This window comes from Suncus etruscus, chromosome 17 (genome assembly GCF_024139225.1).
Source record: "Suncus etruscus isolate mSunEtr1 chromosome 17, mSunEtr1.pri.cur, whole genome shotgun sequence".
In the NCBI taxonomy this organism is placed as follows: Eukaryota; Metazoa; Chordata; class Mammalia; order Eulipotyphla; family Soricidae; genus Suncus; species Suncus etruscus.
Window position 1 is genome coordinate 65725507 of NC_064864.1, and position 144179 is coordinate 65869685.

At 44.6% G+C, this 144179-nt stretch overlaps 3 protein-coding genes across 6 annotated transcripts in view; 2 read left to right on the forward strand and 1 right to left on the reverse strand.

Moving 5' to 3' along the window:
- Window positions 1-11914: 11914 nt before the first annotated feature.
- On the forward strand, window positions 11915-87875 carry INPP5F (inositol polyphosphate-5-phosphatase F). Of its 4 annotated transcripts, XM_049764410.1 has the most exons (20): window positions 11915-12013; window positions 41770-41850; window positions 54507-54643; window positions 58414-58542; window positions 58930-59097; window positions 59218-59274; window positions 61851-62049; window positions 63328-63507; window positions 65134-65201; window positions 69508-69632; window positions 71179-71256; window positions 72181-72301; window positions 75224-75352; window positions 76348-76465; window positions 79301-79499; window positions 82344-82415; window positions 83216-83289; window positions 84194-84322; window positions 84787-84878; window positions 86123-87875. In XM_049764410.1, the coding sequence occupies exons 1-20, from the start codon at window positions 11917-11919 to the stop codon at window positions 87239-87241; spliced, it is 3372 nt and encodes a 1123-aa protein (XP_049620367.1). In that variant the 5' UTR covers window positions 11915-11916; the 3' UTR covers window positions 87242-87875. The 4 variants fall into 4 exon arrangements, with proteins under 4 accessions (XP_049620367.1, XP_049620369.1, XP_049620370.1 ...); XM_049764412.1 differs by lacking the exons at window positions 82344-82415; window positions 83216-83289; window positions 84194-84322; window positions 84787-84878; window positions 86123-87875 and having other exon boundaries at window positions 79354-79470; XM_049764411.1 differs by lacking the exons at window positions 11915-12013; window positions 41770-41850; window positions 54507-54643; ... (2 more) ...; window positions 59218-59274; window positions 65134-65201 and having other exon boundaries at window positions 61910-62049.
- A 4921-nt stretch (window positions 87876-92796) lies between these two features.
- MCMBP (minichromosome maintenance complex binding protein) lies at window positions 92797-132671 on the reverse strand. The gene is made up of 16 exons (XM_049764456.1): window positions 132573-132671; window positions 118791-118876; window positions 116439-116579; window positions 116295-116336; window positions 114776-114877; window positions 112965-113109; window positions 111679-111830; window positions 110312-110412; window positions 106925-107097; window positions 106412-106535; window positions 105522-105639; window positions 103312-103477; window positions 100475-100608; window positions 99128-99292; window positions 93658-93746; window positions 92797-93197 (listed from the first exon to the last, which is right to left on the reverse strand). The coding sequence occupies exons 1-16, from the start codon at window positions 132628-132630 to the stop codon at window positions 93071-93073; spliced, it is 1923 nt and encodes a 640-aa protein (XP_049620413.1). The 5' UTR covers window positions 132631-132671; the 3' UTR covers window positions 92797-93070.
- Window positions 132672-140507: 7836 nt separating this feature from the next.
- The window catches only part of SEC23IP (SEC23 interacting protein), a 49530-nt gene continuing 45858 nt past the window's right edge, over window positions 140508-144179 (forward strand). Inside the window, exon 1 of the mRNA XM_049764423.1 lies at window positions 140508-140716. Within this exon, the coding sequence (XP_049620380.1) occupies window positions 140557-140716 (160 nt within the window). The 5' untranslated portion in view covers window positions 140508-140556. The remainder of the gene's footprint in view (window positions 140717-144179) is intronic.

Consider the following 144179-nt stretch of genomic DNA (forward strand, 5'->3'; position numbering starts at 1 on the left):
CTTTTTTTTTTTTTCTTGGTTTTTGGGCCACACCGGGCAGTGCTCAGGGATTACTCCTGGCTGTCTGCTCAGAAATAGCTCCTGGCAGGCACGGGGGACCATATGGGACACCAGGATTCAAACCAACCACCTTTGGTCCTGGATCGGCTGCTTGCAAGGCAAACACCGCTGTGCTATCTCTCCGGGCCCGAGGGATTACTTCGGATAATACTCAGAGTTACCAGGATTTGAACCCTGGTCAGCTGCAAGTGCCTTATCTGCTGCCCTATCCAGGTCCCTCTGCAGTGATTTCCAGTGGCAGTGATTTCAGTGCTGCCCATGATGGACTGCCATCATGGCTACATAAGCATCACTCCTACAGACTTAGAATGCTACCTGATGAAATGGGAGAACAGCAGAGAAAAATCTAGCAGAACTTCATACTGCAAGTGACATGTTAGAACCTCACCAAAATTAAACAACAGCAACACACACTAATAATTTTGAAATCCGAGTGCAGACTAGTCTTTTAAAATGTACTTGCCACAGTTTAAGCTGATGTCTGGTTGGTTGTGTTCTTAATAACTGAGAGACTCAGTAGAACTCATCTTGTTCCCTGCACTCCCCTCTTGGTCTTCTAGATAGGGGCAGGCCAAATGCCACCCCCTATACCTCCCCCAACCCAACCTTCACTGGGTTGCTTCAGGCCCCATAAATTGCTGTCAAATGTCAAATGGAGACCAGAGGAAACATCTTAGGCAAAACCAAACCCTCTACTTCCTGGTTCCCAAATGTGCCTCCTCCTTAGATGCTTCTACATCAAGAGGTGGTTTGTCTTTAACCAGGAAAAACAACTTAAGGGTTCAAAATTCAATGGGCAGTTTTTCCAAGGATACTATGAACCAGAGTCTACTGAGAAAACCCCCATTTCTTGTTTTCTTCAAACAACCTTTAACTTGATTAGCTAACATGGGGGTGGGTAGGCATTTTTCTGCAAGGGCCCTTTGGCTATTTCTTCTTCTTTTTTTCTCTTTTGGTTATTTATTTATTTATTTATCATCTTTTTTTTGGGGGGCCACACCCTGTAACGCTCAGGGGTTACTCCTGGCTATGTGCTCAGAAGTTGCTCCTGGCTTGGGGGACCATATGGGACACCGGGGGATCGAACCGCGGTCCGTCCAAGGCTAGTGCAGGCAAGGCAGGCACCTTACCTTTAGCGCCACCGCCCGGCCCCTATTTATTTATTTATTTATTTATTTATTTTTGGGTCACACCCGGCAGCACTCAGGGGTTACTCCTGGCTCTAAGCTCAGAAGTCGCTCTTGGCAGGCTTGGGGGGGGACCATATGGGATGCCGGGATTCAAACCATTGACCTTTTGCATGCAAGGCAAGTTCCTTACCTCCATGCTATCTCTCCAGCCCCATTTTTGGTTATTTTTAATATCTTCTGTACATCTTACAATCAGGCAGACTGGCCATGGGCAACCTAGCAGAAGCACAGTCCCTACCTCTGATCTAGCCAAAAGTATTTTTGATCAGAAATGGTAATGATTTATAATAGTACAGGCCCCGATAGGCATCAGCTTGAGACTTCAAATCAACATCAAGAATAAGTTAGTATCCTTGGAATTCAGCGAAGATGCTAAAGAGAAAACATGGTTCCTTCTATCTCACTGGAAACAGTTCTCACTTCTGAAAAGTGGCTTATGTACATAACTAGGCATCGCTTTGAACTTCAGGTGTAAGGAAAGCGCAAATATATTAGCAGTATATAGAGAATGGTTAAAAGTTCTGCCTTAAACTCTTGTCAAAAAAAAAAAACTTCCTTTTTTCTGCTGAGCCAGCCTACAGACACCAAGGACCATAATCCCTCCAGGACCCACATCCGGTAAGATGTCCCCACCCAACGAATGTGGGGCCGATTCCTGCCATGTGGCCACACTTATCTTTTAACCCCTGAATTCCATTTCTCCACATTGTAAGAAGCAATCTACAGCCCTACCAATGGAGAAATTTTGCAGAACACCCCCATGTTTAAAGAAATCAAGATGGGGGGCCGGGCGGTGGTGCTGGAGCTAAGGTGCCTGCCTTGCCTGCGCACGGACCGTGGTTCGATCCCCCGGCGTCCCATATGGTCCCCCAAGAAGCCAGGAGCAACTTCTGAGCGCATAGCCAGGAGTAACCCCTGAGCGTCACAGGGTGTGGCCCAAAAACCAAAAAAAAAAAAAAAAAAAAAAAAAAAAGAAATCAAGATGGCTGCTCTGATAATCTAAAAAATAAGAAATAGCTAGGTATTCTCTCAAATAAGAAGTTTAGATTAGGGGCCGGAGAGATAGCATGGAGGTAAGGCGTTTGCCTTTCATGCAGGAGGTCATCGGTTCAAATCCCGGCGCCCCATATGGTCCCCCGTGCCTGCCAGGAGCAATTTCTGAGCCTGGAGCCAGGAATAACCCCTGAGCACTGCCGGGTGTGACCCAAAAACCAAAAAAAAAAAAAAAAAAGAAGTTTAGATTAAGGGGCCGGGCGGTGGCGCTAAAGGTAAGGTGCCTGCCTTGCCTGCGCTAGCCTTGGACGGACCGCGGTTCGATCCCCCGGTGTCCCATATGGTCCCCCAAGCCAGGAGCAACTTCTGAGCACATAGCCAGGAGTAACCCCTGAGCATTACCGGGTGTGGCCCAAAAACCAAAAAAAAAAAAAAGAAGTTTAGATTAAAATTATGGAAGATGTTCAGGGAGCTCTAAAAAAGCATTGATAGACTTGACTGGAGCATAGTTAAGCATCAAGAGGATTTGAGGACTGAAATTAGAAATTTTCACACTGAAATAAAAGGTCTGAAAAACTGAGCTTATGCAACTCTTGCCAGCATGGGGTTTGGGAAGACCTCATGCTGAAGGCTTTCTCCCTAGCCTGTGCAGTTCTGGGAGGCTTGGCAGGCCCCACAGCTGTCCCCCTCTTTATCCCCTGACTTCAGGCCTTCCCTGGGTGCTGGCTCAGATGGCCAGAAGTGGGTTCAGGTGGACTCTTAGGGGTCCTCAGGCTTCCCCCCTCCCTTTGTACTCCAGGGGTGGTGCATGGGGAGGAGGTTGGGCAGATATCTGGCTTCCAGTTTCCTCTTTGATTCTGGAGGCCAGCTCTTGCCAGGTATGGGGTTTGGGGAGGCCCCATGCCAGAGGCCCTCTCCCTAGTCTGCAGAGTGCTGGGAGGCTTGGCAGGCCCCCAGCTGTCCTTGTCTTTTTCCTCTGACTCCAGGCCTTCCCTGGGTGCCAGCTCAGATGGCCAGAAGTGGGTTCAGGTGGACTCTTCGGGGTCCTCAGGCTTCCCCCTCCCTCCATACTCCAGGGGGGAGGTGCATGGGGAGGAGGTTGGGCAGATATCTGGCTTCCGGTTTCCCGTTTGATTCTGGAGGCCAGCTCTTCCCAGGTATGGGGTTTGGGGAGGCCCCATGCCGGAGGCCTTCTCCCTAGCCTGGGGAGTGCTGGGAGGCTTGGCAGGCCCCGAGCCGTCCCTCTCTTTTCCCCCTGGACTCCAAACCTTCCCTGGGCACCAGTCCAGGTGGGCTCTATAGGGGTCATCAGGCTTTCCCCCTACCTCTCCCTACAGTAATGGGAATACGCTTTGGGAGGAGGGCTGGTCATTCTAGCACTGGTTTATGTTGGGGCAGTCACTGGAAATTTTTTCTCCTTGGTCTCCTATTGACAGTATTGTATGCATATAGTTTATATATGCATAATATCCAACTTGTATTGTGACTTTGATACTGCCCTACAAAGCTCATATCTAATCTTTTACTGCCTCAGTCCCAACCCTTATTTTCCCCCATCTTCCCATGTAGGTGCAGCTCATGACATGAAGCTTAACACATAGAGTGATGAGTGCAGTTAGAGAAATAACTACACTAAAAACTATCATAACAATGCGAATGAATGAGACAAATAGAAAGCCTGTCTCGAGTACAGGTGTGGGTGGGGTGGGGAGGAGGGAGATCTGGGAAATTGGTGGTGGGAATCTTGCACTGGTGAAGGGGGGTGTTCTTTATATGACTGTTATCATCCAACTATAATCATATTTGTAATCACGGTGTTTAAATAAAGATAATTAAAAAAAATCTTGTCAAAGCAAAAGTTGATAAATTATCTAAACATGTTTGTGTGTGGTGGGGAAATTAGTTTTATATACATAACCATCTTGAATTAGTGTTTTATTTTAAATTTAAAGCATAGCATTAAAAGCACATTTTGGTTTGAAAAAAAATTTGAGTAAAAAGAAAAAATATTTTAAAAAACTACAAAAAGGAAAATTTTCTTCTTTCTTTCTTGACTGCTTACCCCAGAAGTAAACACATTTTCAAAGTCCAGAATGCTAACCATTATACCATGGGGCCGGTACAGACAAGTAAACACACTTTCTTTGCATTTTGTTTCTCAGCTGTTTTAAGCTCATTAAAAATATTTCTCTCTGGGGCCAGAGTGGTGGCGCAAGGGATAAGGTGTCTGCCGTGCCGCGCTTGACTAGGACGGACCGAGGTTTGATTCCCAGGCATCCCATATGGTCCCCCAAGCCAGAAGTGATTTCTGAGCGCTTAGCCAGGAGTAACCCCTGGGTGTCACCGGTTGTGGCCCAAAAACAAACAAACAAACAAACAAAAGCCAAAAATATTTCCATCATTTTCTCCTTTAAAAACATAGGGGTGGGAGGCCTGAGAGATAGCATGGAGATAGGGCGTTTGCCTTGCTTGCAGAAGGACGGTCGTTCGAATCTCAACATCACATATGGTCCTCTGAGCCTGCCAGGAGCGATTTCTGAGCGTAGAGCTAGGAGTAACCTCTGAGTGCTGCTGGGTGTAAAGCCTACCCTCCCTCCAAAAAAAAAAAAAAAAACTAGGGGTGGGGGGATGTTCTGGGAATCAAATCCAGGACCTCACACATGCAAGATATTCCCTGTACTGTTGAGTTCCATTTCTGGTTTTTGGGCCACACCCGTTTGACGCTCAGGGGTTACTCCTGGCTATGTGCTCAGAAATCGCCCCTGGCTTGGGGGGACCATATGGGACGCCGGGGGATCGAACCGCGGTCCTTCCTTGGCTAGCGCTTGCAAGGCAGACACCTTACCTCCAGCGCCACCTACCCGGCCCCTGAGTTCCATTTCTGACCACTTTAAAAGTCCAAGGGGGGAGAGATAGAACAGCAGGTAAGGTGCTTGCTTGGCATCTAGCTGACCACTCCCACATCTCATATGGTCAGGTGTGGTCCGAAAATCAATAAAATAAAATAAAACAAAACTCAATGAGGTACTATTCTGTCCCTTGAACATTTTTTATTTACTGGCAAACCTGGGACATATTTTTCATAATAGCTTATTCAGAATGATCTAAATTATTAATAAGTACCCTTTTTAGGGGGTAGGGTTTTCTGGGGGATCTTATGGTGCTGGGGATCCAATCTAAACACCCACTTGCAAAACATGAGATCTAGCCCATTGAACTATCTTCTGGACTCCATAACTAGATATTTTTTTAAGTAAAAAGTAAATGTGTAACAGAAAGGAAGTGAGAAACAGCTGGTTTTAAACAAATAGGAAATGATCACTGTAAAAGGCTAATTATTTCACTCTGGAAGGAGAACAATTACAAGCAGAAAACATTTGATTCTGTGACACACATGCACAAAATACCTATTGTAGTAGCAGTTGTAAACAATAACTTGGGCGCCTGACAGTTTTATGGGACCATACAATTATAAAGCAAGCACTTATAAATTCTCTGCCACCCCAAAGTACAGAAATGAAGGACACGCGGTTTTCTGGGGGTGAACAAAGTACTCGTTCTCTTTTAGACCAAAGTGATAGCCTCAAGGTGGGGTTCCCCTTTTTGTACTATGTTGCTTCTCAAATCAACGATTTTCTATCTGTGCTCCAAACAGTTGTACAATTTCCCGCTATCTTTGGTGACAGACTGGGGGGGGGGGCAGGGGGGAACACAGATAAACACAGGCTGGGGGGGGGGGCCCAGATAAACGCAGGAGAAAGTCATCGATGACTAGTTCAGTCGAACACACTGACAAGTGACTCAGACTTTAACCTTGAGTTTGACCACTTGACCATTTGACTGCTGATCTGAGAAATTAATGAGTAACTTTTTGGCAGGTGGAATATATATATTTAAAAAATCTCTCCTTCAGGGGCTGGAGAGATAGCATGGAGGTAAGGCATTTGCCTTGCATGCAGAAGGATGATGGTTAGAATCCCAGCATCCCATACGGTCCCGGTCTCCCTTATGGGTGTGACCCAAAAACCAGAAACCAAACCAAACCAAACCAAACCAAAACAAAAAAACAATAAAACAAAACTCTCCTTTGGGAGATTTCTTACATGCAAACAAGAATAAGTAAGTTTTTCTTTAAATTTTCTGTAAATTTTTTTTTGTTTTGGGTCACACCTGGCAGCACTCAGGGGTTACTCCTGGCTCTAGGCTCAGAAATCGCTCCTGGCAGGCTCGGGGGACCATATGGGATGCTGGGATTTGAACCGCCGTCCTTCTGCATGCAAGGCAAACGGTTCACCTCCATGCTATCTCTCCGGCCCCAATTTTCTGTAATTTTTGTTGTTGTTTTTAGGCCACATACAGCAGTGCTCAGAGGTTCCTCTTGGCTCAGCATTTGGAAATCCCTCCTAGAGGACTTGTGGGACCATGTGGGATGCTAGGAATAGAACCCTGTTGGCAGTATGCAAGACAAATGCCCTCCTCACTGTACTATTGCTCCAGCCCTAAATAAATCAATCCAGTCTCTAACTAAATTCTTTTATTCACCATGAAATGCACAGTTACAAAGTTGTTTATCATACAATGTATAACACCTTTCATCAGTGCACATTTCCAGCCACCAGTATCCCCAGTATTTTCCCCCACCATCTATCTCCCTGCCCTCTTCCCTGCCTGACTCTGTGGTAGACATTTTTTTTTTTTTGATGTTGTATTTTTTTTTGTAAGAAAGTTCTTATAGACAAATAAGACTGTGGACAAGTCAAGAGGAAGCCGCATAAACATTCACTTTCAGGTGGAGGAAAGTCTACACTGATGTTGGGAATTGCCTTAATTCACTGTCTCTAACTGTGAAAGACTAGTAATTCGGGGCCGGAGAGGTGGTGCTAGAGGTAAGGTGTCTGCCTTGCAAGGGCTAGCCAAGGAAGGACCTCAGTTAGATCCCCCGGTGTCCCATATGGTACCCCAAGCCAGGGGTGATTTCTGAGTGCTTAGCCAGGAGTAATCCCTGAACATCAAATGGGTGTGGCCCAAAACAAACAAACAAACAAACAAAAAAGAAAGACTAGTAATTCACATTGGTCTCAATAAAAATGATAATAATAAATAAAAATAGGAGTCGTAGGGGCTGGTGAGATAGCATGGAGGTAGGGTGTTTGCCTTGCATGCAGAAGGACGGTGGTTTGAATCCCAGCGCCCATTATGGTCCCCCGAGCTTGCCAGGAGTGATTTCTGAGCATAGAGCTAGGAGTAACCCCTGAGCGCTGCCGGGTGTGACCCAAAAACAAAACAAACAAACAAAAAAAGTAGGGGCCAGAGCAGTGGTGCAAGTGGTAGGGCTTTTGCCTTGCATGTGCTAACCTAGGATGGATTGCAGTTTGATCCCATGTGGTCCTCCCAGCCAGGAGCAATTTCTGAGTGCATATCCAGGAGTAACCCCTGAGTGTCACCAGATGTGGCCCAAAAAACAAAAAATAATAAAAAATAAATAAAAATAAACATTAATTTTCATCAGAGAACTGTAATTAGGATCTAATCAGAAATCCTAAGTATTAATTTGATATTGAAGGTCCAGTCAATTAATTTCAAATATGCCGGACTTATTGTTTATGCAGGTTTCTCTATATGAACATTGTTCTTCACAATCTTTAGTGACATGACTTTAATAAGGAAACAGGAGAGATTGAGTTGACTGATATCAGACTGAACTGGCTAGAACTGCACTTCCTCATGGTTATTCTTAAATGAATAGACAAATACTAGTAAAAGAAGATGTGTAACTGGGGTCAGAGCGGTGGCACAATGGTGGCGCATGCAGCTGGCTGACCTAGGATGAACAACGGTTTGATCCCCAGGCATCCCATATGGTCCCCCAAGCCAGGAGTGATATCTGAGTGCAGAGCCAGGAGTAATCCCTGAGCATCACTGGGTGTGGCCCAAAACAAAACAAAACAAAACAAAACAGATTTGTAACTACATTAGTGTCCTCTTAGGTATTATTTTGCCTTATATACAATTGACCCCCTTGCACCGCATATGGGCCTCTGAGCCCACCAGCAGTGATCACAGAGTCAGAAGTAAATCTTGGGCACTGCTGGGTATACCCAAAACAAAAGAATAGGAGAGCTTCAAATGAACTTTTCATGTAACGGGGTGACACTATTCCAGGGCAAGAGGAAGCTGGCAGAAAGTGATGAGGTTGGCACCTACCTCCCCCCTGGCTAAAGATGTGGGGAACCGGGCGGGGAGCAGAGAAGATGCCAGCTCAGGAGTACTGGCAAGCAGGGTGGAAGATTCAGGAAATCCACAGCAGGAGCCCCTGCTGCTGGACTGGATGGGTTCCAGGGATGGGATATTGATTCTTCCCTCATTTGATTCATTTCAGGGGTGCTCCTGACCCCAAAGCCAGACAAGCACTGAGAGAGGGAGAGAGAGAAAGAGAGAGAGAGAGAGAGAGAGAGAGAGAGAGAGAGAGAGAGAGAGAGAGAGAGAGAGAGAGAGAGAGAGAGAGAGAGAGAGAGAGAGAGAGAGAGAGAGAGAGAGAGAGAGAGAGAGAGAGAGAGAGAGAGAGAGAGAGAGAGAGAGAGAGAGAGAGAGAAGATATAGGTCAGGAAAAAGTCAGAGACATCTTTCCTGTGGGTTTTCTCTTTTCTAGAGACTGTCCATTTGCTCATTAACTCAGGATTCAGATGTAACCAGCCTGGTATAACAGTATTACTTAATGACTGGTTTTTCTGCTAAATGGCTGCCAGACAGTTTTTTCTAATTTCATTTAAAAGAGTAAAACTCCACCCTGGCGGCACATTGGAATCCTCCGGAAAGCTTAGAAAACAAACACAGAGGCCAGAGCCTATCCCAATTACATCCTGGTTTCATGGGTCTAAAGTCCATGGGTGGGTATTTGGTGAAAAAGTTTCCCTGAAGATGCTACTAGGTAGCCAGAGTTGGAAGCACTGATAGAAAATACCCAGGAAAGCTTCAAGTGGCTAAGTAATTGCTTGCAAAGTTACAGTTCTAGATTTTTTTTTTTTACACATCTGGCAGAATGAGTCACTATAAAAGTAATGAAATCATTTGGACAACATACTGTCTTTGTCAAACTTTCTCATTACCTATTCATTTTTGCTAAGGAAAGGAAACATATGGCTAAATTCAACAATAAATCTGAAACTGATGTCTCTTCGTTTTCGTGGTTTTTTTGTTTGTTTGTTTTTTGGGTCACACCCGGCTTTGCTCAGGGGTTACTCCTAGCTCTCTGCTCAGAAATCGCTCCTGGCAGGTTCGGGGGACCATATGAGAAGCCGGGAATCAAACCATCATTGGTCCTGGCACTTGCAAGGCAAACGCCCTACTGCTACACTATCTCTCCGGCCCCTGTCTCTTTGTTTTCAAATTTCCATTACTTTCTTTATCCAAATCACACCAAACAATTATTATTGGAAGGCTAAGGAGATGGATCAAGTGGTAGGGCAGTAACTGGAAGTAGACCCTATAAAACATCATTATCATTATAATTATTTCTCTTGATCATTTTTGTTTGGGGACCACATCTGGTGGTGTCAGTGCTTGTGAACTCAGTTCTGCTGGGTGCAAGTTGAGTGTCTTCCCCGCTGTACTATTTCTCTAGCCTCTCTTAACCTTTATGCTGAGGTGTCTGGGTGGACCAGAAGGCATTTCTTTTACCTGGCACTTACTCTAGGATATTTTGTGATATATTGTGTGGGCTGGAATCATTAGTATAATGAAACTCCTCTTCTTCTTCTTCTTTTTTTTTTTTTTTGTTTTTTTTTTTTTTTTGGGCCACACCCGGCAGTGCTCAGGAGTTACCTCTGGCTGTCTGCTCAGGAACACCTCCTGGCAGGCACGGGGGACCATATGGGACACCGGGATTCGAACCAACCACCTTAGGTCCTGGATTGGCTGCTTGTGAGGCAAACGCCGCTGTGCTATCTCTCCGGGCCCAAAACTCCTCTTCTTTAAGCTCTTCAACTTTGATCTCAACAGGAAGTGAAGAGTATTGCTTTGCTTTTCTTATGATCCTTTTCTTTGTCTTTTGCATTCATCCCTTTGAAGGCTTTATATAAGAGAAGACAGACTCATTGATTTACAAAATGATTGAGTTTTAAACCAAATTAAAGTTCCTTTAGTTCAATTATCATTTGAGACAGAGATCACACCTGACAGTAGCAGAACTCCAAACTCTGTTCTGTTCAAGGTTCCACCAGACCATGTCCAAACAGATCCCTTCCACTTCATTAAAAGCAGCTTCTTTCACCATGTCTTCTCAGGCCCATCCTTATGGGAACACAAAAACTTCTGAACTTGGCTCTCTTCTTCCATGGTGCTAATTGTTTTGTGCGCTCAGGAAAATTATTTTAATTTTTGGGCCACACCCGGAGGCACTCAGGGGTTACTCCTGACAAGCTCTGGGATGCCAGGAATCAAACCTGGATCCGTTCCTGGGCCAGCTGCGTGCAAGGCAAACACCCTACCGCCGTGCTATCGCTCTCACCCCGCTATTTGTGTTTTCAATGGTTTTAACAAAGTCACTTGTGCACAAACACACAGGACTATATATTTTCTTCTTTTTTATTTTGGGGTTACACCCAGGATTGCTCAGGAGTTATTCCTGGTTTTGCATCCAGGAATGATTCTTGGTAGTGTTCAAGGGACCATATGGGATGCTGAATATGAAACCGGAGTTGGCCACATGCAAGGCAAGTGCCTTACCTGGCCCAGAGATGTGTATTTTCAATTGTTGCATGTACCTGGTTGAAGTACACATACCCCTGTTGTGTATTTCCAGTTACAGGCATCTTGTTGAAGTACACACAGACACACACACACATAGTTGATATACACTCACAGACACTTAGTTGATTCTTTCCAGTTGTTACCTGCACCTTGCACACACACACACACACCAGTCGCCTGGGTTTCTTTCGTCCTCTTTTCTCATGACTGATGAAAAATGCAAGGAATGCTAATTCCTGATATGGAGGATGAGATCCCTGGAGTGCTTCAAAGGCCCAGCCCAGGAAAGGCAGCCAGGCTGATTCAGCAGCCTTGAGGGGGTCTGTCTATCTGGTCGAGGCGGTCACCCCGGTGGCCGGCCAGGAAAGACAGGCCTAGGCAGGCGGGGCGGGCGGGGGTGAGTGGGTGGAGCTAGAGTGGGGAAGAGCGAGAGCAGGAAGAGAAGGAGGAGGAAGAGGAGGAGGAGTGGAGAAGGAGGCGGGACAAAGCCTGCGAACTGGCGGCGCCCACTAGGTCCTTCCAGCAAGGAGGAGCCGGCGGTAGAGGAGCCAGGCCGAGAGAGGGGGCGTGGCCTGGCAGAACGAGGCGGGGCGGGGCACGCAGGGGCGTGACCGGAGGGCGGGGCGGGGCGGAGTCTTCTCGGGACGGGGCGGACGACTCAGGTGGAGCCGAGCCGGGGGCGTGGCCTGTTCGGGGGCGTGCCCGCCCAGAGGGCGTGGCCAGGGCGGAGTCAAGCCAGGGGCGGCGCCGCGCGGGAGCCAGAGGCCTCTGAAGTGCCGCCGCGTCCGCTTCGGCCCCAGCCCGGGCGCCGTCTCCCGCCTCGGTTCCTCGCGCCGCTGCCGGGGCTGCCCGCGGCTCCGGGCTCCGAGCGACTCGCGCGGGCGCCGGCCGGGGCGGCGGCGAGCGACGCGGGCGCAGGGCCGGCATGGAGCTGTTCCAAGCCAAGGACCACTACATCCTGCAGCGGGGCGAGCGCGCGCTGTGGTGCAGCCGCCGCGACGGCGCCCTGCAGCTGCGACCCGGTGAGGGGCCGGCGGGGCTGGAGGCCGAGGCGGGCGGCGGGGCGCGGCGGGCGCTGCAGGGAGTCCGCCCCGGGGCCGCGCGCTCGCCCGCGCTGTCAGGCTGGGCGCGGGAGGAGGAGGCCGGGCGGGCGGGCGGGCGGGCGCGGACAAAGGCGCCGGCCGCGACCCTGCGCCGAAGGGCTGCCCAAGGGAAGTTGGGGCGCCCAGGCCTCCTCCGGCCCGGCCCGCTCGGGCCTAGCCGGCCCCGGGCCTCTGGGGGGTCGAGCCCGGGGCTGCTGAGCGCGCGGGGGGCTCGGGGGCACCTCCGCATCCCGCCCAGCACGAACTCTCTTTTAGGCTTCAACTCTTTTTTTTTTTCTGGCTTTTGGGTCCCACCCGGCCGCGCTCAGGGGTTCCTCCTGGCTCTGCGCTCAGAAATCGCTCCTGGCAGGCTCCTTTGGGGGGGACCCTATGGGATCCCGGGATTCGAACCACCGTCCTCCTGCATCAAGGCAAACGCCTTACCTGCACGCTATCCCTCCGGCCCCGAGGTTCTACTTCTTGCTGCTGCTCGGATGGGGTGTTTGTCTCTCCGGGACCAGCATTTCCAGCTTGCTCGCCGTCGTGCCTGGAACGTGTGACAGGTGCGCACGACCTGGAGCTGTTCCTCATCACTGTGAGCCTAGGAAGGTCCCAGAACCCTTTCTTCCCTTCCTAAGTCGAGGGGGGCCGTCGCCCCCTTTTCTGGTGAAGACGGGTGAAAGGTTGCTTGAAGACCCAAGAGTAGAAGAACACGCACTTTCTGGCAGGTCCAGGCTTCTGGATACCTCAGAGCTGTGAAGGGAAACAGATATTGGGGTGTGTGTGTGTGTGTGTGTGTGTGTGTGTGTGTGTATTCAAAGAAATGTACTTAGAGAAACTAATGGGAGAATGAGAGAGTGGCACTGACTTGTCCAGAGGAGTAGAGCAGAGAGTACTTAGTACATACATTCTGGGATTGAGATGCAATTTCCAGGCTGGGAAAGGAGCTTCCCTGCTGCTCCAGGTTATTGCCTTTTATTCACCATCGGACTCAGACTCCTGAATCCATTAAAGTTTTATTTTTGGATGGGTTACTCCTGGTTTTGCGCGCAGAAGTATTTCTGGTAGTGCTCTGGGTACCATAGGGCTGCCAAGGATCGAACACAGGTCAGCTGCATGCAAAGCAAGACAAGCACCGCATTCTCTCTCTAGCCCCTCCACTGTGTTCTTGATGATCTTGGGACAGATGTTGTGATTTAGGTCATCTCCAGTCTGTCTTTTCTCCTGGCTTATTCTGATTTGACCCACCTGTGTCCCAATCGCCTCAAAGTTCGGGCAAGGCCTCAATGCAAGGAAGAAGTCCACTCTTGAGAACCTACACTAGTTCTTAGAGCAGGATGGGACTTCAGATCATCTCCAGCTCGCCAGACAGAAAACATTTTTTTCCTGCCTTTTATAGCCTCTGTAAGAAGGACTGGGCTTTTTAGTTCTTGTGAATAATGACAGTATTTTTAAAACATGCTCATTTGTCTCAGAAGACAAGAATTGACTGATGTGTGTCAAAAACAGACCATGTCCGGTTGGGCAGTAACTGGGGAGCAGATGTAAATAGTGTGGACTCAGTGCTTTTCCTTTCCTGGCTTTCTCTTGCCTTTCTCTTTGTGTCCGAGATGGTTAGGATTGAGATATGCTGGCCAAAATTTGGATTGAGGCTTGGTCACAGAGCTCTGAGTATGACAGGAGTTTTAGGTGCATAATCTGTCTTTTTTGGGGGGTTTGCTGTTTCTTGTACACAGGATGTTCTTCATTTCTTGCAGCTGGTTGGGGATAAGTTTTCCCTTTAAGTCAAGGCAGGCTAAGAAACTTCGTGAATATCAGCCCTTGGTTCAAACCAGTATCTTTATTGGTTATTGTACAATATTCAGTGGAAGAATCTTGAATTTCTGTGCTCAAGCTGCTCTGATGAGTTCTAGAAATGTTCACACAATAACCGTGCCTAGATTTGGGATTAATTATGTGGTTTAAACTTTTTATACCTAAATATCAAAATTAAAGTCTCCCCCCCTCGAATAAATGTTCATGGTCTTTACAATGAGATTTATCTCATTTCTTAAAAGATAGCCGATCTCAGGCCAAAGGAGACCAAAAACTGTAGAGAAAGGAAGAGACTTTATGTGTTAGAAGTAACAACCTGTTTTAATCTTCAGGTGTTTAAGTAAATAAATAAATGAGGTACTTAACTTTTCCAAATAGTTGATCCTGTTCAGGCTGAAGAGTGGTTATTCAGTGACAGCATTTTTAATGAGTAAGTGCTTTTAAGAACCTTCTATATATGGAATCATTTAACATTCTCTTCATTTTATTGGATGTTTCCCTTCTGGTTTTATGGTCAGTTTTGTTATTGTTTGTAGTCACACATTTAAAATATCTTTTGGAGGGGTGGAGGGACTGAAACAAAAGTATAGAGGTGAATGCTTGACTTGCACATAGCTGACCTAGGTTTGATCCCTGACACTTCATATGATTGATTCCTTGAATCTGCCAGGAGTAAGCCCGGAGTACTGTTGGGTGTGACCCAAAAAACAAACAAAAAATTATGACCGATATTTTATTGGGACAGAATATAGTTCAGTGATAGATGCCTCTCTTTTTTTTTTTTTTTTTTTTTTTGTGGTTTTTGGGTCACACCCGGCAGTGCTCAGGGGTTACTCCTGGCTCCATGCTCAGAAATTGCTCCTGGCAGGCACAGGGGACCATATGGGACGCCGGGATTCGAACCGATGACCTTCTGCATGAAAGGCAAACAGCTTACCTCCATGCTATCTCTCCAGCCCCAGATGCCTCTCTTTTGAGTCTCAGCCTTGTGTTCAATCTTAGCATCTTATTAGTTATTGTACAATAATTATGTATAATTATTTTTGTACATAATATGTACATAGTAACTTATGTACAATAATTCCTTATTGGTTATTCAGTTGAGTAGATGACTGACCAGCTTTTTTTTTTTTTTTTTGGGTCATACCTGGCAGCGCTCGGGGTTACTCCTGGCTCTTCTATGCTTAGAAATTGCTCCTGGCAGGCTTGGGGAACCATATGGGATGTTGGGATTTGAACCACTGTCCTCTGCATGCAAGGCAAATGCCCTACCTCCATGCTATCTCTCTGGCCCTATGACCAGCTTCTATTCTAAAGGACAATATTACAATTTTGTGAGCATTGCTGTTTTTTCTGTTTTTTCACATTAGAAGAAACAGTATTGGAGTGATACCACAGTGGTAGGGCATTTGCCTTGCACGTGGCTGACCAGGATGAACCTGGGTTCGATTCCCAGTGTCCCATTCCTTTTGTCCCATATGGTTCCCGGAGTCAAGAGCACGATTTCTGAACGCATAGTCAGGAGTAACCCCTGAGAATCACGGGGTGTGGCCCAAAAACAAACAAACAAATAAAAAAAGAAGAAACAGTATTGATAGTGTTAGAAATGATCAACCCTGAGGCCAGAGTGCTGGTGCAAGTGGGAGGGCATTTACCTTGCAAATGCTAAACTAGTATGGGTCGCGGTGGTTTGATTCCTCAGCATCCCATATGGTTCCCCAAGCAAGGAGCGATTTCTGAGCACATAGCCAGGACAGTCACTGGGTGTGGCCCAAAAACCAAAAACCAAACAAACAAAAAAGATGATCAACCCCTTAGCTGGAATGTTTGATACTATTTGTCTCTTTTCCTGCCTACTTTATTCTGTTAAGACCCAGCTCAAAAGCCTTTTCTATTTACCTTTCCTTACTCTACCCACTGGCAGAATTATTGATCACATCTCTTGTTTCCAGGTTTTCCAGGTTTTGTTCTGTCATTGTACTCTGATTATAGCTTGCACCACATCATGGAGTCAGTATGCTTTCTTCACTTTGGTCAGTGAGTGCATTTCCTAGGACAAGGACCATATTTCACTCAAGTTGGTATCTCTGGGTATTCCAGTGCTTAGGATGCAGGATGTGTTTTTGGTGGAACCTCCCATGTTTTCTCTCAGTAATAGTGCCATCCAAAATAGAATATTGTGTTATGCTTATTACTCAGCTTGAGTCTTGTTTTGAATATCTTTCTAATTGGGGCAGAAAATTTCTTTTGAGCTGGATGAGGAAATATATATGGGGAAAGGTGCAATTCCACTTGTGTTTTTGTTACTGATTTAGCACTCTACATTTCTCCAACCATTAGAAAAACATTTCTTATTTTCTTCCTTAACACTTCATTTTTTTCCCCCAAAATTTATTTTTAGCTTAGCAGTTAAATATTGTTTTTTTGTTGTTAGTTCCCTTTTTACTGAAGGAAATTGAATTCATACATAGCACTGTTCTTTGATGGGTTAGTAAGTCTTTTTCAGGATAATGACCAGAGTTTCATTTTAAGGTTTACCAAGGAGTGATAAAGCTTTTTGTAAACATGTGATGGTCTCCTGTGTAACGCAGTCTACTAGTTAAAAATAAGAATCATAGGCCGGAGATATAGCATAGCGGTAGGGCATTTGCCTTGCACTCAGCTGATCCAGGACATGGTCCCCCGTGCCTGCGAGCAGTAATTTCTGAGTGCAGAGCCAGGAGTAACCCCGAGTGCTGCAGGTGACTCAAAACCAAAATCAAACCAAAACAAAAAGGATTAAGAACCATAATTTAAAAGATTTAACATGGAATATAATCGACTTCACTGTTTTGAAGGGTGATATTATCTTTATCTCCTCAGTCTTAAAATTCTTTCCTCCATGGAGCAGGGGAGATAGGGCAAAGGGTTGAAGTTTCTTGTCTTACAGGCTCAGTGCTCATGTTCCATCCTCAATACTCCCAAATTTTGCCTTGAGCACTGCTGAGGTGCCTCTGGAACACTAAGCTCTGCTTGGCCAGTGTGAGTGAGCTTACAGGAGGGCCCCCGCCCCCCAAATGAAAATAAATTCTTTGTGGCGTTTTTGATATAATAATGTTATATAATTTATTGCTGTCTGGTGCTTTATTCTATTTGAGTGACCACAAAAAGATGGCAAAGAATCTGCCCTACATATATAACACTCATAGGCCTATAAAAGTGACTATAGAAGTGGTGCTCTGCATGATGGATAACAGTGACCATTTCTTTGAGGACGAGTTAGAATATACAGAAGCATAAAATGTTCTTGTTTTTTGGGGCCCGGAGAGATAGCACAGCGGCGTTTGCTTTGCAAGCAGCCAATCCAGGACCAGAGGTGGTTGGTTCAAATCCCGGTGTTCCATATGGTCCCCCGTGCCTGCCAGCAGCTATTTCTGAGCAGACAGCCAGGAGTAACCCCTGAGCACCGCTGGGTGTGGCCCAAAAACCAAAAAAAAAAAAAAGTGTTTTTTGAATAATAAAAATAATAAAATGATTTTAATGTGTCAGATAAAGTTAAATTTTTTTTTTTTTTTTGGTTTTTGGGCCACACCCAGTGACGCTCCTGGCTATGCACTCAGAAGTCACTCCTGGCTTGGGAGACCATATGGATGCCAGCAGATCGAACCTCAGTCCGTCCTAGGCTAGCGCTGGCAAGGCAGACACCTTACCTCTAGTGCCACCGCCCCGGCCCCAGATAAAGTTAAATTTTTTGAATGATAAATTATAGTTATGGAATTAAAGTATATAGAACTTATCTCTTTTAAGGAATAATATTTGTATTTAATTTATTTAGTGTGGTGTTGTTTGCTGTGTACTTTGAAAAATGACTTTGAATTTTATCTTTAAAAAAATTATGTCTGGGGCCAGAGAGATAGTACAACAGGTGGAACTTTTTTTGTTTGTTTTTGTTTTTTTTGGGTCATACCCGGCAGCGCTCAGGGGTTACTCCTGGCTCTATGCTCAGAAATCGCTCCTGGCAGACTTGGGGGACCATATGGGATGCTGTATTCTGACCATCATCCTTCTGCATTCAAGGCAAATGCCTTACCTCCATGCTATCTCTTCAGCCCCAGCAGGTGGAACTTTTGTTTTTCATCTGGCCTGTCCACCTTCATCGCAGATACCACATATGGTTCCCCTTGCCACCATCACCAGGAGTGATTCCTGAGTACAGAACCAGGAATAATTCTTGAATACCACTGAGTGTAGCTAAAACCAAAACCAAACCAAAACAAAAAAACAAAAAAATGTTTCTTTGCACATTTAGAAGCATGAAGTTGTACTCAAGAAATGTATAGAGGGCCCGAAGAGATAGCACAGCGGTATTTGCCTTGCAAGCAGCCAATCCAGGACCAAAGGTGGTTGGTTCGAATCCTGGTGTCCCATATGGTCCCCCGTGCCTTTCAGGAGCTATTTCTGAGCAGACAGCCAGGAGTAACCCCTGAGCACTGCGGGTGTGGCCCAAAAACCAAAAAAAAAAAAAAAAAAAAGAGAAAAGAAAAAAAAGAAATGTATAGATTATTTGCTAAATTAGTAACAAAAAAAATTTTTTTTTTGTGATTTTTGGGTCACACCCGGCAGTGCTCAGGGGTTACTCCTGGCTCCATGCTCAGAAATTGCTCCTGGCAGGCACGGGGGACAATATGGGACGCTGGGATTTGAACCGATGACCTTCTGCATGAAAGGCAAATGCCTTACCTCCATGCTATCTCTCCGGCCCCAAGTAACAAATTTTAATTAAAAACTATGCTTGCAGGGCCGGGCGGTGGCGCTGACGGTAAGGTGCCTGCCTTGCCTGCGCTAGCCTTGGACTGACCGAGGTTCGATCCCCCGGTGTCCCATATGGTCCCCCAAGCCAGGAGCAACTTCTGAGCACATAGCCAGGAGTAACCCCTGAGCGTCAAACGGGTGTGGCCCAAACCCCCCCCCAAAAAAAAAAAAAACTATGCTTGCAAAAAAAAAAAAATGCTTGCTTAAAATACATTTAAATTTAAATTAATTATTAAATATTTTGTTAAAATTACTTCTACCCATTTTTGTTGTTGAATTTAGCCTTTTGTAGTATCTTTTTTTTTTGTTTGTTTTTGTTTTTGTTTTTGGGTCACAGCCAGCAGCGCTCAGGGGTTACTTCTGGCTCTACGCTCAGAAATTGCTCCTGGCAGGCTCGGGGAATCATATGGGATGCCAGGATTCAAACCTTTTGCATGCAAGGCAAACGCCCTACTTTTATGCTATCTCTCCGGTCCAGCCTTTTGTAGTATCTTTCAAATCACTTATTAGTTTCACATCTCAAAATCCTTATATATTTTATGTATCTTAACAGGCTAGGCATTAAACTGTGCACTTTTAGGCATGCAAGATAGAGAAGAGTCATCTTTTTTGTGTGTGTGTGTGTGTGTCTATGAGTGACACTCCTGGCAGTGCTCAGGGGTTACTCCTGGCTCTGTGCTCAGAAATCATGCCTGGCAGGCTCAGGGGACCATATATTTTTTATTTTTTGGGGGGACCATATATTATGCCAGGGATTGGACTCAGTTTGGCCGCAGGCAAAGCTAACATCCTACCTATTGTGCTATGCTCTGACCCAAATTCACATATTTTGTTTTAATTTTTGGGCCACACCCGGTGATACTCAGGGGATACTCCTGACTCCTGATTGTGCTGGGGACCGTATAGAATGCCAGGGATCAAACCAAGGCAAGCTCCCTACCTGTTGTATTATCTCTCCAGTCTCAGAAAAGACTCCTCTTTCCTTTTTTTTTTTTTTTTTGGTTTTTCGGGCCACGTCCATTTGATGCTCGGGTTACTCCTGGCTAAGCATTCACAAATTGCCCCTGGCTTGGGGGGACCATATGGGACGCCGGGGATCGAACCATGATCCTGATCCTTGGCTAGCACTTGTAAGGCAGACACCTTACCTCTAGCGCCACCTTGCCGGCCCCAAGACTCCTCTTTCCAAAGAAATATCCCTCTTCCTTGGTTTCTTGATGAAAAAGACAAGTTCTTTAGAGATGACTGTCAAGAGAAGTTTTTGTGCATATTTTGTTATCTGTATTGTCAACTAAGATTAATAGCAACATTAACTGCAGATTTTATTTGAGCATTTTTCTGAATCACCTACTGTTATAAATCTGTATTTGTATTGACTCAGTTCCTTCTCACAATAAAGCCTAGGAAGAATATTTTATTTTATTTTATTTATTTATTTATTTTTCATTCCCTTGTTTTTGCTGTAGTTTGTTGCAATGACCAGGGATCATCTGAGAAGCTTGCTGGTGGGGCAGGGTAGAGGTTTTGTCACACATTTTTTTTTTTTTTTTGTTCATTTGTTTTGTTTTGGGCCTGATGCTTGATGAGCATTCATCCCTGACCACTGAGTCATCTCCCTGGAATGGATTTATATTCTTATGGGAAATAGCTAAAATGTATTTTTAGTTCTAAATTTTATAGTGTAATCTGTGATGGTTGGAGAGATAGTACAGTGGGGTCAGGCAGTGCTTGCCTCACAGCCAACCTGGGTTTGATCCCTGGTGTCCCATATGGTCACTGAACACTGCCAGTGTGATTCCTGAGTGCAGAGCCAGAAATAAATAAATAAATAAAACCCGGAGCATCACCAAATGTGACCCCAAAACAGCAATCAAATATATATATACATATATATACACATGTATGTATGTATATATGTATGTATGTATGTATGTATATATTATGTAGCCTTTATAGACAATAAAATGACCTTTTATATGTTAAGGCATACACACTGAGGGAAAATCAAAATGCTGGGGCAGAGAGAGAGCTCAGTGGACTGAGCACATACTTTACTCAGTCTTTTACACGGATGGTCCCCTGATCATCATTGAGAACAATCCCCAGAGCCTGGTATGATTCCCTCCCCCCTACAAAATAAACCCACCAGAAATACAAAAACAACAACAAAATGAATCAACATGCTAATAATGGGATTTTTTTTTTCTTCTATACTAGTCCTGTTATTATTCATTTGGAGGAATGTTTTAGATCATTGACTTTTTATACCATTGGTTTTTCCAGTTAGTTTATCAGGTTTCTCTTCTTAAGTTTTTATACCATCTTCAGTTTAAAGGGAATAGATATAGGGGAGATCTTTAAACAGGAACATTGATATGTACTGGATGAGAACGATTTCAGTCACTGATGAGCAACCTGAATCCTTTCCCAGTCTAGTTTTGCCAGAGTTCTAGATCTGATTTCACAGATACCTTTTCAGAGCACATAGAGCGGGGTGGGGGTGGGGATGGGATTGTGGAAGAGAAAGAGTTTTTAGTTTGGTTTTGGGGCTATACCCGACAAGTACTCAGGGTTTACTCCTGGCTTTGTGCTCAAGGGTCAGGATGGGCTCAGGTCACCATTTGGGATGCTGGGGATTGAACCTGGATTGACTGAACCAGTTACATACAGGCAAATGTCCTAGCTGCTGTACTACTTTTCTAGCCCTGAGAAGAACCTTTTGGGCAACCATCCATCTTCAAAAAGGGATGAAGCTGAAGACATAGTGGGGATGGGACTTAGCTTGCAGCTGACCCCAGTTCAATCCCCACATCACATATGGTTCCCTGAACACCACCAGGATTAGCCCCTGAGCACTACTTGATGTGACCTACAAACACAAACAAAACAGAAAGGGTTTATAGAATCATTGGTTACTAGATATTGTTATTCTTAACACCTATGGTGAACAGAAGCCAGCACTGGCCAAAACTAATTTCAGAGGAAAGGCAGAATCAAGGTTGGTAGGCTAGAAATGACAGTGCTTTTACAGCTTGGGTTTTAGGGAGCCTGACTGAATTGGTACTGCAATCCCTCTCCTACCTGCCCAACTTGATTCAGCCTGAGCAGGAGAATGGAGATTCAGTGCAGTAGACCACAGCATCTAGTCCACAACTAGACCAGTTATACTGATAATCAGAAGTAATTGTAGCCTCAGGAGGTAGCAGAGGGCTGGAGTTACACTTTTTATGAAGGACCCCTGGGCTCTGTCCTGTCAGCTTATGGTTAATCCTCTGAGTACTACACCAAGAATAGTACCATCAAGAGAAGGTCCAAAAGCCAGAATAATAATAACAATAGTAATTTTAACCCCAGGTCAACCCTGCCTTGAACAACCAAGGTTGTTGGTTGGATGTTGATGTTGGTTGTTGGTTGATGGTTGGAGTAAAGGAGACTTAAAGATTAAGTTGTCTCCTTTCCATCTTAAATATTTATGCTACATACTCACCATCATTTTTTTTTTCAATAAAGGTGAAAAAATTTCAGGGCCGGAGAGATAGCATGGAGGGTAAGGCATTTGCCTTTCATGCAGAAGGACGGTGGTTCAAATCCCCGCATCCATATGGTCTCCTGAGCCTGCCAGGAGTGATTTCTGAGCATAGAGCCAGGAGTAACCCCTGAGCGATGCCAAAAACAAAACAAAACAAAACAAAGGTGAAAAAATTTCAAGTTTGTGGGATCAATAGATTTGTTCTCTTTTTTGAATGAAAATAAATGGAACCCACAGATATTCCCCCACTCTCACCCCAATTGGCTCCTCTGTAAATAATGAAAAATTGCTTGCTGCCAAATTTATTCCATTTGATTTATAACAAAATCAATGGATGCGTTTGAACATAGATATTAGAAGAATGAAACTAGATTGGTTGTCCTATTGATTAAATCTATTCTTAAAACTATAGTTAAATTTTTTGTATGTATGTTTATATTTAAACATTAGATTTTTACAAGCTGTTTTTTGATACTTTTATAAGACTTCTTGCATTTTTGGGTATTTTTTGTAAATTATTATTTTGTTTCTGTTAACATTTATTTTAAATGCAACCTTTTAAAATACAGTCTTGCAAATACCAGTCTAAGAACAAAGTCACAGAGCCTCTAACAAATAAGTACTTGTTAATTGGTCTAAATTATAATCATGTATATTAACAATGGTAAGTCAGTCATGTGGAAACTAAAGTGATCAATTGAATCAGAATATGTTTAGAAAAGTAAGGAGGTGACACACTTTTTAATAGGCTTTTGATGGTTGGAGGCTTAGGCCCAGTAGAGCACCCACTGGTTGGGTTTCTCTGGAGACCATGCAATGCCAGGGATCAAATTCTGGCCTCATATGTTCTATTGCTTTCTCCTAGCCTTCAGTTTTCTTTTATTGTATGTATAAGAGAATTTTTATTGTATGTATAAGAGAATTTTGTAAGATGAGACTAAATTTTACAGCACAGTATTTTTTTTTTTGTTGTTGTTGTTTTTTTGGGCCACACCCAGTGATGCCCAGGGATTACTCCTGGCTATGTGCTCAGAAATCACTCCTGGCTTGGGGGACCATATGGGACGCTGGGGGATGCTCAGGGGTTATTCCTGGCTCTACACTCAGAAATCACTCCTGGCAGGCTTGGGAGAACCATATGGGATGCTGGGATTCAAACCACCGTTCTTCTGCCTGCAAGGCAAACACCCTAACTCCATGCTATCTCTCCGGCCCCACTGTACAGTATTTTTAAAGTGACTGTAAACACTGAACAATATGCATTGGTAGTACCTTAAAGAAGCACTTGAACTATTAGGATGACCTTATTTGGGTTGCTGTGAGCCCCTAAGCAATCAGGGTTCATTCACAAAACAGCATTTTCTCATGCTTACAAAACAAAACAGTATCCTCCCATGCTTACTTTTCTTTCTTAAGGCTGGTTGAAATGCAGGTTGAGTCTAGGTTACATTCCTTCATTTTTTTTTCTTTTTTCTTTTTCTTTTTTTGGGTCACACCCGTCAGCACTCAGGGGTTACTCCTGGTTCTATGCTCAGAAATCGCTTCTGGCAGGCTTGGGGGACTATATGGGATGCCAGGATTCGAACCACCATCCTTCTGCATGCAAGACAAATGCCTTACCTCCATGCTATCTCTCCGGCCCATTCCTTCATTTTTCATAAAGTATTACTGTGCGTGCGTGCGTGTGTGTGTGCAGGGGGTAAGAGGTTGGTTTGATTGGTTTGTTTTTGTGGGCTAGGAGTAGCTTGGTGCTTGGGGAGCTACTTCTGGCAGTGCTACAGGGTACCATATGGTACTGGCATCATGGTGCTGGCTATCACCCTTGGCCCTAAGTGTTACTTTATTTTTAACTTCAGGTTTTTTCATATTTAACCTTGCTTATATGGAAAAAAATTGATAGTGGAGGTTTTCATAAATATATTCACTTTCTCTTTAAATATTTGTAATGGCTTTTCACTTATATCTGTACTAGAAATTTCATAATTCAGCTACGGTAATATCTAAAATTTAAGGAATTTCAAGTATGCCATAAGGCCTCTAATTTTAGTAACCTACAGTCTGCATATGCAATATTAGTGTTGTTTCACAATATCATATGTTGCTTTTACTCCAGAGACAAACATTACCCCTTCCAGCATTCTATTTCCCCCTTCTGTAGGGGGATGGCTGTGTTGGCACAGCAGAGTTCCAGAGTAATATTAGTTGACAAGTTTCCCTCTGAGCACTTCTGCGCCAGCCTTTCTAGCTCCTCTCTAATAGCTTTGGTTTCTAGCCCCCTTATATTTTTTTCTGAAGCAGTCCACCATCAACCTTCCAACCTAAATGTTGTGTCTTTCTCCCTCAAAGTTATATATATTTGGTTTTTGGGTCACACCCGGCAGCGTTCAGGGATTATTCCTGGCTCTATGCTCAGAAATCGCTCCTGGCAGGCTCGGGGGGACCATATGGAATGCCGGAATTCGAACCCCTTCTGCATGCAAGGCAAATGCACTACCTTCATGCTATCTCTCCTTCCCCTCAAAGTTATATTAAGTCTAATGTGTACTTGAGTCTTGAACCTATGGGGCTGTTTGTTTCTGCTATTGCTGAATGAAAGTGAGGACACCCATCATTATCGGATATGTGGGTACTACTTTTGAAGATCCTGGATAAAAAGGCATGAGTTGCAAAGCCATACACAATGCAAGGAACAAGACGTTGGCAAGTCCTGGCAGGCAAGGCAGGACTTTTTTTTTTACTCCAGAGACAAACATTACCCCTTCCAGCATTCTATTTCCCCCTTCTGTAGGGGGATGGCTGTGTTGGCACAGCAGAGTTCCAGAGTAATATTAGTTGACAAGTTTACCTTCTGAGCACTTCTGCACCAGCCTTTTTAGCTCCTCTCTAATAGCTTTGGTTTCTAGCCCCCTTATATTTTTTTCTGAAGCAGTCCACCATCTCCTGTTAACTTGGGAAAATATCAAGGTCATATTTTAGAGCAATCCTGTGGACCATTTGAAAGAGTTCTGGAAGAGCCTCAACTCAAGATAGAAAAACAACTTTGTTTTAAAAGATTAATTTGACTTTTAATAAATTTGTTAAGCCATAAAAAAATAAAATAAAAATTCAGTAAACATTTATTGAAAATCTATTTACTGGACATTTAAAGGAAGAAAAGAGTAGATGCCTGTCCTCTAGCTGCAGGTGAGTTTAATAGAAGAGAAACATTTTTTTTTGGGGGGGGGTCACACTCAGCAGCACTCAGGGGTTACTCCTGGCTCTACGCTCAGAAATCGCCCCTGGCAGGCACGGGGGACCATACAGGATGCCAGGTTTTGAACCACCATCCTTCTGCATGCAAGGCAAATGCCTTACCTTCATGCTATCTCTCCAGCCCCCAAGAGAAACATTTTAGCTCTAGCATAGATTCACAGATTTAAGAGTCAGATCCTTGAGAGCTCTTTGAGACAGTTTTGAATAGGTAAAGTGATGTGTGAGGCCTGAGTCTGATACCTGGCATTACAAAATTCAACAAGACTGAGTTTTGTGTTTTTTTTTTGTTTTGTTTTTGGGTCACACCCAGCAGTGCTCAGGGGTTATTCCTGGCTCCATGCTCAGAAATTGCTCCTGGCAAGCACGGGAGACCATATGGGATGCCGGGATTCTAACCGATGACCTTCTGCGTGAAAGGCAAACACCTTACCTCCATGCTATCTCTCCGGCCCCAAGATTGAGTTTTTGTGAGAGATTGAACTGGGTCGTGAAATTTGAAGACTGTGTAAAAATTCATTTTTCTTTCTAATGAAGAAAATGGGAGGAAGGGTGTTCTTTTATTTGAATCTTATGAAATGTTTTCTATGTTTTTTTGTTTTGTTTTGTTTTTTGGGCCACACCCATTTGATGCTCAGGGGTTACTCCTGGCTAAGTGCTCAGAAATTGCCCCTGCCTTGGGGGGACCATATGGGACGCGGGGGGAGGAGGGATTGAATCGTGGTTCTTCCATGGATAGCACTTGCAAGGCAGACACCTTACCTCTAGTACCACCTAGCTGGCCCCAAATCTATGAAATGTTTTCAATTGTAGATGTTTCTGTAATTGTGAGAAGCCGGAATGTAACAGTTTCTAAGTACTGTAGGCTTCTATGCACTTTTGAGGGGATTTTGTTTGGGTAGTGTCATTCCTAGTGGAGCCCAACTGCTACAGTAGATACATCTGTTGGTGCTCTGAGATCAACTCAAGGTCTCAAGTATGCTGTACATGTGCTTTACCACCTATGCTTATGTCCTAGCCCCTGAATTTTTTTTTTTTGTTTGTTTTTGGGTCACACCCAACAGCGCTCAGAGGTTATTCCTGGCTCTATGCTCAGAAATCGCTCTTGGCAGGCTCAGGGGCCCATATGGGATGCTGGGATTCGAACCAACTTCCACCTGCATGCTCTGCCTCTATGCTATCTCTCCCGCCCCAGCCCCTGGATCTTATTTTGTCTTCTCAGAAAGAACTTTTTGGGAAAAAGTAAATAACTCTTTGGATGCATGAATTTGTTATAATTGGGTGCTCAGTACTTGCTTCAGCAGCACATATACTAAGATTGGAACGATATAATTGGGTGCTCAAAAACAAAACCCTAGATTTATGAGAATAAATCGTGCCTATGACCAGACTGAAGTAGTATGATTTTCCTTGTAATCAACACTCAAAAAAAGGACAAAAGATTGCCGTGGCCTTTGCTGTTTGGTCTGGAAGCTGATTTTCATTGGAGTCCAATTAAAAAGGCAAATTACCTGGATATGAGGGTAGGTTGGAAGACATAACTTTCTTTGGGTATGATCTGTGGCCTGACTATGCAAACAATCCTAGAGAGAGGAGAGTGCAGTAGTTTTGAACAGAGTTTTTAGGAAAAGCTAGGGAATTATTTAAATACAAGCTGGAAGAAAGGTTGTATACTTTAATAGTGCTAATTTTATGAATCTCCATTAAGAGCATTATCCTAAAAGGATAAATATTACCTCATCTGTGCTTTGATTTAGTATTATATTCCTGAAAGTTATATCAAAAGGTAGTTTAGATGAGGACAGAAGGCGAAGGATATCTTAGTACATTAGCATGTTAAGAACTTATTAGCTATAGGTTTATCTATCCAGACCTTATTTGAACTGTTTTAAACAGTTCAAACAGGGGTCTCAAACTCAATTTACCTGGGGGCCGCAGGAGGCAAAGTCGGGGTGATCCTTGAGTGCATAGTCAGTAGTAAGCCTTGAACTTTGGGGTGTGTGACCCAAACAACTAAAACGAAACATAACAAAAAAAAGATTCCTCTAGGGCAGGGCCACAAAATGTTGTATGGAGGGCCATTTGCGGCCTGGGGGCTGCGAGTTCAAGACCCCTGGATTACGTATTTTCCGCCGTATAAGACGACTTTTGAAACAAAAAAAGTCAACCGAAAATCGGGGGTCGTCTTATACGCTGAGTATATCCCAAAAAATGTTTCAATATGCCGCTAAACGAAAATTGTCTGAATATTGCCACAAAACGAATTTTCCAACTCGATCCTGCACCAATCACTGCAAGGCTGCTCCGACGGCCTCTCTAACTCAGCCAATCCAAGCAGGCTTTTTATGCGTGCAAATTAGATGATGTTCTGGACCCAAATCTACACTGTAAAAAGCCTGCTCAGATTGGCCAGAGTCAGAGAGGAAGTCTATGACAGTAGAACCTTTGAACCTTTGCTTGTTGTGATTGGCTCACTGTGGTACATACAGTTGCAGCACAGGAACGTTCTGTCTGATACAACGAATATAGGCCTAAACCTATGTTTTAACTGCAAAATTAGGGGGTCGTCTTATATGCCCAGTCCTTTTATACGCCGGCAAATACGGCAGGTTATATATTTTTTTCCCTTATATCCATTTGGATAATAGTAATTTAAACTGGTCTACATTCATTTAATCCTAAACCATGTCTTTCCAATGCATCTCTCTTTTTTTTTTTTGGTTTTTGGGCCACACCCGGCGGTGCTCAGGGGTTACCCCTGGCTGTCTGCTCAGAAATAGCTCCTGGCAGGCACAGGGGACCATATGGGACACCGGGATTCGAACCAACTACTTTAGATCCTGAATTGGCTGCTTGCAAGGCAAACACCACTGTGCTATCTCTCCGGGCTCCCAATGCATCTCTCTTACTGGCATTGTGAATTTACTGTAAAGTCTACAGCTCTTAGTTTTATATATTACCATAAGTTAGCAAAGTCTCTCTTTAACTGTCCTCTTTTTGGAGTTGCACTATTTCTCCAGATATGACAGGACTTGATGGTTCAGATAGGGAATTGTTGTGATTTTAATTTGGATATCGTGGAGGTTTTTTTAAAGTCACGAGCATGAAATGTATTAGAAATTGCTTGCCAGCATCAGGTCATGTCCGGCAGTACTTGGGATCACATTGGCTTTGTGGCACTGGAGATCCACCTCTCAGCCTCATTGTAAGCAAGACAGCTCTGCCTCTGAGATGCAATCTTCAAGGCTGATTTTTAAAAAGTTTCTTTAATTAGCTTAGACCAGTTTTTTTTTTTTTTTTTTTTTTTGCCAACTCAGATCTTTTAGGTCCTTTACTACATGAATTTAAAGCTGCACATGGCTCAAGACGTCCTCTTTAAATCAGACCGAGAAGTTAAAATGAAGTTGCTTATGCAAATTCCATCCTAACCTATAATCATGGAGTCCCATAATTCTCAGCTTGGCTGAACATCAGAATCATCTGGAAACCTTTTCAGAATACCTGTCCCACGGCTCCACCCTACCTGAGTCAGATCCTGAGGTGTGGGGCCTAGGAGTAATATTTAAAAAGCTCCCATATACTGAAAATTACAAGCACTGATTGAGTTGGTTTTTCAATCAAGAAATCACCAATTGCTAGGACTTCTACATTCTTTTAGCTCTTTTTTCCTTTTTTGTTTTTTGTCCACAGCTTGGGGACTACTTCCAGCAGAACTTAGGTGTTAGGCGGGGGGTGGGGGATTGTGTCAGGTATTGAACAGGAGGCACTAGCTTGCAAATCCAAAGTCCAGCCTTTTGAACTACCTTCCTGTTCTTTCAATATTAACTCTATAATTTGCTGATACTGGAAAATAATTACTATTAAAGAGTTTTTAAAGTGATATATATATATATATATATATATATATTAAAGTATATCTTTGCAGTTCCAAGATCATGACACATGAATCAAATTATTTCTTTTTCTGGTCTAATTAAAGTTTGAGAATTGGAGCTAGATAAACTAAGGACGGAAACTTCTCATTTTATAAGCCTTTCCTCATCTGTTTGACTTCTATGTTGGTCTTTCAGAGCAATTGTTTCCTTTGTTTTTAGCAGGAAATGAAACTCGGGGTCAGATCATGTGTACAGACTGTGGCACTGCTTTTTGTATTTTTTTTTTTTTCAAGACAAGTGGAACTGCCTTTAAACTTCAGCAGGTGTGCAAACCCAGGCTGCTTCTTGGGTTGAGGGAGTGCCATCACTCCCTCCCGTTGGAATGAATGACTCATGCTTTATGCACACACGGTATTTAATCACTTGTTTTCTGTATACCAGGAAGGGAGGATATATGAAAATAGAAACTATGCACTGCCAAATGGGTATGAAATCAGAGTACATATCTAGTGGGTTAAATAATTGAGCTTCTGACAAAGTGATTATGCTTTTGTATGTTGTTAATTCAATTATTTCACCAATTGTGGCGTTTAGAAAATGCTTTATATACTTTTGTAACACATTATCAAATCTTTTTATGAGGGACCGGAGAGACAGCACAGCAGTAGTGCATTTGCCTTGCACGCGGCTGACCCAGGACAGACCTGGGTTTGATCCCCTGTATCCCATATGGTCTCCCAAGCCAGGAGCGATTTCTGAGCACATAGCCAGGAGTAACCCCTGAGCATCGTCGGGTGTGGCCCCAAAACAAACAAACAAAACAAAATTTTTTATGAAATGACTTTGATCGTCTTACAGTTCAAAATGTGGCAAGTTTCAAAAACCTATTTTTTGAATATGTTTGCCATATCAGCATATACATTTCGAGTAAAGAATTAGAAAGCAGGGTGTTGCAGATAAATTACTTGGCTGTTCTTTCTGGAAGGATGCTAAAAGCCCACTGACCATTTTTTCTGTCATTGTCCTGCCTTCCTGCCTCCTGGGAAACCATTAATACAGGTGTCAGGGTGTCCTCTAGTTCATTTTCTCAGTGTCATATGTGCATGTCCTTTATTAAGTGACTTTCAAAGGTAACTGTTGTCTGGAATCACTTGAACAAATTTAGAAACATAAAGCCTGGGTCTTATCCTCAGGTTTTCTTTTCTTTTTCTTTCTGGCTATTCCTGACTAAGTGCTTGGGAGTCAGTCTTAGTGGTGTAAGGGGGACCAGACATCCAGCATCCATCCCTTCAAGCAATCTCTATAGCCCCAGATATGACTGTTGAATTTGTCACAGTCATGGTCTAACCTTCAGCTATGTAAGAGGAATTGTCAAAGCTCTCCAAGTGATTCAGAATAGAAGAAAAGTATGACTACTCTACACCCATATTAATTTCTTTTTTGGGGGGGTTACACTCGGCAGCACTCAGGGGTTACTCCTGGCTCTATGCTCAGAAATCGCTCCTGGCAGGCTTAGGGACCACATGGGATGCTGGGATTTGAACCACCGACCTTCTGCATGCAAGGCAAACGCCTTACCTACATGCTATCTCTCCGGCCCCATATTAATTTTAGTGGGTGTTAGTTCCTTTGTAAAGTAGATTTAAACACACACACACACACTATTTAAAGGTGTTTACAGTTTGCCAGCCACGTATTTAAAGGTGTTTATAGTGTGCCTGACACTGCACAGCAGAATGACAGCACTTTGTAAAGCCACAGAGCCTCCTGATTGTGCCAGTGGCATCACCTGCTTCAGTGATGATGCCTACTGCTGGCTCTACTTTCTGCCTTTCTCTTATGTCCTGCTTTGACATCTTGGTCTGAGGAGCCATGGCTATTTGATACAGATTTTAAGACAGTGGAATTTTCCAAAATTGTAGTTGTCTTTCATTGTGATACGTCACCTGTTCATCCTTTGTTTTGTTTATTGGAAGATGAAATGCTTTTATTAGTCTAAGTGCCACTGTAGGAACTGGAGAGAGAATCCAGGAGGTAGGCACCTGTCTGACGTGAGACTCACCTGGGTTCATTGTTATAGTATATTGTCTCCCTTATACTGCTGCAGGGTGTGGCCCAAACCACTCTTCTACCCTCCTCCATCCCATAAAAAAAATAAAGTGCCACATAGCAAAGACTGGTGTTTGGGGATTTCTTTTAAAAACACCAAGAATTTTTTTTTTTTTTTTTTGGTTTTTGGGTCACACCCGGCAGTGCTCAGGGGTCACTCCTGGCTCCACACTCAGAAATCACTCCTGGCAGGCACGGGGGACCATATGGGATGCCAGGATTCGAACCAGTGTCCTTCTGCATGAAAGGCAAATGCCTTACCTCTATGCTATCTCTCCGGCCCCCAAAACACCAAGAATTTAAATGTTAGATTTATTCAAAGTCAATGAAAAAAAATAAAACAAACAATAGACAAAAATACTCTCATGAAATACAAAAATCTCTCTCATGCTCATTTTTACTTTGTTTTAGTCCCCATGAAACTGTAGAATAGAGATTTAGGACTGGAGAGATAATCTGTTGGGTAGGGTGCCTGCCTTGCATGAACTGACCTGTATTTTGAGTCCCTGCATCCCATGTGGTTCCCTGAACCTGCCAGAAGTATAAGTATAGTCAGGTGTGGCCCAAAAACAAAAAAGAAACAGGAGAGGTTGAGACTTTACTAGACTTTTAATTGGTTAGTTGAAACTGTGTTATATTAATTAGGAGTTATTATATCTACCTTCCACTTTTTTTTCTATTTTTTGTGATCCTTCATCTTTCATTGAGTAGTTTTAAATTTTTCATTTGTTTTGGTTAGGTGTCTTTTTAATTAAAAATTAACACATTTGGGATCAGAGTGAGATAGCATGGCAGGTAGGGTGTTTGCCTTGTAAGTGACCCACCAGGGTTCAATCGCCAACATCCCATAAGGTCCTCAGAGCCTGTCAAAAGTAATTTATGAACACAGAACCAGGAATAATCCTGAATGTTGCTGGGTATGATCCAAAACCAAAAATAAACCAAAAAATTAGCACATTTGGGCAATGGTACAGTGGGTATGACATTTTGCCTTGTGTGCGGCTGACTTGGAATCTATCTTGGGTACACATATGATCCCTGAACTCTGCCAAGAGTGATCCTTAAGCACAGACAGAGCATGAAGTAGTTAGCCCTGAGCACCTCTGGGGTGTGATCTAAACATCTTCTTAGAAAAGTTAACACATTTATATTCATTGGATTTCCAAAATGTAGGATACAGTATTTTCTCAGATGAAGCTATAATCTGCTGATATCTGTGTTTTCCCCTTTTTTGAATGACTGAGTAGTGTTCGTATATATATATATATATATATATTACCACCTTTCTCCATCATCTGTCAGTGGGCACTTAGGTGATTCTATACTTAGACTATTCTGCATATGTTCAAATTTTTCAGGTAAGTAAAAGTGATATTGCTGGATCACATGGATTAAAGCTATGGAGAAATTTACTGAGTGATAGGAACCTGGAATTTTAAATATATTGCATATACATTCCCTAACTTGAGCTAAAGTTATTGAGTATTTTCATTCTAGATATTGTGCTAGGCACTTTCACTTAGTTTTGTCATTTAATTCTCCTAAAAACTGTAATTCATCTAAATAGATGGAATTCTATTAAAAGAAGATGAAAATGGGGGTCAGGAGATAGTACAGCAGGTAGTGTACTTACCTTGTGTGCTGTCAACCTGGGTTTGATTCCTGACATCTCATGTGGTTCTCTGAGCTTGCTAGAAGTGATCACTGAGTGCAGAGCCAGGAGTAACCCTTGAATACTGTTGGGTATGCCCCCCTCCCCAATGATGAAGTTGAAGAGGGGTTCAGAGATCAGCATGTGAGGGAGGTGTGTGTATTCACATGGTTTGCAAGCTAGGCTTCTACGTACTTATTTCTCAAATCCACCCAACCTTCCAGCCACAGAATTAACCTTGGACTTTCTGAGCACACACTCTCTCTTGAATCCTGACTTTGGATGGCCTCTCATGGCTATCTTCTATACACCCATCTCAAGTTCAAGCTCAAATGCTGTTGTGTATGTTCTGAAGGAAATGGCTTTGAGATTTGTTGTCTCATGAGTTAGTTCCTAAGATTTTTCTCTACATCTCTTACAACTCCCTGCCTGTTGCTTTAGTGACCTGCAGTTTCAAACTGTCTGGTTTTCTCATTTCATTCAATAAATGTTTGCTTGTTATGTGTTAAGTATGGGATTTTGACAAATGTTTTCACCAGTAATTCAGAGGACTAGGAAGGAGCACTTCCTTTGCATATGTGAGGTCTTAGTCTTAATTTTAATTCTCAGAATACAAAAAAAAGTTCAGCTGGGTCCTGCACTGAGGTAGAAATGGGAATGAAGAGAAGTGAAACAGTCATCAGACACTGAGGAGATGGAATCAGTAGGTCTTGGGAGGAATGTCTGCATTTTGGCTGGCTCCCAAGTTCTGGCTTGGATAGCTGGAATGTAGGCCATGAGCTGATTGCCCCATGCAAATATCCACTGAATCTTATAGCGGAGAATATTTGTGAGAGAAGCTACAGTGTTTGAAACATGTTCGAAAGAGAGCCCTAGGCTGAGTGGCAAAGTGATTTGGATTGTAAGAGGCTGTGTAAGAATGGACCGTCACATTATCTTAACTGGCTCTCATATCTGAGAAGGACCAGATGGTCGTACCTTTGCTTCTGTATTTGTTGAGTCCTTACAAGGTGATGAGTACAGTGATCTGGCTTCAGCTTCCATTCTGTGACATGGGTTCCTCATTCACTCAACCTTTACAGCTTTGTTTTTTGTGCCACACCTACTGGTACTGGAGTGGGGTGGGACAACACTACTGGCTCTATGTTCCAAATTCATTCTGGGGGGACAATACGATGCTGATGATGGAGCCCTGTATGCAAAGCCTGTGCTCTGTTTGTTGAACACTTTTCCTCCGACCCTTTGGAGTGATCCATGCTCCAAATCACATTGGGGATTCTTTTTTTTTGGTGGTGATGGGGGTCCTCACCTGGGGGTGCTTAGGGCTTATTCTTGGCTCTGTTCTTAAAAATCACTCCTGGTTGGCTCAGGGATCACATGGGGTACCAGGGATCTAACCTGCTGTATTAGGCAAGAGCCCTGTCTGCTGTCTTCTTCCCAACTCATGACTCCCATATTTAGAGTTAGGGCTGTGTTTTTATCTCTTCGCATCATACTTTAGCTATTTATCTTTGCTTCCAGATTTAGAAAAAAGTAGTAGTGTTCTTACTTTTAAGCCTATATCTGAAAACGGTATCCTTTATATGCCTACATTTTTATTGCATCTATTTTATTTTTTTTTAAGTGGAACATAATAGCTTTTGGGGGGGGGGCATACCTGCCAGCACTCAGGGCTTACTCTTGGCTCAGACTTGGGGGACTATATGGGATGTTTTGTTTTTGGGCCATACCCGGTGACGTTCAGGGATTACTCCTGGCTATGCACTTGGGGGACCATATGGGATGTCAGAGGATTGAACTACTAAGTACCCTACCACTTGCGTCACTGCTCCGGCCACCCAGAACTTGGTGAACTTGATAGCTCTTTGTTTTATTTTCCTGAATGGCTGATGTAATTACATTGTTCTAAATATCAAAAATAAAAGAAAATGGTTAGGAAATTCTACGCATTCTTTCCGTAATGTCTGTTGTGCCATGTTCTCTATGCTTTGCTCTGTATTTCTGTCAGGTCACTTCCATCTCGGCCTGAATAATATAATCTCCTACTGTTCCTCCCTGGAGGTGTTTTCTGCTCAATGTCCTGTGCATGCTTCACCAAGCTTCCTCTATGTCCATTGACTCAAGTTCAAGCTCAAATGCTGACCGTGGAGGGCAAGAACTCTTGCCCTTGAGCTCTTTCCTTGCCTAACTAATCATGTCAGTTAATCTGGGGCCTGCAATCTTGTTTTTTGTGTGTCATTACCTGCCTGCCTTGACCCCCAGAAAGTTCAGGCTCATTAGCTTTTTATTCAAGTCTCTCCTCCTTAGCATCAGTTTACTTTTTCCATCCTTATCAGTTCTAATCACCAACGGACCACTGATCTGTTGGAGACAATTTGCCTCCTTTATTTTCATATCTCTTTTAGCTGCATATGTTGCCTGGTTCCTGTAGGTATTTAATGAACTTTTATTCAGTCCAAGGGCCATGTTTTAGGTCAAACTTTGTGCTTGTTTGTGCCTTGGTGCAAAGCAAAAAATTATGCCTGGTATTATTTTCTCTGCACCTCCCTGTATTATTGAAGTTCTGCTTCTGTGGAACTATCTCTGACTGCTGTAGCTCTAGCACTTCCTTCTTCCTCTATATTCCTGTAATTCTTTTGGTTCTCAAGTCTTTTTATTTTATTTTATTTTGCAGGGGGGTAAGGTAGGGCAAGAGAACAGGAGCCATACCTGGCAGTGTTCAGAGATTACTCCTGGCAGTACCCAGGGAGATTGAATCAGGGTCAGCCCCATGCAAGGCAAACAGCTTAATTAACCCCTGTACTATCTCTGGCCCTTTAATTTTTGTTTATATTTTAGGTTTTGAGGCCATACTTAGAAGCTCAGGGGTTATTGCTGGCTTTAAACTCAGTAATCACTCCTGGTTAGCGTAGGGAGGACCATAAGGAGTGCTGGGGATTAAACCCAGTTAGCTGTGTGCAAGGCAATCTCATTACCTTCTGTACTATCACTCCAAAACCCCTTTAATTTTTTTTGTTTTGTTTTGGGGCCATACACAGCAGCGCTCAGGGGTTACTCCTGGTTCTACACTCAGAAATCGCTCCTGACATGCTTGGGGGACCTTAAGGGATGCCAGGGATCGAACACGACCCGGGTCTGTCCCAGGATCGGTCACATGCAAGGCAAACACCCTACCATTGTGCTATCTCTCTGGCCCCTAATATTTTTTTTTAAATGAAGGAGCCTTATAAAACTCTGGGTTTTGTTCAGTGAGGTGAAGATGGGAGAGTTAAGGAATTCTCTTCTTTCTGAAGGCCTTTTATAGGCCAGTGTTAAAGTAGGTATGAAAATTATTAATGGATCCCCCAAAATTAAGAAACTGAATATTTGAAAATAATGTTAATTAATGTCCGTACTATAAGAACTCAGTCAACAAGTAATATAAATATTGGTAGAAGATATGATGAAAATAACAGAAAAATAAAAAATAAGTAACCAATTTGTTTTGTTTTGTTTTGTTTTTTGTTTATGGGTCACACCCGGCAGCACTCAGGGGTTACTCCTGGCTCTACACTCAGAAATCGCCCTCAGCAGGCTCGGGGGACCATATGGGATGCTGGGATTTGAACCATGGGGTTCTGCATGCAAGGCAAATGCCTTATCGCTTTGCTATCTCTCTGGCCCCAAGTAACCAATTTTTTTATCAACCTTTTTTTTTTTTTATCAGAATGAGAAGAAAATAGGTGTGTGTCAGGTAAGAAAGGCCATCAGGTTAAAAAGTTAAATTCCAGGCTAGTGTGATAGCACAGAAGTAGGGTGTTTGCGTTGTACATGGTCATTGTACACGGGTTTGGTCCCCGGCACCCCATATGATTGATCCCTACCGGGAGTAACTAAGTGCAGAATAACCCCAGAATGCTGCTGGGTATGCTCCAAACCCAAAAATAAATAATAAATAAACAAGTGAATAAATAGTTAAATTCCAGGACTCCGATGATGCACCTTCTGTTTGGGTACAACCCTAAGTGTGACTCTGTTTGGGTATTCTTGGCATCAAAACCTAGTGTGCCACTTGGTACGTGCAGTGCAATGTGTGCAGTACTGCCATGTAGTGTCTGGTCCCTAGCCAGCATGCCACTGAGTGTCAACTCCCCTTTCAGACAAGGACTTTCATAGGCCTCTGGTACATCTACTTGGTTTCTAGCCTTCATAGAAAGCCGTTTGGGGCTGGAAAGATAGGAGAGTGGGCCAGGCACTTGCCTTGTATGTAGATAACCCAGGTTTGTTCCCTGCCAGGAGTGATCCTTGAGCACCACTGGATGTGGCCCCAAAACAAACTGAAAGAAAGTAGTTGAAGAGAGGTGGTGGCTGTGGGATGGGCTCTCAGGCAGTGTCCACTTTGCTGATTTGAGGTCGGGGACTTGATCCTGAGGTCACACATATGCAGCAGGCATAATCCTGGTGGCTCTACTGTCTAAGGTCCTCAATACTGCCAATAGTGTGTGATGTCTGGTATACAGCCAGGTGTGTGCATAGATCTTAGCTCAGGTGTGCAATCCCCTGCTAGGAAAAACAGGCCTGCACAGTGGCTAAGGATGTGGCTAAGTGTGCAAGCATATACCACAGCGACCTCTGGCTGGCAGTAAATACAATGCAAGTAGGTACCACAGCTGAATACGACCCACCAACAGACACTGATTTAAGTGTGTGAAGCACTACAACTGAATGTGTGTGCCATAACCTCATTCTCACCACATCAGCAAAGGACAGTGAAAGGGTGCTACTCAGTGGTTACTTTTCTTTCTGTTGCTGGGCTCCCAGACCACAGGACTGTTGGAGTTTGCTCTGTATAAGCACTCGGAGATTATCATGGCTTTATACTGGCCCTGAACCCTTTTTAGGCCACTGAGAAATCTCTTGGACACTTTTTTTTTTTAACCATGGATCTAAACAGCCTAGCTACCCAGATCACCTCAGTTGTGTGGGTGGACAGCATTGGGCTTTTCTTGGCAAACTCTTTTCAGCCACTAAATCATCTTCCAGGCCTCCAATTTGGTAATAATTGCAATCTTGAACTCTCTCACTATTATTAATAAGGCAAATAAAAAATCTAAAATGTCTGCAAAGTGCTCATCATTTGTCTCAGTATTTTTTACTTTTTTAAATTTATTTATTTATATTTGAGTTTTTATAACTCAAATTCACAAATAGTTAAGCTTGAGGAAAGGCTTTCTTGGACAGAAAACTGTAAAGTTGATTTTGAAGAATATATTTTTGAAACTATTTTACTTGTAAGATGGAATAAAACACAGTAATTGAGGGTACATTGTATTATACCCAGCATTGTTGGGTACTTAGCCTCTGTTCCTAATTTTGAAGACATGGACCAAATCTTTTTTTTTTTTTTGGTTTTTGGGCCACACCCGGCAGTGCTCAGGGGTTACTCCTGGTTGTCTGCTCAGAAATAGCTCCTGGCAGGCACGGGGGACCATATGGGACACCAGGATTTGAACCAACCACCTTTGGTCCTAGATTGGCTGCTTGCAAGGCAAACGCCACTGTACTATCTCTCCGGGCCCACATGGGTCAAATCTTAAAGACATGAGAAAATGCTCAGGTTCTGTCAGATGACAGAATTAGCATTTATGTTCACTGCATTGTCACTCGGTGTGCACATAGGACCTAAAATGTAACTGAATAATGAGTTAACTTGATGGTAGGCTGAAAGTGATAATTTTTCCAATGTTATGCACTGTTATTTTATAATACATGTTTAAAATATAAATACTGAGAATCCAGAGAGATAGTACAGAAGTTTGCCTTGCATGCACCCAATCCGGGTTAGATCTCCAGAACCATATATGGTCCCCCAAGTGCTGCCAAGAATGACAAATGAGCACCACAATACCTCCCCACACACAAACATAAAGTAATTATTGTCTAGCTGATTAATCACAGAAGGAGGCTCTAAAGTTGCTGGTTCAGAGCACAGACCCCCCAAGTCATGGCCTTACATACACTTCTCTGAGGCTTTCTCTGAATAGCCATCATGCCTAGCATTCTTTTCCTTATCTTTAATTTTATTTTATTTTAGTTTTTGAGCCACACCCAGTGACACTCAGGGATTACTCCTGTCTATGCTCTCCGAAATCATTCCTGGTTTGGGGGACCATATGGGACGCTGGGGGATCCAACTGCGGTTCGTCGTAGGTCAGCATGTGCAAGGCAAATGCCCTATTGCTTGCACCACCAACTCCAGCCCCTTTTTTCTTGTCTTTTAATAGGATCCTCATCATGTGACTCAGTTGTCATGATTGGAAACAATCATGTGTAGTAAATCAGACTTTTAAAAATTAATTCCTGGGTCAGAGTGATAGTACAACCAAAAGAGAACTTGCCTTGCACCTGGCCAGACTGGATTCAATCTGGCACCCCATATGGTCCTGAAGCCTTATCAGGAGTAACTCCTGAGTGTAGTCAGAAGTAATTCCGAAACATTGTCAGGTGTGGCTCCAAAACCAAAATAAATAAATTCAATTCCTTATTTTACCTAATTCTTGCAAAAAAAAAAAAAAAGCGAACTTTTTTTTTAAAATCTTTCATTGACTATTAACACAGATATTCAAGATAAAATGGTCAAAACTCAAAAGACTTGCAGACTTAGACTATTAAGCCCTTAATTACCCCGTGCATTACAGCTTGATCATAAATTTCAATAAAATAAAATTCAAATAGAACTAATTAAAATGTTATTTTCATTTCTTCCCAGAAGAAATGTTTTTATGGGGCCAAAGAGATAATATTGAGGTAAGGTGTTTGCCTTTCATGCAGAAGGTTGGTGGTTTGAATCCCGGCATCCCATATGGTCCCCAATTTTCTGAGCAATTTTTGAGTGTAGAGCCAGGAGTAACCTCTGAGTGCTGCTGGGCGTGACCCCAAAACGAAACAAAACAAAAAAAAATGTTTTTGCTCTAGCTAATCTTTTCTAGCTATTGAACTACCCTGAGTTCACTTATCTCCACTGTTGTAAAAGACAAAATAAAGCAAAATGAAACTTTTGCAGCCTGTGTTTCACAAGATGATTTTAGCCTTAAAATATCTCTAGGTGTCTCTTGAACATAATGACTAGTTTTCCTCCTCAGTGTCTAGAAGAACAGCACCAAGTATGTGCTGTCCTGAATTAAGGAAACAGTTACCCAGGTTATTGTGTGATTCAGATGATGAACCCTAATGTTACCTGGCACCAAGTAAACAGGCTGTTTTGTGTGTGTGTGGCTTATTTTGGGGGAGAGGGGTGGGGAAATTACTAGAATGAATATAACTTTCTGAACTTGCTTTATGTAAGTTTCCTTTAGAAAGTGTATTTGTGGGGCCGGGCGGTGGCACTAAAGGTAAGGTGCCTGCCTTGCCTACGCTAGCCTCGGACGGACCGCGGTTCGATCCCCCGGCGTCCCATATGGTCCCCCCAAGCCAGGAGCGACTTCTGAGCACATAGCCAGGAGTAACCCCTGAGCGTTACTGGGTGTGGCCCAAAAACCAAAAAGAAAAAAAAAAAAGTGTATTTGTGGTCCCGGAGAGATAGCACAGCGGCGTTTGCCTTGCAAGCAGCCGATCCAGGACCAAAGGTGGTTGGTTCGAATCCTGGTGTCCCATATGGTCCCCTGTGCCTGCCAGGAGCTATTTCTGAGCAGACAGCCAGGAGTAACCCCTGAGCACCACCGGGTGTGACCCAAAAACAAACAAAACAAACAAACAAAAAATAAAGTGTATTTTCCTGTCAGGAGAGATGAAGTCATGAAATTTTCCTATACATGGATGTACATGGAATCTATTATGCTGAGTGAAATAAGTCAGAGAGAGAGAGAAAGAAAGAGAGAGAGAGAGAGAGAGAGAGAGAGAGAGAGAGAGAGAGAGAGAGAAACGCAGAATGGTCTCACTCATCTATGGGTTTTAAGAAAAATGAAAGACATCTTGCAATAATAATTTTCAGACACAAAAGAGAGAAGGGCTGGAAGTTACACCTCACCTCATGAAGCTCACCACAAACAGGGATAAGTTTAATTAGAGAAATAACTACATTTTGAACTATCCTAATAATGAGAATGTATGAGGGAAATAGAAAGCCTGTCTAGAGTACAGGCGGAGGTCGGGTGGGGAGGAGGGAGATTTGGGACATTGGTGATGGGAACGTTGCACTGGTAATGGGTGGTGTTCTTTACATGACTGAAACCCAAACACGATCATGTATGTAATCAAGGTGTTTAAATAATATATATATATATATATATATATATATATATATATATATATATATATATATATATATAAATAAAAGAAAGGGTATTTTCCAGAGTATCATTGCCCCACGTGCCCATCTCTGGTAGAACAGGGGATACCTCATTTACTCCCTGTAGTAGATGCAGTAGCCTCTTTTCTCCACTGCAGGGCACCCGAATACTGCCTTCCCTCTGAACAGCTTCAAATGTCATTTGTCACCTAATTGCTGTTCTGGATCAGATGATTTATTTAGACTTTAGTGTTTGTGCTTTTCACAAATTACTTCTTAGTCATATAATTAGCTCTGGGCACTTATAACTGCTTTTGGGGGAGTAAAAATCATTTAAAAATATGTAATTAAAGATGTTTTACTGTTTTCTAATGAATATTTTCTCATGCAGTGCTTCTTATTTTATTTTAGCTACGGATTTACTTCTTGCATGGAATCCCATTTGTTTGGGGTTGGTAGAAGGTGTTATTGGGAAAATTCAACTTCACTCAGGTATGTTTTTATTCTTAAAAATTGTCATTTTTTGGTGGCATTCTATGACTTTTAATTCTTTTTGTCTGCCCATTGTGGGTATATTTTCATATAAATCTCACAAGTAAAAATAAAACTTCAGGGTTGGGAGATAGCTTTTATGGCAGAACACTGATATGTACTGACTTTGATCCCTGGTACTATATGACCCCCTGAGTGCCATTAGGTTGTATCCCTAAATAAAACTTTAGGAGCCAGATTGATAGCACAGAGGGTAGGGCATCTGCACACAGCCAACCTGGGTTCGACCCCTGGCATCTCATATGGTCCCCCGAGCCTGCCAAAAGGCTCTGAAAGCTACTAGGCATGGCTCAAAAAACAAACCAAAAGAAGAAGAAACTTCCTGTATCCTGTGAACACATGTTGTGTGTATGAGGAATAGCATACATAGCAGTGAGCGTGAACTATCCCGTTTGCACCTGTGGTACTTACAGTGAGTGATCATGACACAAGTGTGTGATATGCTTGCTCACTGGAGGAGGTGCCTGATGGAAGATGCCCCACGCACTGATTTCAAGGGAGAGGAGGGGATCAAGACAGGTGGCGGCCAGGATCACCACTCTAGGCCAACTGTCTATTCCTGGTACATGTAACACTGGCCTGGGGAGGGTCCTTCCAGGAGCCCTGCCCAGGACAGTAATATGGGAAGTGGAGGTTGTTCACCTTGCTTGGAAGGGCAGGCACCTGTATACTGTTTCTTTGTGTGCAGGGCAAAAGTTCTGACCTTAAATGAACCTTCAAACTAGCCAATCTCTGTCAGTTGTTCAATTCACTGAGAAGAGCTGCCCTTCAAAGACAGAGCAGGGAGTCTGGTCAAATGCTGAGGAAAGATTTTTAGTGTTGGGTGCAGCCTGGGTCTGGGCCTAAGGGCCTTCCAATTCCCAGAGTTTAGACAGTTCCTAGGGACTCCCCAAGACCTGAGAGGTTCTTTGAGCAGGAGGCTTTGGGCCTGAAAGATGACCCGGTGGCAAAGGTGTGGCCACCTCTATGGCAGTCCCCCATTTACATACATAACTCCCCTCTTTCTTTGTACTTCGAACCCTAGTGGTTGGTTGGAAAAGATAGGTATCATTAGAGAGGATATTTTGGAAATGGAAGTGGGGAATAGCATGAACTGGAGGAAGAAAATAGAAAAACAGAGCAGAAGGATCCATTTCCCTCTCCTCAACTTGTCACTTCTATCCTGTCACATCACTTCTAAGGTTTGGCTCTTTAGAAAGGCGTGGAGAGAGGGCTGACAAAGAAACATCTTGGCTGCTCCCCACTGTTCTTCTTTCTGCCTCATGGGAGAGCAGCCCCACCCTCTGCCTATCAGTCCCCCCACATCCTCCTGGCCTCTGAGTGAGTACTTGTTCCTCCTCCTCTCTCCTCTCCTCCATCTGAGCCTGCCTGGCCTGCCCTCCCTTGCCTAGCAGCGGGAGCTGTGCTCCTGGCAGTACACAGAGACTCGCCTGGCACGTGCTTTGCCATGGGAACACCTTACCTCTGGGGGGAGGAGGGATTGAGGGGAATCAGATGTCTGCACTTCACTGCTTTCTCACTCTGATTTCCCTCCTACTTCTCTACATACTAATGCGTGAAGATTGCTCTTGCATCGTGAGAAGGGAACAAAAAAATTGCTGGAACATATGTCACTGACAGTGAATGCGGCGTGGGCACAGCATGCTGCCACTCTTGACTGGCACTGTCCCCCATGGGTCCCCTTTGTGGTGGCTGACGGATGGGCTCCTTGTGTGGGGGAATGCCAGAATAATGCACCCCACCCTGAAAATGGCTTCCACAACAGGAAAGTTTTTTTTTTTTTTTTTAACAGTTTTGGATGCTCCTGACACCTAGCAGAGCTGTGTGTGTAGGCCTGTCTTTCCGAGACTGCTCCCCTTGGTCACTTTTCCTTGTGCCTGTGTACCTGGTTCCTTTATTCTGCCACCAATGCCCACCTCAGGGTCTCATTAAATCTTAGCTACAGCTTTGCAGACTTGGCTTTCACAGATATACCACACTAGAGATGTGAAACAGTTACAGAAACTCTTCACAGTTTGTTTTGAAGATTGAAAAGAAAACTCAGGAAAAAAATACCTGAAGAGAAAGGCAAGAATAGATAGTACACAATATATACAGAAACAGTTTAAAGAGGAAATTGTCAGGGATCTTGTTAAAGTCCCTAGAGGCTCTTGGTTTCATAATTGAGGAAATTTCTGCTCATACTGTTGAGCAACTCACTTGAGGCACTTTTGCTCATTAACTAGTATCACCATCTGTTGTTTTTTCACTCCCATGCTGAAGATGTTTCTGGTCATTGAAATAGTAAAACATATTTTGTGTCTGACTTTATTTTTGTCGGTTTTGGAGCAACTCTTGCCTCAATGCTTGGGAGCTATTCCTGGTTTATTGGTTGGGGGTCATTCCTAAGTAATAATGATCAGGGGACCATATCGTTCTTGGGATTAAACTGGGCTCCTGCATACAAAGCATGTGCTCTAGCCCATTGAGCTGATCTCTAACCCTATATATGATCTTAAATGGGTTGGTTTTTTTGGGGGGAGGGGTGTTGTTTTGTTTTTCTCTTTGGGCTGCACCTAGCAATGCTCAGGAGTTATTTCTCTCTATATGCCTAGGGATTAAATTTGAGCATGCTGCTTATAAGTTAAGTACTCTACCCACAGTACTCTCTCTGGTATTATTTTCCTGTACTTTTTTTTTTTGGTTTTTGGGTCACACCCGACACCCAGCAGTGGTCAGGGGTACTCCTGGCTCTGTGCTCAGAAATGGCCCCTGGCAGGAATGGGGGACCATATGGGATACTGGGATTTGAACCACCGTCCTTCTGGATGTAAGGCAAATGCCTTAGCTCCATGCTCTCTCCGGCCCCTTTCCTGTACATTTTTTAAAAGTATTATTTCATCTCTAAATAGATGTTTTAATAATTTGTGGTTTTTTTTTTTTTTTTGTGGGGAACACCCAGTGACACTCAGGGTTTACTCCTTACTATGCACTCAGAAATCGCCCCTGGCTTTTGGGGACTATATGGGACACCAGGGATTGAACCGAAGTCTGTCCTAGATCAGCTGTGTGCAAGGTGAACACCCTACTGCTGTGCTATCACTCTGGCCCATATGAATAGACTTTTAATTAGGCAGAAAGGAGCAGGACTGGGCTATACCCTGTGGTGCTCAGGGATAACTCTGGAACTTGGGACCAAATATGGTGTTGGTGTTAGAACCAGAGTCAGCCAAATGCACATTAAGTGAATTACCTCTATACTATTTTTGGGCCCTATAGAGATTTTCTTTTTGTTTGTTTGTTTTTATCACACCTGGTGATACTCAGGGGTTATTCCTGGCTCTGCACTCAGGTCGCCCCTGGTAGGCTCGAAGACCATATGGGATGCTGGAATTGGAATCACCTTCTGTCCTGGATCGGCTATTTGCAAGGCAAATGCCCTGCTACTGTGCTATCATTCAAGCCCCCACCCCTTTTTTTGGTTTTTGGGCCACACTTGGTGATGCTCAGGGGTTACTCCTGGCTATGCGTTCAGAAATTGTTCCTGGCTTGGGGGACCATATGGGACACAGGGGATCGAACTGTGGTCTGTCCTAGGTTAGTGCATGCAAGGCAAATGCCCTACCGCTTGCACCACTGCTCCAGCCTGCTCCAGACCCCTTATAGTGATTTTCTTACTATGACATCAATAATACGAACAATCCCATGTAATTTAATGATGATTGAATGATCATTGGCATTACTTTAGTAGTTGCCTCTAAAACCCTCAGAGATTCCCTACTGATACTTCAAGGAGAGAGGACCCAGAGTGAACCCTGCATATGTAAGTCTAAGTTGTTCAAGACCCTCTGATAGATTGGGGCCCCTCAGGAGTCAGCTGTGGTGATTTCTCCCCATTTTGAAGTCATATAGTTGCCATTTTCAAGTACTTGATATATTCATTTCTTTCTCCTCCTCCTTCTCCTCCTTCTCCTCCTTCTCCTCCTTCTCCTCCTTCTCCTCCTCCTCCTCCTCCTCCTCCTCCTCCTCCTCCTCCTCCTCCTCCTCCTCCTCCTTCTTGTCACACCTGGCATTGCTCAGGGGTTACTCCTGGCTCTGAGCTCAGAAATCACTCCTGGCAGGCTCGGAGGACCATATGGGATGCCAGGATTTGAACCATTGTCCTTCTGCATGCAAGGCAAATGCCTTACCTCCATGCTATCTCTCCGACTCCATATCTTCATTTCTTTATATTTCTGAAATTTTTTTTTTGGGCCACACCTGGCGGTGCTCAGGGGTTACTCCTGGCTGTCTGCTCAGAAATAGCTCCTGGCAGGTACGGGGGACCATATGGGACACTGGGATTTGAACCAGTCACCTTTGGTCCTGGATTGACTGCTTGCAAGGCAAACGCCGCTGTGCTATCTCTCTGGGCCCATATATCTGAAATTTTTGTCTTCTTGAGCATTTTAAGTGATTAAAATCAAATTATCACTGTTTATAAAAGTTCTTTTTAGTTCTCACTTCTCAGATGTAGCTAGTATCAGCCATCTGGAGCAGAAAATGGTTATTTGTGGTATCCCTTTGCATCTGTTAGGAATGTCACACACAGCTTTTGGCACTGGCTTCCTTCAACACCAACTTTGAGATCTGGAGTAATAGTATAGTGACTAGGATCCTTGTGGATTAAATCGTAGAATCCCATATGGTCCTTTGAGCCCTTCAAGTAATAATTTCTGAGTGCCTCTGAGCATCGCTGGGTGTGGCCCCCCCAAACTAAAACAGAAAGAAAATGTGGGCAGAGCACATAGGGCACTTGCCTTGCTCATTATTGACCCAGTTCAGTCCCCAACCCAGGTGGGTCCCCCAGCACCACCAGGAGTGATTCCTGAGCATAGAGCACACACACACCACACCTCTGAGTATTTCCAGGTATAGCCTAAAATGAGACAAACCAAAACACTACCAACTTTGAAGCATACCTAATTTCATCTCAAAGCAGCAGTTTATTTTCTGGATAATAAAACAGCATGATGAATAAAAACCCCAAGTATTAGTATTAGTATTTAGTTTTTAGATTTTAATAAGAAAACATAATAAAGTTTCTTTTTTTTTTCTTTTTTTTTTTTTTTGTTGTGGTTTTTGGGTCACACCCGGCAGTGCTCAGGGGTTATTCCTGGCTCCATGCTCAGAAATTGCTCCTGGCAGGCACGGGGGACCATATGGGACGCCGGGATTCGAACCGATGACCTTCTGCATGAAAGGCAAACGCCTTACCTCCATGCTATCTCTCCGGCCCCTAAAGTTTCTAATAAGCATATAAGAAAGTATCTTTTTTCTTTTTTTTGGTTTTTGGGTCACACTCGGCAGCACTCAGGGATTCCTCCTGGCTCTCTGCTTAGAAATCGCTGCTGGCAGGCTTGGAAGACCATATGGGATGCCAGGATTCGAACCACCATCCTTTTGCATGCAAGGCAAATGCCCTACCTCCATGCTATCTCTCTGACCCCCTAAGAAAATATCTTAACCCTTTGAAGAGAAGCTAGATATATTTTGAAAGCAGGTTTCTGTATACATAGAAATTTATTTGGCCAAATAAAGTTTTAGATATCAGTTTGTTAGACTTTTCTTATTTTTCAGTGCTCAGGGGCTATTCCCAGTTAAATCCCAGTGGTGCTTAAGGACTGTGTGGTCTTGGGATTGAACCTGGGACCCTGATAAGCAAAGCCTGTTCTTAGTCCATGAGCTCTCTCCCTGCCTCTGGCTCCTAAGATAGTTTCTAAGACTCTATAATAAGATATACAAAGTACCTTATTTTTTATGGAGTACTTTATTTTATTATTTATTTCATTTCATTTTAAGGCTTTTTTTCCTAGTGATGGGAATTGAACTCAGTTCTAATACATACACAGTGGGGTACTTTACTGTTGACCCACATCTCCAGCCCATTAAATTTTAAATTCATTCTAAGATTCATAGAACAAACTGAATATGACTCTAACTGTGCTATCTGCTTCTTTTGAAATGGAGTATATTAAAAGTACCTCTTGGGATTGGAGAGATAGCATGGAGGTAAGGCGTTTGCCTTGCATGCAGAAGGACGGTGGTTTGAATCCTGGTATCCTATATGGTCCACTGTGCCTGACGGGCAATTTCTGAGCATGGAGCCAGGAGTAACCCCTGAGTGCTGCTGGGTGTGACCCGAAAAAAAACAAAAAACAAAAAAAATCTCCATATAAAAGTACCTCTTGCCCTATATGTTTTATAAGTTATTATCAATTTCTAGGAACCCTAATGACCAAACTTTAGGAGACAACTGAGCAACCAGTCAGGAAACATTAATATTTATCATTGAAGGATGAATAGATTAATCATTGGTTATTTTTGGTCACTGAGAACCTGAAAATGTTATAGTTTTAGATACCATATTCTTGGGGCCGACGAGGTGGTGCTAGAGGTAAGGTGTCTACCTTGCAAACGCTAGCCAAGGAAGGACCGCAGTTCCATCCCCCCAAGCCAGGGGCCATTTCTGAGCGCTTAGCCAGGAGTAACCCCTGAGCATCAAACGGGTGTGGCCTGAAAAACCAAAAAAAAAAAAAATTAGATACCATATTCTTGACATTGAAAATCATACTGTTGTGCTTTCACTACCACTGATGTGCTGATATTATCCTTTATCATTTTGCTTACTTGATATATGAGGTTCCTGAAATATATTCAGGAATATATCATGCTTTATTTATATTTGGGGGAGCATTCCTCTTCATGTGTCCCACATAGAGTGAGCATAATGAATGCAGCTCTGTAGTTGTTATCCCAAACTCTGAAAGCATTTTCTGGCTGCCCCTGCCAGATTATAATCCCTGGCAAGCACTGTATCTATGTCTGTGTCTTCCAAAGTGCTTGTTTTATAGCTAAAAGAATGTAGACCACAGCATCACAACCTATAATGTGACCTCAGGCGAGCATCACAGCTAAAAATGAAAAAAGCCTGGTAATTTCAGAGTAAAATTCCATCCTGCTTTTTTTTTTTTTTTGTTGTTTTTGTTTTTTGGGCCACACCCGGTAATGCTCAGGGGTTACTCCTGGCTATGCGCTCAGAAGTTGCTCCTGGCTTGGGGGACCATATGGGACACCGGGGGATCGAACCGCGGTCCGTCCAAGGCTAGCGCAGGCAAGGCAGGCACCTTACCTTTAGCGCCACCGCCCGGCCCCTCCATCCTGCTTTTTACAAAGAATTTGAAACACATCAAAACCTTAGCATTTATGAAATGCTTATAGAACATCTTCAAACCAGTATTTCTTGAGGGAGAATTGTCTCATTTTTGCAGGAAAATTGAAATACTATATCTTTCTTTTCTTTTTGGCTTTTGGGCCCACCTGACGGTACTAAGGTTACTCCTGGCTTTGTGCTTAGAAATCTCTCCTGGCAGGCTTCGGGGACCATGTGATATGCCAGGGATTGAACCCAGGTTGGCTGCATGCAAGGCAAACACCCTACCCACTTTGCTATTGCTCTGGTCCTACATATCTATTTAAAAATATTTTTTCTAGGGGCCGGGAAGGTGGCGCTAGAGGTAAGTTGTCTGCCTTGCGAGCGCTAGCGTAGGACGGACCTCGGTTTGATCCCCCAGCGTCCCATATGGTCCCCCCAAGCCAGGGGCGATTTCTGAGCGCAGAGCCAGGAGTAACCCCTGAGTGTCAAACGGGTGTGGCCCAAAATCCAAAAAAAAAAAAATTTTTTTTAGGGGGCCGGAGAGATAGCATGGAGGTAGGGCATTTGCCTTGCAAGCAGAAGGACGGTGGTTCGAATCCCGGCATCCCATATGATTCCGTAAGCTTGCCAGGAGTGATTTCTGAAAGTAACCAGGAGTAACACCTGAGTGCAGCTGGGTGTGACACCCCCCCCCCCCCAATTTTTTACCTAGGGTTGGAGCAATAGCACAGTGGTAGGGTGTTTGCCTTGCATGTGGCCTACCCTGGATGAACTCAGGTTCGGTTCCCAGTATCCCATATGGTCCCTTGATTCTGCCAGGAGTGACTTGCCTTGCACCTGGCCAGACTGGATTCAATCTGGCACCCCATATGGTCCTGAAGCCTTATCAGGAGTAACTCCTGAGTGTAGTCAGAAGTAATTCCGAAACATTGTCAGGTGTGGCTCCAAAACCAAAATAAATAAATTCAATTCCTTATTTTACCTAATTCTTGCAAAAAAAAAAAAAAGCGAACTTTTTTTTTAAAATCTTTCATTGACTATTAACACAGATATTCAAGATAAAATGGTCAAAACTCAAAAGACTTGCAGACTTAGACTATTAAGCCCTTAATTACCCCGTGCATTACAGCTTGATCATAAATTTCAATAAAATAAAATTCAAATAGAACTAATTAAAATGTTATTTTCATTTCTTCCCAGAAGAAATGTTTTTATGGGGCCAAAGAGATAATATTGAGGTAAGGTGTTTGCCTTTCATGCAGAAGGTTGGTGGTTTGAATCCCGGCATCCCATATGGTCCCCAATTTTCTGAGCAATTTTTGAGTGTAGAGCCAGGAGTAACCTCTGAGTGCTGCTGGGCGTGACCCCAAAACGAAACAAAACAAAAAAAAATGTTTTTGCTCTAGCTAATCTTTTCTAGCTATTGAACTACCCTGAGTTCACTTATCTCCACTGTTGTAAAAGACAAAATAAAGCAAAATGAAACTTTTGCAGCCTGTGTTTCACAAGATGATTTTAGCCTTAAAATATCTCTAGGTGTCTCTTGAACATAATGACTAGTTTTCCTCCTCAGTGTCTAGAAGAACAGCACCAAGTATGTGCTGTCCTGAATTAAGGAAACAGTTACCCAGGTTATTGTGTGATTCAGATGATGAACCCTAATGTTACCTGGCACCAAGTAAACAGGCTGTTTTGTGTGTGTGTGGCTTATTTTGGGGGAGAGGGGTGGGGAAATTACTAGAATGAATATAACTTTCTGAACTTGCTTTATGTAAGTTTCCTTTAGAAAGTGTATTTGTGGGGCCGGGCGGTGGCACTAAAGGTAAGGTGCCTGCCTTGCCTACGCTAGCCTCGGACGGACCGCGGTTCGATCCCCCGGCGTCCCATATGGTCCCCCCAAGCCAGGAGCGACTTCTGAGCACATAGCTAGGAATAACCCCTGAGCACTGCGTGGTGTGGGCCAAAACTCCCCCCCAAAAATAATATTTTTCCCTAGGGGCCAGAGAGATAGCTTAATAGACAATTAATTGATTGTTTTTAATGTAGGATGTCTAAGTTTGATCCTTGCCACTGTTTGGTCTCCTGGACACCACCAGTAATGGTCCCCAAGCTCCACTAGGTATAAACCCAAATACAGTGTACATCTATATACATTTAAAGTTTTTCAAGACCAAGGAGAAAGCTCAGCAGCCTGAAATACAGGCTTTACATGTAGGTATCCTGACTTCGATCCCTACTACCACGTGGTCCCCCTAAGGAGCAATCCTTGAACAATGCCAGTTAATGGCCTCAAAATACAAAAACTTTTTCAGGCATGAGGAGATGTTCAGAGAGCTGGAGCTAATGCTTTGCATATGGGAGGTCCAGGATGAGTCTCTGGCATTGCTTGATGCTGATGTTTAATGGCATGAGCATAAAAGGAAAAATTGCTTTGCATGCTGTCTTTTATGGATAGTCTTCTCACTTTGGGGTGAGGGAGAACATCCTATAGTGCTCAGGACATACTCCTAACTTTGAGCTTAGAGATTACTCCTAGTAGAACTCAGGGGACCGATCTGTCATGTGCAGAGTAAGTACCCTATTGCTATACTGTTGCTCTAGTTCCTCATTTTGAATCTTTTATAAGAAATAAAAATGTTTTGTAAGAAATAGAAATTGAGATCAGAAAGCTAATAGGAGTCTCTGGTGTTTCTTTGCTTCTTTCTCTCTCATATTAAAGACTTCTTTGATTGGCCTTACTATCCTCTCTTAACGAAGTCCTCATATGTTTACTTATTTGCTTAGTTCCCATGTACACAAAAATTAGGATTGCAAACCTAATTTGTTTCTGAAGAACAAATATGTTAGCAAAGTACAATATTGCTAGTAGTTCTTTTACCCATACAAAATGTTTTTAAAGTTATTTGAGTACGGGCCCGGAGAGATAGCACAGCGGCGTTTGCCTTGCAAGCAGCCGATCCAGGACCAAAGGTGGTTGGTTCGAATCCCGGTGTCCCATATGGTCCCCCGTGCCCGCCAGGAGCTATTTCTGAGCAGACAGCCAGGAGTAACCCCTGAGCACCGCTGGGTGTGGCCCAAAAAACCAAAAAAAAAAAAAAAAGTTATTTGAGCACGGCCTTTTTCCTACAGTGTGGTAATCCAACAGACTAGTTATGGTTTGGATTTATTTTAGTATTTCATTTTGGATTAACCCCGTATTCTGGTTGATATATATTTTTTAATTTTGTTTTTGTTTTTGTTTTTGTTTTTGGGTCACACCTGGCAGCAATCAGGGGTTACTCCTGGCTCCACACTCAGAAATCACTCCTGGCAGGCTCGGGGGACCATATGGGATGCCGGGATTCGAACGAATGACCTTTTGCATGAAAGGCAAACACCTTATCTCTATGCTATCTCTCCGGCCCCTTTTAATTTTGAGCAAGTATTTTATTACATAAAAGCAATCATATAATGGGATATTTCTCTACTTTGTTCACAAATATTTGTAGTCTCTAAAAGAAAGACTTCTTAGCTGCTGCTGGCAAGCACTAAAATCCTTGTTTGCACAAAATATAAACTTGTTTCATCAAGTTGAGTGTAGAGAAATATATGGTTCATTGCTTTCACACAGTTAACAGGATTGTCCAGATGGCTTTTTATTTGCAAATAACAAAAAAAAGTCATGTGGACAGTGCCAGCATTAAAATTATGTATGATATGCTGATAAGTAGATTTTCTTTTCCTTTTCTCTCTTTTATATTTTGGTTTTTGGGCCACACCGGTGATGCTTAGCAGTTATTCCTGGCTATGTGCTCAGAAATCGCTCCTGGCTTGGGCGACCATATGGGACGCCGGGTTTTCGAACTGCGGTCTGTCCTAGGCTAGTGCGCGCAAGACAAAGCCTTACTGCTTGCGCCATAGCTCCGGCCCCAATGATGATTTTCTTAAACATCAGCCAGGTTTCCTTTCTGTCATTTCCTTCAAATTCTTTGATATTATTTGAGTTGGGAGTTTTGAGATTTAAACCATTACTATGGCTTACAAAGGTTAAACTTAGAACTGACATGCCCTTCTGATCCTTTTATCTTATTCCTTTCCCCCTCTTCCTTCCATTTCCATCTGCACTTGTAGAGAACTAGTCTCATTAATTTTACATTGATATTTTTTTCCGTACAAGTAAGCAGATAGTTATGCATTGTTTAGTGACACATCCATCAACTGTAGGCCATGTGTGACTTAGGTAATACCATCTTGGTTTGTATAGTTACATTGGGACAGTCAGACAAAGCAGAATCACCTAACAGTACATTATTCCCATCATTAGGAAAACATGGTTGCATGCATTTTTTGGTCTCTATCTCACATAAAGGTGATATACTCTTTTTTGTTGTTTTGATTTTGTTTGGGGCCATACCTACTGTTGCTCAGGAGTTACTCCTGGCTTTGCACTCAGGGGACCATATGGATGCCAGGAATCAAACCCAGATCTGCTAGCCAGGGATCAAATCTGCTATGTGAAAGGCAAGCAACATATATGCTGTACTCTACTCTGGCCCCAAAGGTGAAACTCTTGTACTTTGACTTCAAATGTATTATATCATTTTATTATTTATTAATAGTAAAAATCAGTTTGTCTACTTAATATATCAAAAAATAACTAACCATTATAAATTTTTTTAAATATTATAACTTATCCAGAAGTTCTTTATCAAGTTGTTTCAGCATTTTGCAGTTCATAGGTATCTGACGACAATAATAGTTTGGGGGTTGTTTTTTGGTTTTGTTTTGCTTAGATTTGGGGCCCACATCCAGTAGAATTGGAGAATCTTCATGACAGATTGCTTGGGAAATCTTGTGCCAAGGATTGCACCTGAGCCTTCCACATGTAGAATATGAGCCTTCCACATGTAGAATATGTGCACTGACCTTTGATTTATCTCCCTGCCTACTGAAGGCCATTTTTATATCTTTGCTGTATACTTTACCTTTACAGCACACATTATTGGGGTTTTAGGATGATTATTTGCAGTGCTTAGAGGCTATTCCTGGCTCTCTCATGAGGGAGTCTCCACAGTGGTCAGGGTACTATTATCTGGTTTCAGAAATCAAACTAAGATCAGCCATGTGTAAAGCAAGTGGAAGGCTCATATTTAGTGTGTAGCACGGTGAGGGTGTGAGATTGCTCATGTTCAGCTTGGTAGGATAGTTTTGTTGTTGTTGTTGTTGTTTTTTGGTTTTTGGGTCACACCCGGCAGTGCTCAGGGGTTACTCCTGGCTGTCTGCTCAGAAATAGCTCCTGGCAGGCACGGGGGACCATATGGGACACTGGGATTCGAACCAACCACCTTTGGTCCTGGATCGGCTGCTTGCAAGGCAAACGCCACTGTGCTATCTCTCCGGCCCCAGCTTGGTAGGATAGTACCCCACTTTGTTTCTTTTCCAGATCTTCCATGGTGGCTTATTTTAATTCGGCAGAAAGCGTCAGTGGGAAAACTTCCAGGAGACCATGAAGTCTGTAAAGTTACCAAGATTGCTGTGTTGTCCCTTTCTGAAATGGAACCTCAGGATCTTGAGCTAGAGGTAAATGAAAGTTTCAGAAATATTATGGGAAGTTGATATAAATGTTGCAAATAGGAAAATTAGGTTTAGTAGGCCAGAGCCATACATACTTAGTGCTAAATAATATCTTTAAAATAAATTTCTTTTGTGGTTTTCAGGCTTCTTTGTAGCAGTAGAATCCTTGTTTCAATGCCTGTGAAGGCCCATATATGACACACAAAAGTAGAACTGCTTTGATTGAGGTGATGATAGGTGAAAGGATCTTTAGGCCCTACCCACTTGGCTTTTACTAGAAACCACCTCAATTTTCTCAGGATACTGGGATTCTGCACACAACACTTTGAAAATTCCCGTTGGGCCATTTCTCCATAAAGTGATGTTGTATGTTTTAATCTAGAGCTCATTAAAAATAGAAATGAGGGGCCAGAGCGGTGGCACAAACAGTAAGGTGTCTGCCTTGTGCACGCTAGCCTAGGACCGACCAAGAATCAATCCCCCGGCATCCCATATGGTCCTCCAAGCCAGGAGTGGTTTCTGCTTGCATAGCCAGGAATAACCCCTGAGCATCACCGAGTGTGGCTGAAAAACAACAACAACAACAACAACAACAACAACAACAAAACCCCCCCAAAAAAAACCAGAAATGAGGGCCGGAGCAATATCACAGTGGTAAGGCATTTGCCTTGTATGTAGACAACACAGGATGGATGATGATTCAAATCCTGGCATCCCATTTGGTCCCCCATGCCTGCCAGGAGTGATTTCTGAGCATAGAGCCAGGAGTAACCCTGAGAACTGCTGGTGTGACCCAAAAATAAAAACAAACAAACAAACAAAAAAAAGAGAGGATAAAATTTTCTTAATAAGCATGAAGAAAGAGAAGAAACCTAAGGACAGAACTTTTAGGAATCGCCATTCTCCTTTCTATGCTTCCCTCCATTGAAGGTTCCTAATTTTTGGAACCATGGCTGTGCTTTTAAATATTACATGTGTACCTATGGGGATGCTAGAACAAGTCCAACAATCCAATTGACTTGGTTCTTATATAAACGTTAAATGGAGGGACACTTCTACAAACTTTCTTATTTAACAAATAAAGGGAAGGAAAGATAGAGAGGGACTCTTTCACCAAAATACCTTACTGAACAGTTCACAAAGAGGAGAAAAGATAAAAATTGGGGAAAATAAACAATCTGACTTAAGACAGTGGACTCAATTGTCACCGTTTATGCAAACTAATGAGAAACCTAGTATGGTAGCAACCACAGTTACACAATGAAAGAAGGAAGAGGCCAAGAAGCCTCTGAGAGTAAACAAGTAGGTAAAGAGTACTGGTCTCTTCCCAGCCTGAGAGTCCATCCTCTCATTTTTATTTTGAAAATATACCCCCACCCGAACTGGTCTCTTCCCAACCTGAGAGTACAGCCTCCCATTTTTATTTTAAATATATATGTGCCCCCGCGCGGTTTTTGAAATGGAGACCATTGAGAAAAAAAAATATCAGTGAATGTCATGATATAATGTCCCAACATACACCAGTGCTGCATCGGCCCACCATCTACCCCATGTGTCCCCCCCTTAGTATCGGGAGAGAAAGGGGGAAAGCCTGAGGACCACGATAGAGTCCACTTGGGCTGGCAACCAGGGAAGGCCTGGAGTAGGGGAGAAATAGGGAATGGCTGGGAGCCTGCCAAGCCTCTCAGCACTCCCCAAGCTAGGGAGAAAGCCTCCAGAATGGGCTGTCCCCTAACCCCATACCTGGGAAGAGCTGGCTTTCAGGATCAAGGCACCGGAAGCCAGCTATCTGCCCGGCCCCTCCCTTTGCTCCTACTATGTGATACTGTTCTTCCTTTGCATAGGCACATTAAAATGGCAAATTATATACAAACATGTTCTTATCTTATAGAGATGGGAATAAACGGTGACAATTGTGTCCACTGTCTTAAGTTAGATTGCTTATTTTCCCCACTTTTTTCTTTTTTTTCTCTTTGTGAACTGTTCAATAAGGAATTTTGGTGAAAGAGTCCCTCAGTTTAATGCTTATGTTTGAATCAGGTCACGGAAATTGTTGGACTTGTTCTTGTGGCCCCTTATGCGCTGATAATGCCAGGTGGCATTATTCCTTGTTTTCGTGGCACATTAAAATGGAAATTACTATTCATACAAATAAGTTCTTATCTAATAGAGATAGGAACACACAAATCTTGTGGTGCAATGGAACCTTACACCCTGAACATTGACATGATGACCTGGCACAGGCCTCAGAGGTTTGGGCATTCTCCATTCACCCCTGAAATAGGGAAGCCATCTATGAAACATCCAAAGTTGTCTATGACATCACCTGGAAGCAATCCTCTACCAGGGAAGACCCTACTTTTGCTCTGACATCGATTTACTCAAAAGAGTCTTCCCTTAACACTGAGAAGATTTAAACAACAACCACCTGCATACTAGACAGGGCTTTCTGCATTGCCCTTTAATTGTGAGTTGAAATTAGATGCCACTCCGAACCATCCTGACTTCAATGTAGGATATACAGATTCCAGGATCTTCAATACAGAAACATGATACCAACAACAGAGATTGTGTGAAAAATAAAACTGTATGGGCACTACACACAATGACCTGGATTGGACAAACTAGTTTGCCTGGAGCCTAGAATTGGTCTTATGTCAGGAAACTTCAGGGGTAGGGTCTCCTTGTATTTAGGCCAAAGTTTTTCCTTTCCATGTCCCCCATACTTTGGTGGGCCCATGCAAATGATAATTGCCACTCTAACATTGTTTTTACAGTGCTCCTTTGACTCTAAACCTTTAAGAAACCACTAGTAAAAATATCTGGAACTGCAAAAACGTGGTTTACGGGGCCGGGCGGTGGCGCTAGAGGTAAGGTGCCTGCCTTGCCTGCGCTAGCCTTGGACGGACCGCGGTTCGATCCCCCGGCATCCCATATGGTCCCCCAAGCCAGGAGCAACTTCTAAGCACATAGCCAGGAGTAACCCCTGAGCGTCACCGGGTGTGGCCCAAAAAACAAACAACAACAACAACAACAAAAAAAAAGTGGTTTACATTAGTGTTAACATATATGCTTTTAGTTACACTAGCATTCTGGGGGATGAAGGAGGGAGATAATGGATATATGCTTGGGAACAGGGATGAAGGGAGGACAACACTGGTGGTGGAAAGGCCCTCATTTATTGTCACTGTATACCTTAAATATCACTGTGTAAGATTTGTAATTCACTTTGGCCACATAAAAATTAAAAAAAAAAGGAAAAAATATCACATGTGTACTTGGTTTTGTTTGTTTGTTTGTTTTTTGTTTTGTTTTGTTTTTGGGCCACACCTGGCTGCGCTCAGGGGTTTCTCCTGGCTGTCTGCTCAGAAATAGCTTCTGGCAGGCACGGGGGATGATATGGGACACCGGGATTTGAACCAACCACTTTAGGTCCTGGGTCGGTTGCTTGCAAGGCAAATGCCACTGTGCTATCTCTCCAGCCCCACATGTGTACTTGTTAATATTTACTGTGATCTACACCTGAGTAGCATTCCGTCCTGCTCTCATACTTGAACATTCAACAAGTTGATATTGGGGTTGGAGTGATAGTATAGTGGGTAGGGAATTTGCCTTGCACACGCCTGACCTGGGTTTGATTTCTGGCACTCCACATTGTCCTTGATCCTGCCAGGAGTAACCCCTGAACACTGCTTGTTTTGGCTCCAAACCAAAAACAAACCAAAGAATCATCAAGCAGATATTAATAATGAATTTTCTCTCTCTTAATTATTTAGCTTTGTAAGAAGCATCATTTTGGAATTAACAAACCAGAAAAAATTATACCATCTCCTGATGACTCGAAGTTTCTGCTGAAGACCTTTACACATATTAAATCCAATGTGTCTGCTCCAAATAAAAAGAAAGTAAGAGTTTAATTGATATGGGCTTGAAGTTCATCTTTACTTCGTTTTCAATTAAGGGATCATTTTTCTTTCTGTCATTTTAAAGTGCTGTCATTGTTTGCTTCAGGAAATTATTATTTCTCTTCTCCCAGGAACTTGTGCTTTAATTTAATTTCTGCAGTAATAGATTTGTTTCTTTTCTTTTTTTCTTTTTTTTTGGGGGGGGCCACACCCGGCGGTGCTCAGGGGTTACTCCTGGCTGTCTGCTCAGAAATAGCTCCTAGCAGGCTCGGGGGACCATATGGAACACCGGGATTCAAATCAACCACCTTTGGTTCTGAATCGGCTGTTTGCAAGGCAAACGCAGCTGTGCTATCTCTCCGGGCCCAATAGATTTGTTTCTTGCAGGTTAAAGAAAGTAAAGAAAAGGAGAAGTTGGAGAGGAGATTACTTGAGGAGCTGCTAAAGATGTTCATGGACTCAGAATCCTTTTTTTATAGCTTGACTTATGACCTGACCAATTCAGTGCAAAGGCAGAGCACTGGGCAGCAGGATCCTCGTCCGCTCTGGCAGAAGGTATTTCTCTCTTGCAATTTAGAACAGGCTTTGCCCTCACAAAAGTTATGGACAAATTTGACTTCTCTAGGGAAAGTGACACAACATGTTTCTGAACTATTGATTCTCTCCTTTGTCCAGGTTGATGATCGATTCTTTTGGAATAAATACATGATACAAGATCTGACTGAGATTGGTGTGAGTAATTGTTTCTAAAATACTTTTTTTGGGGGTGCAGGGTTTGGGCCACACCTGGCATTGTTCAAGGATTACTCCTGGCTCTAAGCTCAGAAATTGTCCCTGGCAGGCTTGGGGAACCATATGGGATGCCAGGAATCGAACCCGGGTCTACCCAGGTTGGTTGCTTACAGGCAAATGCCCTACTGCTGTGCTATCTCTCCAGCCCTGTTTCTAAAATATTCTAAGGTTGGGCCAGAGCTATAGCATAGTAGGTAGGGCATTTGCCTTGCATGCAGCCAACCCAGATTCAATCCCCGGCATATGGTCCCCTAAGCCTGTCAGGAGTAATTTTTGAGCGCGGAGCCAAGACTAGCCCCTGAGCAGTGCTGGGTATGGCCCCAAAACCAAAATAAAATATCATCATTGAGTTATTTTTATCAATATTTATAATACATTTTAAATTTCACTGTAATGTCATGTATCTGTTACCCTCATTCCTTATTTTCACCATCCCCACCCTCACCACCACAATAGTGTGTAAATCATTCAGTTCAGGACGACCCAGACTTTATTCGAAGGCAGTTAGTTCCTAATTGATCTCCAATGTCATGGGCCTATTTATTTTGCAGGTTCAAAGGATGAAAGTATTACAAGACTGTGGAACAAATGTCCCCTTTACTCCTGTAAAGTAGTTTTGCTTAGTTAATTACCCTTTCATGATGCTGATTCACTTAACCTTCTCATTTTCTCATAAGGAAATTGGTAGTAATTGGTAGTAAATTGGTAGAGGATTCTAGGCTGCTGGTGTCTGAGTCAGGACAAGGCTATTGCATAAAGCACCTTCCTGATAGATGATTTATTTCTTCCTTTCTTGTGCCTGAGAAGTGTGACTGTCCAATTTTTTTGTTCACTTTGTCCACAAATATGTATGAAAGCCTGCAGTTACTATTTAGGACACAGTGTGCTAATAGTTACATTTTGGGTCATATACATCCTTCTTCTGAAGTTTCAGAAAGCTTAAGCCTTTTTCTTCTATTTTTTCTCTCTGCATAGTGGTTAAAATAAATGGTTTTGATTTCATGGAAATTAATTTCCTCCAGTGCCCGCATCTGCTGAGGATAAGGCATAATACTATTCTCACCTTTGTTCAGAATTCTGATAAAATGGTCACCCCCAAAACTCAGTGAATATTTTTTCTGTTAAATGATATACTGAGTTCAGATGTATTTTAAAGTGTTTTTTTCCTCAGATATTTTGTATTACCGTTTAAAAGTGATGACTGGTGCATTTAGTATAGCGGTGAGGGCATTAGCCTTGCATGCAGCTGACAGGTTTTATCCCCAGCATCCTAATAGAGTTTCTTGAGCCCACCTGAAGTACTTCCTGAATGCGGAGCCAGGAGTATCCCCTGAGCATCAGTGTGTGTGGCCCCAAAACAAAAACAAACAACAAAAAAGTGATGGCTCACACCAGTTACATGTGATGTTTGCCAAGGTGGCACTTGCCATATCTATTTCTCCTTTTAAGCATTTTGCATTTAATATATATAGGTATATGCTTCACTTTTTCCAACTCTGACTACTCCTGAAGATTCAATCTTTACATTTTGAGGACTAAAAAACTGGGGTTTGAAGGCATCTCAGCACTCAGGGGCAGTTGTCTTGTTCAGGTATTTAAGTATGGTTCCCTGATCTGATGCATCCTTTGCGCTAGCACTGCTGAATATTACCTTAGAGACAGAGAACCTCTCTCTCTCTCTCTCTCTCTCTCTCTCTCTCTCTCTCTCTCTCTCTCTCTCTCTCTCTCTCTCTCTCTCACACACACACACACACACACACACACACACACACACACACACACACACACACACATATATACACAGAAACACAGACCCCTTTTCCAGGTAAGCCTGTGCATTGAATCTTTAGGCCCAGTTACTTACAAATTGCCAGAAATGTCCCCTGTACTTCCTGCAAACTGTTTGTGGAACCCCCATTCTCCCATACTCAAAAATAAAACACTTGGCCAGAGCAATAGTAAAGCATGAACATTCCTCCTTCCTGTGTTCCCACCCTTCATTCCTTGATATTTTCTAAGAATATGGCTGAACAATAAGTGATGTTAAGAAACAAACTCTGGGGCCGGAGAGATAGCATGGAGGTAAGGCGTTTGCTTTTCATGCAGAAGGTCATCGGTTCGAGTCCTGGCATCCTATATGGTCCCCCATGCCTGCCAGGAGCAATTTCTGAGCATGGAGCCAGGAGTAACCCCTGAGCATTGCCGGGTGTGACCCCAAAAAAGAAGAAACTTTGTTAGGTCAGGGCAGGAGAGATAGTGCAGTGGTAGGGCACTAGCTTTGCACGCAGCTGATCCAGGACAAACGGTGCTTTGAATCCCAACATCCCATATGGTCCCCCATGCCTGCCAGTAGCAGAGCCAGGAGTAAACCCAGAGCGCTGCTGGGTGTGACCCCCCCAATCCAAAACAAACAAAAAAAGAAGCACTGTTAGGGCTGGAGAGAGAGTTCACTGGGGGTTGAGGAAGAAGCATTGTTGTATGGAATAGGATCAACATGATGTTCCATATTGTTTCAGACACCAGATGTGGACTTTTGGATTATCCCAATTATTCAAGGTTTTGTGCAGATTGAAGAACTTGTGGTTAATTATACAGAATCATCTGATGATGAGAAAAGCAGCCCTGAAACTCCCCCTCAGGATTCCACTTGTGTAGATGACATTCATCCACGATTTCTAGTTGCTCTCATTTCACGCCGAAGTAGGCACAGAGCAGGTAAGTAGAAGTAACAGCGTATAAATCAGATTGAGGCAAGAATAGAAAATTTACAGATGAGATGACATGCTAATGATAATAATGGATTTGGAAACTCAGTTTCAGAGTGCTGTGACTAAAGATTGATGTCATTAGGGATTGATTTTTGGGGATAGGTAAATGGCAAAGAGCTGGCAAAAGGAGAGTGAGAAATGTATTTCTATAGAAGGAAAAGAAAAGCTAGCATTTTGTCTAACAGCTTGTGTCACAATAATAAATCTTTCCTGAACGTTTGCATCTGTGGGAAAGCCAGTCCTTCTTACACAGAAACTACCTTAGTTTTAAATTTGATATATGAAATTTTGATGATTTATCCTGTTAAAGTTTGGGGCAAGTAGAAACTGATCTGCTTGACCATTGTACACTATATCCCCAATTCTCTCCTGAAATACATAGATTTATTCAGAAATCATAAGCTAGAAGGCCAGAGAGAGAGCACAGTGGTAGGGTGTTTGCCTTGCACATAGCCAATCCAGGACCGACAATGGTTCGAATCCTGGCATCCCATATGGTCCCCCTCACCTGCCAGGAGCGACTTCTGAGCACAGAGCCAGGAGTAGACTCTGAGCACCGCCAGGTGTGGACCCCCCTCCCCCCAAAAAAAAGAACCAAAAAACAATAAATCATAATCTAGAGCCAAAGAAGATAGTATAGCAGGCAAGGCACTTGCTTGCATGTGGACAACCCAGGTTTAAGCCCTGGCATCACCAGGTGTGATCCCTGAACAAAGAGCTAGTAATAAGTCCTAAGTACAATCAGGTGTGGCCCAACAATTTGGAGGATGGGGAAGGAATCATAATTTAGTCAGGGTAAAGAATTATTTTATAAAAACATTGATGTTTTTTGGGGGCCGGAGAGATAACACATTGATAGGGCCTTTGCCTTGCACACAGCTGATTTGAATCCTGGCATCCCTTATGGTCCCTTGTGCCTGCCAGGAGCGACTTCTGAGTACTGAGCCTAGTGCTGCTGGGTGTGACCCAAAAACAAACAAAAAAAAAAACAACAAAAAATAGTGACTTTCTTTTCTTTGGTTTTGGGGTCACACACAGCTGCGCTCAGGGGTTACTCCTGGCTCTATGCTCAGAAATTGCTCCTGGCGGGCTCAGGGAACCATATGGGATGCTGGGATTCGAACCACCATCCTTCTGCATGCAAGGCAAACACCCTACCTCTATGCTATCTTTCTGGCTCCTGATGTTTTCTTTTTTAAATATTGATGTTTTAATTTTATTTTAGGAATGCGCTATAAACGAAGAGGAGTAGATAAAAATGGAAATGTTGCAAATTATGTGGAGACTGAACAGTTAATTCATGTCCACAACCATACCTTGTCATTTATTCAGACAAGAGGCTCAGTACCTGTCTTTTGGAGCCAAGTTGGGTATCGATATAATCCAAGACCTCGGCTTGACAAAAGTGAGCATCTATCTCTTATTTATTTGCAGATAACTTAGACTTGCTTTATAAATCACTAGATACTTAGATTTGCTTTACCAGGTACTTTGATTCAAAACAATTTGTGTAATGAAATGTAATGGAAAGTGATAGAATGGTAATAATAATGGTTACTGACCATTTAAAGTAAGTTAACAGTAGAAAAACTCCACAACAGTAAAGCAACATAAACCTTATTTCATAGATTTTTTTGGGGGGGAGGTCACATCCAGTGGCACTTAGGGGTTACTGCTGGCTCTGTGCTCAGAAATCGCACCTGGTAGGCATGGGGGAACCATATGGGATGCTGGGATTTGAACCACCTTTTGTCCTGGATCGGCTGCATGCAAGTCAAATGCCCTACTGCTGTGCTATCTCTCTGGCCTTATTTCACAGATTTTTTAAAAATATAGTTGTTTCTTTAAAGAATGCTTTATTGGATGCACATTTTAGGAAAAAAGTAATTGTGTCCACTATTTGTAGAAGTGGAAAAAAACATGGCATCTGCAGCAGATAGATTCCTTTACTACAGTGTCTTGCTGTGAAAGCTCTATTACTATTTTAAATACTGAGTTTCTTTCAGGTAATTTTTTTTTGGGGGCCACACCCAGCATTGCTCAGGGGTTACTCCTGGCTGTCTGCTCAGAACTAGCTCCTGGCAGGCACGGGGGGACCATATGGGACACCGGGATTCGAACCAACCACCTTTGGTCCTGGATCAGCTGCTTGCAAGGCAAACGCCGCTGTGCTATCTCTCCAGGCCCTTCTTTCAGGTATTTTAACTTTTACATTGGAATAGCCAAGTCATATCATTCCTAATTAGATTACTATATGAGATTTAAAAAAAATTATAAATAAAAATTAAAAAAAATTGTAAGACTACTGGAGCCGGAGAGATAGCACAGCACAGTGGTAGGGCGTTTGCTTTGCACACAGCTGACCCAGAATGAATGGTGGTTCAAATCCTGGCATCCCATATGGTCCCCGTGCCTGCCAGGAGCGATTTCTGAGCACAGAGCCAGGAGCAACCCCTGAGTGTCACTAGATGTGACCCAAAATACCAAGAACAAACAAAAATAATAATAAATTCTCAGGGCCGGGGTTATAGTACAGTGGGCAGGGCATTTGCCTTGCATGAAGCCCACCAGGGTTTGATCGTTGGTATCCCATATGATTCCCCCAAGCCTGTCAGGAGTAATCCCTGAGTGCCACTAGGTGTGCCCCCCCCCCAAAAAAAAAAAGGAAAAGAAAAATTCCTCTCAAAATTCACTGTTGTGTGAATTTAGTAAAACATCTGTTTTTGACGTCTTTGTTTTTAGATGGGTTTTTATTATTTTATTATAAATCACTCAAGACTCTTTCTGAGATGTAGTCCGGATGTATATATAATAAATGTCATAATTTTACTATTTGCACTTTTAGTTGTCGAATTGTAAAAGAATTAGACCCTTGGCATAGCATTTCATTTTTAAATACTTGTTTTAGACAATCTTTGTTACATTTAGGTTGTCATTAAGTTATTTGAAAGTAAGAATAAAGATGGACTAGACACTAATTTCTGTCTTAAACATGGGAAGGAAAAATAGATTTTGTATCACTTCTTTGTAGGTGAAAAGGAAACTGTTGCCTATTTCTGTGCCCATTTCGAAGAACAACTGAAAATTTACAAAAAACAGGTGGGCTTTGATCTGTAATAATAAAATATTTCTACTTTTTTTTTCAGAAATAAATGTTTATGTTTCTTTAAATTTCTTGAAAAAATAACTGCATAATTAAGCAAAGTGGCTGTAGTCATGATGTGAAAGAATACATATAAGTTTAGAGTATTTTTTTTTCCCCTGGGGAGAGGGGGTTAGACCACACCAGGTGGTGCTAGACTGTGCTCAGAGATCACTCCAGATAGTGCTCAGTACTGGTCCATGCAGGCCTCTCATATGCAAAGCATGAGTGAGCACAGTCCATTGGAAAATCATTTTAGTCCCTCTCAATGTTCTTCAAGAATTATACTTTCGGGGGCCGGAGAGATAGCATGGAAGTAGGGCATTTGCCTTGCATGCAGAAGGATGGTGGTTCGAATCCCAGCATCCCATATGGTCCCCCGAGCCTGCCAGGAGTGATTTCTGAGTGTAGAGCCAGGAGTAACCCCTGAGTGAGTATGGCAGGTGTGGTCCAAAATAACCAAAAATAAATAAATAAATAAATAAATTATACCTTCGGAGCAGGTAATACATTGACCAGAGCTTGATTTCCCAAATCCTGTATGTTCCTCTGAGCACATCAGTGTAATTCTGGAGTGCAGAGGCAGTAGTAGCCTGAGTATTGCTGGGTGTGGCACAAAATGACAGTTTAAAAAAGCAAACAAAAGAATTCTACCTTAGACTGTTTTTGAAAAAGAGTTTTAGTCTTTTGTCACTTATGACAACCTATGTATCTAGAAAAAGAAATGAAAGACATATCTCAGTACCACCTACGTGCCAACCTCCTGGAAATAACAATTTCATGTGTTTCTTCTGTTTTTTTTTTTTTTTCTTTGTTCACTTTTCATATGCCTTTATGCACTCAGGGAATATGAATGTAATCTTATAAACCAAAATAGTGTGGAAGCTGTCAAGTGACATACAAATTCAATAAATTGACCAAATATAAGCTTTTGGGTCATAACTGGAAGTGTTCAGGGCTTACTCTTGACTTTACACTTGGGGAAAAATTATGAGGTACTGGAGATAGAACCTAGGATGGCTGCATACAGTACAATTGTCCTATGCACTGTACTACTTCTTTGGCCCCAAAATGAGTAACTTAATTATTGATAATGAACATTCTGATAATAATGCCTTATAACCCATTTTTTAAGAGGAACCAAATTAGGAAAAATAGGAAAAAGCAACCTAAAATTGAATAACCATATAAAAAAGATACTATGTGTGTGGAGGGGCAAAAATTTCTAATGTACTTCTCACCATTGAACAAATGGTGAGAAAAAGCTATGTTTCTGGAAGGGAAGATTCATTGTTGAATATGTTTTATTTCTTTCAAAATAAACTTTATATGCTCTTGGGCTGGAGTGATAGTACAGCAGGTAACATTTGCTTTGCATATGGGTGACATGGGTTCGATCCCTGGCATGCCATATGGTCCCCTAAACTGCCAGGAGTACCTAGGTACAGCTATGTGTGGCCCAAAAACCAACAAACCAACCAACCAATCAACCAACTAACCAACCAACCAACCAACCAACCAGCCAACCAACCAAAACAACTTATGCAGTCTCAAAGTTCTTTATTATGTAGAATATTTTATAGATCCATTTAAAAAGGAAAAAAAGAGGAGACAAAGAGTATACAGAGGTATAAACATTTGCCTTGCCTGTCGCAGGTATTCTGCCACTTCATTTAGAATTCCTGTTTCCACATATGGTTCCCTGAGCACTGCTAGGTGTGCCCCCCCCCCAAAACAAACAAACAAAAAATGTTAAAGAGGGGCTGAAATGATAGTATAGCAGGTAGGATGTTTGCTTTGCATGCTGCCGACCTGGGTTTGATCCCCAGCATACCTTCTGATCTCTGAGCCGACCAGGAGTGATTTTTGAGTGCAGAGCCAGGAGTAACACCTGAGTGCTGCTGGGTATGGCCCAAAAAAATAAACAAAAATGCTACAGAAAACCAGACAAGACTTTTGTAACTTTGCCAAGAAAGAAATCCAACAAGTCTATAGTGTTCTACTATAATGGTGTTCTACTTCATCAATCATCAGGAAAATTCACACTGAAACCCTAATACCAAAAACCAAAACCAGGGGCTAGAGGGGTGGCACAAGAGGTAAGGCGTCTGCCTTGCCTGTGCTAGCCTAGGATGGACCGCGGTTCGATCCCCGGCTTCCCTAAGCCTGGACCAATTTCTGAGTACATAGCCAGGAGTAGTAACCCCTGAGCATCATTGGATGTGACTCAAAAACAAACAAACAAACAAACAAACCCCCCCCCCCCCCACAAAACCAACCCTATTTAGTCTGTCTTCTAAGAGAAACATTCACTCTAGGTAGTCTGTTCTGTAACACTCATTGTAGCATAAAAACAATGTAATTGTTCATTAGGAGGTCAATAGTCAATAAAGTATAGCTTAGCTGTTTATAATACCTAAATATACTTTAAACACTTAAATATTATATAATACTTAAGAACTTAAAAATGATGACCTTTATCTGACATAGAAAGATCTTAAAATCACGAAGCTTAGGGCCCAGAGAGATAGCACAGGGGCGTTTGCTTGCAAGCAGCTGATCCAGGACCAAAGGTGGTTGGTTCGAAACCCGGTGTCCCATATGGTCCCCCGTGCCTGCCAGGAGCTATTTCTGAGCAGACAGCCAGGACTAACCCCTGAGCATCACCGGGTGTGCCCCCCCCCAAATCATGCAGCTAGAAAGATAGGGGCCGGGAAGGCGGCGCTAGTGTAGGACGGACAGTGGTTCGGTTCGATCCCCCGGCGTCCCATATAGTCCCCCCAAGCCAGGAGCGATTTCTGAGCGCATAGCCAGGAGTAACCCCTGAGTGCCAAATGGGTGTGGCCCAAAAACCAAGAAAAAAAGATAGAAAGATAGCTTAAAAGACTGGAGTACGTGCTTTGCATACAGAAATCCCAGATGTGCTCCCTATGCCTCCTGGACTCCCAAGTGCTAGGCTGGGAGACCTGAGTATTTCTGGATGTGGCCTGGAAAAAAAATCAATAGGGGAGTGAGAAAAGAAAACCAGAATGAAGTATATAGTATGTCACTATTAGAAAACTCCACAATGGGCCAGGAATAGCACAAAGGATTGGAGAATATGCATTGTGTATGCTAGGTACCTAGTTCTCTGCCTGCATGGCAAGAGCCCTGAGAACTGTCAGGTTGACCCCCTCAGCACGGCAGGGCTCAAGCTGTACCACATCACTCTGCCTAGGGATCACTCTACTTAGAGAAAACAAACAAACAAACAAAAGACACCCACAGAACAAAACCATATAATTGGTATATGTGTAATTCTCTTCCATCCTTACTCATTCTCATACATAAGCACATGTACATTTATAGGATACATTTGGTGGGCTGCAAGAGTACATAGAAAATGCTATATAGGAGTCACCCTGGGGAAGTCTGTGTGGTCAGGATTTGGCCTTTATCCTACACTTGAATTTCTTATATGAATAAATTCACACATTAGCAGTATGTGTTGTTGTAAGTAGTGTTACAGAGAAGAAATCACAATTTAAATGTATATATAATCATCCTACAAATTGAAATAACACTGCAGTGTTAAAGGAATAGGTGCAAATAAACCTTAAGTCCTCAGAGATGGTCCCTGTTGATGTTAAGGCCTGTTTGTACAATACATTTATAACCGTATGCCTTGACCAGGTGTTGGCCAGGTCTTCATTTCTCACAACAGCTTAGCAGTATTCTGTTCGCCCACTCTCCTCTCTTATGATTGCTTTCAGAGCTATAGCCCAAGAGTGACGACACCACTATTTTTCTTACTAGTGATTGGTTTCAGCCAGGGACTGTGGATTTTTGTTGGCAACTTGGCCAGTGATGGGGGCAATTATCTAGTACCATTTTGTATGATTTGTCACATTTACTTTTATGTGCAACAGCAAAATTTTGTGTTGTCTATTGGATAGGTATTATATCTACAAATTGAACTTGAAATTTATCCTAAGTAGTTGGAATACTTGCTGTTATATAGGACCTTGTTTTAATCATGAGTTATTTTTGGTTATTGCAATGGTATCATGCCCAAATAAACCATTGTTATAAGCAGTTCTCATCAGCCAAAATGTATTAATTGGAGCAATTGAAAATTTCATTTTGTAGGGGATAGTGGATGCTTGGGTAGATTAATTTCTTAGTGAAGCTCTAAAATATTTTAAAAATATAATCCAGATAAGTCATTTGAATCCCACTCTAATTTTACTATCTGATCTAAGTGAATTTTCTTCTTTTTGACAGGTCATTGTTAACTTAGTGGACCAGACAGGAAGAGAGAAGATTATCGGTGATGCTTACCTAAAGCAGGTGCTGCTCTTTAACAACTCACAGCTCACTTACGTGTCTTTTGACTTCCATGAACACTGGTAAGAGGATTTCCTGAGATGGGATTTGGTCAGTCTTAGTGTTCATAGTAGATGCTGCCAAGTTTCTCTGCTCTTCAATAAGAAGTGAGACTGGAATGGCAGTACAATAAGGTGCAAACAGCTGACCATGATTTGATCTCCAGTACTGCATATGGTTGTCCAGCACTGCCAGGAATGATCACTGAGTAGAGATAGGAGTAAACCCTGAGCACCACTAAGTATGGCCCCAAAACAAACAGACAAGTACAAAAAAAAAGGAGTATCCTTTCTTTACTTTTAATTTTGTGGTGCTGGGAATCCAACAAAGAACCTCACATATTCAGGCATGCAGTCTACCACCAAGCCACATCCCTAGCTTATTTACTTAGTTTTAATAGGTAGTATATTGCCTAACAATGTGAGTTAGTTTTTTTCTGAAGTATCTTTCTGGTCCAGAGTGGGAGACAGAGGCATTTTTTTTCCTTAAACAATTATGTAAAAGCTTCTGGAATTTTCCTTTTTGCTTAAATAAGAGTGTGGCAGAAGTAATAAATTTCTTCCTTAAAACTCATCCTGTTGGGTCATCTTTATATTTGTATTATATTCCTGTGAATAAATTTCACTAAAGTTTAATTCAGGAAAAACAACAAAAATTTTGTTAATAACCTTACCTTGTGTTTTCATTGAGAGAATTTTTTATTGTTTCTTTTGTTTTTAGCCACACTAAGTGATGATTGGGGGGCCATGTGCCAAGATCAAACTTGAGGCAAATCATATGCCTCAGCCTTTTAGCTAAAATAAAGCTCCCGCTCCCCCAATAACTTCTATGTAAGGGGCTGGAGTAGTGGTGCAAATGGTAGGACGTTTGCCTTGCACATGGCTAACCTAGGATGACTGTGGTTCAATCCCCTCTGGCATCCCATATGATCCCCAAGCCAGGGGCGACTTCTGAGTGCATAGCCAGGAGTAACCCCTGAGTGTCACCGGGTGTGGCCCAAAAACAAAAAAGGGAACAGTGGCAGAGCGATGGTGCAGGTTGTAGGGCATTTGCCTTGCACGCAGCTGACCCAGGACGGATCGTGGTTTGATCCCCTGGAGTCTCATATGGTCCCCCAAGCCAGGGGTGATTTCTGAGCATATAGCCAGGAGTACCCCTGAGCATCACTGGGTGTAGCCCAAAAACCAAAAACCAAAAACCAAAAAAAAAAAACCAACAAAAAAAACTAAAAATGACTTCTAGGGGGCCGGGAAGGTGGCGCTAAAGGTAAGGTGTCTGCCTTGCAAGTGCTAGCGTAGGACGGACCGTGGTTCGATCCCCTGGCGTCCCATATGGTCCCCCCAAGCCAGGGGCGATTTCTGAGTGCATAGCCAGGAGTAATCCCTGAGCGTCAAACGGGTGTGGCCCAAAAACCAAAAAAAAAAAAAAAGACTTCTATGTAATTACCTAAAATTTTAATAGTGCTAACCTCATACTCATAGAAATTTAATCTTTCAAGTTATCTTAAATATCTTACATTAAATACAACTATTGACAAGTTTTTTTTTTCTTTCTTGGCTTGTATTTTAGCCGTGGAATGAAGTTTGAGAATGTTCAAACACTAACAGATGCAATTCATGACATTATTCTTGACATGAAGTGGTGTTGGTAAGTATTTTATAAGAAATCAGTTTGACAAATCCCTGGTCTATGAACCATCTGAATTTATCTGGTGTCTCTAAATGCTTAAAACAATGCAGTAAAGTGAAAAATACATTTTTCCTTGTTTTGCTCCACCTCCATGTTATCCCTCCGGCCCTGGTGTTAGGTTTTTAAACATTTCCTAAGTATTAGAGAAGGAGGATAGTTTTCAGCTTATAGAAATATATAGGAAGGGGCTGGAGAGATGGCACTAGAGGTAAGGTGTCTGCCTTGCAAGTGCTAGCCAAGGAAGGACCACGGTTCGATCCCCTGGCGTCCCATATGATGCCCCCAAGCCAGGAGCAATTTCTGAGCGCTTAGCCAGGGGTAACCCCTGAGCATCAAATGGGTGTGGCCCAAAAAAGCAAAAAAAAAAAAAAAAATGTAGGAAGAAGAAATTTCTGTAAAAGACTGAGGGAACAATAGTTGATTCAACCTTAAGGCTATAGATGGCCAGACAAAGTAGATGAGCAAGGCATGTAAATTGGTTTATTTAAACTTGTTTAGTTGCATTTCTGGAATCTTAAATGAGGGACACCATGGTGTCCAGAAGTGCCTCTGGTTTAAAAAAAAAAGTATCAGGGGCCTGAGCCTCAACAGGTGTGGCCCAAAAACAAAACAAAACAAAACAAAAAAAAGTATCATTTAGGATTATGTCAGTTCTACCTAGTACTTGTGCAGCTTAGGACAAATCAGTTTTTGTACTTTTGGTTTTGTTGGTTTTGTTTGTTCTAAATGGGCATCCCATAACTTGGTTGTCAGGATTGCTCTTATGCTCAGTTATAGAGTTCTTATTATTCTTATATTACTGTCATATAACAATGTCTGATACAGATTATGAATGCTGTTATTGTTGTTGTTGTAAGATGATCCCATATTGTCTTTGAAAAGGGTTGATCAAGCTGGGGTAATATGTAAGCAAGAAGGGATTTTTCGAGTAAATTGCATGGACTGTCTGGATCGTACCAACGTAGTCCAAGCTGCCATCGCACGAGTAGTCATGGAGCAGCAGGTAATTTGTCATCTTTTTTTTTTAAACTTTACTTAACACTAATATATAAAGTTGTTCTTAGTACAGTTGTTTCAGGTATTCAACATTCCAACACTAATCCTACCACCATATGACCTTCCCTACACCAGTGTCCCTAGTTTCTTACCCACCTCTCAAGCCTCTCTGTCCCCTTAGCAGATACAAAATAATTTACTTTATATTGCTTATTACAACATATATCTCATAAAGTCCTTGTCTGAAAATCTATGGAGCTGTTAGGTGCGAGTTGAGCCTTCTCAGTTTTTGCTTATTGAACTTAGTGGGCATCTTTGCAGCTTTCCTGTCTAATTTCCTGTGCTCCTACTGGGCTCTCAGTTCTATGGTATTTGGAGATGTTGCACTGCCACATATGCAGCCGCATGCTCCAGAAGCTGTGGAACTAGGATCATTCAGCAACTTGGCATCTCTCTGAGATTAATCATCATTTCCAAACCGGATCAGATTTCAAAGAAAGTTGGTTGTGGGCAGAATGCTGGTCTTCTGGCAGGGCAGGGGCATAGAGCTTAGGAGGCTTCAGAGATCAGGTCTACCTGTAATGACTCAGCCATGGCGTCTCTCCCTGAACGCATTTATTAAATGTTACATTAAAAGAGCATGTGTTTTGAATGTGTATGTTGAAAGTCAGCATGTGCAACTTTCAGATGTGTCTACTCTAGAAGATTAACATGTCTGGCTTCAGCTGGACAACTTTGGACATTTACCCAGATTTATTTGTCCATACACGAGGTCCTCTTGCATCATGGTTTTTTTCAATTTGGAATCTTTGGATTGCAAATTATTTTGTTTTCACATGTAAATAACTAACTAAAATCTTGGTTCTATACATTTATTGTATCTAAGCACCTGGTGGCATTACAATGTGGAAACCACAAACTTTGCCAGAAAGAAGTTAAATATCTTGAAAAAAAAATGTTTATTTCCTTCTTTCTCCTCCCTTTGTTGTGTGCTAACTGTGGGTTGCATCCTGGGGTCAGGGGTATTACCCCTGGTAGTGCTCAGGGGCTTAGAGTTACTTCCAACAGTGTCACTCTCCACCCAGTGGAGCTCAGGAATCTCAAGGCTGTACCCACTGGTTTTTTTGTTTTTTTTTGTTTTGGTTTTTGGTTTTTGGGTCATACCCGGCAGCGCTGAGGGGTTACTCCTAGCTCTGTGCTCCTGGCTCTGTCACTCCTGTGTGTACTCCTGGCTCTGTCACTCCTGGCAGGCTTGGTGGTCCATATGGGATTCAAACCAGGACCCGTCCTGTATAGGTTGTGTGCAAGGAAAACACCTTACCACTTTGCTATCGCTCCGGCCTCTAGTACCAGTATTTTTTTTTTTTTTTGTGGTTTTTGGGTCACACCTGGCAGTGCTCAGGGGTTATTCCTGGCTCCAGGCTCAGAAATTGCTCCTGGCATCCACGGGGGACCATACGGGGCGCCGGGATTCGAACCGATGACCTCCTGCATGATGGGCAAACGCCGTACCTCCATGCTATCTCTCCGGCCCCATAGTACCAGTATTTTTAACTACTGTGAGATCATATGTACTTTTTTAATGTTGACTCTAAACCATTCCTTCTGTATATGGAGCTGTCCGGTGCTAGTTGAGCCTTCTCCACCATGTTTTTGCTCTGCCATTGGGGCCACTCATGGAAGACCCTGCGTGGGTTGATGATGGTAGTAAGGGACCTACTTCTTCACCAGTACATTTCTTTGAACAGCACTCTCATTGGGGCTTTTGTCATCCCAGACTTGGCATTTTTTCCTTGGAATTTTGTGCTGCAGATGGAATCTGCTTCCTGTAATTGTGCCTGTCACCACAGCATCCCCCTTTGGTCACCCGCATATACCTTCTTTATCCTTCCAACCCTCCCCCCTTTCTAATTCTTACCAGGCAAAAATTTCTAGCATGGCTTTTGCTTTTCTCTAGTAAAATCAGGTACATTCTTAGAGGATCTGTTCTCTCTGATACTGCAGTTAAGTTGTCAGGCTCTTGATGTATCTTCTCAACTTTAAAATGGGGCTGATAACCTGGCATAGGAGTGTTAGTAGTAAACAAGATAATTAACTGATGAGGTAAAGGTCTTAGAATCCTAGGCCTGGCACAGTATTAATATTATTTAGGATCCAGTTTATGTTCTGGTACTACAATTACTGTTGTTTTTGTTTTTTTGTTTGGTTTGGGGGGGGGGATGGGTTCCCAAGTGTTTCTCTGGAAGCAACTGTCAGTGACTATTGACCAACCAGGTTAAATACAGAGTGTAGTACTGCTCTGCCCCTGCCAGGGATACTCAGGGCTATACCTGACAATTTCAGGAGGGACCAAGTGGTGCCAGAGATTGTAAACATACAAGGCATATCTTATAACCCCTGTGTTACCTCCGCAATCCTTATCTGTAGTTTTTTTTTTATTATTATTTTTAGTTTAACTTCAATGGCAAATTTAAATCAACACATATTCTAATATGAGCCTCCACCTTAAAAGTGATACCAAAGCAGCTTAGTTATTTTATTCTGTTTATTGAACTATAGCAATTCATTACCTATCCCTCAGGTGCTTCATTTCAAAAGAGTCTGCAAATGTTTAATTTCTTTAAGAATCTTAAATTGCGGGCCCAGAGAGATAGCACAGCGGCGTTTGCCTTGCAAGCAGCCGATTCAGGACCAAAAGGTGGTTGGTTCTAATCTCGGTGTCCCATATGGTCCCCCATGCCTGCCAGGAGCTATTTCTGAGCAAACAGCCAAGAGTAACACCTGAGCACCACTGGGTGTGGCCCAAAAACCAAAAAAAAAAAAAAAAAGAATCTTAAATTGCTTATGATCATGTGTCCTTTCTCTACAGCATACATTGTATGCTATAGTGTACTAACTTGTCCCTAACTCACAATTGTGTTTATTTTAGCTGAAAAAATTAGGTGTAATGCCCCCAGAACAGCCACTGCCAGTGAAATGCAATCGCATCTATCAGATAATGTGGGCCAATAATGGTGATGCCATCAGCAGACAGTATGCGGGGACAGCCGCTCTGAAGGTAAGCGCATCCCTCCTTGCCACAAGCACTGTGGTCTCATTTGGTGTTGAGCGAACAGTTAACCAGGTTTTCAACGAAAGAGATGTGGGCTACTGGTCATGTTCTTAACTCCATTCTGGAGTCTTAACAACTGAAAAAATGTGGAGTGTGTAAATAGAATGTTTCTAAACCATAAACAAGAAAATTGGCAGTAATCATCATTTACTCCGGGCTCTGTGGTCAGTGATCACTCATGACAGGCTCAGGGGACTATAATGGAGTGCTAGGATCAAATTTGGTTCAGCCACGTGTAATAATCTACCCACGGCTATCTCTCCGGCCCCTCTCTGTTTTTTCTTATATCGGAAGTTTGTGGGGTTTGAGAATATTGTTATTTTGTTGTGATAAAATAAGTGTTGGCCTTACAAATGTTAGAAACTCCACATATTTCCAAGAATAGCTTTCCCTGAAAGTACCATTAGCTGTGAAGACTTGGTGCCACAAATAGCACATAACTGTTTGACCTGGTTTTTTGTCAGTGAAATACTAGATTTTTTTGTTTTTGTTTTTGTTTTGGGTCACAGGATCCGTCCCGGGTTGGCAGCATGCAAAGCAAATGCCCTACCGCTGTGCTATCACTCTGGCCCCTAGAAGATATTTGAATTTAGCTACCCTTTTTATATTTTTATTTTTTTCTTAGCTTTGGTGATACATCTCGTGTTCAGGGCTTACTCTGGATCTGTACTTAGGAATTGTTCTTGGAGAGTTCAGAGGTACCAGGGATTGAACCCAGATTGGCTGTGTGCAAGGCAAGCATCCTAGTCACTATACAATTGCTTCGGCCTCATACCCTGTTTAGATTTTTTTTTTGGTAGACATTTTTAAATGTCCAGTTAAAAATTTTAAAATGTCCATTTTAAAGAATTCCAGTCTTGAATGGAAAGCTCATATTGGTTTGCGGATCTTTGTTGTTTCTGAATAAATGGTACAAATGCCTTTTTTCTTGACTTCACAAGGGCGACTTCACAAGGACAGGAGAAAGGAAGTTGGTGGGCGTGATGAAGGATGGCGTGAATTCAGCCAATAGGTATTACCTGAATCGATTTAAGGATGCTTACAGGCAAGCAGTTATAGGTAAGAAACATAAAGGCCTTTCTTGATTAATATTTTATAGAAGTTAGCTTTATTAAATAGCCTCTGTTTTTTATTATATCATTGTGTTTTTATATCTAGCATGTCACTTGTAAATCAAATTTAGGTTATTGCAAGATTAGACTTGGACAGATTTTTTAAATCTAGAGCAAGAAAAGAAATCATATTTTCCATAATAGTTAGTTTGCTACTCATTTCATAAGAAGCTTCTGGAATAAGGTATCCCAAAATTTCATCAGCTGGGACTGTAGGAGCCAGAGCGATAGCATAGTGGTAGGGCATTTGCCTTGTCAACCTCGGAAGGACTCTGGTTCGATTCCTGGCATCCCATATGGTCCCCAGAGCCTGGCAAGAGTAACGCGAGCACCAATGGGTGTGCCCAGAAACCAAAAAAAACTTGGACTGTAGTGATGGTACAACAAGTAAGGTACTTACTTTGCACTAACCTTGATCATCCTGGTTTCAATCCCCAGCATTCCATCATCTGAGTCTCCCAGAAGTGACTCCTAAAATGCAAAGCCAGGAATAAGCACTGAGCATAGCTGAGTGTAGCCCAAAAGACAAAACAAAAACTCATGCTGTTTGATATTCTGTTAGTCAAACTTAAGAGGTATAATTCTTTCCCCTTGTGACACTTATCTTTATATTGTGGATAATTACACCAACCTTTCCATTGAGTATAATTTATAGCTAGGGATTAGAGTATCAGATTTAGAGATTGTCCTAACTGGTTCTTATTACTGAGTAGAGGAAATAGGGGGTTAGGTCGTTCAGTGGAATGTATACCTTGGCATGTTTTTGTTTTGAGTTTTATTTTTATTTACTAGTAATGAAAATATTACCTTAGGGCTGGAGCAGTAGCATAGCAGGGTAGGGTGTTTGCCTTGCACACGGCAACCTGGCATCCCACATGGTCTCATGAGTCTGCCAGGAATAATTTCTGAGCACAGAGCCAGGACTAACTACCCCTGATTGCCACCAGGTGTGGCCCAAAAAGAAAATATTAAAGAAGGGAAACAAACAAAAAAATTTTTTAAAGAAAAAGAAAATATTACCTTAAAGAATTAAAGTAGGGGCCGGGCAGTGGCGCTAAAGGTAAGGTGCCTGCCTTGCCTGCGCTAGCCTTGGACGGACCGCGGTTCGATCCCCCGGTGTCCCATATGGTCCCCCAAGCCAGGAGCAACTTCTGAGCACATAGCCAGGAGTAACCCCTGAGCGTTACCGGGTGTGGCCCAAAAACCAAAAACCAAAAAAAAAAAAAAAAAAAAAAAAAAGAATTAAAGTAGATCTAGAGTATTTTGGATTAGGTCAAATGTAAGATCTTGCCCTGTGGTTTTCAAGACTATTTTTGAAATATCTTTCAGCCTAATACTACTTTACACATGAAATATATGAAGACTTGAGTCACAGATTGCTTAGGAATTTGAAAAATTTGTTGTAAATAAGTTTATTTGCCACTGATAGAATATATACTGAATGGAAAATTGTTTCCTACCGTTTGGAAGAAAAATAAGATACTTTATTCTGATCTAGCAACTCAGTTATGTTATGAGGACCCCGGCTCCCTTTATTCACCACCTGTAATATCAATCAGCTCATCCTTCCTAAATCTGGGATGCTTAAAGTTTTGATTTCCTGCTTCCCTCTATAGACATTGTTCTTAAGTCTTTCCCTGGAGTCTCCACCAGTCTGATGTGTTCCATCCTAGTTAGCTATAGGGAACCAGATTATAGTGATTTGTTGAAACTTGAGCCACATGCCACTAGGAAAATCTGAGCTGTACTTGTGCCCTCTTGTAAATTGGATTATTTGTCTTTTTATGGTTCAGTTGTTCTTACAACCTTATCAGATAGGAACTTGTATCCAGAATATATCCACTTCCTTATGAACAAAAAGGCTTTCTTTTTTTATTTTGTTGGCTTTTTCTGGGTCACAGCTGGTGGCGCTCAGGAGGGTTACTCCAGGCTCTGTGCTCAGAAATTGCTTCTGGGAGGCTCAGGGAATCAAACCAGGGTCCATCCTGGGTTGGCCACATACAAGGCAAACACCTTACCACTGTGCTATAACTCAGGCCCCATTTGAACAAAAAGTTTTTCAAATGTTGTTGATGTCTATTGATGTGTATTTAACGATTTTGCTTTGTGACTTGGGTGTCAGATTTTTTAATGCCTAATCCAAGACCTTAGATAGATAGATAGATAGATAGATAGATAGATAGATAGATAGATAGATAGATAGATAGATAGATAGATAGATAGATTTTTTTGATGCCTAATCCAAGGCCTTAGAGCCAGGGGTCCTCAAACTTTTTAAACAGGGGCCAGTTCACTGTCCCTCAGACCATTGGAGGGTCTGATTGTAGTAAAAACAAAACTTATGAACGAATTCTTATGCACACTGCATATATCTTATTTTGCAATGAAGAAACAAAACAGATACAAATACAATATGTGGCCCGCGGGCCATAGTTTGAGGACCACTGCTAGACAGACAGACAGACACCTGAATTTTATGAAAGTTTTGGGGGCTCGAGTACAGCAGGAATGGTACAGCAACTAGGGTGTTTGCCTTGCATGTGGCCAATCTAGGTTCAATTCCCAGCACCTCACATGGTCCTCTGAGCACAGAGCCAGGAATAAGCCTGAGCATTGTCAGGTAGGGCCTAAAACCAAACAATCTATGGATGAGGGTGTGACTCAGCAATAAAGCACTGCCTTGCATATGTGAGGCTCAATTCCTGGTACCATACAAATCAAATCAAGTAAAAATGTCCTAGTAAATGAAGGTGATGATAGATGTGAATACTCTCCACTCTAGATTTGATGCAAGGCATCCCAGTGACAGAAGATCTTTATTCCATATTTACCAAGGAGAAAGAGCATGAAGCTTTGCATAAGGAAAGTCAGAGGAGCCACCAGGAACTAATCAGTCAGCTGTTACAAAGTTACATGAAGCTGCTCCTGCCTGATGATGAAAAGTTCCATGGGGGCTGGGCCCTCATCGACTGTGACCCCAGGTGAGCCGGGTCCTGGGGATTGACTAAGACACAGCAATTTCTGAGACTGGACCTGTTACAGTGAACCCTCTCAGGGGTCCCTAGAGCTGTGGGCTTAGATGTTGGTGCGTGACATCTTTCAAATACACAGCAGCCACTAAGGCAGGCCCACTGAGGCACTGACAAGTCAGTCAGGAAGAAAAAAAATTGTAAGTGAAATATTTGGCTTTATAATTTGAAAAACTAGTTTTCATGCGATTGTGTGGGTCTCTATCCTGGCCCAGAGCCTGTGTTTGTTTGATTAATGCACATGCCAAGCACAGCAAGATGCCAGAGACTTGTAAAGTCATCCTGGCATTTTGCAAAAGAAACGGACCAACAAATGCCTAAAACATATGTGGTGCTAGGGATGGAACCTGGATCTCCAGTAAGATTTTACATGCTGTTTTTTTGGGGGTTTGTTTTGGTTTTGGCTTTTGTGTGTGATTTTTATTTTTTAAAATATCTTTACGATAGAACTTCTACAATGCTGTGGGGCCATAGATAGTACAGCTAGTTTTACACCCTGACAGTTGATCTCTAGCACCCCATATGTTCCCCAGAACCTCACCAGGAATTAGCTCCGAGCACTGCCAGATGTAGCCCCAAAAAAATCAGGAAAAAAAGGAAAAGAAAAAAAGAAAACTAGGGTGAAAATCCATACCAAAAAAATTCTCCTGATGGCTGAATTTTATGGTGGAAAAAATACTGCAGCAGATCTGAGAGTGCCTGTAGCGCTCGGGGGTGGGGGGGTGGGGAGGCTGGAGAAGTCTATGCGGCCCCTCAATTGCGGCTGCGCGCCCCCTCTTCTGCACCCCTCCCCTACCTCTGCAATGCAGATCTTAGAGCCCCTGCGCAGCAGAGCCTGAGACCCCAAGTGGATGACGTTAGAGCCCCCAACTCTTGGTGGCAGGGTAAAAAGCCCCTGGCACGGTCGAGCCCTTGAGCCCGGGCAGTAATAGTAGAGTAGAGCCCCCCGACCCCATGGTGCTGTAGAGTAGAAGTAGAGCCCCCAACCCTGAGCCCCGCCACACTCCATCCCGGCTAGTGCGGTAGATATCCTGCACAGGACAGTGGAGGTCTTCGCATGGCAGGAGCCCCCCGGCCCAGGCAGGCGGTGCCGCTTTTGCACTGTTGCTTTGCCATAGGGGCCACGGGGGGCGGCGGGCACGGGCGCTATTGCCCATAGCTCGGTGTGCACAAACACCCCCCCACCCACCCACCTACCCATCTGCCGCAGTGCCCCGCCCGCGCCTTGGCGCAGAGGGTCGGGCCGGCTCGGGAGGGCGGCGCTGCGCCTGCGCCCTGCCTCTGCCGCGGTGGCCGTGGGCAGCTCTGGTGACGCACAGCCAGTTGCTGCTGGACCTCGGTCGGTGCGGTGCTGTGCTGCTGGCTCGCTGTGGGCGACGCAGTGCGGAGCTTGCTGCCTTCATCCCCGAGCGCTAGACGGACAGACGCGGACGCCAGACGCCACGATGCCCCGCTCCCACCGCCGAGTGCGCAGCGTCCAGCGCCCCGCAGCTGCCCGCGCGCCCCCCCGGGCCCCGGAGCCCATCCCCGAGCCCCCCAGCCTGGCCTCGGCTTTCAAAATGGTCCTCCTTTTCGCTGGACTCATGATGAAAGTCCCCATGGGCCTGTATTTCCCCTCCAAGCTGCTGCTTTTCCAGGGCCTCCTGCACATGTCGCCCGAGGATAGCGGCTTCTACGCCACCGTGGTGGCCGTGGCGGGGCTGCACATGGTGCTGGCCGTGTTCGTGTTCGTGGCGTGGAAGGAGACCACGCTGGGGTGGCCCGAGAGCAAGGACGAGTAGTTAGGGCCGGGCCGGGGCGGCGCGGGTGCCCCAGGCAGCATCGTCTCCCGCATCGTGTGTCTTGTGTCGTGTCGTGTCGTGTCGTCGTGTCTTGTGTGTCCCTGAGCTGGGGAGGGGGCGGGGGGAGGGTCTTCTGGGTTTTCTGGGTCCTGCGGCAGAGGTTGGGGGTGGGCGGGGGGGCGCTTTTTTCCGTCGCGGTGTTTTCGTTGAGGACTTTTTTGGTTCCACTTGCGGGGCTGCGGCCGCTGTAAATAGTACCTGGCCGGAGCGGGGCAACTGGCGAAACCTGCGCATCCTGGTGTCCTGAGTGCACGTGAGTGACTGTAGGAAGAGCCCAAATTTATCTGATTATGGCATTGGGGTCTTTAATTTTAGCATGAGCGTATTTATGTTAATAAGGTAGAGGATTCATTCACGGGGGGGGGGCAGGTATTTTATTTGAATATAGTAGCATCGGGGGCTAAAAAGATAGCTGTTTCCCCCAGGTTCCTACCCCCACATCATATGGGGTCCCCCGAACCAGGAATAATTGTTGACCACTGCTCAAAAAATGAACAAAAGATGGCGGGGGTGGGTGGGTGGGGGAAGAATGCTCCTTGTTCCTTAGAAACCAACCTGTTTTTGTTTAAAAATGGGAGGGGGGGTACCAGCATAGCTAGATTCGGTTCCATTTTTACAGTTCATATGTAATGCAAAATGATTTCAGATGTGTAGTTGTTTTGAAAGATGGATGTGGGAATTCTTTTGCAGCCCGTTTTCTTTATTCCTGATCCCACCTCTCTACCCCATTCCCAGCCTATTTGAAAAGAAGATTCGTAGCTCTACAAGTGGGTTTTTTTTTTTCTTTAATGGATTGAATACATTTAACTTCAGGAGTACTTGTTAATCTCATCCCATTATTTTCTTCTTCTTCCCCTTTGTCAACTGGGTCTGCCGCAGTGTACTTGCAGAATGTGCTTTGCAGAAGTGCAGGTGAAAATGAAAATACTTAATCCCCTGTATTATGTTTATACAGCCTCATAGATGCCACTCACCGAGACGTGGATGTGCTGCTTCTGCTTTCCAGTTCTGCCTACTATGTGGCCTAGTGAGTTGTCTCTTTTAAATTTAAATGAATGTTCTCCCCACCCCTTATTTAGAATCCGTAAGACAAATATAATAGTGTTATTGCCACAGATACGTTTAAAGCTTCATTGGACTCCTTCACACTGTGTTACATGAATGTGGCTTGTTATCAGTTTGAAATGATTCAAATCATAACCGGTATTTGTTCTTTCCGCATCTAGAATTCTTTTCTGTCTTGGAACATACGCCTCACATTTTTATTGTGAGTCACCTCACGTCACTGTTGTGATGACTGCATTGCAGTTCCATGTTTCGACGCTGTGCGGCAGTGAGAGACTTTGCGCATAATGACGCAGTCCCTGGCACACACACACCCCCACCTTACTTAATGAAATCATTATATGCCATTGGTGTTTCACTGTCAGATTGAGATCCAGAAAGACTACTGCATAATTGTGCCACAAATCAGGACACAAGTACTTCTTCCACATCACCTTACCAGAACTGATTTTTAATTTCCTAAGTCCTTTCTTTTTGACCTGTGTGACTCATTGTACTGCGTAGGTAGTCCAATTGTACTACTGGCATCTGTCATAGGGAGCTTTCATTCTTGATTTTGGATAAGATGGTTTTAGTGTCTGATCAGTACACTTTTGCTTGAATCTATTAAATTTGTCATCTACTTTTTAAAAGAATTTTCTTCACCTTTGGGTATTTTGTGCTCTGGGAGATTTTAACTGCATAGTATCTGTTGTTATATCTCAGCTCTTAAGCCTCTTGACTTCTGATTTTAATCCTCCTAACTAATCTCTCTCCCTTTAGTTACGATGATGAAGTTGATAAAGTAAATCAGTATCAACGACTAAGTCTGGAAGATCTTGAAAAAATAGAAATAGGTAAGTTTTTAGCTAAGTAAATCAGAAAGCAGTTACTGGCTTATAAGTGTGGGTCAAGAGCAACCTTTATACCATTTTATTAGAACCACAAAAGGATACTTTATTTTTAAGAAACTTCAAGACACTGATTAATATAACCTAACTGGTCATCTTGTAAAGATCACCTTAGTGATCTTAGTTATCACTTCTGTGTTTGAGAGGGGAAAGCCATATGCAGCAAGTAGGGTATTTGCCTTATAGGCAGCTGACCCAGGTTTGATTCCTAGTATCCCACACACCACCAGGACTGATCTTTAAATGTCAAGCCAGGAGTGACCCCTGAGCATCACTGGCTGTGGCCCAAAAATAAAAAAAAAATTTAAAAAGTGTTTTGTTTTGGACTACATTAAACTGTGCTAGGGCTTATTCCTCTGTACTCAAATCATTCCCATTGGGGCCCAGGGGTGTTAGAGATTGAACCTTGGTTGGTAAGTACTTGTATTCTCCAGTCCCCGAATGAGCATTTGATATCTGAAACTGAAATTTTTATTTATAACTTTATCAAACAAAATGATCATAAGCTTTGTGAGATCTTTTAGATGATAAAACATAATGCTACAAATTCAACAACACTCACTCAAAACAGGAGATCTAAACTGCAATACTGAACTTTGTAATGTGCCTGTCAAGGTGGCAGGCAAGGGGGTGGGGAGTAGGGGAAGGGATAAGGGAATATGAGAACACTGGTGGTGGAATTAGTGTTGACATATACCTAAAACTCAATTATCAAAACTTTGTAAATCATGGTTCTTTAATTTAAAAAATATTTCAGTGCCAAGAGTAAGCCCTGAGAACCACCAGGTGTGGGCCTCCCCCACAAAAAAATTATAAAAGAAAGGAACTATACTCCTCACTGTATTTTTAGGTCCAGAACCCACTCTTTTTGGCAAGCCGAAGTTCTCCTGCATGCGATTGCATTACAGATACAAAGAAGCAAGTGGCTACTTCCACACGCTGAGAGCTGTCATGCGCAATCCAGAAGAAGATGGGAAAGGTACGAAACACGAGGATAAGACAGTGATTATTTTTTTAATCTGCTTTTACAAGCCCACAAGAACTTGATACCTACATACAATTATCAACTCACTGACCCAGGGACAGATTTATGGTTTGATACGGTATAACATCAGCTTAGCTTCTCTGATACAGGGAGGTTATCTGAACTTGGTAGGGTTTGGGGCAAGAGAATTGCTAATGGAGATTTAGCCAGTTGGGCTGGTTGGGAGTCAGGGCTTTTCTGACCACACAGGGAAGAATTGGGCTTCTGTGGGCCAGAGCAATAAGGTAAGGTAAGTTTGCCTTGCACGAGACTGACCTGGGTTCAATCTCCAGCATCCCATATGATCTCTGAGCACCACCAGGAGTCAAGCAAATTTTATTTTGTTCTAAGACCAAAAATTCATCTAGGCTCTGCGTGCAAAGTGCTGTTTTCAGCAGGCTGCTGTGCTTATGTTTCAGATACCCTGCAGTGCATTGCAGAGATGCTGCGGATCACCAAGCAAGCAATGGGGTCAGATGTACCAATAATGGAGAAAAAACTTGAGAGGCAAGTATCCTTCTGCTTTTCTCTCACATATCAAGAAGCCATTATTTCAGTCTTCATTTCTTTAGACATAATTGCAGACAGGAGAGAAGTTGCATCATGATGTGTGATGGGTTGATAGAGAGCAAAGTACATTTCTATTGATTAAAAAACAATGCTTGTTTTGGGGCCATACCTGGTGGTGCTCAGGGCTTACTCTTGGCTCTGTGCTCAGGGATCATCTGCCCTTCTAGGTTCAGGAAACCTATATGAGATACCAAGGATCAAACCCAGGTTGGCCTCTCTGACCCCAAGTGATCTATTTTAAATGGCAAAAATATCATCTGGTATATAAAATTTAAGTAGCTAAAGAATTTTAAACACTCAGGTTTTGGGGTTGGAGAGATAGCACAGTGGTAGGGCATTTGCCTTGTGTGTAACCGACCCAGGAAAGACCCGGGTTTGATTCCCGGCAACCCATATGGTTCCTTGAGCCTGCCAGGAGTAATTTCTGAGCACAGGGCCATATGTAAACTGAGCACTACCAGGTATAACACAAAAACAAAGAAACACAACAAACCACAGGTTTTATGAATCTGTAAAAGGAACCCCTACCAATGAACTAATTTCCATTTAAAATTGGTGGCTCAGCATTTGAGCACTTATTATCTTGATCTGTTAGGCCCTGGGTTCACTCCTAGAACCATCCAAAAAGAGAGGGGACAGGTTGTGGCTCAACCATCAAGCACATGACTTGTGTATTTGAAATGTGGGCTTCCCAGGTTTTTATAAAACAGGAAATCTGGGTTCTGTCCTTGGGAAAACAAGAGCCTCTGAGCACCAAACTGGAATTACTCCCAAAGCACTGCTTAGTGTGAGGTAAAAGAGGTTTTATCCAGATGAGCAAGTTTCTGTCCACATTCCACAAGGTGGGTGTACAGCACTTTGCCTCATACCTCTACGTGAGATCAGCATATTTTTAAAAATTTTGCTTTACAGTTTTTGTTTTTTGGGTCACACCCAGTGGTGTTCAGGGGCTACTCCTGGGTCTGCACTCAGAAGTCGCTCCTGGCAGGCTTCGAGAACCCATATGGGATGCCAGGATTCGAACCGGGGTCTGTTCTGTGTTGGCTGTGTGCAAGGCAAACACCACAGTGATATTGCTCCAGCCCCAAACAAGCATATTTTTTCACTTTACAGCAGATCATTACAAGTGCTATGGTGGATTAGATAGGGAATTACAACTTTCTTCCTGTGTTACTTTTTAGAAAGAGCAGTAAACCACATGAAGACATCATTGGCATTCGCTCTCAAAACCAAGGCTCTCTGGCCCAAGGGAAAAAATTTTTAATGAGCAAATTCTCCTCTCTAAATCAGAAAGTAAAACAGACAAAATCCAACGTAAGTATTGGCAATCTACGAAAACTAGGTAACTTTACAAAACCCGAAATGAAAGTTAACTTTCTAAAACCAAATTTAAAAGTCAACCTTTGGAAGTCAGACAGTAGCCTTGAGGCCCTGGAAAGTGTAGGTGCGGCTGAGGGCGAGCTCCAGGCGGAGTCAGACGGGGAAGTGTCTTCGGAGAATGACTCCTTCCACTCAGATGAGTTCCTCAGCAGCTCCAGGTGTGATGGAGACCAGCAGGTAGCTGGCTCCTTAGAGAATGTGGGGCCAGTAGACTATGTTCTTCCCAGCTGTGGCATTATTGCTTCAGCCCCGAGGTTGGGTGGTCGATCCCAGTCCATCAGCAGCACTGAGGGCAGCATTCACGGAAGTGGGCTCGAAAAAGGTTGTGTGCCTCCTGTGAAGAAGAGTCCCTCTGCTGACCATATACACAGACTGGCTGGGGGTGCCAAGCCGATGGAGATCTACTGCCACAGATTTGTACATGACGCACAACACAAAATGATCCGGCAGTCGGAGAGCAGGTCTGTGTCTCAGCAGGTTGGTGAGGACAGAGTGACCAATCAAGTTGCTCACGAAGAAATCCAAACTCCATCAGAGTCAGTGGGACAGGTACCGTCTCGGCCGTCCCAGTTAGATGTGTCTTTAGCAGGCCCACAACTTTTGTCCGTTGAAACTGCACACGTAGTGGTATCTGAAAAGACCCCAGGTTCTGGATCCAGCATGCTTGAACTTGAGACAGGGCTTCACATGACTCCTTCTCCCTCTGAAAGCAGTAGCAGCAGAGCCGTCTCTCCCTTTGCCAAGATTCGAAGCTCCATGGTCCAGGTAGCTAATATTACCCAAGCAGGACTAACCCAAGGCATCAACTTTGCAGTGGCAAAGGTTCAGAAAAGCCCCGCAGAACCGGAAGTAGTTAATGAAGTCCAGCAAAATGAATTTAAGAGTATGTTTACACAGTGCCAGACACGAATAATCCAGATTTAATTTCTAGTCAGAGAGAATCCTGTGGCTTAAAAGACTTCCAAGCTAGGACAGGGGTTAAGGTGTTTGTCTTGCCTATGATTGACCCTGGTTCAGTTCCCAGCACCTTATCCCTAAGCACCGCTGGGTGTGCCCCAACCTTCCCCTCTAAAATAGGCTGTACTGTGATTTTGAATGTAGGAATAACAAATCCTAATTAAGTCTGTTGGGAAACATTTTGAAACATTTTGAAAGAAGTCAGAACTTGAGGGATTTCCCAATTTAGAAGTGGGGATAGCAGAAATGTATCGTTCTAGAATGTGCAGACAAAGAAAGCAGTGGCTTTCTTTGAAAGAAATTAGGACTGGATTATCTGGAGACGTAATAGCCTATCATTTTTTGGTGGAACAGGTAGAGTGACGCAGATGACGTATAAAAATGGATGTGATCCCATTTAGCAAATTAGTGCTTCATAATTTGATGTCAGTTTCTAAGTATTACCTCAACAGGATATTTAGTTTATTTGAATAAAATACTCCTAGTTTAAAAAATTGAACTGAGTTACTTGATTTGGCACTGCAGTCAAGAAATACGCCCATTTTAACTAGCACACCCTTACCCCTACACTCATATTCTGCTTAAACATATTTAAAATGTTATGTTACTTTGCATACCCTAAAGTCTGAGTGTACTTTGCCATTCCTATCAAACCTGAAACATGAGATATGAATAACAGCCCTGTTATGAAAACATCTTGTTTTCAGGAACACAACTAAATTTTTTGGAAATTGGTCATTCTTAAATTTCTTAAAGGTAGTCTTACTAAATTCTAACTCTTTTTAGGGGGGGAATTCCTTAGCATTTAACATAGACTACAGTACCCAACTATTAAGAATTTAGTCTGAAGCACAGCTGTGCTAAAACTGAATTTATAACTACAACCCTACCCACAAGGAACTAGGAGGGCCTCTTCTGTAAGCCCACAGAGAGAAAGAAGAGTGCACATCTTATTCCAAGCAAGTATTGATTTGTCTGGTATCTTGAAAGGAGTCGTTGAAATGATTCTTGGCTAAGCATTGTCTGTTGTAACCAATAAAGTATTCCCACTTTTGTTATTTATTAGTGTTAACTTTTTTTTGAAGTGTCAAATGTGACTATTTAAAATAAAATATAATTTACAGTGACAACGTGTTTGAGAATTCCTTGAGTCTGAGAACTACGTAAGGGTTTGAAGTCAAAATAAATTTTCCAAGAAGTTTACATTGAGACAGTACAGTGGTCAGTGTCAGCCTTATGTGCACCAACCCAGGGCTCGATTTCCAGCACCACATGATGCCCCAAGATGCAGGACTCAAGCAGCAGCATTCTTGAACCAATATCAGGGGTCTCAAACTCAGCCCTCGTACATATCACATTTGGGGCCAGAGAGATAGCATGGAGGTAGGGTGTTTGCCTTGCATGCAAGAGGACGGTGGTTTGAATCCTGGCACCTATATGGTCTCCCAAGCCTGCCAGGAGCAATTTCTGAGCGTGGAGCCAAGAACATCCCTGAGCACTGCTGGGTGTTACCCAAAAAAACAAAAAATAAAAACAAAGAGCATATCAAATTAAATCTATCATATTTACCTGTTTTTATAAGCACTCTCATTTCTATTCTGGAGTGAAATGGGGCTGGGGGTGGGGATGTGAAGGCCACACCCACAGTGCTCATGAGTTAGTCCTGCCTCTGTTCCAGGAACTATACACATGTCAAAGAAGCTGAGTGGGGGGGGGGGGGGCACGGAGAGATAGCATGGAGGTAAGGCATTTGCCTTTCATGCAGAAGTCATCGGTTCGAATCCCGGCGTCCCATATGGTCCCCCGTGCCTGCCAGGAGCAATTTCTGAGCATGGAGCCAGGAGTAACCCCTGAGCACTGACTGCCAGGTGTGACCCAAAAACCAAAAAAAAAAAAAAAAAAAAAAGGAAGCTAAGGGGTCCATTTCATGCAAGGCAAGCACCTCATCCCTTGTACCATCTCTCTTGCTGACTCTATAATTTCATAAAACAGTAAACAGGCATGAAGATAATTGTCCAATAAAATTCAGACTTTACAGGGGTCTCAAACTCGTGGTCCACGGGCCGTTTGTGGCCCTCCGTACAACATTTTGTGGTCCTGCCCTAGAAGAATCGTTTTTTGTTTTGTTTTGTTTTAGTTGTTTGGATCACAACCCCCAATGTTCAAGGCTTACTACTGACTTTGCACTCAAGGATCACCTCAACTTTGCCTCCTGTGGCCCCCAGGTAAATTGAGTTTGAGACCCCTGGCCGATATGCTGAAATCTTGGCCTGGTTGTCCAACAGTTGCCAGTGACCTCTGAACCTCGAGTACCATTAGGCACCTACAACACCACACACATTTTTAAATTAAAAAAAACAAAAACAAAAACATTGGGCCCAGAGAGATAGCACAGCGGCGTTTGCCTTGCAAGCAGCTGATCCAGGACCAAAGGTGGTTGGTTCGAATCCCGGTGTCCCATATGGTCCCCCGTGCCTGCCAGGAGCTATTTCTGAGCAGACAGCCAGGAGTAACCCCTGAGCACCGCCGGGTGTGGCCCAAAAACCAAACCAAACCAAAACAAAACAAAAAACAAAAACATTGAAATTAAATGCTTCTTTCTGTCCTTACCAAGTTTGTATCTTAATTCTTTTTCGGGGGGGGGGGAGGATTGGGCCACACACAGCAGCACTCAGGTTCATCCTACCTCTGCACTCAGAAATCATCAGAGGAACCAGGCTCGGGGGATCATATAGGATGCCAGGGATCAAATCAGGTAGGCAAACGCCCTACCTGCTGTACTATCACTCTGGCCCATTTCTGTCTTAATTTTGAAGATATTTCATCATGAAAGAATATGCAAGCCAAGACTTATACGTAATAAATCTAAATCCCACAAAATTGGGGCCTAGGAGCATACAGCTCAGTGTTGGAGCACTGATGAGGCCGTCTGGGTTAAGGCATTTGTTTAACTGCAGCTGTGACCCCTGATTCTAATCCTTGGCATCACATGTGATCCTCTAAGCAGAGAGCCAGGAACAGTCCCTGCATAGTACCCAAGCCCCAGCAATACCCACAAGTTTCTGGATACGGACACCTGTCTTTAGGCTTAAAATTTTTTACATTTTTCCTTTTGATGCTCCTATGAAAACTGCTGCCTTTTGTTAGCTTAGTTTTTTTCCCCTTGTTCTTTTAGGGTCTATTATTTTCCACGTTTTATATTTTTACATACTATAAAAGGGGCAAGTGTGAGGTAAATAGGGGCTTTTATAACATTTCTCTTTCGTATCTGTTCTCTCTGCCTCCTTTCCCACCTCCCCCCTTTTAGGTAGAGGGGCGCTTTTTGGATCTGAATAGGAGGAAAAGTGGAGAGGAAGGAACCTTTTGCTGCAGGTGAACTAGCACTGGATTTGAGCAGTTGGCTAGTTAGTAAAGGATTTTGTGCCCGACCTTCTTGCCTCTTTTTTGGTTTTTTGGGCCACACCGGTGACGCTCGGGTATTACTCCTGGCTCCGGGGACCATTTGGGACACCGGGGATCTACCCTAAGCTAGTGCTGACAAGGCAGACCGCCTTACTGCTCTATGCCACTGCTCTGGCCCCTTCTTGCCTTTTTAAACTCCTGTCTCTGGATTACTTAATGCGGATCTATACCAATGAAACTGCTTACCCTATCCTTGCTGGATAGGGGAATGGGAATTCCCTTTCTTTTCTGGGAACTGTGGGGTAATAAAATCTCAACCTAACTCCTAGAGAAGATACTGTTACACCCCACCCCAACAGTTCCCATAGAAACTAGTTCAGTCTGAAACGAAAGAACTATTCTAAACGAGTACTGTGGATGTCTGCGCTGTTTCCTGATGAAATAAGATTCTATTTCGCACCACACCAGTTCTAACTTGAACGTCCTGTGTGGCAACAAGGGAGAAAGGGCTCCTGACACCCCCAGACTCATCTCGGTGGGTGGAGCTACATCACCACCTCTCCGGAGTTAAGACTTAACATCTGCTTATGGTTTCCCACCAAGAAAACAGGACCTTTTCCACATAGTCACCTGGGGTGAGTCTTACATAATTCATGAGAAACAACTCCAAGTACTAGTAATTTGGAAAGTTTTATTTATTTGAAGGAGACTTTTCTTTTCAAAGGAACTTTCTGCAAGACCAAGCAAATGACGTACTTATCTTTGGTAAATTACAATTCACATTGGCACAATAAGCACACGATAACTATCTACTTATTTCTAGGCCAATTAGCGAAAGTTTCATTCTCACAAATCCAGTTTAGTCTTCATTTTATTTCTAAAACCTTAAAGAAGGTCTCATCTAGCAGTTATAAAAATGAAAACCAGTTAGAATCTAAGTATAAACAGGCTATTTACATTAGTTTATAAAAATAGATTTGCATTTAGGAAAAGTTCATTGTTAAACAACTAATCATTCCCATTTCAATTAATTGATTTTCACGGCTCACGTTGTTTCCTTTGGTCAACTGAGGCCTATGGAGTGAGTGCAGAGAATCAAAGATCTTAAGTGATCACTCTGGATTCCAAGCAGATAGGTAGGCCACCAGTGTTAAGTAAATATATATAGAACCACTGAGAGCTTAAATAATGCTCTAGCCTTTTCAAAGATTTTTGATGCCATAATTATGCTACCTTAACTTGCTTCCTAGCTTGGAGTAAGGATGGCTTTGCTTCTTTATGAAACTACTATGTGAAAACTAACTGGGCTTGGGGAAAGTGCATCTACAAGTTTTTGTTTGTTTTGTTTTGGGGCCATGCTCAAGGGTTACTCCTGGCTTTGCATTCAGGAATTGCTCCAACTGGTGCTTAGGGAACCGCATTGGATGCTGAGATTCAAACCTGGGTTGACCATGTGCAAGGCAAGTGCCCTACCTGCCTTGCTATTTTCCTGGCCTACCCACCTACAAAACAGGTGTTTCTAAATTAGCAAAAAATGTTAACACCTGAAACTAATTGTAAAACGAAAGTTCAAAATCCAATTATCAACACAACTAAATAACATTAGGAGAAGAATGAAAATTGAAAATGGCTTTTTTTTTTTCTGTTTTCTGTTTTTTAATTTGGGCGAAACAACTTCAGAGAGAAACAATCCTTTAAGTTTAGTCAGTGATTCCCAACTATAGTAGGGAGAATTGTGTAAAATGAGGAGGACAATGCTGGGGTTATTATTAAAAAGCTACATTTATTCCATTAAAGGATTCTTTCTCTAAGATTGTCCTTTTATAGAAAAAGACTAGTTTTGTAAACTCACTATTTCAAGAAAAGAAAAGGCGCCTGTGGAGCAATGCTTGGATGCTTCAGAGTTCAGCACAACAGCCTGCACTGACTCAAGCACACCCCATCAGCTACACCTGAGATGGCCTAGCCCCACGGTCCATGTCCACTGGGATGGAAAGATCTGAAGTGAACATCTCCTAACTTGGGAAACATCGGTCCTTTGAGGGCAGCTGACATACGCATTTCAACAGAGTCTGGCCTATGACTTAGCTGAAGCTAAGGGAATGGTGTAATCAGCAACATTATCAATATTAAACTTTTTAATATCAAATACATTTTTGTACATTGTTACTAATTTATATAATTACAAAACAAACTCCAAAACTCCATAAAATCAGTAAGGTAAAAGTCCTTACTGAATAGAATATAAACTTCAGATGTTACCAGGCTTGATTTCAGGAAAAGTCATTTGTTTTTGATACAAATTATCTATAAAACAATGTGGTATAAATGATGACTGAATTTACAATACTGTGGCTACCGTTTGTCCTTAACTCTTTCCTGGGTACCAGATATTTAAAGTTCATTTCCGTTGACACATTTCTGCTGCTGGAGCCTGCTTCTTCGTAAAGATTCAAGCTGCTTTGCTCTAAGCCACCGCTCTCTTGACAGTGTTGTCTGACCAGCACTGAGAGACAGAAACCTGGTTTGAAACACAGAAACAAATTTAAGTCTACATATAAAATGATAGTGGCTAACACATCCTTTTTTGTTTGTTTTTCTGAGCTACATCTGGTGGTACACAGGGATTACTCCTAGCTCTGTACTCAGCGATCACAGATCTCATTCCTGGCTAAAAGGCTTCTTCATATAAAGGAACTAAGGCCTAGACTCTGGGTGCTGAGACAAGACCATCTGACAGCTCCAGGTAGCAAGGGTCAGGGTTCCCTTATCTTGGAGATGCTCTGGAGGACAGCGTGGAAAGTGCTGCACTGTGGGAGGCCTAGTTGATGGCACTAGCCCGCAGCTCCACTGAGGCCCTCAGGTCCACACAGAGTCCCCTCATATTTAGTCATGGACTCCCTCATAGACACATGGGTTTTAATAGGACAGTTTGTGTCCATTTCTTGAGTCCTTGTGTCTGGTCTGCAGATGTGCCTTACCGAGCAACGATCAGCAGCTGGTGGAGATCGTCAGCAGTGATGCTCTGAGGATCATTCTTGCGCATTTCCACAAAGTCATCTTCCACTGCCTGCACCAAAGGATAGTCAATATTGTTTCGTTTATTGTTTGGGGGGGGGCATAGTTGGGGTGCTACTCTTGGCTCTGTGCTCCAGGGCTGGCTTTCTGTGGTCCTGAACGGACAGTGTTGAAAAGGAGACAGTAACCCATTAGCTCTGCCTCATAGATAATTGACCAACCTGGGTCAGGGTGAAGACTCAAGGTACCAGTATCCGGGTACAAATAGTCCAAGGTGACAAAAGTACTCTTCTTGGTAGATGGGGGTATGATGGGCCACACTGCATTGTGCTCAGGGTTTATTCTTGGCTCTGTGCCCGAAAGTGACCCTGGATGTACTCACAAGACAGTATCTGGTACAGAATGAGAATTCTGCACCAAGTTATAGCTCATATTCACACAAGGCCAAGGAATCAGTTATGTGAGTAGCCTGTGGCAGAGTACACATTATGCCTTGAGCATTAGTGATGTCAGCAAAAGTGGTCGAGTTAGGACAATTGAAACTCTTATCAGTAATAGTCCTGTAAACCACAATGCAGAGTCTTTTTAAAAATAAGAGACTGGGGCTGGAGAGATGGCATGCAGGTAGGGTGTTTGGCTTGCATTCAGAAGGACGGTAGTTCGAATCCCGGCATCCCATATGGTTCCCCGAGCCTGCCAGGAGCAATTTCTGAATGTAGAGCCAGGAGGAACCCCTGAGTGCTGCTGGATGTGACCCCAAAAAAAACAAAACAAACAAAAAAAACTGCAGCGAAAATAAAAAAAGAACCAGTACCACTAAACCCTGGGAAGCAGGGTGGGGGGGAGAGGGGGAGAGATTCACAGGTATTCATGAGAAACAAGCAAATCTTGTAAGAACACTGGACTTGAGACACTCGGCCCTGCCCTGTCCCCCAAGCCCTTCTGGGTGGCCCTGGAGCTGACTAACCTGGCAGCCGGAGCGCTAATCAAAGTACCTGGTCTGTCTGCAGGTGCCAAAGACCCATGTGCAAAAAGACTGTCTCTTTATCTAACAATCTTGGAGCTTGGCTAGTGTGAGTATCTTGTGCCCCAGACTACTGGACGTTCATCAAAACTAATCAAAGTCATTATGGATAATAGCAGCTCAGATCTCACACAATTAGATAAACAGCATTTAACCAAAAATCTTAAACGACACACTGTTCCCCTCCTTACAACTTCTGGAGACTTAGACCCCAGCACACAGAAGGCGCTATCTGCTAAGGCAGGCAGAGAAGGCCAGGCTTGCCCAAGTCTCCCTGGCTTCTAGACTTCCTGCCTCTCAGCCACTAAGGAAATTCTCTCTAAGGACTAAGTGACCCCCTAAAGTAGGAACAGAGGCTTTGTGCCAACATAAATAAACCAAGAACACAGACTGTACAGAAAGAATTAAATCAGAAATATCAAGCACAGCACAATCAAAGTCATGGTAACGAGCTCTAAATGACAGAGGTGCCGCAGTGTTATTTAAAGCCTCTGGTTTCGGCACCCAACCTCAGAGATGGGTGACTACGGCCACCTTCACCGGAGAGAAAGAAGAAACAAAGTGAGCATCAGGCTCACTGTCCTGAACCTAGGTGAAAGGAAAAGCCACAGAAAATCAAAGTAATCACTTCTTTGGAAAGCACAATCTCAGAAAATGTAATCGCTGCAAAAAGCAAAGGGGCCAAGTGACAGTCAGCAGCAGGGCACACTCAGCATGCATCAAGGGTGCCCACACCTGTGCCTCCAACCAGAAGGTACAACCCCCCCCCAAAGAGAAGAGAAACCATTTATATTTTTTAACTTAGAAAAACAGAAGTGGGGGGCCAGAGAGATAGCACACAGTAGGGCATTTGCCTTGCACACAGCCAACCCAGGATGGACGGTGGTTCGAATCCCAGCATCCCATATGGTCCCCTGAGCCTCCCAGGAGCGATTTCTGAGCACAGAGCCAGGAGTAACCCCTGAGCACCCCCCTGATGTGACCCAAAAACAAAACAAAAAAAGAAAAACAGGGCCGGAGTGGTGGTGCAAGCGGTAGGGCGTCTTCCTTGCACGCGCTAACCTTGGACGGATCGCAGTTCGGTCCCCAGCCAGGAGCAATTTCTGAGCTCAGGAGTAAACCCCTGGACCGTCACTGGGTGTGGCCCCAAAACAAAAAAAGAACAAGAAAAACAGAAGTGGAGAATTAGAGCTGAAATAGAAGAATTTGCTGGAAGCTGGAGCCTGCAGCAGACTAGTGCAGAGGGTCCAGCACTGCTCCAGCTAGAGGTGACAGCAGAAGTGGATCCAGGAGGAGGCGGCAGTGGCAATGGAATGAAAAAGCATCACGGGCACCGCACTGCAGTAGGAGCACAGGATGAATGAGGAGAGTAGGGCAGCAAGGAATCAAAATAATAATCTAAAATCTATCCTGTTCCTTGAAAAAATTTCCCCCAAATGTGCTGATCTGCACCTCCCAAAACTCAACCCCAAACAAGAAAAATTGAGAAAAACTTCTACCAACAATTATAGTGAACTGCCAAAAGCCAGAGGCCCCTGAAAGCAGAAATGGATTGATCTACATCACCAGCGACTGCTTTCTCCTCAGAAACCAGAGAGAGGCAGTAGGAGACAGTCAATCAAATATTATTATGAGAAACACATTTATTCACAAAGTACTCTACTGGGGAAAAGGATTCTAGAGAGTAGAAAACTTACAAAAAAGTGTGTGTGGGGGGGGTTGGAGATAGGAGATAATACAGTGGGGAGAGCATTTGCCTTGCATGTGGTCAACCTGGTATCCCATATGGTCATATGGAATAACAGAGTGCAGAGCCAGGAATAATCTGGGTATGACCCAAAATTCAGAAAACAAAATTAAGACCTTCCCAGATAAGCAAAAACTGACAGGGAACTTGTCACGGGCAGATCTTCCTGGCAAGAAATAAAAAGGGAGTGAAGGGAAACCACCCCCACAAAAGTTAAATAGGCAGATGCTTTGCTCACGGCTAAATCCTGAGCACCACCAGGGAGTAACAGCTCCAAGATGGGAATATGCTCAATGGTAATGAGCCGCTCTAGCGTATAGGAGGCCCTGGATCTGGTCTTGGTACTGCAAAAAGTTCTTCAGGATGAAAGTGAAGCCAGGGGCCAGAAAGATAGCACAGTGGTGGGGCATTTGCATTGCCTTGCATTCAGCCGACCTGGGAGAGACCCAGTTCAATTCCCGTGTGTCCCATATGATCCCCCAGCCTGCCAGGGGCAATTTCTAAGTGAAGAGCCAGGAGTGGGGCCAGAGAGATAGCATGGAGGTAAGGCATTTGCCTTTCATGTGGAAGGAAGGTGCTCTCTGCCTTTTTCCTGCTTAGCCAGGCTACAGACACCAAGGACCATAATCTCTCCAGGCCCCCAGCCGTCCTTGTCTTTTTCCCCTGACTCCAGGCCTACCCTGGGTGCCAGCTCAGATGGCCAAAAGTGGGTTCAGGTGGACTCTTAGGGGTCCTCAGGCTTCCCCTCTCCTGCCTTACTCCAGGGGGGAGGTGCATGGGGAGGAGTTTGGGCAGATATCTGGCTTCCGATTTTCTTTGATTCTGGAGGTTAGCTCTTGCCAGGTATGGGGTTTGGGGAGGTCCAATGCCGGAGGCCTTCTCCCTAGCCTGGGGAGAGCTGGGAGGCTTGGCAGGCCCCCAGCCATCCCCCTCTTTTTCCCCTGGACTCCAGCGACCCCTGGGTGATGGCTCAGATGGCCAGAAGTGGGTTCAGGTGGATTCTTATGGGTCCTCAGGCTTCCCTCCTCCTTCCGTACTCCAGGGGGGAGGTGCATGGGGAAGAGGATGGGCAGATATCTGGCTTCCGGTTTCCCCTTTAATTTTGAAGGCCAGCTCTTCTCAGGTATGGGGTTTGTGAGTCCTCATGCTGGAGGCCTTCTTCCTAGCCTGGGGAGAGCTGGGATGCTTGGCAGGCCCCCTTCCATCCCTCTCTTTTTCCCCTAGACTCCAGGCCTTCCCTGGGCACCAGTCCAGGTGGGCTCTATAGGGGGTCATCAGGCTTTCCCCGTACCTCTCCCTACAGTAATGAGAATGTGCTTTCGGAGGAGGGTGGGTCGTTCTAGCACTGATTTATGTTGGGACAGTCATTGGAAATTTTTTCTCCTTGGTCTCCTGTTGATAGTATTGTATGCATATAGTTTATATATGCATAATATCCATCTTGTATTGTGACCTTGATACTGCCCTTACAAAGCTCATTTCTAATCTTTTACTGCCTCAGTCCCAGCCCTTATTTCCCCCATCTTCCCATGTAGGTGCAGCTCATGACATGAAGCTCACCACATAGAGTGATGAATGCAGTTAGAGAAATAACTACACTGAAAACTATCATAACAATGTGAATGAATGAGGGAAGTAGAAAGCCTGTCTCGAGTACAGGTGTGGGGGGGGTGGGGAGAGAGAGATCTTGAAAATTGGTGGTGGGAATGTTCCACTGGTGAAGGGGGGTGTTCTTTACATGACTATTATCATACAACTACAATCATATTTGTAATCACGGTGTTTAAATAAAGATAATTAAAAAAAAAAGTGAAGCCAGTGAATGGTGACTCAGATCCACACAGGGCAGGGAACTATGAAAAGCCCCCATAAACTGAAGAAAAAAATCCCTTTCAGGCGTGACTTTTTTTTCTAGCTGGTTTCATTTCCTAAGGGGCTTGAAATCAAACTGAAGCTCCACACCCCATTTTCAGATTTGATGATATCTGAGCAGTAGGTGCTGCCTAGCTGGCAGTTGAGTGTGAGGCAGAGGTGCACAAGGTCAGCGTGATCCCCTGAATTACCTGCCCCTGCCTCACTCCCCAGACTGCCAGATATGGCCCTGCTGGCCACCAGCGGCTCATAATTAGACGAGTATCAAACCTGCGAGTACTGCGGCTTGTGACCCCAGGGACCCCTCAGCACTGTTTGAAAAGGACTCCCCCAAATATACCCAGAAAAGGGAGGGGGGACAGTGAGCAGCCCAAAGTCAGGGCTGCATGGTCTGCACACTGAAGGAATGGGTTTGATGCCCAGCACCATCTGGTCCCCCAAGTAATACCTGAACCCCGATAAGTCCATGAGCACAACAGGGTATATCCTCAAAATGAAAAACAAAGAAGCAGAAGAAAGAAGGAAATGGTAAAAGACCAACAATTTTACATACTATTATAATTAAATATGGCATTAACCGTAAGTACGCTGCATTGGAGCCACTATCATAGACGATGTGGAAATGAATACACTGCACCCTAGACACAGCTGTGTCAAATGAATGAAAACAAAAGGAAACAAGACACAGATTATAAATAACAAAATTACCTCACTAGTAATTCTAGCAAGGGTAAATTTATTAGATACTCAATCTCAATGTGGGAAGTGTTTAATTTGAACTGACACCTACCTTGGTTATCTCATCAGATATGCTGTAATCCAGGAACCTCAAAAGGGTGAGGTAAATGCGGAACTTGTTCAGCACGGAGGGCAGCACGGCCGAGAGAAGGCTGCTCATGTACTCGTCCATGTTGGGAGGGTTCAGCTGTGGCTGCAGGTGCACCTGGCAGTCTGCCTAGAGACAAGGAATTGTCCAGCCTGAATTCAAGGATCCTCCAAGGAGGACATCTCCTCACTCTCAGCTGAGTCTCCCAGGGAGTGATAACAGACATTCTCAGAGGCCCAACTTTAACGGGTTACTCCTGCCTTTCCTCAGCTACAATCACAAGTGCTCACCTTTTCAGGCTTACTCCCATTTCCTGGACAGCACTGGCCTTTGCAAAGAGAGCTGTCTAGAAAGCAGTTGAATGACAGGGAAAACTTTCAGGAAACTCAACTATGACCCCATTCACATGAAGATTTCCTTCTCAGAAATCTCAGAAAAACTCAGAAAAACCATCTCTGAAACAACAGGACCATATCCATCACTGACACTCAGGATACAGTGCTCAGCAGCCACATGACAATTTCTTTGCCCAACCTTTCACATGAAGCCACTTGGTTCAGGACATTCTGAATAAGCTTACTTATTTCTCTCCTTCAAAGGGCACAAATTATGAAACAAAGCAGCAAGAGTAGAGGTGGGCCTGCTAGTCAGCGAGCAACAGAATGCCCCTCTCCCAGTACCCACTGTGACGCCCAGAGGTGGCCATGCCAGCAGCTCTCTTGCTTCTCTGGGGTATACCACTCTCTGGTTCTTGGTTTTTTTGGGGGGTGGTGGTGGTGGTGGTGGTGGTAGTGTCACACCTGCAGGTGCTCAGGAAATACACACTCCTGGTGGGGCTCAAGGGACCATATGGGGTGCTGAGGAGCGACCCCAAAATGCAGGTCAGCTGCATACAAGGCAAGCAAGGACCCTCCCCACTGCACTCTCTTGGGTTCTTTAAACAGTGAGGCTGCCGTCCAAAGGGAGGAACACAACAGAAACAATACATTTCTGTTGTAATAAGTGGCTGTCACAGTTGTGAAACAAATATAACAATAAACACCAGGAAACTCAAAAATAGTATCTTTTGGGGCCGGAGAGATAGCATGGAGGTAGGGCATTTGCCTTGCATGCAGAAGGATGGTGGTTCGAATTCCGGCATCCCATATGATCCCCTGAGCCTGGCAGGTGTGATTTCTGAGTGTAGAGCCAGGAGTAACCTCTGAATGCTGCTGGGTATGACCCAAAACCCCCCAAAACAAACAAACAAACAAAAAAAAAAAAACAGTATCTTTCCACCTCAATCTTCTGATTTAAAATCAATCATCTTACCGGCAGAAGTGATCGTCCCTCTGAGGTAATCAAAACATTAATATTGCAGGGAAATTCCATTTGGTGGTAATTAAAATCATAATCCACCTTCTGCCAAGTTATCAAGTTGCTGAGAGCAGTCACATTGTGAACACCTAGAAAAGCAAAACAAAAGTCTTAGCCTTTCTTTACATTGCAATGCTGGACATTGAAACCGGTGTCCCACAGACCTCAGCCCCAGACATGATTTTTGTTTGTTTGTTTTTGGCCCACACCTGGTGGCATTTAGGGGTTACTTCTGATTCTGCACTCAGAAATTATTCTTGGCAGGAGAGAGGACCATATTGGATGCTTGGGATAGAACCTGGGTAGCCCATATGCAAGGCAAAAAAGCACTGTGCTATCGCTCCAGTCCCCAGACATGAACTTTAATCATCTAAATAAATTCATCTTGCTACCATTAGTTATAAAAGACATGATGCTTCTTCTACCTATAAAATTATGGGGTTCGGGCCAGAGTGATAGCACAGTGGTAAGTTGTTTACCTTGTATGCAGCCAACTTGGGATGGACTCAGGTTTGGTCCCTAATATCCCATATGGTCCCCCGAACCTGCCAGGAGCGATTTCTGAGCGCAGTTAGGAGTAAACCTTAAGCACCACTGGATGTGGCCCAAAAATAAAAACAAAAATATTATGGGTTTTGGGGACAACAGAGCAGTAAGTGCAATGAGAGTGACCCCTGAACACTACCAGTGTGGTCACAAAAAAATCAGAATAAATAAAGCAATGATTTAATAAAAAAATATGCAGGGGTCAAAGACATAGTACAGTGAGAGGAGGGCACTTGTCTTGCATGCATAAGACGGAGTTCAACTGCCAGCACCCCATATGGTCCCCAGAGCCTTGAGTGCAAAGCTAGGAATAAGCCCTGAGCACTGCTAGGTATGGGCCAAAAGCTCCCCTCTAATCCCCCACCCTCCCTGGGATGTGAATCAAGTGCACGCCTTGCCCAAACAGTACCACGGAGTAGCTCAGTGGCCTCTGAGCACCAAAAGGCAACACCCCGCAAAAATAACAAGTATATAATAAAGGAGGACCAGAGAGATAGTACAATGGAGAGAGCATTTACCTTGCACACAGACAACCTGGGTTCAATCCCTGGCATCTCATATGGTCCCTCAAGGTGTTTATTCCTGAGTGCAGAGCTAGAAGTAATCCCTCAGGTAAGTCAAGTGTAAACCCTCCCCACCCTCCCCCCCCCAGAAGGAAGGAAGGGAAGGAGGGAGGGAGGGAGGGAAAGAAGAAAGAAATAAGAGAGAAAGAGAAAGAAAGAAAGAAATAAGAAAGAGAAAGAAAGAAAGAAAGAAAGAAAGAAAGAAAGAAAGAAAGAAAGAAAGAAAGAAAGAAAGAAAGAAAGAAAGAAAGAAAGAAAGAAAGAAAGAAAGAAAGAAAGAAAGAAAGAAAGAAAGAAAAAGAGAGAAAGAAAGAGAGAGAAAGAGAGAGAGAGAGAGAGAGAGAGAGAGAGAGAGAGAAATAGAGAGAGAAATAGAGAGAAAGAAGGAGTGTGTGGCACTGTCCAACTGAAGTTGTATCCAAGTTAACTTTTCATGGCTGTGGCCCTCTTCTATCCTGTGCTGCCTGGCCTGGACCCGGGATTCTCATCTACTCTTCTGTACTGTATGCCTGGATTATCCTGGAGGTTGTCTGTTGGGTAACAGTTTTCCAAACAATGTCAAGTCAGGCCAAACTATCTGAGACCAAGACATCCCCCCAATCTCACACTGGGCACTTGGAAGGCAAGGTGCCATCACATAGTTACATTCTATGAGGTCCACACAAGGCACACTCTGCACAGCTTCTCATTGCATTAAGGCTACTGGCCAACACTGACCTTACTGTTTCTGTAAAATACACCTGGTGCATCTCATTTTTTTCCCTTTACTTCCAGAATGGTATTTAATACACGGACAAAGTGTCCACATCAATTGCACAGATCAAATAATTCACATCTCAATCCTATAACAGGTTCTGTGACTGAGGTTAGTTCAAAGCATTCAGTCTACATATTTTTCAGACTCTTTTTTGGGGGATGGGTGGGTTATACCCAGTGGTGCACAAGGGTCACTCCTGGCTCTGAGCTCAGAAATAGCCCCTGGCAGGCTCGGGGGACCATATGGGATGCTGGAATTCGAACTGGGTCGGTCCTAGGTTGGCTGCGTGCAAGGCAAATGCCTTACTGATTGCTATAGCTCCGGCCCCATTTCAGATACTTTTTTATTTTATTTTATTTTTTTTTTATTTTATTTTATTTTTTTTTGGTTTTTTTTGGGCCACACCCTGTGACGCTCAGGGGTTACTCCTGGCTATGCACTCAGAAGTTGCTCCTGGCTTCTTGGGGGACCATATGGGACACCGGGGGATCGAACCGAGGTCCGTCCTAGGCTAGCGCAGGCAAGGCAGGCACCTTACCTCCAGCGCCACCGCCCGGCCCCTTTTTTCAGATACTTTTAAGAGGGGCCACACTTAGTGGTACTGAAAATGGGGTACATAGGTGAAATGTATATAATAAAGTCAAACTGGGGGTTATGCAACTGCCAGTAATATGCCCCCATCCCTGGACACTTCTTCATAGTTCATTTGAAAAAACAAAAAACAGAAAAACACCACTTTTTTTTTTAAGAGGGGGGGGGTGTTTGGGTCACATCCAGTGATACTCAGGGGTTACTCCTGGCTATGTGCTCAGAAATCGATCCTGGCCAAGTTGTGGGTCAGCCACGAGCAAGCAAACACCCTACCTGCTCTGGCCCCGATTGCTCCAACAAAGCCCCACATGGGAAACAGGTGGATATGCACGCACCTGGGGTGTCGAGCTGCCCTTGCTCCAAGAGCGTCTCATCCACGACCAGAGAAGTGTTGCTGGGGAGCTGCAGGAGGCCACTGACCAAGCGATTGGCCACATAGTCTTTGTGCGGGGTAAACTTGAGACGGTTCATGTTCTCCACCGTCATCTGGAGGCGAAAAGACTGTGGATAAAAACAGACAAGCTGAGAACCTGGCCTGAGTTACGGTGTATGTCAGAGAGTAAGCATGGTTATGGTGTTGAAGATTCTCTGGACTGTCTAAGGGGGCAGCCTCACAGCCTCTTGAACTTGTAGAAACAAAATTTATATCCTAAGAAAGAATGTCATGGATTTGGTGAACTGCCTCATTCTGTGTTGTTGAACAATGATTTTTATCAGTGAGCTAGCAAGAAATGAGAAATAATGGACACGTAACAGAAGCTTAGTATCTACAATTGCCATAGACTAACAGAAAAAACTCAACGAGATAGAAGAGTTGTCTCTAATTCCTCATGTGCGTGAATTAAAACCTTTCACCATATGCAGCTCTGGGCTTCTGAAGACTCGAGGGACACTGGGAACAGCATTCACCAGCCTGACTGAGGTGCCAAAGCTTTCACGCCTCCATGAGAGTCAAGAACCATCAGGGTTTGGCTGCCCAGCCGTTGCCTCCCTCTCCCTCAGTCTTTGTCAACAGTAAGCAAGGCATTCCAGAGGCAATATCTGGCTTATTTTGTTTTGGGAAGATTGAGATGGCTTCATACCCGGCTGTGCTCAGGACCTCTCCTGGCAGGCCGGAGAACCAAATGGGAATGAACCTGGGTCAGCAGTGTTTGTGTCAAGTGCCAAACCCGCTGTGCTATTGCCTGGGCCCACAAATAACAAGTTTAGCAACAAGCCAATGGGAGCCCAACAGAGCCACGGGGGCCAACAGGAAGGTAGCACCTCCTACCAATGTGACAAGATCATGGGGTACCAGAAAAGAGCCCAGACTGAGGAGCCTCCCAAGTCTTCTTCCTCTATTCTGGGGAACCATGCTTGGAGCCTGCACATTGATTTCTGCACGGGCAATGGTGCACACACACACACCCCCAACTGGCCCGTCCCAGCCTGGCCCATCCCTGGCTGCTTTTAACTCCCCACACTCCTTTCTCTCCAATACCCCAACTATTTCCTCAGTCCCTGTCCCACTTCTAAGAGTCAGCTATGCTCAGCACTTCACTGACAGGTTCCAGGTTTATGAGCTGTGGGTCCCCACCACAACACCACCAATCTGAAGACAGGTCAGAATCACCATGTGCTCCAGAGAGCTGTCAAGACTCTTATGGGGCCCCTAAAGACAAATAATGGTAGATACAAAACCCACTGCCAGAGAAGACCCTGTGGTTACCTGCTGTGCACAGTTAGCTCCAGCCCCCAAGTGCCCAGTTTCAGTTCTGCTCGGGGAAGTTGGATTTCTGTTCATAAGGATTTCAGGATACAGTATGTGTTGCTGGAAATACTATGGACAGGGTGGTTGCTTTAGAAGAGGTGTGGATGACAGCGGTGGCCAATCCTTTGAAGCAGAAGACACTGAAATCTATCCAGTATAACTGAGTGTGCAGGAGTGGCCCTGAGCTACTAGGCCCACAGGAATGGCTGAACCACATAGCAAGGCTCACGACCCTCACCTCCGTCACTCTTAGAAACAACCAAGAATCAACAGGATGGTGTAGACTCTGACTAGCCAGTATAGCAAGTAAAAATATATGAATTCAATTCTTTTCACAGAGAACCACTGATCAAAGCAATGCTTAAATAAAGAAGGTAGGGGCCAGAGCAATACTATAGCATTTGCCTCACACGTGCCCAACCTGGGTTTCATCCCCAGAGCCCTGCAAGGAATAATCCCTCAACATCCCAGGTGAGGCTCAAAAACAAACAAAATAGTAAAACAAAAAAAGTGCAATTCCTGGTACATATATATGCGTTCGACAAAATGTGCAGCCACTGTGAGCACAGCTAAACATGTTTGTCTCAGATCTTAACAAGGAAAAAAAAGAAATCCATAAAATTAACAGAATGGAAATATCCTGGGTAAATATGTGTCAGTTATGGAATCCCGACAGCCTTATTCTCCTTAATGAGATCTCATAAAAGCTCAAAGTCAGAGGTGAACGAGATGAGATTTCAAACAGATGCTTTAAAAATGTGCTTAGGTTTATATCCACATTTAAACTGTGCTTACTGCTGGAACAAGATGTTGAATGATCCGATACAAGTGCTCAGTGAAGGTACTATTCCCTGGACAACCACTTAAGTTGACAGTAAACTTTCCTAGTGGAAGAACATCTCTTCTTGTGTATCTAGGAAAAATAAGAAAGAAGTCAGGAAACAAGATACTCTGGTGATTATCCAATTTTCAGCAAAAAAAAAAAAAAAAATTACTTTGGTCAGTGATTTAGCAGAAGCACTGAAGTTATATATAGTTTTGATTTGTAAGGTCTAACAAAATTGTTCTGAATCTTTACTATGTTACCCATTTACCGCACAACCTTTTGTTACGAGAGAGAAAGCTGAGGCACAGAATTGTTTGTTTGGGGGCAGCTTTTGGCCTTGCTCAGGGCTTACTCCTGTTTCTCTGCTCAGGGGACCATATGGATTGATGGGGATTGAAGCCGGGAAAGTGCCTTCTCTGCTGCATTATCTCTATGGCCCCATGTCACAGAAATTTAAGGAACCTGGCCACTGTTCACAGTGGTAAGAAATGGTGGAGCAAGGATTCAAATGCAGTTCAGCTGTTTTCCTACAGAGATACTGGCTGCTCACGTCCCATTCAAGAGAAGTTTTATTTTTTGGGTCACACCCAGCAGTGCTCAGGGGTTATTCCTGGCTCTAAGCTCAGAAATCGCTCTTGGTAGGCTCGGGAGACTATATGGGATGCCGGGATTCAAACCACAGACCTTACCTCCATGCTATCTCTCCAGCCCCCTAATATTCACTCTTATATTTATTTTTTCTTGTTATTTTGTAAAAATAAAAATCACTGGCCAGCAAAGTCTAATCAACTAACATACACATATTTCCCGCATCAGCCCAACACCATATCCTCCATTAGCCCAGGAAGACAGCACTCACACTGTGGAGATGAGATGCAGTATTAGATATTCGGCAGCCAGACTATCGCCCAGAAGGGCATGAGTGAGGAATCCCAGCAGTTCTGCTCTGACTGGAGACAACTCTGACATGAAACTGGAGACAACTGGAGAAGGAAGAAAGATGGGCCAGTCAGAGAGTCACTCCATGCTCCCCAGCCCAGGCCCCACCCCCTTCTTCAGCATGTCTGGTTAGCACAGAACTATGAGATGTCCATCTAACCTTCAGAATCTGCCCACCAAAGGTGCCCCCAGTAACTCAGCCAGCTACACATTCTTTAAAACCTCCCCCTGAGATAACTCAAGGGGCTGGTGGGTGTGTTTTGCAAGCAGGAGCTCCAGGCTCAGTTCCCAGCACCAGGCAGTCCCCATACCCTGAGAGGTGTGGCCCCCAATTTAAAAAAAAAATAATAACCCAACACCTCATCTTGATGTAAAGAATGAACACCCCAGGAAACAGTGGCTGTGAGGGAGGCCTGGCCTCTGGCCACCTTACAGGGTTTGCTGTCGTCTTTGTTAAGGCAGGTGGGCAACAGTGGGTTGATGTGCTGCAGCTTCTGGGCTAACACCACGTGGATTCTCGGCACCAAGGAAGCAGGAGGACTGTGCACTCTCTGTTCTTCGGCAGTGTCTGTGCACTCCATAGGGTCCAGGAGGGAAGAGGCATCCCTACAAGACAAAGCTCCCATCACGTGTGGATCACCCAATACCAGACAATGCACGCCCTGTTCTCAAGTGCTACCCACAAGATGCTGACTCTAGGCCAGTCCTAGGTGAGTGGCAGCCTCTATTTACCCTATTCCTCAAGAATAACATTTTTGGGGGACAGGAGAGACAGTACAGCAATTTTCCAGTAGGAAGTCAACTTGGGTTCAATCTCTGGCATCTCATATGGTCCCGTGTTCTGCCAGGCATGATCCTTAAGCACAGAACCAGGAGTAAGCCCTGAACATGCAGGATGTGGCCAAAATCCAAACCAAAGTAAAATAAAATGGAATGTGCCGGACATCTAGAATTCTGTGCAGATAACTAGAGTCAGACAGCTGCTACTACCGAAAAATAGCACATTGCTGTAAGCCTTTGTACATAAGTTAATATATATGTGCAGACATGGATATATGTAACATTTAATTTGAGGATTTTAGCAGTGCTGTCAACTTTGGGAAAATAACACAGTTGTACTTTGTTGCCACCATACAGAAAGTCGTTGGTGTAGAAATCTTTTTTTTTTTTTTGGGGGGGGGGGTTGTGGGCCACACCAGGCAGCGATCAGGGGTTACTCCTGGCTCTGTGCTCAGAAATCACTCCTGGCAGGGTTGGGGGACAAATGGGATGCCGGGAACCAAACCCAGGTTGTTCCCGGGTAGGCTGTGTGCAAGGCAAATGCCCTACCACTGTGCTATTGCTCTGATCCTAGTCTAGAAATCTTAAACATCATTTCCCCCTCCATTTCAACACTATACTTTATTCAATATGTATGGTCTTATTTACATGAGTTTAATTACAGAAACTAATAAAATAGTCTCTAAGTATAAAGACAACAACAGCAAAAGAAAAAAAACGAGCATTTAGATTCTAAAAACAACGAGTGGGTGGGGCCAGAGCCATAGCACAGTGGTAAGGACCCCAGTTTGAATCCCAGAATCCCATACGGTCCCCGGAGCCTGATAAAAGTGACTTATGAGCGCAGAGCCAGGAGTAACCTGAGCGTAGCCAGGTGTGACCCAAACCAAACCCCCCCCACCAAAAAAAGCTGGAGAGATAGCATGGAGGTAGGGTGTTTGCTTTGCATGCAGAAGGATGGCGGTTCAAATCCTGGCATCCATATGGTCCCCCGTGCCCACCAAGAGCAATTTCTGAGCGTAGAGCCAGCAGTAATCCCTGAGCATCACCTGGTGTGACCCAAAAACCAAAAAAAAAAAAAAAAAAAAAAAAACCAGCAAAGAAAAACACAAAAGAATGAATGGTTATCAGAAGATAAATGCGTAAATTAACAAGGAACAAGAAGGGCCTGGAAAGATAGCACAGCGACGTTTGCCTTGCAAGCAGCCGATTCAGGACCAAAGGTGGTTGGTTCGAGTCTCGGTGTCCCACATGGTCCCCCGTGCCTGCCAGGAGCTATTTCTGAGCAGACAGCCAGGAGTAACCCCTGAGCATCACTGGGTGTGGCCCAAAAACAAAACAAACAAACAAACAAAAAAAAAAACAAGGAACAAGAAAAAGTTAAAGAGAGATCTGGACTTCCAGTAACCTTAATATAGTATACATATGCATTAATCTTTAATGATGCATGCCTAAAATGTACATGCTTTAATAGTTATTTGAAGTTATTTATTTACTTTTTGGTTTTTTTTGGGCCACACCCATTTGATGCTCAGGAGTTACTCCTGGCTATGCACTCAGAAATTGCCCCTGGCTTGGGGGGACCATATGGGATGCTGGGGGATCGAACCTTGGTCCATTCCTTGGCTTGCGCTGGCAAAGCAGACACCTTACCTCTAGTGCCACCTCACCGGTCCCTGAATTTATTTATATAAATTTTAAGACATCAATTTTAACATTAATATTTTGGGGGTGGGACCAGAGATAGTATGGAGGCAAGGGGTTTGCCTTGTGTGCAGAAGGACGGTGTTTCAAATCCCAGCATCCCATATGGTCCCCTGAGCCTGCCAGGAGCGATTTCTAAGCGTAGAGCCAGGAGTAACCCCTGAGCGTTGCCGGGTGTGACCAAAAACCAAAAAGAAAAACTTTGGAGGAGGGGAAAGCTAGGCATCACAACCAGTAGTGCTCAGAATTCACTCCTGCTCTTATTTCCATGTAACAGGACAAGAGGGTTGGAGGGATAAGTGTGAAAAAAGCCAGAAGAGGGCCCGGAGAGATAGCACAACGGCGTTTGCCTTGCAAGCAGCCGATCCAGGACCAAAGGTGGTTGGTTCGAATCCAGGTGTCCCATATGGTCCCCCGTGCCTGCCAGGAGCTATTTCTGAGCAGACAGCCAGGAGTAACCCCTGAGCAACACCGGGTGTGGCCCAAAAACCAAAAAAAAAAAAAAAAAAAGAAGAAGAAGAAGAAAAAAGCCAGAAGAAAGAGAAAAAGAGGGAGAGTGGAAAGAAACTGCTCAAAGGGCTGGAGCACTACAATGTATGTGGGAGGCTCCAGTGCGCAGGTTTCTCTAAACACAACTGAAACTTCTCAGACAAAAGAAAAAAAGAAAAGAAAGAAAACAAGTATTGAATCCTAGTTACCAAGTCTATCACTCAGGAGAAAAAGAAAAATGACTGCCACAAAGAACAAAACTGAGATCAATTTGACAATAAATCAGTCATAAGTTAACATGTTTTCCTTTTTTTTATTTAGGTTTTTGGGCCACACCCTGTGACCCTCAGGGGTTACTCCTGGCTATGCTCTCAGAAATCACTCCTGGCTTGGGGGACCATATGGGACGTCAGGGGATCAAACAGCGGTGTATCCTAGGTCAGCTGTGTGCAAAGCAAACACTCTACTGCTGCGCCACCGCTCTGGCCCCAGTTAGGTTAGCATGTTTTCTAACCACGACCAACTTCCTCAATTGAATACAATACTCAAACACACGAGAGCAACTAACCTCAGCACCACACACAGTCCATATCACAAGGCTGCCAGGACGGAGCCTTGTGAAGCAGAGCCTGGAGTAAGTCCCTAGAAACACTGGGAATGGTCTAAAAATTTTTTATAAGTGGATGGGGCCTAGAGAGAGTACAGTAGGTAAGGCCATCTACATCTAGCAAATAGTAAACCTGGGCGATTAACCCCACATTCCATGTAGTTAATGCCACATTCCATATGATCCCTCCAAGCCATGCCAGGTGTGCACCTCACCCCCACCAAAAGAAGCAACACTCACCTTTCATCGCTGTTGAGAACGCTGAGTGCAGGTTCCACAGAGAGGATGCCGTACAACTCCAGGACGTCATTCACTTTGAAACAATCCCAGTCTTCATAAACCTAGCAGAGCACACAAAAACATGTGTCAGGAACCACTCACAACAACAGAGATGAGTCTTGATCTTTTAAGTTGTCATCATCATTGTGAAATTGTGGATCGGGGGTACCCATCTTGCATATGGCAGAGCAGTGTTCAATCCTCAGCAGCCCATAGGCTCCCTGCACCCACCTAATTTTATAGTAAATACAAGTGAGAAGTGGATTTTCATAAGAAAAAGGTGGGCCGGAGAGATAGTACAGCTGTAGGGCATGGCTGACCCTGGATGAATCTGGGTCCCATTCCTGGCATCCCATATGGTCCCCCGAGCCTGCCAGGAGTGACTTCTGAGCGTAGAACCAGGAGTCACCCTGAGCACCACCAGGTGTGACCCAAAAAAACAAAATAAACAAAAAAAAAACAACAAACTTTTTGAGAGACAGAGACAGACAGACTAGGGTTTGATCCCTGGCATCTCCTGTGCAGCCACATGCCCCACCAAAAGGACACATTTCTTTTTTGGGCTGGAGAGATAGCACAGTGGCAGGGCATTTGCCTTGCACGCAACCGATCCAAGATGAAAAGTGGTTTGAATCCTGGTATCCCATATAGTTCCCCGTGCCTGTTAGGAGCAATTTCGAAACACAGAGCTAGGAGTAACCCCTGAACATCACCAAGTGACCCAAAAACAAAAACAAAACTCTTTTACTTAATAAGAAAAAGGGGGTGGAGTGATAGCACAACAGTAGGGCATTTGCCTGCACTGTTGCCAACCTGGGACAGACTCAGGTTCCAGGCATTCCATATGGTCCCCTAAGCCTGGCAGGTGAGATTTCTGAGTACAGAGCCAAGAATAAACTGAGCACCGCCAGGTGTGACCCAAAAACAAACAAACAAACAAAAACAAAAAAAAAAAGGGAAGATGAATACATTTCTGTAGTTGTAAACATCCATTACACTGAGCCAGAGATAGTACAGGTAAGGCGCTTGCCTTGCATGCTGCCAACTCAGATTTAATCCCAACATCCCAGCTGTCTCCTGAGCCATGCCAAGAGTGAATCCTAAGTACAGAACAAGGAGTAAACATTGAGCATAGCCGGTCATGGATGCAAAAAACAAAACAAAAAAAAACAAAACAAAAAAAAAAAAACAAATAAATATACATTAAGTTTATGGGGATTTGTTACAGCAGCAAGAGAAAACCAGCACAACTGCTACCGGTTTTCCCTTTTAATTTTCAAAACTTGTAACATATCTGTGTTAATGGTGGGTTTGTAAGAGGTCTTTACCTTTACAAGGCATGCAGGGCCTTTCTCTCCTGGTAGTGGGAAATTCAGGTCAAAAGGGGAAGAGAGGTTCAGAGAGTTCAGCTGCTGTCCAGTGGAAGCTTCCGTCTCTAGGCGTTTGGGCTCTCCACACCACTGGAGACCACCAACACTCCCTAGATTCAAAGCATCATGGTTAGTCCTTTCTAAGACTATCTAGAAGGGGAAAAGAACTCCTAAAGAGCCTTTTACTCTTGAGATACGTACTTCAGAGCTCATGTCTAGTGTTAAAAGACATAACCCCATTAACAAAGCCCCTTGATCTAGAAAAAATTAAGTGCAAAGATCCACAGATTTAATAATTTCCCCAATGTAAAACAGCAATAAAAATTCCACCGAATCTTGTACATGTATCTCTAGAAGTAAATATTTGAGGGGTTGGAGTGATAATACAGTGGGTAGAGTGCCTGCCTTCCAGGTGGCTGACCCTGGCTTGATTCCCAGCACCCCATATGGTACACCATGCCCATCAGGAGTAATCCCTGAAGTAGAGCTAGGAACATCACTGAGCATCCCAAAAGAAAGAAATCAACTACAACTCAAAACAATTTTACTGAATGAAAAATGTTAACCTGTGGATTTACATGTTATATTTATATACATGTTATTCATTACTTATTAATAATACATGTTATAATTTATAACTTCTAAAATGACAAAAAATGGGAAACAGGGACAGATTAGTAGGAGTTAAGAATGAAGAAGTTGGAAAGGGAAGAAGCAGGAGTGGCAGTTGGGCATGCTTGATAACCTGAGAAATCAGGACTGAATTAATTGGGTTTGTAGCAGCATAAATCGGCACTTGATAAAATTGCAGAACACCTAATGGATAGATATATAAGTTCATTAAAAATGTGGAAAAAAGGTCAGAGAGATAGCACAGTAGTAGGGTATTTGCCTTGTATGTGGCCAACCCAGGACAGACCCTGATTCGACTCCCAGCATTCCATATGTCCCGAGCCTGCCAGGAGTGATTTCTGAGGGCAGAGCCAGGAGTCACCCCTTAGCGCTGCCGATGTGGCTCCAAATCCTGACCCCCCCCCCAAAAAAAAAGTGAAGAAAAGAAAAAAGATATCTTCTAGCTCAGCACGAGGCTGTAGTGCAGCCACAGCCAGTCAGGACTGACCTCAGAACCCCCACTCTGGACTGTGACCAGCTCTAAAGCTGCCACCTCAGGGGACGCTCCCAACCCTGCTGCAAGAACCAACCTTCAACCAGAGAGGTTAGAGAAGCCCTGATATTAACACTACCTGCTTGCCTGGCACCTGCATGCTGGTCCTTCTGTTTACTGGGCTGAAGGTCCATCTCCTCATCATCCTCGTAGCTCCTCTTGTGGCGACTGGGGGTATAGGATGTCGAAGGACTGACTCGAGCTTGGTTTGCATTAACGTAGGCGTGATATGGAAAGTTAAGAAAAGACTAGGAGAGACAGGAGGAAGGACAGCCTGTGATGCTGATCATGGGACCAAAGATCACTGGATGGGCAATTAACTCGGAATAAAAGCTTCCTTTTAAAAGATGATGAGGACTGGATAAAGCCACAATGGCTGCTTATGTCATTCATTTGTGTGTACCTGATAAAAGTTGTCATAAGAAGTTTGAAGTTAACGTTACCATTTTCCAAATGCTTAGTAACAGACAACTCAAACCATTCTCAATGCCTTAATTTTTCCATCTCACTGCTTTTCTATGTTTACCAGTTCTTAGGAGGCAAACTTACTTTTGCAGAAGTAGTGCACAACTTTTACATATAGAAAATACTGATGCCAGACTATTTTGATTGAGCAACAATCTTTAAGTATTGGTGATAGAAAATTATAAACAGTACTGGAACTGATGTAACCTTTATGTGCTATTATTTATCCAATCCTTTTCTACAGACCTCAGAATTAGCGACCAGGAAAATTTTCTTTGTTTTAAATTGTTGGATACCCTAGACATGCTATTTTATTTTTTTGTAAAGATGTTTGTGACTCTATTACAAGTTCACATCCAAGATTCAAAAATTATCTCAAATATAAAGAAAACAAAGATATACTGAAGATGCCAACTCAGGACTGACCTGGGCCTCATCTGCTCTGGGTTCAGAGCCTACCACAGACCCAAAGCACCAGCTCAAAGGACCTCTGAAAGTGTCATCTTCAGGGGCTGGTACAGACCTGGGTTCGATCTCGGGCGTCCCAAATGGTCCCGGGCCTGCCAGGGAGCAATTTCTGAGCACAGAGCCAGAAGCATCACAGGGTGTGCCCCCCCCCCCCACAAAGTATTGAAGTTGGTTTATACATTATGTAAGTCCCAGAAATACAACATTAGGGGCTGGAGAGATAGCACAGCAGAGGGGCGTTTGCCTTGCATGAAGAAGGACAATGGTTCGAATCCTGGCATCCACATGGTGTGTCCCCCCCAACCCCTTGCCTGCTGGGGGCGATTTCTGAGCATAGAGCCAGGAGTAGCCCTTGAGCGCTGCCAGGTTTGATGCCCCCCCCCCAAACAAACAAAAAGAAATACAACATTAAAAATGGTTACTATGGAGGCTGAATTATGAACACCTCCAGATTGTTTTAGATGCTGTCAAAGTTGTAAAGTCATACAAAATCTTTCTTGCGGGCCCGGAGAGATAGCACAGCGGTGTTTGCCTTGCAAGCAGCCCATCCAGGACCAAAGGTAGTTGGTTCGAATTCCGGTGTCCCATATGGTCCCCCGTGCCTGCCAGGAGCTATTTCTGAGCAGACAGCCAGGAGTAACTCCTGAGCACAGCCGGGTATGACCCAAAAACCAAAAAAACAAAACAAAACAAAACAAAACAAAACAAAATCTTTCTTGCTTTATTTCTCATTATCCCTGAATGTTTTAACTTTTACAGTACTGGGGGAGGAGGGGACTCTGCATGCAACTGACCCTATGTGATCCCTGAAATCATGTTTTCCCAAATACTACTGAGTATGTCATTCCCTCATCACTATCACAAATATCCCCACACACCCCACCAAAAAAAAAAAAAAAGGTAAAATCTGCAATGTGTTCTTTCCAACTAAAAACCAGACATTTTGATCAAGGATATTTCTTTTACCCACGTGGACTCCCCAGGCACTGGTACACAATAGAAAGTTTGTCTTTCCAATGTGGTCATTCGTGGAGAGTTTAAATCAACTTCTTGTTGAGGCTATCATGTACATAAAAAAAGAAAGCAAAAATTGTAATTAGAAACCACACTTTTGTGTAATTTAGAAAACTATAGTAGGGCCAGAGAGACAGAGCGTGAGGCGTGTGCCAGCCCTACAGAGTAAGTGATAACCCCCAGCACCACCTATGGTGTGCCCTCAACACAGCCAGGAGTAACCCTTGAATTTCACCAGGTATCACCCTCCAAATTAAACAAAAAATACTTTAAAAAACAGAAATAGGGGACAAAGTGATAGCACAGTGGTAAGGCATTTGCCTTGCATGCAGCCAACCTGGGACAAACCCAGGTTTCGATCCCCGGTACCTACCAGGAATGATTTCTGAGCCCAGAGCCAGGAGTAACTCTGAGCATCACCGATTGTGGACCAAAAACCAAAAACCAAAAAAAAAAGAAACAACAACAAAATGCCAACATTTAGAAAGACAGATATAGGGGCCAGAGCAATAGCACAGCCAGTAGGATGTTTGCCTTAAATGAGACCAACCCAGATTCAATCCCAGGCATCCCATGGAGTTTGCCAGGTTGCTAAAGAGTAATTTCTAAGTGCAGAACCAGGAATACTCCCTGAATGTGCCGGGTGTATAAAGAAAAAAAAAGGTCAAGAAATAGGGAGATTTTGGGAGCCTAAATAACAGCATAGTTGAAAGGGCATTTGCCTTTCACGTGGCTGACTTGGATTCGATCCCAGGCACCTCATATGGTTCCCCAAGCACCACCAGGAGTACATACACACCACCAGACTGGTAGAGAAAAACCTGGCCTGTGTGTGGTGCTAGGTTCAATCCTGGCACCATACAAATCGCCAGGCACTGACGGGTGTGGCCTTGGTGGTTCCTAACAGCATCAGGTGTAGCATCCACAATAATTACATAATATAAAGTGGAGACATGCTTAAATAAAAGCAAAAACTAGAAAATGTTTCACGTGGCTTCTCAGAAATTATTTACACACAATAACAGGAAGATAACCCCCAAAGAAACTACCAAATCTCCTGCTTCTTTTTTTTTTTTTTTTTTGGTGTCACACCCGGCAGTGCTCAGGGGTTATTCCTGGCTCCAGGCTCAGAAATTGCTCCTGGCAGGCACGGGGGACCATATGGGATGCCTGGATTCGAACCAATGACCTCCTGCATGAAAGGCAAACACATTACCTCCATGCTATCTCTCAGGCCCCAAATCTCCTGCTTCTTATCAAAAAACATTTGTAGAATCAGAGAGCATTAGCAGGTTGGAGCATAGGCTGTGCAAGCAGAAGTTGGGATTCAGTCCCTGAACCAAATGGATCCCGGAGCAGCACCAGGACTTACCCTGGAATATCAAACTGAAAGGTAGCACCTGACCACCAAGAGTAACTCCCTCACCCCCAAAAATGTTTCGTAGAGCTCCAAGATACATACCCCACATTCTGCAACATCCCTGTATTTTCCAAAATGAAGAACCTGTGACCGAAAACAAAGAATAAATTTTATCAGCACATCAGGATCAAAACGACTATAAACAATCCCAGCAGATTAATCGTGATTATAAAGTTTCATACATACTCGTGCTTTCGTGTTTCGATTAACCGTCTCATAGACGCCCATGTAAAACTCAGGGTCAAACATATCCTGAATCATGCAACGGAATTTTACAAAACTGTTCGGTTTCAAATAATGCAGAGGAACTTCATTTAATGATGGGACCTTAAAAGAAAATAGTCAAGTCAACTAACTGTCCGTCCACGAGACATTAATGTTAGGTGTGTATCACAGAAGAGCCTACACATCTAGATTCAAACTGGCACATGCGTGTGCACACACAAGCCACCTGGGAGCCAAATGAACTCAATGGTTTATTCTAATAAAAATTGTTGGATGGGCAGGAGACAGAATGAGGTGCACTTGCTTACAGGGCACACAGCAGACACAAACTCATGGCACCTCATATGCTACCTACTAGGAATGATCCCTAAATAGTTAGGAGTAAGCCACATGCAACGCTTGAGTGATGAATCCCCACCCCCCAAACTGATGGATAAAAGGACTCAGTAAAAATTTTTTGGAGGCAGGTGCGTACTAAGTGATGCTCAGGGGTTACTCCTGGCTTTGCACTCAGGAATTACTCCTAACCATGCTCGGTGCTAAGAATGGTAGGCCAGGGATTGAACCCAGGCTAGCAGCAAGAAAGGCAAGTGCCCTACCCACTGTACTGTATCTCCAATCCCAAAGACTGAGTTAACTATTCCAAGAATTCACTCTTCTAAGTGTGCATGACGGTTAATTTTTCAAAATTTTTATTTAAACACTGTACTTGCAGGATGTTCATAAGTTATTTTTTCTACAGATAAAGTTGTTCATAATTGAGTTAGTCATACAATGTACAAGCACCTTCACCAATTGCCCATTTCTCACCACCAGTGTCCCTCTCACCCTCTTTCCTCCCAGCTAACCGTCTCCCACCTGCTTCTGATAGGCATTTTATCTCTTCTCTTCTCTCTCTCTCTCTCTCTCTCCCTCCCTCCCTCCCTCCCTCCCTCCCTCCCTCTCTCTCTCTCTCTCTCTCTCTCTCTCTCTCTCTCTCTCTCTCTCTCTCTCTCTCTCTCTCCCCCCCCCCCCTCTCTCTCTCTCTCTCTCTCTCTCTCTCTCCCCATCCCTCCCTCCCTCCCTCATTTTTTAACACTTTGGTCTGCACTATTGTTGAAGTGGTGTCATTCATGTCACTTTATCTCCTTTCAGCACCCAGTTCCTGTTCTGAGTCATCAGTTCCAACTATCAATGTCATAGTAGAACCTTCTCTACTCTAACTGCACTGAACTCTCTGCTCTTTGTGGCAAGCTTCCTACCATGGACTGATCCTCCTGATCCTCATCTCTATTGTCTCTGGATAGCATGATGGTTTTTTAAACTAATGTGAAAAGGATACTTTTCCTTCAGAAAAAATTTCAATTTTCAGGAAAAGACTTGATCATTGAGTGCTTAAAAGTAGTACATGTAGGGGCCAGAATTAGTACAGTGGGCAGATGTTTGCCTCAGAGGAGGCCAACCCAGATTCAACCTTGGGCATCCCATGTGATCCCCGAATGTCTCTAGGAATGATCTGAGTACAGAGCCAGGAGTGCTGCCTAAGCACCTCCAGGTATGGCCCCTCAATAAATAAATAAAGATATCAAAGCTCTCACCACTGCCAATATTTTTCCTTAGGAAGAAGCAATTACTGCCACCTATAGGTGTTACTATGGAAGCATTTAATAGCTTGAATTGACTCGTGTGTGCATGCACAGAAAGTTTTTGAGGGGCCAGAGAGATAGCACAGCAGTAGGGCGTTTGCCTTGCATGCGGCCAACCCAGGACGGACCCTGGTTCGATTCAAGGTCCCCTGTGCCTGCCAGGAGCGACTTCTGAGCGCAGAGCCAGGAGTAACCAGAGCGCTTGCCAGTGTGACCCCCCCCCCCCCAAAAAAAAAAGAATAATAATAAGAAGAAAGCTTTTGAACCACACCCAGTGCTCAGGTGCTGTGCCTAACAGTACCTGGGAAACTGCCATGCTAGGGATCTAATAAGGCCGCCTATGTGCGAAGCATGCACTCAGCGTGGTGGCTTCTCTTAAAATCTGAGGGGTTTTCCTCTTGGGAGGTGAGGGGTAGGCCACACCCAACTGTGCTCAGGTTTTTCTCTTAGCTTTCCTGTCAGGGATCGTCTTGCAAGCACTCAGGGAACCATATACATGTCAAACCCAGGTCTGCTGCATGCAAAGCAACCAAGTGTTCCCGTTCCCTCTCCCTCTTACAATCTTCAGTAAGGATCATTTGAACAGAAAGTAGCACATCTACGTCCCTGTGCTATTTACATGCCTATTAATGCCCTGATAATCTCTAAAGCTGCAGACCCTGCCCCACCCAATCAAAGCTGAGCTTACCCATTTGGGAGCATTATTTTCCTTCAGCTTTTCCTTAAAGAAGTCAATCACTTTCTTCTCCCAGTCAGGATTCACTCCATTTTGGGCTGAAAGGAAAAAAGAAAAAGAGTCTGAGACCATGTTCCAAAACTTCCCATCAGTTTGGTATGAGGACATCTACAAGGGGGGTGGGGACGACCAACAAATCAGTTTGGCAGCCTCCTGCAGCTCTGAGAGCCAATCTCTGTGACTTGCTGCACACACCAGAGTTAGAGTGTGAAAGGAAGCGTATTGGAGAAGAATGTGAAAACTTTTCAGCTGCATGAAGTGTTTTTTTTTGTTTGTTTGTTTTGTTTTGTTTTTGTTTTTGGGCCACACCTGGCGATGCTCAGGGGTTACTCCTGGCTGTCTGTTCAGAAATAGCTCCTGACAGGCACGGGGGACCATATGGGACACCGGGATTCGAACCAACCACCTTTGGTCCTGGATCGGCTGCTTGCAAGGCAAACACCGCTGTGCTATCTCTCCGGGCCCTGCATGAAGTGTTTTACACTGCCTTTTGAAGAGGATTTATAAAATTAAATTAAATTAAAATAAATAAATAAATAAATAAATAAATAAAGGGGCCAGGAAGGTGGCGCTAGAGGTAAGGTGTCTGCCTTGCAAAGCACTAGCATAGGACGGACTGCGGTTCGATCCCTCGGTGTCCCATATGGTCCCCTCAAGCGAGGGGTGATTTCTGAGCGCATAGCCAGGAGTAAACCCCTGAGCGTCAAACGGGTGTGGCCCAAACCCCCCCCCCAAAAATAATAATAATAAGGCTGGGCTGGAGGGATAGCACAGCAGTAGAGAGCATTTGCCTTACACATGGCCAACACTGGACGGACTGTGGATTGATTCCTGGCATTCCGTATGGTCCCCCGAGCCTGCCAGGAGTGACCCAAAAAACAACAAAAAGTCACACTTGGGGCCAGAGAGATAGCATGGAGGTAGGGCGTTTGCCTTTCATGCAGAAGGACTGTTGTTCGAATCCTGGCATCCCATATGGTCCTCCGAGCCTGCCAGGAGTGATTTCTGAGCGTAGAGTCAGGAGTAACCCGAGCGCTGCCGGTGTGACCCCCCCCCCAAAAAAGGGTCACACTTAAGAGCTCAAAGAACACCAATACTCTTCCCCAATTTCTAAAATATTTTTCCAAACATTTTATTATACACACAAAATATATAATTTTTGTTTCTTTTTATTGGGTGTGTGTGTTGAGTCAGAAGTCGCTCCTCGCAGGCATGGGGGATCATAGGGGATGCTGAGATTCAAACCACTGTCTGTTCAAATCAGCTGCGTGCAAGGTAAATGCCTTACCACTGTACTATCACTTCAGCCCCATAATTTTTTATTCTGTTTTGGGACCAGACCCAGCGTGCTCAGGAAGTATTCCTGATGGAGCTCAGAGGACACATGGGATGCCAGGGATGGAACCTGGGTCAGCTGCATGCAAAGCAAGTTTGCCCTCCCACTGTACTATTACTCCAACCTCCTTCACACAATATATATTTTTCAGTTTGGGGGACATATCTGGCCATGCCCAGGGATTACTTCTGGCTCCGTACAGTGCCAGCCCTGTACTCTCAGATAGCCCTACCATGCTGGGGGCATGCAGTATTGGGGATGGCACTGAGCCTGTGGAGCTATTGCTCAGCCCCTCAGTACTTACTGGAGGGAGGGAGCTGGGACCCCCAGCAGTGGTAGGTGGGAGCCTACAGATTTAAGTCCTGTGCTCTCTCCAGCCCCTCCATGCTAGTCATTATTGTGCTTTTTTCCCTTCAGTGCAAGTTCAAATAATGCATTAAGATATTCTTTTTTTGTTTGTTTTTGGGCCACATCCGGTGATGCTCAGGGTTACTCCTGGCTCTGGGCTCAGAAATCGCACCTGGCTTGGGGGACCATATGGGATACCAGAAGACTGACTGTCCTGGTCCGTCCTAGGTTAGCCACGTACAAAGCAAATGTCCTACCGCTGTGCCACCGCTCTGGCCCACCCATTAAGAAATTCTATGTTGGGGCCGGAGAGATAGCTTGAAGGTAAAGCGTTTGCCTTGCATGCAGAAGAATGGTGGTTCAAATCCCGGCATCCCATATGGTCCCCCAAGTCTGCCAGGAGCGATTTCTGAGCATAGAGCCAGGAGTAACCCCCTGAGCACTGCAAGGTGTGACCCCAAAACCAAACCAAACCAAAACAAAAAAGATATTCTATGTCTTCAAATCCCTTTTGTCTTTAACAGTTTTCAACCTGCATCTTTGGGTATGGGTGTGGGATGGTTGGTTTGGGGTATACACCAGGGGGACGTGTAGTGTTGGGTATGATGATCTGGGGCTTCCACATGCAAAACATGTGCCCTAGCATTCTGAGCTTTCTTGTCCTCTTTTGTGATGCTCATACTTAAGACTGAACACAAGCTCTGTTTAAACACACACACACACACACACACACACACACACACACACACACACACAGAGGAAATTCTTCACTATGGGTCTGGGTGAGGTTTCTTGAGATCAGACTGTTTAAATTCTATATTCCCAACCAGGTGACTAAATAAGGTATTTGTTCTGGGGTAAAGACATAATCTAGATCCCAGCTTCATCAACTGTGGGTCATGACTCCAGATGGGTCTTGAAAAACTGGCAACTGTGAAAGGTTTCTGAACACAAAATGACCCAAATTTAATTCAAAACCAACAGCAGGGTCTGGTACAGTTACACACTTGTCTTTGCATGCAGCACTCCTGGACTGGATCCCCAACATCCCATATGGTTTTCTGAGCACAACCAGTGAGACCTGAGCAGAGTCAGAAGTAAGCCCTAAGCACTGACAGGTGTGGCCCCCATCTTTTTTTAACGTGTCCCTGGCAGCACACTTACCCACATTGAATTTCTTAGTGAAAAACCCCAGAAGCCTTGAGCCAGGTAAGGTGCTTTGCCCACCCCCCATGTCGGCATAGATTCTGACCCTTTACAATCCTGGAGCCAATTCTCTTTTGGCTATTATATGTCCCTGCCAGTGAGTTCAGGGGAGAGACAGTCATCGGGGGTCAAAGAAGGGCCTTAGGGCCGGGCGGTGGCGCTAAAGGTAAGGTGCCTGCGCTAGCCTTGGACGGACCGCGGTTCGATCCCCCAGTGTCCCATATGGTCCCCCAAGCCAGGAGCAACTTCTGAGCACATAGCCAGGAGTAACCCCTGAGCATTACTGGGTGTGGCCCAAAAACCAAAAAAAAAAAAAAAAAAAAGAAGGGCCTCAAACAAGGTGCTCTAGCACTTGAGCCACATCCTCAGTCCCGAGTTAGCTTCACCGATGGGAGGGTTGCAGGAAGGCCTACACAGCTACTTCCAGCAGCACGGGCAGAGATGGGTCAAGGCCAGGGGTCCAGTAATGCAGTGCCGGAAGACTCAGGACCCACCAAGCAGTGCAGCAGAGCCTGGGATCAGATTTGAGCCCTGGTGTATGGAAAGCTCGTTGCCCTGACCTTGTTGGTTCTGAGAGTTCATTCATTTTTCTCTTCCAATTAATAAGCCATCTAAGAGACATTACAAGACACTGCAAGTAATTTTCATGAAACTTGCCCTCTACCCTGGATTTAACATTCTCTGGTGATTCTTTAAAAAGAAAAATGACAGCAAAAGTAAACTTTTAAATGTCACGTCAAAGATAAGAAAAGCAGGCTTTGAAATTTATGAAAACTAAGACCAAAAGAGTGAAAGATCAACTAAAGTTATCAGCAACCTAGCTGGCCAACACACCACCAACATTTATCACAGATTCTAAGGAAATAGAAAGTAAGGGGCAACAGCACAGTAAGTAGGGCATTTGCCTTGCATGTAACTAATCTGGGTTCGATCCCTGGCATCCCATAAGGTTCCTGGAGCCTGCCAGGAGCGATTTCTGCGTGCAGAGCCAGTTGTAACCCCTGAGCACTGCTGGGTATGGCCCCAAAATAAAAACAAAAAACCTAAGAAAATGTATATCAGCTTTGGAGCAGGGTCTGAAAAAAATATCTATTCCAATTCTGGAATTGCCTGGATCCCAACTTGGGCGTGTATAATTCCTTTCATTTATTCCACGGAGCCCTTTCTCTTCTCTCATATCATTAAATAAAACTCATACTCATATCATTAAATAAAACTCATACTGGGCTGGAGATAGCACAGCAGCAGGGCATTTGCCTTGCATGCAGCAGAACCAGGATGAATGGTGGTTCAATTCCCAGTATTCCGTATGGTCCCCCTTGGCTGCTAGGAGCATTTTCGGATCACAGAGCCAGGAGTAAACAAAAAAAAACAAAACTCTTTTACTTAAGAAAAGGGGCCAGAGTGATAGCACAGTGGTAGGGCTTTTGCCTTGCACTTTGCCGACCTGGGATGGACTCAGGTTCGATCCAGGCATCCCATATGGTCCCCTGATCCTGCCAGAAGCATTTCTGAGCCCAGAGCCAAAGTAATCCCAAAGTGCCATTGGGTGTGGCCCAAAAAACAAAACAAAACAAAACAAAAAAAAAAAAGGAAAGAAAGAAAAGAAAATAAGAAAAAAGTCAAATTCCTGCCAGCACCCTCTTTAGCTTTCAAGCCAGTCCATGTAGCTATGGTGGGGGTTGGAATCATTGCCAGCTGTAATAAATTGGTCCCCGGACAAGCAACATTATTAGTACCACCTGGGTAGTTGTTGAAAATGCAAACTATGGAGCTCATCCCAAATTTAAAGAGGCGTTGGGGCTGGCGTAACAGTACTGGAGTTAAGGAGCTTGCCTACCTACACATAGCCAACTCTGGCTTGATCCTAATCACTTACAGTTCTCCGAGCTCCTATCAGAAAAGTCCTTACGGAGCACAGAGGGTATGGCCCAATCCTCCCTCCAAAAGGTCCAAAGAAAACGAAAATAAAAAATATTACCAGCAATAGGAAAAAATATTTAGCAAAAAGACTGAAAAATATTTTAAATATTTTAAAGGGAAACGGTATACATATAGAATAAGGAACTAGATAGATATAACTATAAATCATAAATTGAAAAAGTCATATAAAAGAGATAAATTCCTGAAAAAACATGATTTGCAAAAATGGGAACAAGATTAGCAGTTTGAGTTTTTATTTTTATCACCATTTGGTCAAAGAACATTGTATGACCAATATGAAAGAAACAAAAGAACAGTAGCTAATTGTTCCTTTAAAACCCATGAAATGCCCAAATCCAGAAAATGTTCAGTTTTTGACAAATTCCACAAGTGTTTAATAAAAGGCAGCAAAAATCTCATTTGGAAAGAAGTGAAAAAGAAAAATGAATTCTCGGGGCTGGAGAGATAGCATGGAGGTAAGGCGTTTGCCTTTCATGCAGGAGGTCATCGGTTTGAATCCCAGCGTCCCATATGGTCCCCCGTGCCTGCCAGGAGCAATTTCTGAGCCTGGAGCCAGGAATAACCCCTGAGCACTGCCGGGTGTGACCCAAAAACCACAAAAAAAAAAAAAAGAAAAATGAATTCTCACATGCCTCACAATAAATAAAAGTTCTGGAACTGAGCAAAATAAATCTGGTGGACTTTTCTCTTTTATTTTCCTTTGGTGAAACAATTTCGTTTTTCTGGAAATTTATTTAGAAAGATGTGAGGAGAGGGGTTGGAGTGGTGCCGCAAGGGTAAGGCATCAGTCTTGCATGCGCTAGCCTAAGACAAACCTCGGTTCAATCCCCCGGCATCCCATATGGTTCCCCAAGCCAGGAGCAATTTCTGAGTGCATAGCCAGGAGTAACCCCTGAGCATCACAGGGTGTGGTTCAAAAACAAAACATGAAAAAAAAAAAAAGGGGCCGGGCGGTGGCGCTCGAGGTAAGGTGCCTGCCTTACCTGCGCTAGCCTAGGAGACGGACCGTGGTTCGATCCCCCGGCGTCCCATATGGTCCCCCAAGCCAGGAGCGACTTCTGAGCGCATAGCCAGGAGTAACCCCTGAGCGTTACCGGGTGTGGCCCAAAAAAAAAACAAAAAAAAAACAAAAAACAAAAAACAAAAACAAAACATGAGTGTGGCCGAAAAACCAAAAAAAAAAAAAAAGATGTAAGGGGAGAGAGAGAGAGATGAAGTCCATGTAGTAAATGTTTGAGAACTCAAGCTTCTCCAGAGTGAAACAGGCCAAGAAACACGGTTACTGCAAGAGAGAGATGTGTTCAAGAAGTAGCTGAACTTCCTCCAATACCTGAGAACAACTCATTACCAGAAAATCTAGAGCAACCACAATAAGACATTATAGAGGAGTGGGGAGCAGAGCAACAGCACTGCAGGTAAGAGCATTTGCCTTGAGCCAAGCCCACCCAGGCTTGGGTTCTATCTCCAGCATCCAGAAGGTTCCCTAAGCCTCACAGGTATGGTAAATATATATATTTTAAAGATAGCACAGCGGCGTCTGCCTTGCAAGCAGCCAATCCAGGACCAGAGGTGGTTGGTTCAAATCCCGGTGTCCCACATGGTCCCCCGTGCCTTCCAGGAGCTATTTCTGAGCAGACAGCCAGGAGTAACCCCTGAGCAATGCTGGGTGTGGCCCAAAAACAAACAAACAAACAAACTAACAAACAAAAAGATTCCTCTAGGGCAGGGCCACAAAATGTTGTACGGAGGGCCACAAATGGCCCTCGGGCCTCGAGTTTGAGACCTCTGAAGGTCGGTGGTTTGAATCCCGGCATTCCATTATGGTCCCCTGAGCCTGCCAGGAGCGATTTCTGAGCATAGAGCCAGGAGTAACCCCTGAGCGCTGCTGGATGTGACCCAAAAACAAACAAACAAACAAAAAATAAAAAGACTGTAGAGTGGAAGAGCAATAGGGTGCTTGTATTGCACAATTCAGGTTCAATTCCAGGCATCACCTATGATTGTGAATGACCCCTGAGAGCAAAAGACTTTCATAAAGAATATGCAACTAGGTGTTTCATAAAGCCAAAGTAAGTGTACTAATATGATGTTATAGATAATGGCTTGATAGAGAACCTTGAAGTAAGAAAAATCATTTGACCTTTACCCTAGAAACACTATCCTATAGCAGAAAGTACTTGAATGTTAAGATAATACTTCTTTCCCTACTGGTCCAAACATCCAAGTAGGTGCTGCAAAGGAAAATTACACAATCATTAAAATGTAGCTGCTATTCGCTGACTTTTAACCTTTATAAAAAGGACAAAGATTATAGTCAGAGACAGAATGTAAACACTATGAACTTTAGTTATGCACACAGGGACTGACAAAATGGACAGAGCAATGAAAAAGAATCCCAAGACACAAACTGTCTCAAAATAAACAAAAAAAGGCATGCAGATGGGAGAAGGGAAAACTGAACTTTGTAGATGACATTATTTTCCATATAGAAAACCCAAATGTGTTGGAACATCATATGTCTGAAATTCAATCACAAACAACTCTGTAAATCACAATGCCTCAATTAAAAAGAAATGTTTGGGGGGCTGGAGAGACAGCAAAGCCGTAGGGTGTTTATCGACCTGGGACAGGCGTGGCTGACCTGGTTCGATCCCTGACATCCCATATGGCCCCCTGAGTCTGCTAGGAGCGATTTCTGAGTGCAGAGCCAGGATGTGCGCCGCTGGGTATGGCCCAAAATCCAAAATAAAATAAAATGTCTTAGGGGTCGGAGCAGTGGCACAGCAGTAGGGCGTTTGCCTGGCATGCGGCTGACCTAGGACGAACTGCAGTTTGATCCCCGGTGTCCCCATATGATCCTCCGAGCCAGGATTAACCCCTGAGTGTCACTGAATGTGGCCCAAAAACCAAGAAATAAAAATAAATGGAAAAAAAAGTTTTAGGGGCTGGAGTGGTGGCGCTAGAGGTAAGGCGTCTGCCTTGCAAGCACTTGCTTAGGACGAACTGCGGTTAAATGCCCCCGCGTCCCATATGGTCCCCAAGCCAGGAGTGATTTCTGAGCCCATAGCAAGGAGTAACCCCTGAGCATCGCTGGGTGTGGGTCCCCCTCATAAATGTTTTAAATCCAGAAGAATACACAAGCTCCAGAACAACTAAGTGATTACAATGATTGCATGTGTAAGGTCAAAACAAATGACCCATCTGCTTCCCCACATGCCACTGAGTACGGAAAACTGGAAATAAAAATAAGCACCTGGGGGCCCGGAGAGACAGCACAGCGGCGTTTGCCTTACAAGCAGCCGATCCAGGACCAAAGGTGGTTGGTTTGAATCCCAGTGTCCCATATGGTCCCCCGAGCCTGCAAGGAGCCATTTCTGAGCAGACAGCCAGGAGTGAGCCCTGAGCACCGCCAGGTATGGCCCCAAAACAAAAACAAAACAAAACAAAACAAAACAAAAAGCACTTCGATGGGGCCGGAGAAATAGCATGGAGGTCAGGCATTTGCCTTTCATGCACAAGGTCAGTGGTTCGAATCCCAGCATCCCATATGGTCCCGTGAGCCTGCCAGGAGTGACCCAAAAACCAAAAAAAAAAAAAAAAAAAAAAAAGCACTTGGGGCTGGCTGGAGCAATAATACTGTGGGCAGGGCTTGCATAAGACCAATCTAGGTTCGATCCCCATCAACCCATAGTTCACCAAGCACTACCAAGAGTGATACCTGAGTGCATCCCAAGGACCCAGGGGTAACCCCTGAACAACAATGAGTTCCCGTGCCCCCCCCCAAAAGGAGAAAGAGGTCAGTGCGATAGCACAGCAGTAGAGCATTTGCCTTGCACGTGGCCGACCGGGATGGACCTGGGTTCGATCCTTGGCATCCCATATGGTCCCCCGAGTCAGGAGCAATTTCTGAGTGCAGGCGGGTGTGACCCAAAAACCAAAAAAAGGAGGGGAATATTCTATATTTCATCTCAACAAATATTCATTCTTGTCAACATGTCTTCCCAAATTAATCTAGTTTCATCAAGAGTGAACTCCTTATTCTAAGTGTTTCACCTCCACTTGAGGCTGTTACTCCCTCCCCTGCCTCTCTTGGTCTGGTTTTAGATTCATAGCAAAACTGAATGAGAAGTACATAGAGTCCTCACCTGACATCAGCAGATACATGGAAACTGCCTAATCTGAGCAAAACGATGTCTACCAAAACTGACATAGGTTCAATCCATACAAATTAGGATTAGTTTCCTGTGTCACTGTCTGGTCACAAAGCACCAACCAGGGGCCTGGGAAATCGCTCCAAAGAGTACAAATGTTTTGTTTGTGAGAGGCCTCGGTTTGGTCTCAGGTGCCTATGGTTCTCCAAACAAGGCTGGGAGAAGCAGTCAAGCACTGCAGAGTGTGGCCCCTGCTGCCAACTAAACTAAGCCCAAGACAGGTCTATCCTTTATGATATACTCACACTCATTCATTCATTTCCACACCACTCTTCCAGTTCCCTGGCTGGCATGTCTCCTGGCATCTCCATGCAGAAGACAGAAACCATCCTGGCCAGGACACCCTTCCCACACCCACTCACCCTGACTCAGACCATTAAAAAAAGAACAAAATTGGGCCCGGAGAGATAGCACAGCGGTGTTTGCCTTGCAAGCAGCTGATCCAGGACCAAAGGTGGTTGGTTTGAATCCCGGTGTCCCATATGGTCCCCGTGCCTGCCAGGAGCTATTTCTGAGCAGATAGCCAGGAGTAACCCCTGAGCAATGTCGGGTGTGGCCCAAAACCAAAAAAAAAAAAAAAAAAAAAGAACAAAATCAGGAGCAGCTCAAAGTGGTGACTTCAATGTCAATAAACAACAAAATAGTGTTTAATAACATTTTCTAAGCCATTGGGCAACTGATATAATAACTAGATATTTCCTAGATGCCAATGTTTGCCTTTGCCACAGCCACAGCCACCCAGTCCAGTGCCCTCACATCAGAAAAGGACCCTATGTCTGAGATCTAGGCTTCCCTCATCCCACCCAAGCAGCCAGTGGTCTCCATGCAGACGGACCAGACTTAGGGGCCAGGAATCTGGGATTCACATAAGGACGCTAGGGAGGTGGGTGGAAAGGACAAGAACACCTGGAAGCTGTGGAGTAAAGGAAGATGAGAGGTGGCAGAGATGAGCAAAGCCTAAGGAATGGATCCGGCCCAGCTTTCCAGTTGAACCCCCAGTCTTGAGGAGACCAAGTCATCCACCTTGTCACAAATTATTTTTTGTCTTGATTTGGTTTTGAGTGGGGGATGGGGGTCCCACACCTGACTATGCTCATGGGTTACTCCTGTCTCTGTGCTCAAGGACACTTACAGTGAAGCTTGGGGGACCAAGGTGCTGAGGATGAGTTGTGTGCAAAGCCAAGAGGCCTACATGCCTGCTATACTGTCCCTCTGGTCACACGGTGAGGACTCAATCTGGTACATTCAGAACCATGGTAATAAAAAAGCAGACTTTAGTTAAATTTTCTTTTTTGTAAATCAAGCTTACCTTGCTCCCAGCCAACCCTAGTTCACAACTCTAGTTCAAGCCGACATCACCTGAGCAGAGCCTGAATAGCCCATAAACATCACAGGTGAGGTCATTCCTAACAGAGCCAGGATAACCCTTAAACACAACCAGGTGAGGTCTAACCACCAAGACCCTTCCGGAAAATAAAATAAAACGCACACAATAAATTAGTGTTCTCACACACCAGTGCATTGGGGGGCAGAGAGGGAGAGAACAACCAAAACTAGTTTGGCTAGATATAACTGCAGCATTCTGATACTAACCAAATAATAATCTGAATCCAAAAGTCAAAGAGTTAATTTAATAAGCATTCCTACTCCTAAACAACAGTTGTTAATTCGTTAAGTAGTTCTAGTAACTTTTCCTTTTCGGGGCCAGAGAGAAATACTTGATGGGCTGAGTGCAGCTTTGGGTGCAGGACTGGGTTCAAGCCCAGGATCCCAGCATCTCCGGGAGCAATGACTGAGCACAGAGGAGGGAGCAGTCCAGCGCAGCCAAAATGAAAAAATGATTTTGGGACTGGAGAGATGGCTCATAACAGTGGTGATCAATGACAGTTCAGGGCCTGGATCCTGTCTATTAGAAAGCCTGAAAACCACTGGTCACCCACCTAGATTCTCAGTTGTGGAGCAGTGTCTGGCCAGGCGTCGGCCCAAGGCACAGACTTCAGGGGCTCAGCTTGGTCTTTGAGCCCAGGTTCTCCTTTGAACATGGTTCTCACATGCTCATTTCTTTCTCTCCTTGGCTGGTGGTTCTTTCAAGCTTTTGTTCTCTCCTGAATATGTGTTCCTTTACTCCCCATTTTCATATCCTTCTAAATTAGTTTCATTCAATAAAAACCATCTTGTTTCTATGTATCTGTCTCTGTCTCTACACACACACACACACACACACACACACACACACACACACACACACACACACAGCCAATTTGTCTGTCTCTTTACAGAAAATTATCACAGGGATGATAGTACAGCAAGTAAGCCGCTTGCCTTGCAAATGACCAACCAGGGTTCAACTTCCAATGCCCCATATAGTACCCCAGCACTGCTTAGGAGTGATCCCTGAGCGCTGCCAGGAATGAGTCAATAACTGAAAGGAAAAAAGAAAACAAAACAACTACAGGTGTTAAGGCACTTGTCTTGCATATAGCTACAAAAACTTTTAAATTTGAGAGGCACAAAAACTTTTAAATTTGAGAGGCAGGGGCCCGGAGAGATAGCATAGCGGCGTTTGCCTTGCAAGCAGCCGATCCAGGACCAAAGGTGGTTGGTTCGAATCCCGGTGTCCCATAGGGTCCCCCGTGCCTGCCAGGAGCTATTTCTGAGCAGACAGCCAGGAGTAACCCCTGAGCACTGCCAGGTGTGGTCCAAAAACAAAAAAACAAAAAAAAAAATTGAGAGGCCAGAAAGATAGCATGGAGGTAAGGCGTTTGCCTTGCAGGCAGGACAGTGGTTTGAATCCCGGCATCTCATATGGTTCCCCGGAGTCTGCCAGAAGCGATTTCTGAGCTTAGACCAGGAGTAACCCCTGAGCGCCACCGGGTGTGACCCAAAATCCAAAAAACAAACAAACAAACAAAAAACCCAAAACCAAAACAAAACTTTTTTTTTGTGTTTTGGGGCCACACCCGGCGTTGCTCAGGGGTTACTCCTGGCTGTCTGCTCAGAAATAGCTCCTGGCAGGCACGGGGGACCCTATGGGACACCGGGATTCGAACCAACCACTTTTGGTCCTGGATCGGCTGCTTGCAAGGCAAACGCCGCTGGGCTATCTCTCCGGGCCCCCAAAACAAAACTTTTAAATTGGAAATTGCTTCCTGGAGGCTGGAACAATAGCACAAAAAGTAGGGAACTTACCTTGCACTTGGCCAGCCACCAGCCCCAGGTTTGGAACTCTGGCATTCCATATGCCCCCCCCCCGCAAAAAAACCCCCCACATACCCAAGTTAAGTTACAACCAAACCCAAGAGTTGAATCAACTCGCTTCTCAAACATACCACTAATGCTGGTGTGTTTCAAAATATGGGTCCAACGAGATAGTACAGTGGGTAGGACGGTTTAGGTTTGTGTCCAGCATCCAATATGGTCACAACAGAGCCCTCAGTGCAAAGCCAGGAGTAAGCCCTGAGCACCACTGGATAGCCCTGAAACATTTTGGGTCCAGAGCGATAGATAGGAAAGCAGATAAGGTACCTTGCTTGAGGCTGACCAGGTTTAGATCTCTGGCACCCCAAATGGTCCCCCAAGCACCACCAGAGTGAGTCCTAAGTGCAGAGCCTGGAGTAACCCCTGAGCATTGCTGGGTGTGGCCCCAAAACAAAAATAATCGTTTTTGCAATATTTGTGGGCACAGAAGAAAGCGGAATAAGACAGTGGGAAGTGGAAGGCCCAGCAACGTCCCTGCCCTCAGCAATTTCACCAAAATTCCCATCAAGCCAACAACTCCAACACAAACAACCTTCTGCCTGTCTGGGACGTGCCCCTTAGAACAAGTACTTCGGAGACGAAAAACTCCCTAACCATCAGGACAGTCCCGGCTCAAAGAAAAAGCGATTTCGCAACCATTTCTTTCTCAACCTGTCAGGAGCGCCCAAACTTCGAAACTTGGCCACGCTTCTCCGCAGCTGTCGACATCTGCACCCTCTGAAGGGGGCAGTTGAGATGGGAATTCCCCCCCTACCTAGGACACCCATGGCCTGACATGACAGGGGGCACAAACGGGTCCCCTTTCGGCAGCGCACCCTGGGTGCGGTATTTGCTCGCTTGTCCTTATTTTGTAGCTTCCCCTAAACACACACACACACACACACACACACACACACACGTCCTTATTCTGTAGCTTCCCCTAAACACACACACACTTGTCCTTATTTTGTAGCTTCCCCTAAACACACACACTTGTCCTTATTTTGTAGCTTTCCCTAAACACACACACACACACACACACACAGCTTTATTTCTTCTCAGGCCGCCTGCGCCCACGCCCAGCACTCATTTCCCGAAGCTGTCTCGCTCCAGGCTTGGCCAAACTCGGGCACCGGCCGGGCCAGGGTCCTGCGGGCGGGGAGAGTTTCCTTCGGGTCGCCGCCTGGCCGCTCCGAGAGGCCCCGGAGGCGCGGGGAGCCCCGGGGTGGGGCCGGGGCTGCGCCTCCGACGCCCGATCGCGAGCGCCCGCCGCCCCTCGGCCCGGCCCGGCCCGGCCCGGGCTGCCCACGCCCGCGCCCCTCGCGGCAACTTGGGGCTGGCGGGGCCACGCGCTGACGAGCCGGGCCCGGCCGGTCCTCGCCTCCAGAGGCGCGCTGCGTGCGGCCTGGGGGGCCACGCGCGGCCGGGCCGGGCCCGGGCTCGGCCACTCACCGAAGCAGCCCTGCACGACGCCCAGCGGCCGCCCGAGCCAGTCTTCCCCGCACGGCATCGCGCCCGCGGCCCGGCGCGGCCCGGCGTCCAGCTCCTCGGCTCTGCGTCCGTCGCCCGGCCCTTCCGCTGCCCCTCAGCCGCCCCCGGAACGGCGCCGCCCAGCCGCGGCCCCCTCGCACAATGGCGGGAAACTGGCGCCGCGACCGACCGACCGTCCGACCGACCGACCGCGCGGCCCGCGACCTGCCTGGGTGGAGCTCGCGCGGCGAGTGAGGGCGGGCGGGAGCGCGCGCGGCGCGCGGCCCCGCGGAGGAGGGCGGGGCCGGGGAGGGGCGGGGCCAGGAGGGGCGGGGCGAGCGCCATCTTGGAGGCGGGCGCGGCAGAGGGCATGCGCGGCCTCGGGCACGCCGGAAGTGCCCTTGGAGGCGGCGCGGGGAGGAGGCTGGCTCTTCAGTGCGGGGCTGGTTCTCCCCGGAGGTAGGGCGGTTGCTTTGCGTGCAGAAGGTCGGTGGTTCAAATCCCGGCGTCCCGTACGGTCCCCCCCAGGCCTGCCCAGAGCAATTCCTGAGCGCAGAGCCAGGTGGGTGGGACCACAAAACCAAAAAAAATAAATAAATAAAAATCGCACATGGAGAATGAGGCCCACTATGTAAAGGTTTTTGGGGGCCGGAGACGTAGCATGGAGGTAGGACTTTGCCTTTCATGCACAAGGACGGTGGTTCGAATCCCGGCACCCTATATGGTCCTCCGATTTTGCCAGGAGCGATTTCTGAGCACAGAGCCAGGAGGGACCCCTAAGCACTGCCGGGTGCGACCTTTGCAAAGACCAAAAAAAGAAAAAAAGGAGCACTGGGCCTCGTCTGCTCTGGGGTTAGAGCCTGACACAGTCCCAAAGCACCAGCTCAAAGACACCTTTGAAAGTGTCATCTGGGAGCAGACCCGGGTTCCATTGCCGGCGTCCTATAGGCTCCCTTGAGCCTGCTAGGACTGATTTCTGAGTGCAGAGCCAGGAGTAACCCCTAAACGCAGCCGGATGTGGCCCAAAAACTAAATAAATGTGACTTAAAAGAAAGTGTCATCTGTGGGTGAAATAAGTGGAAAAACAGCTTAAGGCGCCTGCCCACATCTTCAGTTTGCAGGTTTGGTCCTTACTGGCCACCTAGCCCTACGTCTAACACTGTCTACTTTCTCACTTGATCCTGCTGGGGAAGGCAACAAGGCAGCTAGATTACAGATTCCAAGGACACTCTTGAGTCTAGCCTATCTCAAAGGGAGAGGTTCAGGCTCCAAGCTTAGGGGTTTTTCCCGAAGTGCAAAAGTGGGCTCAGCCATCAAACCATCTCCCAGCCCCAACCCAGCTTTGGAAGGCTGGCACTCTAATGAGGGCACCCTGCAGCCCAGCCCAGCCCTTTGACTCTGCTTGCCAAACTGGCCCTGGACACTGGGAAGGACAGTGGCAGGAAGCAAAGTCGAAGTTCCTGGCAGCAACCCTTGTCAGGGTGCCCCAGATCAAAGCTGGTGGCACCAGCTCATACAAAAGATCAGCTAGGGCAGCCTTTGGCTGAGATCTTGAGAAAGTAGCTGTAGGAGATAGCTACATTCAGGCATAAACCACTTCTGGGGCCGGAACCATAGCAAAGCAGGAAGGGTGGTTTGCCTTGCATGCAGCAGACACAGGTTCGATCGCTGGCAATCCATATGGTTCCCTAAGTCTGCCAGGAGTGAGTGACCCCTGAACGCCACTGGGTATGGCCCCAAAGCAAAAACAAAGAAGAAGTAGGGAGCAAGTTGGGGATCAGCAGCTGGGAGAGACACGTGCCAGATATGCCCCAATTTTGATCCCCAGCACTACATACCACCTTTGTGGCAAGGCACAACTTCGAGGCCCCTGAACAAATTCAGGTAAAGTCCTGGTAGCCCCCAAATCCTCAGGCAAGCAGCACCACCTGCCTGAGCACTGAACCATTCTTTTTTTATTGTTGTGATGGGATGAGGGGGTGGGCAGAGCCACATCTGGCAGTGCTCAGGGAATCACTCTGAAGGGCTCAGGAGACCATATGGCATGCTGGGAATTGTATCCGGGTCAGCAGAAAGCAAAGAAATCACCACACCCATTGTATTGTCTCTCCAGTTCCTGAACTGTCCTCTGAGCTGGTCTGGTTCATGCCACTGAAGAGTGGCAGGTGCAAAGTCCCCCCACTGTTCGGGGGACACACATTGGCTGCCCCAGCCGAAAGGAGTGAAAACCTCTGGTATAGAAAGCTGGGCCCGGGCCCGGAGAGATAGCACAGCGGCATTTGCCTTGCAAGCAGCTGATCCAGGACCAAAGGTGGTTGGTTCGAATCCCGGTATCCCATATGGTCCCCCCGTGCCTGCCAGGAGCTATTTCTGAGCAGACAGCCGGGAGTAACCCCTGAGCAATGTCGGGTGTGGCCCAAAAACCAAAAAAAAAAAAAAAAAAGAAAGAAAGAAAGAAAGAAAGAAAGAAAGAAAGAAAGAAAGCTGGGCCCTAGAGCTAGACCTGGGCCTAAGGCACTTGCCCTAGGACTGGAACAATAGCACAGTGCAGGGCACTTGCCTTGTACAAGGCAGACCTAGGACAGACCAGACCTGGATTTGATTCCTGGCATGCCATATGATCCCTAAGCCTGCCAGGAGTGATTTCTGAGTGCAGAGCCACGAGTAACCCCTGAGTGCTGCCAGGTGTGGCCCCAAACAACAAAATCTAAAGAGACAGTGAGGGGCTGGAGAGATAGCCCGAGCAGGTAGGGAGCTTGCTTCCCTTGCATGCAGCTGACCCGAGTTCAATCCCTGACATCTCAGATGTTCCCACAAGCCTGCCAGGAGTAAATTTTGAGCACATACCCAGTAGTAATGCCTTTGCATTGCCAGGCATGGCCTCCAAACAAAAATATAAAGAGGGTGGGGGCAGGAAGCAGTAAGCAGTTAGGGCACATGCCTGGCATGTGGCTGACAGTCTTTTGATGGCTCTCATCTCCAGGTCCCTGCCAGTGGTCCTCAAACTATGGCCTGCAGGCCACACATTGTATTTGTTCCTGTTTTGTTTCTTCACTTCAAAATAAGATATATGCAGTATGCATAGGAATTTGTTCTTACTATATCCAGCCCTCCAGTGGTCTGAGGGCCCTGTTTAAAAAGGCCCTGTTTAAAAACTAGCCCCTGTTTAAAAAGTTTAAGGACTGCTGTCCCTGACTCTTGCCAAACTTTACTCCCAAACAGAACTAGACATAGTCTCTGGGCTCTGCTGTAATCCAGCCCCCTCCCCCACTGCCCAATTGAATAAAACCAATTCACCCATTTGTGTTCCCAACAGTTGGGGGGCAGAGAATGAGAGAATGAAGCTTCCTGGTTCCATCCGACCGACCCTCAGTTGCACTCCTCAGTAGCTTTTCTCCTGCCCCACCACTCAGTTGGACCAGGAAACAGTTTGCCACCCTCCCTTCTACTTCCTGACTCACAGGTGCCTTATCAGTTTTGTTGATGAAGTTAGAGCGACCTTTCTACAGGGCAAATGCTGTCATCTCTCCACTTTCCTTTGTACCCTCTTTGACTCCCGCCCCTACTGGGAAGCCCCGGAATCACCTGGCCTTGGTCTAGTTTTTATTCTCCCATATGTGGCATCTCTGGGACACACTCCCCCATATTGTAATTTGATGTCAAACTCTTATCGCTTGCTTTCCACACTCCCTACTTCCACCCAGGGTTCTCCAGGACCTCCTACTCCACCCTCCCACTTTCTGTTTAAAATCATTGGGTCACACTCAGCAGTGCTCAGCATCCCATAAAATATATCTTATTTTGAAATGAAGAAACAAAACTCCTGGCTCTGCTTTCAGGAATCCTGGTGATGCTCAAGGTATGGGGTGCTGAGGATAGAACCTGGGTTGGACAGTGCCTTACCTACCACATCTATCACTCCTGCCCTCCCCAATTAAATTTTAGCATCTAAGATTAGAATACATGGTCTTCTTACAATACTCAAGAACCTTGGGGTCAGGAATAAATCCACTTCCACAAGAACAGTTTTCATCCTTTACTATCATTTATTTATCTATTTTTTTGCCACACCTGGAAGCACTCAGGGGTTACTCCTGGCTCTGTGTCCAAATATTGCTTCAGGAGGGGCTGGAGGGATAGCACAATGGTAGGACATTTGCCTTGCAAGCGGCCAACCCAGGACAAACTCTGATTTGATTTCCGGCATCCCATATGGTCCCTGAGCTTGGCAGGGGTGATTTCTGAGCACAGAGCCAGGAGTAACCCCTGAGCGCCGCCAGGTGTGCCCACCCCCCCAAAAAAAAACACAAAGAAAAAGAAATTGCTGAGGCTGGAGCGGTGGCGCAGGGCATAAAGCGTCTGTCTTGTGTGCACTAGTCTAGGACGGACAGCGGTTTGATCTCCCAGTGTTCCATATGGTTCCCCAAGCCAGGAGCGATTTCTTTTTTTATTTTTTTATTTTTGGCCACACCCAGCCTGACTAAGTGCTCAGAAATCGCTCCTGGCAGACTCAGGGGACCAAATGGGATTACCGTCTTTCTGCATACAAGGCAAATGCTCTACCTCCAGGCCATCTCTCCGCCCCCTTCCCCCCCCCCCCCAGGAGCGATTAATGAGTTCACAGCCTGGCTTAACCTCTGAGTGTCACCGGGTGTGGCCCAAAAACCAAAAAGAAAAAGAAAGAAATTGCTCTTGGAAGGCTTGGGGTACCATATGGGATGCTGGAGATCAAACCTGGGCCAGCTGCATTCAAGGCAAATGCCCTATCTGCTGTGCCAAGGCTCCTGCCCCTCTTTACTGTCATATTCTATTTGACAATCTCCTGACCTGACTGTAAACTCTAAGAAAGGGCCACAGGCTGATAGTGTTTTTTGTTTGTTTTGTTTTGGGGCCACATCCAGAGATGCTCAGGGGTTACTCCTCGCTGTGCACTCAGGAATCATTCCTGACAGGGCTCAGGGGACCATATGGGATATTTGGAATCAAACCCAGATAAGCCTCTTGCAAAGCCAGCATCCTACCTCTTGATAGCCAGCTGTGCTATCATTTTGGTCCCCACGCTTGATAGTATTGTTTTCTGGGGGCCATACCTGCGGTATTTGAGGGACCTTCTGAATGGGGCTCAGACCAGGCTGCACGCAAGGTAAGAGCCTCAGCCCCTAAATTCTCTCTCCTGCCCTGCCCATTAGACCTTTGGTGTGTAGTTACTGCTGGCTCACTCACATTGATGACACATTTGCTCTCTCATGGACCCAATTTTAGCTGGGCTTCTGGAAACTTAAAGCCAGATCCTTGAGGACCCTTGTTTTCTTGAAAATGCCTGACCTATGGGGCCAGAGTGATAGCACAGCAGTAGGGCATTTGCTTTGCATGCGTTTACCCAGGATGGACCTGGGTTTGATCCCCGGCATTCCATATGGTCCCCCAAACCTGCCGAGAGCGATTTCTGAGCACAGAGCCAGGAATAACCCCTGAAGCACCCCTGGGTATGCCCCCCCCCCAAAGAAACAACCAAAGAAAGGAAGCTGGGGTTGAGAAAGGGTTCTACTGCTCCTCTCTTCTAGAATGCCTGCCGGAGAGGGGGGAGGGGAATAATGTAGGCCTAAGACTAAGGCTATAGGACCACCAGGATTAAAGTGTCTGCCTTGCATGACATCAGTTTGATCTCAGGCACCCCTGACCACTACTGTACTCCCCAGTGGAATCAGAATTAGTTTGAGCAGTTCTGGCTGGGCAGGCCTTTGCCCCTCTGCACCAGCCTGAGAAAGATCAACACAATCAGAATTTTTTGTGTTTCAGTCCATGCTTGGTGCTAAGCCCCTCAGCTCCTCTGAGAGCATTTCTTTCTCCACTCCTTTGAAAGACTAATGTGCTGTCATTGGATAGTCTGCTGGCCTGCTGTGCACCTTGCTCTAACTTGTTATTACTGCTCTTCATAAAGGTAGTTGCTCCTCCTGTAAGTGCCAATTACCCAACCCAGGTGGCCTCATCAGAAGGCTACAGCCTGTTGGCACCTGTCAGTGCCCTGCCCTTAGCACACCTCAATCTTACATAAGCCTTTTCTTCTGGGGAAATTGGGTTCAGCTCACGACGCACATTCTTCGCCATAGTGACAAGTTACTGAATTAATGAACAGGATAGGGGTTGGAGTGATAGTACAGTGGGGAGGGCACTTGTATCTGGTCAACCGGGATTTAATACTTGGCACCTCATATGGTCCCCTGAGCAAGAGTGATCCGAGTGTGGAACCAGGACTAAGCCTGAACTCCACTGGTTGGGGCCCTAAATCCAAAACAAACAAATCAACCAAACCAGGACTGATAGAGGTATGAGTGATTTAGTAAGGAGTCTGATTATTTCACTTATTTTATTATTTTTGGGCCACACCCCCAAATAACCTGGCTAAGCACTCAGATCCTGGCTTGGGGGACCATATGGGATACAGGGGATAAACCAAGGTCTTTCCTGGGTCAGCCATGTGCAAGGCAAATGCCCTACCGCTGCACCACTACTCCAGCCCCGATTATTTCACTTTGTTTTTTTGGGAGCACACCTAACAGTGCCCAGGGATTACTCCTGGCTCTATGCTAAGGAATCACTCCTGGAGGGCTCTGAGGGCCATATGGGATGCCGGAGATTGAACCTGGGTCAGCTGCATGCAAGGCAAATGCCCTACCTGCTGTGCCATCGCTCAGGCCCCTGATTTTTTCACTTTCTTTGGGGTCTCTATCACCAGCTTCCAATCTATAAAAAATCTGAACCTGTTCCTTTTTTGTATCTTATTGTTTCTCATTATGACTGCTAACAGTTATATCCAAGAGCAGCCCGGCATCACACGAGTTAGATTAATAGATAACATTTTTCCTTTTTCATAATTTTTGTTTTGAGGCTACCTCTAGAAGTACTCAGGATTACATTCTGGATCTGAACTGAGATATCACTCCTGGCGGTGCTCAGGACCACTGTCTGGGGTGCCAGAGAACGAATCTGGGCTTGTCAGGTGCAAAGCAAACTCCCTCTCTATTGACTGTAATATCTCTGACCACACAGGTAGCATTTTTAATTTCCGGGGCCAGAGAGATAGAACAAATTCTATTTTAGGAGCTGCAGAGATTATATGGGTGAGGTGTTTGCCTTGCATGTGGCAGAACCCAGGCTTGATCCAACAAAAATAGTTGACACCCCATATACTTATTTCCCCTGGTAGTAATCCCTGAGCGTAGAGCTATGAGTTACTCCAGAGCATTGCTGGATGTACTCCAAAAATCAAGAGAAAAGGAAAGCTATTCTAAAAGTCACATTCCTAAATTCCAATCCCAAATTTTCTCTTTTAAAGAAGTTTCACCGTAGGACTTACAAGAAAAAAAAAAAGGTTATTTTTTTTAGTAGTCTTTACTGGGTGTTTGTGGGGTGCTAGAAACCATACTCAGGACTTAGACATTCAGGCATGTAAAAGAGCCACACCTCCAGCCTCTAGATTTCCCCCTAGTTTTTGTTCCTGGGCCAAGGTCGGGCTCTGAGTTGCGACCAGAAAGCCAAGTGGGCGGGTTAGGCTTGGGTGCAACTGGACCCGGTCAGTGCCTACAGTTGGACCCATATTTCTCCTGCCCCTCTCCCCGCTCCCCAGCTGTCAGTCATCACTCCTGGCCCCCCAGCGCGCTCCCAACCATGCGCAGATTTCCCGCGTCAGTTCGAGTCTAGAATTTGCCCTGGCAACTAAGCTCGCTAGCATCGGCCGCTACTTCCGCCTTCCGCGGTGTTAGAACACGGGCGCGAAGCCGAAGCCACCATCTTGCTTTCTGGCCAAAAAAGCCACGCCCGTTTCCGGAAGCGAGTGGAGCGCGCTCCGTGTCTTCCGGCCGTAGTGCGCAAGTGCGGAAGTGTGTTGGCCCCGAGTCGGGAGGACTTCCGGTCTGTGGGGCGCAAAGGCTCCTCGCAGACGTGTAACGGACGGTGGGCTGCAGCCATGGCCGAGAGAAAGTCTAACGGCGGCGGCAGCGCCTCTGCCCCCTCGGCGGGCACGAACTTACTCTTCTCGTCGGCCTCGGAGTTCAGCTTCAGCGTCCCCTTCATCCCGGTCACGCAAGCCGCCGCCTCCGCCTCGTCCTCCCTGCTCCTCTCTGGAGGTAGCCGGGGTGGGGGGGACCGGGGGCGGGCGGGGCCGGGGTCAGGTGGCGCTTTTCCTCTGCCGCGCTCTCTCTCCCCACCGGCTCAATCGACTGGCAACCCGCAGCCGGGTGTGCCCTGTCCGGGGGGCTTGGGGGGCTCTCGAGGCGCGGGTTCCCTGGGCCCCTGAAGCTTGCTCTGGGTCGCCGGCCCTTCCCCCCCTCGCTTGTTCGGGATACTAGGGTACCCGGTGCTTGCAGGGGATGCACCTGCATTGGTGCACCCCACCCTGCTAGAACAGAGTGGGCTTCTGTCTCCCAGGAGACACCTGTCATTTTTGCAAAGGAAGGGCCTAGGATGTGGGGTCCTCATTCCCCCCCCCTCAGACCGCGCATCCCTTTTCCTTCGAGATGCTCCCCCGCCTCCCCCGTCCCAGCTCCCCTGTCATCTCTTCTTCATGCCAGGCCACTTGTGCTGATTGATGTGGCCAGGTTTAACCTTAACTCCGACAGTTTGCATTTCGGATCACAAACTGTGCCAGACCCGTTCTTGCCCCTGACTTGCTGCTGAGTGACCTCGGTCATGTTAACTTGACTTCTCTGTGTGCCAGTGTCCAGCCCCATGGGGGAAAGAATGAGGAGTACTATTGGCAGAACAGAGGCTACGGTTGGCACCGAGTGTTAAGTCAATGTATGAAAAATAAACGTGTCTGTGGGGCTTTTTTGTTTTGTTTCGTTTTCATCAACACCCGGTGATGCTCAGGGGTTACTCGTGGCTATGCGCCCAGAAATCGCTCCTGGCTTGGGGGACCATATGGGACACCGGGGAACTGAATCGCGATCCTTCCTAGGCTAGCATGCACAAGGCAGACGCCTTACGCCCTGTGCCACCGCTCCGGCCCAGTCTGGGACTTTTGAAGTTTGCAGCTATGATTTGTGTCTGCAGCTATTTTTCTTGGGTAGGGGGCACTTTTGGCAAGTGCTCAGGGGTTACTTCTGACTCTGCACTCAGGGATCACTCCTGGTGGTGCCTGGGGGGACTATATGTGGTTCTGGGTTTGGAATCCTGATTGGCAAAGCAAGTACTCTACCCATTGTACTATCTCTCTGACCCCTGGAATTTTTCTGTTTCTAGGATTTTGCTTAGTGCCTGGTGCTTTGCTCCCCAGGAATGGCTGCTCAGTTTCCCAGAAAATGATGGTCAGTTGTTGTTGGGAGGACTGACTAGTCACCTTTCATGGGGACGCTAGGTGGTCCAGCTCAGGCCTGGAAGTTCTGCTTTCCTGCCGGGTTTGGTTCTTGTTGGTCTTAACTCTCCGTATTGTGAGCCCCAGCAGCTCAGGCTCTTAGGAATATCCTCGGTATGTTTTTTGTATGTTGCAGATCGACTTTTCAACTTTGTTTTGTTTTTCTGGCCACACCTGATGATGCTCAAGGGTTACTACTGGCTATGCGTTCAGAAATCTCTACTGGCTTGAGGGACCATATAGCACGCTGGGGGATCAAATTGCGATTTGTCCTAGGTTAGCGGGTGTAAGGCAAATGCCCTACCGCTGCACCACCGCTCTGGCCCCACCTTTTCAAGTTTTCACTTGGAAAGGAAGTTAAAAATCGGGAGTCACAAGGACATAGGTCTTATTTTGAGAGGGTGACCGAGTTGTGGGTACTTACTTGGCTAGGGGAGCTAGCAGTGAGAAGGTACAGGAATAGAGAAGCCACACTTTCTAGTCTGTTAATTTTTTAAAATTTATTGATTGATTGATTGGTTTTGGAGCCACACCCCAAAACACCCAGGGATTACTGCTGGTTCTGCACTAAGAAATTGCCCGTCAGGCTGGGGGCTCATATGGGATGCTGGGAATCGAACTGGGTCCCTCCTCGGTCGGCTGTATGCAAGGCAAATGCCCTTCCGTTATGCTATCTCTCTGGCCCCTAGTCTGTTAATTTATTGTCACTGTTATTACCATGATTATTTTTGGGGTTTTAAAGCCATGTCCTACGGATTTTGGGGGTAACTCTTGGCAGAGCTGGGGTTGTGGCATCTCATGCCAGGCATCTAGTCTGGGCTTCCTACATTGGTCCATTTTTGTTTTTGATTTTAACTGTCAGTGCTTTATTTGGTTATTTTGTAAAGTCAGATATCAGCATTAGTGATTCCCCCTAATATTCTGGGAAATTTAAATTTTCCAGTTACTTCTTGTGTCCTTGGCCATGGGGGTTGTGGCCCCAAAAGTCCCTGATTCCAGATATTCCCCATTGTTTTTCAGTTTGCCTCTTCATTTTCACACCTAAAAGCATAAATCCACCATGCATGGGAGCTTTATGGACATAAGGCCTTAAATGATAAGTTGCCATATTCAGATTTAATATCAGATATTGCCAGAATACCTGAGGGCAACCAATAGGAAACAAGGGAAGAGGTTCATAAACAGTTGACCCAGAACACCCATCTTCATGGAACTCAAGGATGGCTAAAACCAAAGTCAGGGGTAAAGGCTGCGGGCCTAGGACACACATAGGCAAGGCAATCGGTGACCACCATTGTCATAGTCTTTCCGGCTTGCTGTTACCCTTAGTTAGCAATCTGATGGCCCTTTGAACCATTTCTCTGCCCGAGGTTTTATGTTATCCAGCTTCAGGCATATTGGTTGGATCGCCACATTCTTGGCATTTTCGCTACTTTAGAATATTTTATTTTTATGGGGGAGGGATAAGGATTGACCACATCAGTGTTGCTTGTGGCTTACTCCTGACTCTCTGCTCAGGTATCATTCCCAGTGGAGCCAGATTTAACCTGGGTTGGCCATATGCAAGGCAGGTACCCTGCCTGCTGTATTCTTTTTATCTCTGACTCCAGAGGGGGGTTTTATGATTGAAAAAGTTTATTTATTTATTTTTTTGGTTTTAGAGCCATACCTGGTGGTGCTCAGGGGTTATTCCTGTCTCTGCACATAGGGATCGCTCCTGGCAGGGCTCAAGGTACTATATGGGGTGCCGGGGATTGAACCTGTTGGTTGGCTGCCTCTGAGGCAAGCACCCTCCCCACTGTGCTATGGCTCCAGCCCCATATTTCTGAGCACTAACAGTTCTGTGCTTCTGTTAGTGGGTGGGGAGATAATGTTGAGAACTTATTCGAGGCTTAGGGCAGAATCTGATAGTGGAGCGGGCAGACTGGAGTGTGGGAGATGACCATCCTTCTGGAAGGTTCCATGCTGGGACAGCATTGGACCCCATGCTCCCTCCCTTAGGGTGGTGGAAGGAGTAGATTAGAAGGAGGAACAGGGAGCTGAAGTGATTGCTTGGCAGGGAGGGTGCTTGCCTTGTGCTCAGTTGATCTGGGTTCTATTCCCGGTATCCCATATGGTCCTGTGTTCCTTGCCAGGAATGACTCCTGAGTGCAGAGCTAGGAGTAAGCCCTGAGCATGGCCAAGTGTAGCCCCCAAACCAACCAACCAACTAACCAACCAAACAAACAAAAACAAAA

Coding starts and splice junctions, on each gene's coding strand:
- INPP5F (XM_049764410.1), top strand. CDS start 11,917: ATGGAGCTGTTCCAAGCCAAGGACCACTACATCCTGCAGCGGGGCGAG. Junction 41,851..54,506: donor GAAAATTCAACTTCACTCAG/GTATGTTTTTAT, acceptor TTTCTTTTCCAG/ATCTTCCATGGTGGCTTATT. Junction 58,543..58,929: donor CTGCTCCAAATAAAAAGAAA/GTAAGAGTTTAA, acceptor TGTTTCTTGCAG/GTTAAAGAAAGTAAAGAAAA.
- MCMBP (XM_049764456.1), bottom strand. CDS start 132,630: ATGCCGTGCGGGGAAGACTGGCTCGGGCGGCCGCTGGGCGTCGTGCAG. Junction 105,640..106,411: donor CTGCATCTCATCTCCACAGT/GTGAGTGCTGTC, acceptor TATTTTTCCTAG/ATACACAAGAAGAGATGTTC. Junction 93,198..93,657: donor CAGCTGCTGATCGTTGCTCG/GTAAGGCACATC, acceptor GTTTCAAACCAG/GTTTCTGTCTCTCAGTGCTG.